The sequence below is a fragment of the Pseudorca crassidens genome, chromosome 14, assembly GCF_039906515.1.
Source record: "Pseudorca crassidens isolate mPseCra1 chromosome 14, mPseCra1.hap1, whole genome shotgun sequence".
NCBI classification, from domain to species: domain Eukaryota; kingdom Metazoa; phylum Chordata; class Mammalia; order Artiodactyla; family Delphinidae; genus Pseudorca; species Pseudorca crassidens.
In genome coordinates, this window is record NC_090309.1 from 76,682,354 (window position 1) to 76,823,440 (window position 141,087).

The window sequence follows — 141,087 nt, forward strand, 5'->3', positions numbered from 1 at the left end:
CTTCTCCCTCCCGTGCCATGTTAGCAGTAAGATGCCAGGACAGGAGGGCGAAGGGGAGCGTGTACACGATGAATAGCACAGCTCAAGCCTGCTTCCCCAAGCTAAGCTGACAAAGCCTGCCACCCTCTCCGGAGGACCCAGCCCCCCGACTGGAAAGCCAGAATTCAGCCAGACAAGCATTGCGGCATCGGTGGCCACGGGCAAGGGTCGCCCTTGGTGCAGAAGTCTGGCTTCAAGCAGCAGTGACCAGACTGCCTGGGTGTTTGACACACCCGGCACCAACCCCCTGAGGGCCCCAGCTGGCCTGCCCTGTGCTCCCCAGCCAGGGATGCCAACCCTCCCTCTCTAGCAGGAAGAGTAGTTTGAATGATCTCAACTAGCAGTACAAGATTCTCCCCCAGCAAAATGGAAAATGTGATTTACTTTGAGAGGAATACGTTGGTGACCACAGGTGAGATGGGGAGAGCCACCTTCGCTCGCAGTCCTGACACACTCCGTCCCTGATTGTCAACAGCCAGCTCTCTCACCCATGGGGATGGGAGATTCCAGCTGGGTGATTCGGCCCTGCCCCCTGGTGTCTAGAAGACAGACAGACGGTACACGGCACTACCAACTGTGCGGGCGGAACACGCTTCTCCACATCTTGACAATGCTACTCAAACCACAGCTCTGCAGCAAAAACCTGTCTGCCTCCACACGTGATGGCCCTTTTGCTGTCTTTTTTACAAAGTGCAGCACACCATCCCCTCCATTCACCTGCTTTTAACTCTGAGACGCCAGAAGCCTGATATGGTCCACGGTGGTCCCTGGTGGTTACATGCAGCTCTGGAGGAGATCTAGGAGGCCTTCCTTTTATGTGATAACACACTGAGGGCATAAGGGGCCATCGAAGGAATCGTCACTGACCAAGGACAGCGTTCCCCATCCAGGGGTGCTGCCTGGACTCAAGATGCAGGGAGATGCCCCCCTTCCGCCGTCATTTACAACGCCCCTTGGGAGAAGCAAGTCAACAGAGGAAACAGAAAATGAACATTTTTTTCCCGCCATAAAAAGCTCAGGCTAAATCAAATCCCAAATTGTTTTTCCGAGTCACTAAAAAAGCATCAAATGTTTGCTTTTATCCAAAGATATTATATAGCCTAGAATTTCTCCAAAATAATATTTAGCTATAGTTTTTCAGCTCCCTTTCTAAAACTTCTAATACCACATCTTTTAATACTTTAATGCCATTTTAAAAATTCTTCATTATGACAGGTATCAGGGCAATCACCATGCAATGATTATTGAAATCATATTTTGGAAAAGGAGAGTGCGGCTTCCCTGGCAAAATTCGTAAATGTTTGTCCAGTCATTGAAATCGGATGGAAGCCACTTTGGGATTGTGTTATTTGTTCGTTTTAACCTGAAGAGACTGTTGCATTTTCAGGTTATGTATAGCTACTCACATAGCCACAGCATATAAATTCACATTATAAGTGTGCTTTCTCCTCCTTTGGGGGAACTTTAAAGGATAAAAAGGACTCAGGTGGGACCTTAAATAAATTAGCTGCATCTAAATCTTTCAACTTTCTCTCTCTCTTAAGAGTGTAATCACTGAGAATTAAAATTTGTATAAATTGTCTTGGACCTTAGCATCCAAGACAAGAAGGGCAAGATGAATGCCTCTTGGGGACCCTAAAGGAGAAAGCCCAGCACAGCCGTAAACGGGAGGACCCAGGAGGGCTGCAGGGTTTCTCAAGGAAGCCCTCGGAGCCCCAGACAGGTGGAATCCAACTTGTTTCTCTTCCCTCTCCCAACCATCTACACAGGCCACAGAGGACTCCCAGGCAGAAATGAACCAAACAGGACCACGAAGTCTGGCATGTTCGACCTCCCTTTTACATGGACAGACACTCTCACCATCAGCAAGAATCCTGGGAGCAAAATACAGAGACTGGGGGATAGGCTTCCACCTCCGGCCCCCATACCACCACCCTTCTAAAGGGGCCACAGCAGCCGAGCTGCAGATGCCCGTCCACGGAGCAAGTAGGGGAGGGGCCGACCTGCCTCCTGCTCTGAACCACTGGGTTGTGGGGAGTTGAAATCTCACAAAAGCAATTTTGTGTGGCTTCGCTTCCCGTTACTATCGCACTGCCAAAACCCACAGCAACAATACAGTGAAAGCACGTCAAAGCCGACACAGCCTTGATAGCTAAGCACAAGCACGTGTTGGCCACTCGAAGGCATCATTTGGAGGGGGCTGTGCCTACCCGGCAGACAAGCCCCAGTCCTCTGCAGGAGTCCGCCCTAGGACACCTCCGGGCCTCTTTCAAACCCTAGGAGCCTCCTCCCAGCTCCTTAGGAAAACCTCCTGGCAGGTCTCTAGGGAAAGCCATAGCGCCCCCTTTCCCCATCCCCAGACATTGCACTAGCTTCCTCCTGCGCGCCCCCAAGGCACTGCGGACACCGCGGTCTACCCAGCTTAGGAGCTGCAGAAACTGACAGATGCCGCGCACCCCCGACCCGATGACATGTCAGGTCAGACTGGCGCTTTAAAACCTCTCCCCCATCTCACCTCCCCCCTCCGAAAATTTTCTTTCCACTTTCTAGATCATTCCCAATTGGAATTTGTATTTTTTTAAAAAGGTGGTGCTGACCGTTGCCGAGATCTGGGAAGCTCCACAATGCAGTCTTTCCGACAAATGTTCCTTTTCAAAACTGGGAGAATGTTAGATTTTGAAAGTTCGAGGGAAAAGATAAGGCCTTTTGCAGCGGTTCCTCCCCAGAATAAATGGCCCCGATGCAACGCAAGCCTTCGGAAAGGGCGTTACAGCCCTTCCGTCGGTCTCAGGTGCAACACCGGGAACCCTGCCCCCCAGCGGGCCGTGCCCCACACTCAGCCGGAAACAAAAAGGGGTGAAATGAGACTCAAGTATCCCTTTAGCTCCCCCATGCTGAAGCCCCCAATTCCCTAACCCGTTTCTACCCGATTTGGTGCCGGTTACTGTAACAGCAATGCAAAGCCATCCTCCCCCCAAAAGGGGGCGGTGGGCGCAATGGTGATCTGTTTGCAAAATACACATGACTGTGACATTCGGTAGCGTCAAGGTCATCTCTTCCCAGGGCTTTCGGATGCTTCCACCGTAAACGTGCGCATGAGTGACGAAGTGTATGGGTGTGAGTGTTGGTGTGTGAACGTGCGCTCTTCCTCCTCCGTGCGGCCGCCGGGCCAGACTCCGACACGCAGCCACGCTAGGTGACAGGCTCGGCCCGAAGCTGCTCTCAGAGGGGAGTCCTTGGTGGCGCGGCTGCCCCCTCCCTGGCCCGGCCTGGCCCGCATGCTACCTGCAGCCGCACGCCTCCACCACCATGTCCTCGTATTGCTTGTAGACCACGTTGTTGGCGGCGTCGATGTAGAGGATACTGATGGGGCTGAGGCGCGCGGGCACGCAGCAGGAGGCCGGCGCTGCATCCGGCGCCATGGAGTTGAGCAGTGTCTGAATGATGGCGTGGTTGGTGGGCTCAAGGTGCGAGCGCAGCGGGAAGTCGCAAACGCCCTCGCAGTGGTACGCTTCGTAGTCCAGCGGCGCGATGATCCAGTCGTCCCAGCCTAGCTCCTTGAAGTCCACGTGCAGGGGCTTGCGGCTACAGCGACTCCGGCCCCTGCGCCCGTGGCTCCGGCCCTCGCCCCCGCCGCTGCCCTGCGCTGCCCGAGTCCCGGCCAACGCCGTCCGCCGCCGCCTGCGGCCGCCGATGACCGCCGTTGGCAACCCCATGCCAGGTCCCTGATCCGGCGGCGGCTCCGCTGCCAGTGCGGCCCCGAGCGCGCGGGCCTGGGCGCGGATCTCTCGGAACAGGCTCTCCTTCTTCTGCGTGCGGGAGGAGACGACCAGCAGCGCGCGCTCCTCCGCCGCCGCTCCGCCTCCGCCCCGCGAGTCGAAGCCCAGCAGCCGCAGTGCCAGTGGGACCAGCGCGGGACCCGCCACTCCGCGCAGCAAGAGGCAGAACGCGCGGGTGACTCGCGGCTCCCGGCGGTGGCGCCGCAAGGCGTCCGCCACGTCGAACACCTCCCAGCGCGCGGTGTCCAGGGGCTCGGCGGCCCGGGAATGCAGCAAGCGCGGCGCGCGCGCGGCGCTGGGGCACGTGGACAGCAGCAGCAACGGGAGGGTCGCGCTGCCGGGGCCCCGCTCCGGAGACTCGCGGCGCAGCACACGCAGCTCCGCGCCCACCACCTCGTCGGCGTCGGGAAGGCTGGACACGTCGAACAGGAAGTTCAGGCCGGTCTCCGTTGCCGATTCGTCTGCCGGGGACGGGCAGAGACAGAGAAAGAGCGGTGTGAGAGCGAAGCCGGCACGCCTGGCCACGGGGCCTCCTAACTGCAAATAGCAACTACCCTGGACGTGAGAACAAGGCTCGCTGGAGCCGGCGCCTGACCGGGCGTCTCGGCTCCAGCCGGAAAGCCGCCAGCCTGGTCCGGAAGAAAGGGAGCCTTAGGTTCAGATTATCTGGATCTGGGTTTTCGTTCGTCGAGCCAAACGATTTCCGACAACCCACGGACATCAACTGAACGCACCCCCTCACCCGAGACCAAGACTTAAGGCCACTACAGTCCACTGCCTGCCCCAGAGCCATGGGTTTTCGAAGACGAGGTCGGAGGCCAGATTTTCAGCCGCTGGCAGAAAGAAGGCCCGGTGGGCGCATCAGAGGTCGTGCGCCTCTTCAAGACCTGGAGGCCAGGCCGGCCGCGGTAAGGGGACTGCTGGTTATGGCCCTGCTTAGCCGCCAGGAGAGCCTCGGAGTCCCGGTTGTGCGAAAACGGAAAATTCTTGTCCCCTGTAAACTGCTTCTGCTACCTCTCTTCCCCAGCCCAGCCTGGACATTCCAGCCGGCCACGATCTCCCATGCAGGCGGGGGCTCGCCTAGAAGGGGAACGCGCCCTCAGGGCTGCAGAACCCTTTAGTGCCTCCAGCCTCCTCGCTTTGCTGAAGGGGAACTGAGGCCCAGATTAGGGGCCCGGCTCAGCCCCTGGTCGCGATGGGGAACTCCAGGCTCAGCTTCTCCCAGTGTTTCCGCCACCTCCGACGGAGGGGAAAGGCGGCAAAGGAGCGCAAGCAACCTTCTGGGAAGGGTTTGAGGCAGCCGGGACTGCCTTGCTGCAGTGAGGGCAGCGAACCGAGTGAGGTCTCCCCGCCAGTACCCTCTGGTCCCCTCGCAGACTTATTCTTTCCCTCCGTTATGACTCAACTCGGGCTTTGGGATTTTACTTCTGGTTGTGGGCACTTTTTTCTTTTGGGGCTCAGAAAGGAAAAAAGAGTTGAAATTCCACCAAGCAGCAGATAAGGAGCTCCCTTTGAAGAAGGTCATATGGTTTCGTTTTGCCCCAAACGCGAAGAGACTGTGCACACTCCCCCCACTATTGGAGATTTGCTCACCAACCACAGATGCCATGCCATCGACTCCTGGGGTCTGAAGTCTGGGTGCTGCGGTGACCTCAGGCAGCCCTGCTCCAAGCTGAGGCTCCGGGTGGAGAGGGAAGCAGGAGAGGCACTGGGCAAGTGCTCCCCACCCCTCCCCCGTGCTTTCTCCCAAGGGCTTGCTCGCTGCCACACTTTCTCTGAGCTTCTGCAGCCCCTCTCAGCTTTGAGATGCTGCCACTGCATCCTCTCCCTCCAGAGAGAGGAAGGAGAGGCGGCCTTACTAGCCTTGCCAACCAAGCAGAGCTCCCCAGGAAAGGATTTAGCTCAGGCTGAGACCACTGAAGGCCTAACTCGACCTAAGAAAGAACATCTGGTGCCTCTACAAGCTTAGGGCCCTGCACATCTCACCTCTCCCACAGCTGGGAGCCCACTCTGCAGAATCAGGACTGGGGCCTTCCCTGGCTCTGTACACCAGGACCTGGGCTCCCTATGAGTACCCTAGCAGCCCATCCAGGATGCATGCCAGGCCCTCGGAGAATGCTTGAAAGTTCCCACCAGATTATAAGGCCATTTGGGCCCAGGATGCCCCTGTATCCCAAATAAAGCAGTCTGTGTAGACGTTATGTGTATGTTGGAGGGGGCGAGAGATTTGATCTCTGCCCTGCCTCTACCTGCTTTCCCAGGCTAGGGTCGGGCATATACAACCCCCAGTGGCTCCCAGGCAGGACCTGGATTGCAGCAGCACTTAACTTTCCGGCCCTATTTGCCTTTCTTTCCTTTCTGCCTTCCATTCTGGGTCTCTGGCTGGATAGAGTTAAGGCCGAAATTACTTGCATTTCCTCCTGAAATTAGTTAAATTTTCCCTATCTGTCTGTTTTAATGGCTTCAATAGAGATTAATAAAATCCAGATGACACTCACCGACCACCACAGTCTCACCTAAGTCCTACCTTTGGAGGGCTCAGGGCGGAGTAAGGTGGGGTACTTGGTCCCAGAGAAGCCTGCATTCCTGCAGCGTCGCTGGCCCTCCTCTCCTCTCTACACAACCGGAGTCCTTCACCTCTGGCTCCCCCAGGGGCCTAGCACAAGGCAGGCACCCATAGCTACACACCTCTACCCAGACGCAGCCTGCTTAGAAGGGCCCTCTCCATACCTGGTGATGCCACCAGCCTCTCCAGAACCATTTACTTTAGTCTGATGCCTGCTGTGTCCCGCATTCCCCTCATTTCCCCCAGTTTGTACGGCCCCCCGCAAGACTGGGAACTGCAGAGCAACGAAGCAGCCACCGCCACCACCACTGCGCAGTCCCTCTGGGCCGGACCCCCTCCTTGCTTCTCCGGATCTCCAAAACAGCCTGCCTCCTCGAGGGGACCCGCCGGCCGGCAGGGCCCGGGCAGCCCGGCAGAGGGACGGGCTCAGCCCTCCGGGGCCGGGCCCCGCAAGCTGCCGCGGCTCTAGCCACAGTCCAGGCGCTGCGGGTTCGGGTGCGTGGGCCTCGGCGAACTTTCTAACACCTGAGGCTGGGATGTGCGGGGACCAAGGCCCCCCGAATGGAATGGTGCCGGAACAAGGCTCCGGCGGTGACCTCAGCCTAGGACCCGACAGGATGGACTAGCGCAGTGGAGGTGTGAGTACCTTGGGTCGCCTGGTCTGCGAAGCCGGTGATTGTGTCCGCGCGGCTGTGGCGGCCAGAACCCGAGGTGGAGGCGGCGACTGCCCCGGCCGGAGCCCTCCCGGCCAGGCTCCGGTAAAGCGACATCATGAATTGATGCGGCACCACCGAGCCGTTCCTGAAGCCGGAGCCCGCGGCGCGGCGCGCGGCGCGGGGCCCGAGAGCCGCGGCGGCCGGGGCAGCGGAGGCGCCCGCAGTCGCGGCGAGGGTCCTCCCGCCGCCGCCGCCGCCGCCCCCCGGACTCCCGGTCGGCCCTGCCCCCGCCGCTCGCAGCACGGCGGCCGCTTCGAGCCCGTCGCGGGGGCGGCAAGCGCTCAGCAGCCAGAGGCACAGCGCGGCGGCCGCGCTCAGGTCCATGGGCTCCGAGGGCCAGGCGGGCGGGCGGCGCGGGCTCCGTGGCTTCGGGAAGTCCCCCGGCGCCTTTTGAACATAGTGTTTAATAATGGGGGAAGTGTGCGCAGCAAGCTGCGGCCCCCCCTCCTCTCCCACCCCACCCCCGCCCAACGCCCGGAGCAGCGCCCCCTGCTGAACACTCGAGCGGCAGCGCCGCGCCCCCTACTCCGGCCTAACGCTGAGCCCAGGGCCGGAGCCTCCTCCCCCAGCCGAAGCGCTTCGCCCCCACTCTCGCTAGGCGAGTGTCACCGGCCGGAGGCTCCCGCGACAAACCGGGGCGCCGCCTCGCTCTCCCAGGGCAAAGTGACCCCCTCCGCCCTCGCTGCGCCCGGGCCAAATGCGCCCTCGGGAGTCAGAGGCTCCGAGATATCGCGCGTACCCGCCCAGCGTCTTCCCTACTCCCCTGCGGAGAAGCACCCGCCCCCCGCCCGCTCCTGTACTGCAGGGGCCCGAGACGCCAGAAGTGCGGCCGCGGAGGGGCTCGGCCTCGCCTGTCAGTGCCACGATCCCGTGGCCACCGCGCACAGAGAGGCCACCAGGGCGCGCAGGGTTGACACAAAAGCGCGTTTTTGATCACCGGTTCTGCGGTTCCCCACCCTGGCACAGCTTCCTAAGATCGGAGCGGGAGGCCGGAGCCGGGGAGGAGACCCGTAGGGAAGAGAGGGCTAGCGGCTGGAAGGGCAGGCCGGAAGGACAGCGGGACAAGGACCGACGGTCGAAAATCAAAGGTTTGGGCGCTGAACACGCGCTTAGACGGGAGCCAGGATCTTAAAGGAGCTCAGGAACTACGAAGGCAGCCCGAGGGTGATGAGGGGACTCCCGCGCGGGAGCGGCTCCCCGAGTTCGTCTGTGCATCGAAAGTGAGGACCTTCCGCCCGCCTCCCAGGGGCCCGGCTAACAGAAACGGGCTACCGGGTATGTTGGGGCGCGGGCAGAGCCGGGAGGGCGGGCGGTGAAGAGCCTCGGGGTGGCGCCTCCGTACTTCCTTCCTGGGCCTCGGTTCTCCCGCAGGGCGGGGGATGGATGGAGGGGGCGCCCGGGACCGCAGTCGCGCGGGCAGCTTGGCACTTGGGTCCGCAGCCCGCAGGGGTAGGTCCCCGGGAGGCCACATCTCAGGGAGACGCGCCAGGGAGGGTGGTCGTCGGCGGGTGTCGGCTTAGCTCCACCAGCAGCCCGGACATCCCTCGAATGCGGGAAAGCCCAGCGGATGGACAATCCGCTGTTGCGCGGACGGCGGGCTGCAGCCGGACGGCTGGAGCCGGACGTATCCCCGTAGCAGGGCAGGCGCGTCCTTTTATTTTAAAATTATATTTGCTACCGAACTGGAAATCTAGGCGGGGGTAGTGCGTCACAGTTTCTTTGAGTGGGCGATCAGCGGCAGCCCGACGCCACCGGACCCAAAGCCGCGTGAGTCCCTCTCTCGCCCGGCTGCCCCGCACTCTGACCCACGGAAGACGCCCGGCCCGGGGAGCTCCTGGGCCGACTGCGGCCCCAGGCTTCTGAGCTCCCCAACACCCGCTGCTTCGTCCCAAGCGAGCTCCTCAGTCGTCGCCCTGCCGACCACCGCGGAGATGCAGCGCCCGCTCAGCTGGGGACTTTGGGCCACACACCTCTCGGGGTCGTATGGGAGCAGGAGAGGCCTGGCAAAAGGTCGTAACTCTCGGACCCCAGGCGGATCAGGGGGGCGGAGGAAAAAGGCCCGAGGTTCGCGTGGGAATGTCTGGGCAGGAAGGGTGGTGGGAGGCTGGGATGACCGGGGCTGCATTAACCCACCTTGCCTTTGGGACCGAGGGCAGAGAGCCCCGACAAGGTCGTGGTCACGAGTCCCCCTCTCTGCGTGGTCCCGGTACAGAGCGGCCCTGCACGAACCCACGCAGGCTGTCTGGCAGAGCCGCCCCCTAGAGACACTGGTCAGTCAAAATAGTGGCCGCCCAGCCACTGGTCTCTCCGCTCATGCCGGTGCTGCGTCCCTGCTGTCTTTCTTGGCCTCCTTTCCTCCTTCAGCCACGCACAGTCTTCGGAAGTTTTGCACGTCATCTCGTCTGTGATTTGCACAAACACCCTAGGAGCCCTGAGCTGGGGTCAAGTAGCCCTGGTTCTGGTCATGGCTTTGCTCTTAACAACCAGTCCCTTGCATCATCTGGGCTTCGACTTCTCCAGCTGTGTGAGGGAGAGAGTGGAAGGGTCCCGGCCCAGGCTTGGTACAGCAGGTGCCAAATAAACGTTTGTTAATTACATGATCCCTCCACCTTGAGGTCACCTTGGGACTTAGGAATTAGGGTTGGGGGCCATGTGCTCTTGCTGTCCCTGTGGGAGCAGGCCATTAAGCTTCTTTGAGACTGAATTTCCTCTTCTATAAAATGGGGAGATTCTCACTTCAGGAAGGTGGTGTGTGTCCAGGATAACAGGCTGGCACAGAGGAGGCTCAGTCGCCCTGCATCTGTTAGTCTGTTCTGGGTCCCTAGGGAGATGATGGCCAAGAGAGAAGTAGCTTGTAGGCACCGGAAGGCTCTGGAGGAGACTGCTGGGGGGAGGGGTGTGGGGTGCTGCTGCTCGAGCCAACACCCAGCAGCTGCGTGTGCTTGAGCCAGGCCTTAGCTGCTGTCACCTGTGTTTCTTGGTCCGTAAAATGAGGCAATAATGCATTCATTCATTGTTTATCCATCCCTCTATTCGCTCCTTCTTTCCAGTAAATACCGTGAGCAGCCTTCCATGTGCTGTGGATTCAGCAACGCACAGGGCAAACGCATGGAGCTTTTGTAAGGGCAGAAGAGACAGGAAACACGTAGATCCGTAAATGCACGAGAATGTACAGCGCACTGTTAGGTGGTTCAAAGTAAAGTGATGGGAAGGGGGGATGGAGGGCCTTTTTGACCAGCCACACTGAAGGGGAGGGAGGAAGGGACACTTGGGCCATGTCTGGCTCCCTTTCCTTCCTCTCAAATAATGATGATAACTGTCAATAATGGTCACTGTTAACCAAATAATGATGGTTCTTCTCCAAGTGCCAGGGGCCCTGGCAACTGCTTAACGTAACTCATGTCACTTCATTCTCACCACTGCTGTGTCCTGTGAGGTAGGTATTATTATTCCCATTTTATTGACAAAGAAAGTTGAGTCGCAAAGAAATTTAACCCCTTTCCCAGGTCACCTAGTGAGTGGCAGAGCCTGCAGTCAGCGACGCTTGGCTGGGCAAAGGGTTACCTCTGGCTGCCCAGAGGGGAGGTGAGATTGTGGGGGGCTGGACCTGCAACACTCTCCCTAACTCCAGTGGAGAGGCAGAGGGTCCTGGCTTTCCTTGCAAGCTCTTTGGGAAATTCTTGGCAGAAAAAGAACTCTCAGGTCCAGGTGAGGATTATGAAAGCATCGTCTTAGGGACTCCTTCCTGCCTCTGGCGTCAGCTGGGAGCTCACAACACCCGCCACTGAACACACTCTGTCATCACCGACACCAAGGCCTGCCGTGACTGGAAAAGCCACGGAGCTCAGAGTAGGACAGGCTAGTAGGATCACGTGGTCCAAGGGCTAAGTTTACGTGATGTGACATGATGGCCTAGCGAGTCAGGCCCACAGTGAGGGCTTGACTTGGCCAGGACTCTGGATGCCCTGTCCAGAGCTTCCCTGGGACCCATGACTGAGCATCAGTCTGGAGTGCAGGCAGCACCCTCCCTGAGCACAGAGGAACTTGAGACCAGGAGTTCCCAGCCCTCTAGCCCTGACTCTGTGAAGCTGAAGCCTTCTGGTGAGCAGGTGGGCCTTTTGGGGCCACAGTGTCAGGCTGGCCCAGGCTTGCTTGGGGCTTCCTCCTGGGGGACACGAGGAGCCTTTGGTAGGTGGGCCAGGCAGGAGGGAGCTAGTGTTCCCAGCCTGAAGACCCAGAAGTTGTATCCTACCTGCTGCAAAGTGCATTTTGAAGGTGGATTCCTACTGCTCTGTGTTGCCCCAGTCACTGTGCAGCTGGGAATGAGGCTCAGGGTCCGGTGCAGGAAGTTTAGAGAAGGCTGGGAGAAAACTGGGGCTGGAGTTCCAACTTCCGTTCTTTATCAGTCTGAAGACCACCCCCCCCCCCCAGTCTCCCAAGAGCACCAGACTTCAGCTGTTAGCTCCTCAGAGAGGGGAGATGAGACTGGCTCCAACAGGGGGAGGAGGGGAAAAGCAGCCTGGTTGGGGGCGGGGTGTTTCTTGACTGGGGTGGGCAGGAGCTGTCCCCACATTCTCAACCCCAGATCCTTCCCTCAGAGAGCACTTTGCCGCTCATCCGTCCTTTGCAGAAGCTGTTTGCTTTCTCTGACCACCAGGTTTCTGACTCAGGTCCTAGAATCCAAGGATCTGAAGGAATATTTTGGATTATTTGGACCTACTTTTCACGTTATGCCTGATTCATCACAAACTGCTACCCAGGCTGTGCTTGCATACCTGAAGAGATGGGAACTCCCGCCCAATCCCAGGCAGCCTTCTGATAGCTCTGAAGGTGGGGAAGTCTGCACGTGAGACCCGTGAGAGCCACCACACCTCTCAAAGGCACCTCTGCTGATGGAAGTTCACACGCCACCTGGGAACATGAGCTGGCACACTGGCTTGATGCCACTTAGGAAGCTAGTCTTGGATTCTCCCAGCTTGAACCACTGGAAACTGGAACCCCCCCACCCCCGCTGCAGCCTGCTCAGTCTAGACAGTGCCTCCTGCCACACCAGGCACGAGGCCCCACGTCTGATGACAAGAGCATCAGAAGTTTCCTTAGAGATGCCCTGCTCTGCACCTTGCAGTGCCCACGTAGGGCATCCAAGCCCCCAAGGAGGGAAAGGGATCAGTACCCTGTCATTTGGCATCACAGCCACCAGGGATGATGGGGCCCCTCTGTGATCCTGTGCCTCTGCTCTCTGTGCAGCTCAGAAGGTCTCTTCCCAGCTCTGCCCTGGGTACCCTGGAGGTGAGGAAGAGGATGGATGAGGGCTCAGCCTCCACCCTGTCCTTTGTTAGGGGTTCTGGGTCCCTGCAGCCCAGCACTATTGTGGAAGGTAAAACAGATGCCCCCTGGCTATCTGGCTAACCTGGCTAACCATGTTGATGGTTCCCGAGAGTCAGAGGCCAGAATTCAAATCTGGCCTCTATCCTTGGACCGCAAGTCCCTTGGCCCTTCCTGGCTTTCGATCCCCAAAGGCACAGTGAGGTTGACAATCAAATGTCCACCGAGGGTCCACCTGTGAGAGGTGGAGAGCATGAGAGGATGGGACCCAGTGCCAGGGACCTAGCCAGGAACCTGCCCGCAGTGTGGACCTACCATGGCTGTTGTGATTCAGAGCTGGAGAGGGTTAGAGGTGAGGAGGCACGGTTAGCCTGCGGCTCTGCCCCAAGAAGGTGTCCCTGGGAGGGCGGGGGAGGGAAGATGGTGACAACAGACTTCAGCGGGAGCCACCTACCAGCACATCTGGTGCTGCTGTTCTCCATCCAGCCAGACGTGGGCTGCAGCCATCTCCCGCAGAAAGACCAGGGATGCGGCTGTGGGTATGGGGAGCTCCCATCAGGGCTCTGGCTCAGTCCCATCTGATGTCCGGGTCTGGGCTTCCTCAGGCTCAGAAGCATTTCCCATGCTCAGTGGAGGGCTGCCTCTCCCCAGGTTACCCAGGGCAACAGCTCTGGCATCCACACCAGGGTTGGCTGCAGCCTGGCCCCCGGCCACTGGCTTGGCCTACCTTTGAGTGGGGAGGGGAAGGGACCGAGAAGAAGGGAGTGAGATAGCTTCTTTTCCAGAAGTTTCACGGGGGACCTCTCAGAGCCCTTCCTTGGGTATGGGACAAATGGCAGCAGGCTGGCGGATACTGCCATCTGCTGGTCACTGGGTATAACAGCATCACAGTGTGGCTGAACTCCCTCCTGCTCGGATTTACAGACCAGGCCAGTCTGGGAGAAGACTCAGGAACCCCTGCACCCGCACCCTGCAGTTGAACCAGCTTACCTGGAGCTCTAAGGTATCCTGGGAGTTGAGGGGACAAGGATGACACACCTCCGCTGAGGTCAGGAAAGAAACTAGAATATGGGGTCATGATAAAGACCTGGCTTCCAATCTACCTTTGCAGTGCACCAGGTTTGTGACCTTGATTAAGTTAATTAACCAGTCAACCTCCATCTTTAAATGGAGACAGGGATTCCTACCTGTCAGGTGTGCCTAAGAATAAAGGAAACAAAGTAGGTAAAGTCCTTACCATAGTGCCTGGCTCAATAAATGGTGGCTTTTACAGTTTTCTAATTAAGTAAGCCCTGGTTTAACCAGTTGGAAGGCTAATTTAACCTGTCCATCCAGTCTCCTCTGTACGGCCACTGTCTTTGAGGCATTTCCCCTCTATGAGTATCACTAGTCTGAAGTTGTGTCTCCATTAGATTTTTCTTGGAGACCTTTGTGGACACATAAGATTAAAACAAAACAAACTACTTTTGGAATAAAAACTGGCAATTCTTAGAATGTGCAGTGATTCAGAATGCCCAGTCCTCCAATCTTGGTCAGATAGGAGCCCAGGGTTTCTGTTCTAGACACACAATGAGTAGGGAACCAAACTGTCCTCTTTGCCTGGGAAGATAGGTGCTAACAGATGTCAGGAGCAGAGTTGGAGAACCCAGAAGTTGTGTCCCCCAGTCCAGGATGTGAGACTTTGCAGACGCCCCAGAGGATGAGGACATTGGGACCAAAATGTCTCATGGTTCCCACAGCAGAGTGTCGGGCAGGAGCATGACGGGGCTGAGCCAGGGACCTGGTGTCACCAAGTTGGGTGGCCTGTCTCAGGTCTTCTGGCCCACATGGCAAAGGCATCTGTGAGCTCCTCAGGGGGCTAGTCTCTGAGGCTGCCCTGCAAAGGGTGAGGCTACCTGCAAAACTGGGGACTTGGCCTTAAGCCACAGCAACCCCCGTGTGCTTCCCACGTGCCTAGGTAGCTGGTCCACCTCTAAGTAATACCTTAATTTAGGGCAGAGCCCCAGCTGGGTTCTGTCCTCCCAGACATTTTTTCCTGGCTTGGATAAAGAGTTGGAGAACTCTGATCAAAGTGCTTATCCTGCCTGCTGGGGGCACAAATCTGAAAGAGTTGGAAAAACATAGGGTGACAAAATCAAAATCCCAAAAGCCGCCAGCAAATCATTGCAAATTAAAAGAATAGTGGGGATGCCATTTTCCTTTACTTCTCGGGTCAGTAAAACCGAAGGATGTAAAATCCATTATCGGTGAGAGGAGAAACAAGTGGGCATTCTACGTACCCTTGGTGGGAATATAAGTCCAGAGAGATTTTTCCAAGAGCGCTGTGACAGCAGCAATATTTTAAAGAAGGAAATCCTTTGATTCAGCACTTGCAGTTGTAGAAATTTAATTTGTTACAGGTATACTCACACAAGTGAAGACAAACATACAAGGATTTTTAAAATTGAGGTAATAGTGAAAACTGGAAATGACCAAAATGGCATTGAATAGGGTAACGACAAAATAAAGTGTGATACACCCTCACGTGGATCGGTTTTCCCCTATTACAAGAATGAGCTAGATTGCGGGCATCCTTCTGTGCGACAGAAAGATGCCCGCAATATTGAATGCTGTAATACAAGGAGGGCAGAGTAGAGAGAGCAAGGAGCAGACTCTCAGCTACCCACGCAAATGGTCCAGCCACCCTGGTGGACGTGTGTCTGTCCAGGTGCCACTGTGTCTGTCACTGTCCTTCCACCCACGCTCTGTATCCCAGCCCTCTTACCTCCTCAGGGATCTCTCTCACTTCTTTCTGCTCTAAAAATAGATTCACATTTTTACATCATGAAACAATTAATCCTCCTTGGAGAGCTTCATTATCAGATTTCAATATAAACGAATTCCCATGTAGCGCTTGAAGTGGAACTGACAGATCAGGACAACAGGATAGGGAGTCCGGAAGCAAATCACGATGTTTGTAAATATTTATAATACAATAATGGTGACAATTCCAATGGAGGAAAGGATGATGTATTCAATAAAACTTACTAATGAATGATACTGGGTAATGATACTGACTAAGTATTTTGAGAAAAAAGAAAATGACCCTTGTCTCTTGACATAAACCAAAATTAATTCCTAGTGAATCAAGGAATTGATTGGAGAAAACATATTTGGAGGAAATATGTGAATATTTATACAGTCTGGGGTAAGGAACACTTTTCTAAGTATAATTTCATTGTAAAAACAACCACCAAGAGAAATGTCCACGGTTGGAACTACATAAAAATCTTAAAACCTGCATGTAAAAAAACTCTAAAAACAGAATGGACCTTGACCAACTGACCCAACTCAACATCACCAATCATGGGGACGTTGACATCACGTGTCACCTGATGGGGTCACCAGCATAGTGCTCCTGCCAGATGGTAACCTGCATCGAACCATGAAATTAATTAGACACATCCCAAACCAGGAGCATCCTGACCATTGGTGTGGGCCCCTCAAAGATGGCAGTGTCATAGATGACGGAAAAGCCCAGGAACTGTTAGAATCAAAGAGACTAAAGGAACATGACAATTAAATACAATGCACAGCCCTCCATCCAATTCTTGATGGGCAGCGGAGGGAGGGGAAAGCGGTTGTGAACAAAAGACACTATTGGGACAACTGAGCAAATTGGAATATGATTGTATGATAGGTAATAGTATAGTGTCAATGTCAAATTTCCTGCCTATGGCATTGTGGTTATAAAGGAGAATGTTCAGGTTCTAAGAAATTACACGCTGAAGTATTTATCAGTAGAATGAGGCGTCATGATGTCTACAGCCAACTCTTAAATGTTTCAGGAAAAACACAGAGACAGAGAGAGAGAGAGAAAGGATGAAGCAAACGTGGCAATGTTAACAATTCTGCAGTGCATCTGAGACATGCTGCCCACTCCCCTCTCCACGACTGAAGTGCTCATCCCACTCTCCCTGCTGCTGAGAGTACTGGCAGGTCTCTGCTCAGTCCTTCCTGGGGCTCATCTTGGCTGAAGAGAGCTGCCTTATCCAAGGTCGGGCCCCTCCTGGGACGGCCCACATCCGAGACTGGTCGATGTCCGATGTCCGGAGTATAAAGGTCGGAGTATAAAGGTCCGTCCCCTCGTCTCAGCCCAGCTCCCCCTGCAATAGACTGGGGCCTCTGCTGTGTTTGCATCACACTCAGCTCCCTCCACCCAGCCCCCTACCTCCACTACGTCCAGGTGACCTTCCTGCTGGTTCCATTTCAGATAGAACCCAAGTTAGGTGAAGGGTGTACAGATGTAGTATGAACCCTTCCACTTTGCTGTGAATCTGAAACTTTTTCAAAATAAACACTTGGGGGAAAATATTAAAAAATAAATAAGGGATAATATCACAAAGTGTTAGTACCTTTAATATATAAAGCATCCTTACAAATCAACAAGAATAAGAGCTTTTTTAAATGTGCAAAGGAAATAAACAGGAGAGTTAGAAACATTCTAAGACCAATCAACTGGTGAAAACGTATTTAACCTCACTAGTAATCAAATAAATGTACTTCTAAAACAAGAGCTATCATTTTTCACTTAACAAAGTCGAGAGGATTTAAGAAAATGAATCCAGGGCTGGAAAGGGTTTGGGAGGCACACTTCATCCAGCCTTTCTGGGACAGTTTGGTGGTAGATGTCAAAGCCATGGAATAAATTTTGCGACCCTGTGTGCCCAAGTCCTCAGCCTTCTGCGGTCCTCTTTCCCATAATATCCAAACAAAAAGGCTGGATTTGCTGTGACCAGGCAGTGGGATTCCTGAGGATTCCCTGCAGCCTGTGCTTCCACAGTCACCTTTCAATCCATGCTCCTCCCTAACTGCTGCTGACTTGTCACTTTTTGGAACTGTGGTGCTGTGAGCTCTGCATCCCACGCCTGGTGCCATTTCCTTCCCTTATTACAAAGATCATTTCCCCAAGACTGGTGTGCATGGTGGCTGGTGAGGGTTTGGGTTACAGAGCAGAACGTGCCTTCTCCACGTGGCTGGGGGCCCCCCATTCATCTCTCCCAGAGCTCAGGTAGATAACTCCCCCCAAATTTCTTTTATTTCATAACACAAAGATATTAAACTCTGGGTCTCATTTCTCTTCTTCCAATCTCCCGAGACCCTCCCTCCCTCAACAAAGTACACAGAGACTCACCAAAGTGTTTTCTGACACTCTAGCACTTTCCCTCCAAACTTCCCCCTCATGTATTTGGCTCAAACATCAGCCAGCATTTCAAAGCTCACCCAGCCATCTCCCACCACCCACACATCACCTTTCCATCGTAGCTTAAGGACTGGCCAAGTAAGTTATGGTACATTTGCACACAATATTCTAAGTAATCATTTAAAATGATGGTTTGGGAGGAAATTTAACATGGAAAGATGTTTACAGGGTAGTAAATGAAAAAGCAATTTACAAAACAGTATAGCCGGTAAGATTATGTATCATTTAAAAGAAAAGCTAGGGACTTCCCTGGTGGTGCAGTGGTTACGAATCCGCCTGCCAATGCAGGGGACACGGGTTCGATCCCTGGTCTGGGAAGATCCCACATGCCGCGAAGCAACAAAGCCCATGCACCACAACTACTGAGCCTACGCGCTAGAGGCCGTGAGCCACAACTGCGGAGCCCTCACGCCACAACTACTGAAGCCCATGCGCCTAGAGCCTGTGCTCTGCAACAAGAGAAGCCACCACAATGAGAAGTCTGCGCACCGCAACGAAGACCCAATGTAGCCAAAAAAAAGCTAATTTCTTATACATAGGAATAGAAAAAATGTCAGGAAGGCAAGAACAACAAAAACATTAATAATTGTTACGTCTGGTATCAAATGAGAGGTGCTTTTTATTTTATTTTATGTTTTACTATGCATATTTTCTAGTTTTTCAGCAACAAGAATGCATTATCTCTGTATAATAGTTCTAGAAAATCCTAGGCTTCCCTCCCCTGCTTCAGAATTGAGCTTCTGAATGGTGAAGATTGTGCCTTATCTGAGATGCGTTATCCGGTGCTATTGAAACATTGTATTAAAACTATCTGGAGGGACTTCCCTGGTGGTCCAGTGGTTAAGACTCTGCACTCAATGCAGGTGGGCCCCGGTTCCATCCCTAGTCAGGGAACTAGATCACACATACATGCCGCATCTGAACGTCCTGCATGCCACAGCTAAAGACTTGGGGCAGCCACTAAATAAATAAAGATTTAAAAAGAAAAAAAAAACTAGTTGGACTAATGAAATAGATTCCAAAGTCTACTGGGATAATTTGTATTTCTTTTCTCGAGATTTAATGCCAAAACTTTGTCAACTGCCTTAACTATATTGCTATATGTTGTCCCCTTTAATAAACATCTTTGGCTCAGTTGCTTTGTTACTTTAATAAAATATTTTAAGTGATTGTGAAAATAAAACAATATATTAAAAAAAAAAAAAGCTTCTGGAAGAGGGTGCCACATTCACTGTCCTCACCTACTCACCTCCAGTCCCCTCCTGGGCCCTCCCTGACTCTGCTGTCATCTTCCTAGGCAGACATGGCTCATCACACCCCAGTCCCCCTGAAATACTCTTGCCCTTTTGTTTATTCTGTGAGTCCACCCTCTGCTTCAGGATAAATGTAAACTCTTTTGAGTGGTACACGAAAGAGTTTTGTGTGGGCTCGTCTCCCACACACTTCCCTCCCCACACGGGAGGGAACCCCTCCCCACTCGCTTCTCCCCAGCTCCCCAGGCACACGGTGGTTCTCTGAAGACACCCTGGCTTTGCACTGCCACCTAGAACATACTTTACTTCTTCTTTTCCTCCTTCTCAATCATCCCTACCCCATATTGAACAGTTTTTAGGTCAGGCCTCATGTGAGTACTTCATGACTGTACCAATAAGGGATCCATTGCAGAAAACCCTACTTAGAGTGGTTTAAGCACTCACACAAGAAGTCCCAAGAAAGTCTAGGGCTGGTATGGTAGTTCGTGTGCCATCAGGTCCTCAGCCTTCTCCGTCCTCCACGTGTAGAACCCAGTTTCACGTTTGTGTCTCATTGTCACAATATGGCTGCTGTCTCTCCAGCATTGTATCTCCTTTCTAGGCAGAAGATAGGAAAGGTACAAAGAGCTTTCCCCTAGCAAGGTAAAACCTCTGCAGGAACTTTTGTGTGTATGGCCGGAATTATGTCACATGGCACCTTCTAACCGCAAGGGAGGCTGGGAGCATGAGTGCTTCAACTGTCACGCCTCTATGGTAGTAAGGCAAAGAGGAAGGGGCTGTGAATGGCTTTGGGGTAGCTCATCTACAGTGTCTGAATTTCCTCTCATTTCAGTCACATGTTATCTCATTTAACTCACAGCAGGGCTGTGAATTAAAGATTTCCATCATGCCCATTTCACCAATGAGGAAACCAAGGCTCAAAGAGACACCACCCACTTTTTCATGCCCTGAGTCCGGCACCACCTCCTCCTGGAAGAACCCATGTATGCCTCAACCCCTGGCTGATTTGCTTATATTATGCCCTTCTCCATGCACCCTGGGCCTGTACTCGTTTGGACATCTCCAACTGTCCTGAGTGGTATGTGAGCCCCGCCAGGGAGGCCTTCTGCATCCCCAGGGCCTGGAGAGGTCACAGGCCCAGAGCTGTGCCCAGGAGCATTTGTTGAGTGACAAATGAGGTGGTGGTCTTGCTAGATTTGGGGTGCTCAGCCCCCTGGAGCACTAGAGCATCACTACAGAGGACAGAGACGAATCAGCAGGTCCCCAGAAGACCCACCCCACCAGAAACCAGGACAACATTGGTGTGTGGCAGGACCAGGGCTCAGATCAGTCTCCCTGTGGGCTGTGGTGTCTCTAACTGACCACACTGCCCTGAGGTCCAGCGACTTCCCTGGGGGACGACTGAGGCCCGGAGCGTTCCTCCCAGGGCAGCGGGGAATGTGGTTTGCGTTACTGTGGCTTCAGCCATGGAAGGGGCTCCTTGAGTCAGGCAGGAAGCAGAACGTATCAGATTTAGATTCCACATTCCACGCATTGTATACAATTACCCGCTGGAGCCACACAGGGGCACGTGGGACGGAAAATGGGGTTGCCTCGGTAGAGGAACGTGTGATGCTGGAGGTGGGAAGGTGAGCAGAACTGCAGGACAATCCAGACTGGGGACAGTGGTGGCACGAATCAGGGTGGGGGCCCCCAGCTGGAGAAGAGGGCACAGGTGAGGGAGAGACTAAGGAGCTTGAACTGGATGAGACGGAATCGAGTGCGTATGGGCGGAAGGAATGAGGCAGAAAATGGGATTGCTCTAGGGGACGGGGTCACTCTTTCAAGGGGAACCAGTGGGATTCTCGGCGGGCACCAGGTGTGCCAAGTCCCCCTGTGGCATGCACTCGGGAAACCTGGTGCCAGGGGTGAGGCTCGTTTGTCTGCAAGTCACGGGTGACCAGCGTGCCACCAGCCCCAGCGGTGACGCAGCGTCCCCTTCTTCGCAGCCCCGACCTGTGCTTGCCCTGGAACACGCGTGCTTCTCTGCACCTTCCTGGGCTGTCCTCTCCTCAGGCTCAGCCTTACTCTCAGCTCCAATAGCTTTGTGACCCCCGCATCAGGGTCTCCAGCCAGGCCTGCCTCCCGGGGGCCAGAGCCACAGTCACCTCAATGTCCCCACACCCTCAAACACCAGCTGTCCAACACACAACTCATCATCCCACCCAGAATGTGTCCCTCCTCCAGGTGCCCTGCCCCAGAGAATGGACCACCGTCCGGCTACACCCAGGAGCCGAACTGAAGCAGCATCTCGACTCCTCCCGCGCATGTGCACTCGATTCTGTCTTGTCCAGTTCCACTTCCTAAGTCTCTGTGTCACCTGTGCCCTGTTCTCCACCTGGGGGGCCCTCACCCCAATTCATGCCACCACTGTCCCCAGTCTGGATTGCTCTGCAGTTCTACTCACCTTCCCAACTCCAGCATCACATGTTCCAAACCGATGTCGGCAGCAGAGCTGGTCAGGCCGCTCTGATGTTCACAGTCCGGCAGTGGCCTCGAGTTGGCCTCAGGGTCAGCGTGAAGCCCTCAGCCTGACGCACATGAGTCTCTACGCCTGTCCTCCCCCTTGAGCTCCCTCCCCAACTTGTTCCCTGAATTCCGTTTCTTCTTGTCTCCAGGACTTCATAGATGATGTTCCTTCTACCCCATCCTATTCCTTCTCATCTCTTCAGGTTAACCTTGGACTCTGGCTCCTTTCGAGTGTCCTCTCTGACCCCTATCTCACCCCAAGTCTAAGGGCAAAGAAGCTCGCTGAGGGCAGCAACCGCGCCTCGTTCACTGTACTCTCAGCGCCCAGCACATGGTGTATGGTCCACAAGTGTCTGTGCGGTGGTGACCGCTTGACCGGCTGGCCCTTCCCAAGGGCTGAGCTGCGCCAAACTCCTGGGGTGCCGAGGCTCACACCCTTTCTGCCTGCTTTGAAGTGGGGCATGTCATTTAAACTAGACACGGGGGCCGTCTGCTACCTCAAACTCTGCCCTGCAGACAGACAGACGGGCAGGTGGGCAGGCAGAGCAGACAGCAGACTGGGTGTTCCCGCAGCCCTTTCACTCACTCATCCTTCTGTTCATTATTGCTCATCTTGTCTACAAACAAATTGGAAACGAGCTATTCAAGCATATGAACATATATATCTATTCAAGAGATAAACTGGAGGGCTTCCCTGGTGGCGCAGTGGTTGAGAGTCCGCCTGCCGATGCAGGGGACACGGGTTCATGCCCCGGTCCGGGAGGATCCCACATGCCACGGAGCGGCTGGGCCCATGAGCCATGGCCGCTGAGCCTGGGCGTCCAGAGCCTGTGCTCCGCAACGGGAGAGGCCACAACAGTGAGAGGCCCGCGTACCGCAAAAAAAAAAAAAAAAAAAAAAAAGAGATAACGTGGGGAAAGTGATTCATTTTTCAAAACTTTTCACTGTAGGATTTCTTCATGAAAATGAGTCAAATACAGATAGTAACGATGCTGGTGGGGCGGTGGGTGGGAAGCCGAGGCCCACAGGGACACCGTGCTGCCCCTCCTGTAGGAAACACGGTGCACATTACCCCATCGCGCATCTGATGCCGCTAAGCCCAGCTTCATCTGTTCTCTGTCAGTGGGGCTCTCATGGACAGAGCACAGAATACCTGTGGCGATTTGCACTTTTCTCCTGGCCCTGTTTCCAGACTGAGCTTTTCTCTTTCTGGGCCACTGTGGCAGGTGATACAACCTCCATTTCTCACCCCATGGACAGCTGAATCTCTGATGAGAGGGTCTATTATGTCCGGCGCACCTCTACCCCAAGGCTTCTCTGAGGGAAACTGGCCCCTTGACCTCACTGCTCTGGCCCCAGCTGTGGACCCAAAGGCAGCCATCAGAGGCAGGCCAGGGGCCCCGTCACCTACCAGGCAGTGGCTCCCCGAAGACCCTGAAGAGAGGCTCGGAAAGGGGAAGCTGAGGGAGCAGGTCCGTGGGCGCACCGTGGGAGCACAGGGCTGCAGCGTCCTAGTCACTAAGCGGCTCCAGAGCCTCCACAGGGCCCAGAACACAGGCCCAGCCCAGTAGATAATGTTGAATGAATGAACGAACAATTGAATGAATGACTGAATGGAAAGTCCACGAGGGAGCCAGGAGAGTAGTTTTGTGATGGAGTCTGACTAGCAGCAGAGGCAGAGCAGACAGGCCTGTCTTTTTAGTTGCTAAACATTAGAGCAACACAAACATTCGCACTGATTAAATGTCACTATGGGCCAGGGGAGCTAAGTGGGGTTCTTTTTGGGTTTTTTTTGTGGTACGCGGGCCTCTCACTGCTGTGGCCCCTCCCGTTGCGAGCACAGGCTCCAGGCGCAAACGCTCAGCGGCCATGGCTCACGGGCCTAGCTGCTCCGCGGTATGTGGGATATTCCCGGACCGGGGCACAAGCCCGTGTCCCCTGCATCGGCAGGCGGACTCTCAACCACTGCGCCTCCAGGGAAGCCCGGAGCTAAGTGTTTTACAGGTAGTTGCAAAGAGCTGGGACATTGGTTGATCAGAGTTCCAGGGCGGTGCAGGTGGGGCAAGGGGCTGGATTTTTGGGAAAATCCAGTCAAGCAGAAGCCCCACCTCCTCTTGCCAGAGGGCCGGAAGCAGCATGGGCAGCGGGTGTCATTAGGGGCAGAGGAAAGGAGGAGTGGGTACCTGGAGATTCGGGTCCGCACGCACAGCGGGGGAGAGGGTTTTTGCAGCTCTCTGAGACGGAAACTTTGGGCAACAAAGACCTTCTCCTTGACCAAACTTCAGGCTCCTCTGAGCCCTCTTCTCAGCTAGGCCTTTGACCTTGGTCCCTGCCCAGTCTTTGGCCTGCCCAGCCCAGTCTTACCAAGAATCCTGCTAAGTTAGTTTAGAGAGGATTCCCACCCTTGATATCTGATCACCCTTGGTCTCTGATCAAGTTCCTCATCCCCGCCCTTTGATGTCTAAGCCTTTGGCCTGCTTTCAGCAAGAATCCCCCTACCCTTGTCGGCCCCTCCCTACTCCGTGGCTATCGACCCCGGTGTCTGCTGTATTCAGGGTTGAGCCTGAACTCTCTCCCCGTTGCGTCAGTCTTGAGCCCTGTTGCCACAGTCTTGAATAAAGTCCTCCTTACTGTTTTAACAAGTGTCAGAACAACATTTCCTTAGTGAGCGAGAAGAAAGACACAGAGTTCTCAGAAGCTTTTGTTGGGAGGGCCCTGTAGGCCGTTTTACAGAAAAGCCACTGGAAGGCCTCAGGGGTCAGGCTGATGCTTCTTTGGATCACCGCCCCTCGTTCCACAGAGGGGTCTGATTTACCTTGTTTTCTGGACTCTCCTAACCTCTCTCCGAGCATCCCTGGGGCCGTGAGCACCGCTGCGTTGTTTCCCCGTCATTCTCCCCAAGGAAGGAGAACCAAATAATTTCAGGAGTGTCTGAACCGGGACACTCTGGGCACTCCTAAGAGTGAAACGGGCGCTGTCACTGATAACGCTGGGACATCAGACCCAAACCTCTGGATGGCCCAGGACACTCGGGCGCGGGGGACGCGCTCAGCTCCGACGGGGCCTCCAGCAGCGACGAGCCCGCGCAGGACTCTCAGCCCCGAGTCTCCGCCCAGAGTTCCAGAAAGGCCTGGAAACGCGCGGCCGCTTGCGGCCGAGCGCGGTGGCCACTAGGCGGCGGGCCAGGGCCCGGAACGCGGCGACGCCGGCGCCCGCGGGTCTCGTGACCGCGCGCCCCGCCCGGAGCTTCGCCGTCATGCAGTCCCCGGCGGTGCTCGTCACCTCCAGGTGAGCCAGACCCCGCGCCCGGCGCTGCGTCTCGGGCAACGTGGAGTCGGGTGCCCGGGAGCCGCGGCCCGGTGCGCCCGGGGCGGAGGAGCCGGCGGAGGCGGCCGGTCCCGACGATCCCGCCCGCCCCGCGGCGTCCCCAGCGCGCCGGCCGTTGACCTGGGCTCGGCCCCTCCACCACCCAGCGGGAGAGGCGGGCGGCGGCGAGTCCCTCCCCCCGCTCCCCCCCCCCCGGTTTTACAGATGGGGAAACTGAGGTCCCTAGAGGGTAACGAACTCACCCAAAACCCAGTGGAAGGCCTGGACTGGCTGGTCCCGGCCAAAAGGCAAAGGGAGGGCTCTCCTCCCCGCTTTCCTGTCCACCTGTCTTCCTTTCTCTTCGAAGATCTAGTTATGCATCCTGTCCGCGCTCACCGTGCGCCAGGCCCCGGGCACGGCACTGGGGACGGGGTGAATCCGGCAAGGCTCGGCCCTGCAGGGGAAACGGGGATGAACGCAGACCCTCGGGAGACAGATGCTGAATGGGGGGTAGTGGGTTCAGGTTGCCATGGGAACACAGGGCAGGAGGTAACCCCGGCTTCTGAGGGGGTGCATGAGGCCCCCCTCCTGCAGGAGGAGTGGAGGTTAATGAGGTGAAGGGAGAGAAGAGGGGGCAGCTGCTCAAACAGGTAGCTCAGGAAAAGTGCAGTTACCGCCAAGGCCTGCGGAGGGTCCCTGGAGGCAGAGGATGCAGGGTGACCCACCCCACCCTGACCCAGGCCTGGGGGACCCAGTGCAAGACGGATCCTGGAAAGGCTGGGATGGTCATGGTTTTATTCTTTCCCCCTTTCTAACATCTGGCAAGTGACTCACTTCCAGTATTTTCATACACTCCGCCCTTGTTCCCCCTACCCAGAATCTTGGGCTAAGACATCAATCTCTTACATAAATGAATGTTATTTTTCCAGCAGTAATCTGAACATCCCTGTGGCTTCAGGTCTAGAAAAGTATGTGTGATTCTTTAAGTGAACCCTGATATCAGAACCTGCTCGGCCTCTGCATGGTTGCTGGTCGTGTCCTCGCTGGCAGAAGAGGTTTCCCCAGGGCCGCATGAATCACCTCCTCTCCCTGAGCCTCAGTGTCATTTCCTGCAAAAAGGAGCTTTGAGGTTGGCAGGTGTGAGCAGGGCCGCTAGCAGCAGACCAGTGGGGGTGTGACCTTGGTGCTGGGAGCCTGGGAAGGGCGTGGGTGGCTTCCCTCACTGCCACACCTGGGCAGGGCTCCTTAACAGATGCAGGTGCTGGTGGTGAAGGCCAGGAGAGTGGTTCTAGGATACAGTAGTGAACAACACAAAGTCCCTCTCGTGAGCTTTGCTGGGGCCGACGGACAATAGGTAAATATATGGTGTGTCAGGGATGATAAATGGTATGAAGGAAAATAAAGTGGTAGGGAAATAGGGTGCTAGGAGGAGTGAATGCTGTTTTATATGGTGTGGCCCAGGAGTGTCTTTCTGACAGAGAGTGGCAGTTGGGCAGACTCCTGACAAACGCAAGAGAAATCTTGAGAAAGAGTGTACCAGACAGAGGGGACAGCAGGAGCCAATGTCCTGGGGCAGAGAGGTGCTTGGGCACCAGCGAGGAGGCCAGGGTGGCTGGAGTGCCGTGAGCCGCAGAGAGCATTAGGTGATGTGGTGCGGAGCTGGGGGCTTGGAGGCAGGGGACAGTCAGGACAGGCCTCCCAGGCTGAGGTGAGGCTCTGGGCGAGGTGGGACCTGGCTTGGGTTTCACAAAGGTCATTTGGCCGCTGTGTTGAGCAGAAGGTAGGTGAGCAGGGTGCAGCAAGGAGACCGTTCTGGCAGTGATCCACGTGAGAGCTGATGGTGGCAGAGGGGGTGCGAAATGTTTGGGCTCTGGCTGTATTTTGACGGTACAGCTTTCAGGGTTTGCTGATGATTAGATGTGGGTCGCGAGAACAGGAAAGAGGAGTCAAGATTGACTGCAAGACTTACCCTGAGTTCCTGAAAGAGGGAGGTTGCAATGGACCGAGTCTGGAGACTATGGATGGAGCAGGTTTAGGAAGGTGAGAATCACCATTTGTCTGGACACGTTCATGAAGAAGCTTGTTGACAGCCAAGCGGAGATGTCAGGCAGGCAGCTGGGAGAAGGAGTGTGGCCTTGAGGGGAGAGTCCGGAGCAGAAAGAGGAACGGAGGACCATCCAGGGAAGCAGAGCAGGAGTGGCCAGGGAGGGCGGAGAAGGGAGAGAGGGTGGGGGTCCCGGGAGCAATGAAGACAGAGCTTCAAGGAGCAGAGAGGGACTGTCAGGTGCCGCTGGAGTAAGAGGAGAGGGAGAATTAACCTTAGGGTTTAACCACGTAGACCAGTATCAGCATCACATGACAGCTGTTGGAAATGCAGATTCCCAGGCCCTGCCGCCAACCTGCTGGATCAGAATGTGCACGTTGACAAGATCTCCAGGCAGCTTGGATGCACTTTACAGTTTGAGAAGTTTGGTCTGGGGCATAGGTGGACAAGCTACACCCATGCGCCCACCACTTGCTTTTGTAAGTCCTGCCCACCACTTCACTTTTGTGATAAAGTTTATGTCTGTCTTCCGCTGCTTTCGCTCTACAGTGGCTGCGTTGAGTAGTTGTAATGGAGACCCTGTGGCCTGCAAAGCCTAAAGTATTTACTCTCTGGCCCTTTACAGGAAAAGTTCCCTTGGGGGCCTCGGGGAGTGGGAGCGAGCGTGGGTTAGGGTCAGGTGACTGTTAACATGAAGTTGATTCAGCACCCTGGATCTGCCACTCTCACAAGCTCCCAGGTGATGCTGATGCTGCAGGGGCCACACTTGGAGAACCCCAGGTCGAGACCAAGGTGGGGTTGCCAGGCCCCACGCTGGAGCTTGCAGGTTGCGGCCGTGAATTTCAGGTGGGACCAGTCAGCACGTCTGTGCGTTTATCCCAGTGACGTGCAGCTGCTGGACACAGGTGCGAGGGACGCGCAGAACTGGAGGGTTGAGGGGCGAGGGCAGGGGAGCTGAGGCCAAGGGTGTGATCCCAGCAGTGGGGCGGCGCGACAGGACGGTGGGGGAGGGGACAGTGGAAAGGGGGAGGGGTCACGGAGGCAGGTCCTGGAGGAGCAAGCTGGACTGATGGGAGGCGCCAGTCAGCGGGGAGGGGGGCGGCAGCCTGGAGTGAACCCTGGCTCCACCTCTGACCCGCTGAGCCCAAGCACAGGTGACTCCCCTTTTGTGTCTGTTTCTCTGACTTTAAGTGGGTCTGAGCGGTAGTGACCCTCGGTAGGGCTGAGGGAGGCAGGAGTGTCTCAGGCAGGCAGGTGCTTAGAACAGAGCCTGCGGTAGCGCGGCCGCTTCATCTTCAGTCCCCTCCGCTCTCCTGCGCTCCTAACAGTAACACGGCGCGCAGCGCCAGCGGGTCTGTACCTGGTGCAGGGCCAGGGACGCTCATTTGGTTACTGGCAAAAGGAATAGAGGGCTGATTGGTGTTTTTCCGTCTCGCCCATATGTTGGGTTCATTCAACACCTGCCTGAAGGCAGGTTCGCCTGGGCCTTTCTAAGTGATTCGTGCTCATTTTCGCATACCTTGCACCCTGTGGATATATTTGTGTGTGTAAGGGTTTGAATGCTTAGTAGTATGTGGCTACGTGGTGGGCTGTCCTCCCAGTTGGTGACAAATGGCATCATGGTGACAGTGCACATGCTTGGTGTGGAAAGGGGAGGAGTCTGTGTGGAAGGAGTGCTGGGGGCAGGGTGTCATCTGATGGATTGGGATGGAGTTGCAGAGAGGGAAAGGGCCTTGCCCCAGACACAGTCTTAGCGCCAGTAGCCCCACCCCTCGGGCCCTCCCCTTTCCTATCTTCTGAAAGTCCCGCCGGCACATAGTAGGTCTCGACCCTGATAACTGTGTGCTGGGCATATCCTGTCATAGGTGCTTGTGTGATGTATGTTTGTGTGCGTGGGTCTCCATTATACCCTTACATAGAATGAGGAATACATTTAACCTTTTTTCTCACCTCGGAGGAAACATTTCATAACTTCTTTGCTCATCGTGTGATTCAGTACATTTGTATAGCATTTAAAAATCCTCCAAGAGCTGTAATGTTTTGCGGAGTATCCTCTCAAAGCCTCATAGAGCAGGCCTTATCAGTGCCTTGCAGAGGCCCCAGGGCAAACGATGGCCTGGTATCCAGTGCCCTTTCCATCTTCCCCTAGCTGGGCAGGTTCTGTAGCGGCTCTGCTGCTCTCTGGTTAGCTGAAGAGATGTGTTTCTCTCTCCGGATTCCTGGTGGGGTTTCATTCCTGCACTGTGTGCCCAAAGCCAGGCACTTCCCTTGGTTTGAATAGAACCCCTGGAATGCCATCCCCACAAATCCCACAGGAGCTCTTGTGCTGGGTTTGTGTCGGACACCTATAGCTGTTTGTGATTTTCCATGAGTCCCACCTTCTCTGCTGTCACCTGTTTTCCTGCTGGTGAGAGCCCATTGTTCCTGAGTGACCCAAAGGCAGGGCCCAGGCTTGGGGCCTGGGAAGCCAGGCTTTATGAGGGGCTGGGCTGTGGTGGGGTGGGTAGCCGGGACCACAGAGAACGGCCAGTGGAGCAGCCTTGCACCCAGGCCTGCTGGGCCACCTGAGGTCTGGCCTGCATTTCACTCAAGAAGCCTGCTGACTTGAACCTGAGCTTCTTTTGCCTTCTTTCCCTTTGGCAGGCGAGTTCAGAATGTCCACACAGGCCTGGACCTAACCGTGCCCCAGCACCAGGAGGTGCGGGGCAAGATGATGTCAGGGCATGTGGAGTACCAGATCCTGGTGGTAACCCGTCTGGCTGCATTCAAGTCGGCCAAGCACAGGCCTGAGGATGTCGTCCAGTTCTTGGTGAGCTGGGGGCTCCGCCAGGATGCTCCCGAGGGTGCCCAGGGTCCGGGGTTCCAGCTGGGCAGACACACCTGCCACCAGGGTGCGAGTAGCATCGGGGTGCGAGCAGTGCTCTGGCCAACGCTCACTCGGCCTGACGGTGCCAGAGCGATTTGGCGGTAAGGACACCGGTGAACCAGATGCTTACAGTCTGTGGGGAGACAGACCTGTAAAGAGACAGGAGTCCAAGGGGAGGGGAGGACTGTGGTAGTGTAGAGAAGGGGCACCTAACCCATCCTAGGGAAAGGGTTCTGGAAGATGTCTCGGAAGAGGTTAGGGCTGAGCTGGGTTTTGAAGAGCAGGTGGAGACATCAGCATTACTGCGGATGAGACCCTCCCTTTCTCACTCCCCTTCAGTCTACAGCCAGTGAAACATCCCAAACAGTCTCGCACATCTGTCCATCTAGAGGTGGGCGGACTGGAACATACAACGGAGGCGGAACTGAGGTGGTGTGTGCAGTCCCAGATCCCCGGCCCCGGAGACCGAGCCCGTGGCCCCAGAGAACCCAGCCGCATCAGGGAGGCGGCACGCACAACGCCAGCCTCCGGGCCTCAGCCGCGCCTGCAGCCACAGGGGACTGGGCAGCAGGGCCTGCAACACCGTCCCTCCAGTTGTAGAGCTGCCCACAAGTCTGGCCCCCTCTCCCCGACCCACAGTGGCGGCATCCCTAAACCTGACAACCCCAGACATGGCAGAGGTGCCGAGACCCCAGCTCCACCCCGTGCAGTGGAAGCAGACCTGTGACTCAAGATTCTGGACACAGCAGAAGTGCCCACCACCCCACTGACCCGGGCAGCAACAACAGTGACAGCAGCAACCATGGAGACACAAGCAGTGACAATGCGGGCACCAGGCAACACCTCTGACAAGGGCAGTGGAGGCTGGAAAGTGCCCATCCTCTAATATAACCAGAGGCAGCTCAGGTAAGAGAAACCAAAAACTTGTGCTGTAGCGCCACCTAAGGGAAAAGAAAAGAAAACAAAAGCCTCTAACCTGTTGAATAGTTGGAATGAAGTTTAAAAAAAAAAAAGCTTTACCTAAAGAAGAAAGGTGTTTGCTGCTTCATGTGTACCAGCAGAGGAACAACTCATCAGGCACCATAAAGAACCACAGTAACACTGTATCACAAAAATAAAATGGTGATTCTCCAGAAACCAGATTTAAAGTCACAGAACAGTGCAATCTGATAGAGAATTCGAAACAACTGTCAAGAGGAAGCTCAACGGGCTATAAGAAAACTCAGAAAGGCGGTTCAGTGAATGTCAGGGTTGAAATTAATGAACAGAAGAAATACTTTACCAAAGAGACTGGAACTCTGAAAAAGAACCGAACAGAAATTCTAGATCTGAAGAACCTAGTAAGCAAGATGAAGAGTGCATCAGAAAGGATTGGAAATAGAGCAGACCATATGGAAGAGAGAATTAGCCAGTTCAAAGATAGAAATCTAGAAATGATACAGTTAGAAGAGGAGAGAAAATTAAGATCCAAAAAAAAAAAGAGAGAGAAAATTCTACGAGAATTATCGAAGTCTTTTAGGAAGGGCAACATTAGGCTAATGGGTGTCCCAGAAGCAGGAGAGAGAGATAGAGATAGAGATAGATTCAACACCCATTTATAAAACTTTCAGTAAAATGAGTATAGAAGGAATGTACCTCAGCATTAATAAAGGCCATATATGGCAAACCTACAGCTATCCCTGTAGGGTCAAGAATAAGACAAGAATTCTCACTCTCACCACTCTTTTTTTTTTTTTCCTGCCCCTTCTTTTCCCTTCCTCCCTCCAGCCCACCACGCTCCACTCACTTTCCAGTCTTATTCAACATAGTATTGGAAGTCCTAGCCACAGCAGTTAGGGAAGAAAAAGAAATAAAAGGCATGCAAATTGGAAAAGAAAAAAGTAAAGCTTTCACTGTTTGTGAATGACATGATTTTATATATAGAAAACCCTAAAGATGCCACCAAAAACTATTAGAAATAATAAATGAATACAGTAAAGTTGCAGGGCACAAAATCAACACACAGAAATCTGTTGTGGACTTCCCTGGTGGCGCAGTGGTTAAGAATCTGCCTGCCAATGCAGGGGACACGGGTTCAAGCCCTGGTCTGGGAAGATCCCACATGCCGCAGAGCAACTAAGCCCGTGAGCCACAACTACTGAGCCTGTACTCTAGAGCCCACGAGCCACAACTACTGAGCCTGTGAGCCACAACTGCTGAGCCCGTGAGCCACAACTACTGAGCCTGTGTGCCACAACTACTGAAGCCCACGTGCCTAGAGCCCATGCCCTGCAACAAGAGAAGCCACCACAGTGAGAAGCCCATGCACTGCAACGAAGAGTAGCCCCCGTTCACCGCAACTAGAGAAAGCCCACGTGCAGCAACGAAGACCCAACGCAGCCAAAAATAAATAGATAAATAAATTTATTTTTAAAAAAAGTCAGTTGTGTTTCTGTGTGCTGACAATGAGTGAGCAGAAAGAGAGTTAAGAAAACAATCCCATTTACAGCCACCACAGCAACAACAAATGCCCAGGAATAAATTTAACCAAGTACACTGAAAACTATAAGACATTGTTGAAAGAAATTGAAGAAGACACAAACAAATGGAAAGATATTCCATGCTCATGGATTGGGAAAATTAACATTGTTAAAATGTCCATATTACCTAAAGCAATCAACAGATTCAATGCAATCTCTACCAAAATCCCAAGGACATTTTTCACAGAAATAGAACCAAAAAATCTAAAATTTATATGGAACCACAAAAGACCCTGAATAGTCCAAGAAATCTTTTTCCTTGGGAAAAAAGAACAAAGCTGGAGGTATCACACTCCCTGATTTCAAACTGTATTACAAAGCTGTAGTAATCAAAACATCATGGTGTTGACAGAAAAACAAATACATAGATCAATGGAACAGAATTGAGAGCCCAGAAATAAATCCATACAAATGGACAATTAATTTAAGACAAAAGGAGCAGAGAACATACAATGAAGAAAGGATAGTCTCTTCAATAGATGGTTTTGGGTAAACTGAACAGCCACATGCAGAAAATGAAAGTAGACGCTATCTCACACCATACATAAAAGTCAACTCAAAATGAATTAAAGACTTGAATGTAAGACCCAAACCATAAACTCTCAGAAGAAAACATAGGCAGGATTAGCTTTGACACCAGTCTTAGCAATATCTTTCTGTATATGTCTCCTCAGGCACGGAAAACAAAAAGCAAAACTAATCAAATGGGACTACAGCAAACTAAAAAGCTTCTTCACAGCAAAGAGAGCCATCAGCAAAGCAAAATAACAAGCTTCCGAATGGGAGAAGATAAAACTCATATATCCGATATTACGCATTTTAATAGTATCCAAAATATGTAAAGGACTCATAGAATTCAACAACAAAAACCCAAACAATCCAAGTTAAAAATGGGCAGAGGAGCTGAATAGACATTTTTACAAAGAAGACATACAGATGGCCAATAGGCACATGAAAAGATGCTCAACATCACTAATTATTAGGGAAATGCCAGTTAGCTATCGCTTCACTCCTGTTAGAATGGCAATTATCAAAAAGGTAAGAAATGACAAATGTTGATGAGGGTGTGGAGAAAAGGGAACCCCCTCCAACACTGTTCGTGGGAATGTAAATTGGTGCAGCCACTATGGAAAATAGTATGGAGAGTCCTTAAAAAATTAAAAATAGGGAATTCCCTGGCAGCCCAGTGGTTAGGACTGCACGCTCTCACTGCCAAGGGCCCGGGTTTAATCCCTGGTTGGGGAACTAAGGTCCCACAAGCCGCGTGGCGTGGCTAAAAAATAATAAATAAATAAAAATAGAGCTGCCAGATCATCCAGCAATTTCACTTCTGGGTATTTATCCAAAGATACAAAAGCAATAATTTGAAAAGATACATGCACTCCTATGTTCACGGCAGCACTGTTTACAATAGCCAAGACATGGAAACAACCTAAGTGCCCATCAGTAGATGAACGGATAAAGAAGTTGTGGTCCTTATATACAATGGAATACTTGATGAAATCTTGCCATTTGCAGCAACACAGATGGACCTTGAGGGTATCCTATCAAGTCAGACAGAGAAAGACAAATACCGTATGATTTCACTCATGTGTGGAATATAAAAAATAAAAAAACAGAACGTGAACAAACCAAACAAAACCACGTAGATACAGAGAACAGAGTAGCGGTTGCCAGAGGGAAAGGGGCAGAGGGGAGGGTGAAATGGGTAGAGGGGATGAACTGTATGGTGATGGATAGAAACTAAACCTTTGGAGGTAAGCACACCATAGCATATACAGAAGTAGAAATGTAATGTTGTACACAGGCAACTTGTATAATGTTATAAATCAGTGTCACTGCAATAGAAAAAAACAATGAGCAGACGGAGCTAAGAACAGCAGAAGGGGAGAAGGGTGCCCCAGGCAGAAGGCACAGCCTGAGCAAAGGCACAGAGGCTAGAAACAGGGTATCATGTGGGGAGCTGTGAGCGGCTGAGTATCGTCCTGGATGAAGTGGGAGAAGAGGAGGGTGATAGCGGGCAGCGTCCAGGTCATAGAGGGCGTGCAGGGGGCCCGACCTGTCTGGCAGTCAAGCAGGAGCTTTAAGCAGTGGAATGACATGGTCCTGTTGTCTCTCACTGCCTGCCTGGTGGAGAGTGGAGTTGGATTGGAAGGAACAGGGCAGAGGACAGGGAGCTCAGTGAGGAGGCTGGTAGAGAAACGCCTGGGGCCGGGGGGCAGGCCAGCGGTGGGTGTACAGGAGGGAGGGAGAGCGTTGAAAGGATTTCCAAGGTGACATGCACATAATTAACTGGCTGATTGTTTCTACCCACTGAGATAAAGGGCTCCAGCGGAGGGAGAGGCAGGTGGAAGGAGGACGTTTCCAGTGTGAAGTGTTTGCCTGATGGATACATGAGGTTGGAACTCGGGGCCTCGGGGCGGGGGCGGGCCCAAGGGGCTGCTTTGGGAGGCATCAGCTTGCAGTGATGCTGAAAGGCTGGGAGCAGATGAAGTTGCCCAGAGAGTGGATGTGGGCGTGGAGGTTCTGGCTGAGGAGGAAAGCCTGGGGACGCTAGCACCTCGGGACAGTCAGGGAGAAGAAGCCGAGGCCGAGGGAAGAGAGGAGGCTCAGGGGCTTGAGAATTTCAGGAGGGGGCAAGACCACAAACTCACCCATTTAGTATTTACCTTTGGCTTCTTGTGAAAAGGTCTGGAGACGTGCCCAGGAGAGACGGGCCACGGGATTGTGAGAGAAAGTTAAAATGAGCAAGGGTCCTGTGGGTCAGAGCAGAGCAACCGGCTGGTTTGTTCTGCGTCTCCTGGCAGCCAAGACAGAAAGGCAAGGAGCGAGTTACCCAGGCCTGGGGACCTATCAGAAGAGACACAAGATTCTTTTTTTCTTTGTGTTTAAATTTCTGTTATAATTTCTAATATGGGAAGTAGCAATAACTACAGCTTGCATAAACAAAAGTTCTTTGGGGTCCTCAATAAATTTTTTTTTTTTTTTTTTTTTTTGCGGTACGCGGGCCTCTCACTGTTGTGGCCTGTCCCATTGCGGAGCACAGGCTCCGGACGCGCAGGCTCAGCGGCCATGGCTCACAGGCCCAGCCGCTCCGCGGCATGTGGGATCCTCCCGGACCGGGGCACGAACCCGTGTCCCCTGCATCAGCAGGCGGACTCTCAACCACTGCGCCACCAGGGAAGCCCTCAATAAATTTTTAATGGAATCTTGATACTAAAATGTTTAGGATCACCTGGATGAGGTAATAAATCCCCATTAAAAAAGAGAAAGTCAAACCCCATTATCAGAAGAGAATAAGAAGGATGGATTTAAGATTGAAATGAACGAGTCAATGTTGTAGTTACAGGAAGAGAGAATTCAGAAAGAGAAAAAAGATGTTTTTAGTAAGATTAAGAAAAAACATAATGTTTTAGGCAAAAGATCCATATGGCTATGCACCCTTTTAACTTCATCAAACAAGGCCATCTGTTTCCCAGAGGTCACTACCAGCTCGCAGACAGTGTAATGCCCCTGTTTCCTGTGCTCATTTATACTTGGTGGTGTCTGACATTTTGATTTTGTGAATCTTGTATTGGTAGGTGTTAGCCCACCTTTCCTTGATTACTAATGCGATTGAATATCTTCTCAAATGTTTGTGAAACATTGTTTCTTCCATGGAATTCCTTCTGAACCATTGGCTGTCTTTTTCTTACTATGTATAGGAATTCTTTATATATTCTTTATATTTATTGCATGACAAATATCCTTTTCCGGTTTGGAGACACCAGCTTCTAAGTGATCAAAGTTTATGGCACAGTTCTTTCGTTAAGAGACATTCAGCACATCCTGGAAAGTGTCTAACAGAGTGTGATGGTTTTCGTTTGCTTCTTGGACAGACTCTTGTTGAGAACCAAGGTGTAATGTAATGGCAGGTGATGGTTCTGGGTCTGCTTTGTTCTACTGGGTGATTTGCAGCTCCTGGTAATCTGACTTGACCCAGATGGAGCTCAATGCACCCATGTTTTTCAGGGACAGGAGCAAAGAGGAAAATATCTGAGACCCAAGTCTGTGGGCGAGACAGAGAGGCAGCACTCGGGGGCCCTTGATAAGGTGCTGGCTGGCCTTATGAGCGAGGGTGTGAGGGGATTTCTTTGACACCTGCATGTGTCACACCAGTGCCGCTTTCTCCTGACCAGTGACTCCCTTGCCTTGCCCTGCGGGTAGCTGTGTGCACAGGTGCCTGTGCGTGGAGGTTCTTCCCAAACATTTTGAACCACCTGCAAGGGCAAAGAACGCGTTGACTCCCTGTGAGGTCTAGGGGTGTAACCTCACACCTGAACTTTCTTTGAAGTTTCACGATTTAGCTTTAAAAAACTAATGAGCATTTTGCTTTCTACTCCTCAAAAGGAGTAGAAGCCCGTGCTTTGGAACACTGGTGAATGTGGGCCCTGCGTGGGGTGGCACCCAAGACTTAAAGCTCCCCGGCTGCCTATGCTGCCAGTGCCCTGGAGACCCACAGCTCCCAGAAGCGGGGCCCTGGTGGGTCGGGTGGCCAGGCCTGCATGGAGCAGTGAGGCCAGCAGAGGGCGCTCCGCCCCCACCTGGTGGAGTCTCGGGTTCTCGGGACCACTAGGAGTTGGGAGCCTGCGTCACTTTTGTGAAAGGACGCTCTTACCTTTCCTTGAGAGCTGTTCTCAGGAAAGCTCCCGAGCAAGGCTCTGTGTTGACAACTGCAGGCCACAGTCCCCTGTCCCAGATAACTCCCCAGGGGGGGTTCCTGAAGTCCCCCAGTGCCCCAGCCACCTGCCAGCATCTGGAACCCTCACGGGCTGGGGGCTCTGAGGGTGATGCTGCGTGCTCCAGCAGAGCTGTGTGATGGGACTGCCAGGTGTCCCTTGTCTGAACGCGTGCAGACGCCTCACAGCCCATCAGCTACACCAGTGCTTCATTGGTGTGCTGTGTGCATGGCCCTGGCTTGGGAGAAGTGGGAATATCTGTCTTCGTAATCGATGCTCCCACGGAGGAGTTAGGGAGACTGGCCAAACATGCGGGGAGAGCACAGAGGAGTCTAAGACAAGGGAGGATGCTGGGCTGTAGGTGGGGCGTGGCGTGGAGCGAGTGACTCTTCTCTGAGCGCCTGTGTTGGCTTATATAGACCACAGTGATGGCATCGACGCGCTGTGCTACCGCTGCTCCCTTAACTGGAGGCCTGGAGCCTCGGGGGCAGAGACCACACTGTGTGCTCATACAGAGTAAACGCACAGCAAGAGCTTGACAGTGAGTGGACGAGCCCTAAGCTGCGGCGGGAGTTCTGGGGAAAGATGGAGAGGCTGTAGCAGGCAGCCCTCAGCTCTGCAGGAAGCCAGGTACCCCAGGATGACTCTGACGGCCGAGGACCACCTTCCAGCGGACCCCCTGGCCAGCTTCCCCAGGGTCCTGGTGTGCAGTGGGCTTCTGGCTGGCACCAGGGCCAGAAACCAGCTTTGCAGTGTCTGGTTCTCCACCACCTGCGCACTGTAAGGTGTGGCCTTGTCAGAGGCAGCTGCTAGTTCACGGGATAATGACCCTGCAAGACGCTGACCCGTTGTTGCAGGAAGATGACCTAACAACGGCCAGACCGTGAGGTCACCCTGCTAATGCACTGAAGGCCCGGAATGGAGGTATAAGTCACGGCCACCTGCAGGCCAGGTCTCTGTATCAAGTGTCTCTACCCAGACCTGTGATGGTGCCTGGAACCTGCCACGATTGCATCTTTCCTTTGGGCCGCTAGGACTTTCAGGATTAGCACCCAGCGTTGACCAGGAGGCCTAGGAAGTGGAGCCTGAGGCAGAGAGCTGGGCGGAGGGTCCCGAGGGAGGCACAGCCTCCTGGGGCCGGTCCTAGGGGAGGACTCTCCCAAGAGCCCGGCGCCCTCGGGACCTCTCTTGGGGCCGGAAGAGCGGCCTTCTCTCCTTCCCCTCTTCACTCAGGGAACCACGTGCTCCTCTCATTCCAGGTCTCCAGAAAGTACAGTGACATCGAGGAGTTTTACCAGAAACTCAGCAGTCGTTACCCAGCGGCCAGCCTTCCCCCGCTCCCCAGGAAGGTGCTCTTTGTTGGGGAGTGTGACATCCGGGAGAGGAGAGCCATGTTCGATGAGATCCTGCGCTGCGTCTCGAAGGATGCTGAGTTGGCAGGCAGCCCTGAGCTGCTAGAATTCTTAGGTACGGGAGGCTCTTTCTCAAATTCCTGAGGTCTCTGCTGGCCCAGAACTAGGCCTCCCTGCCCTGGCTTGGCGGGAGGGGGGTCCACATACCCCCTGCAGCCCAGAAGCTTCAGCCAGGCTGTTGAGGCCCATGGGCCTTACTGCCGTGCTTGGGCCGGGGTGGTGGGTGGAAGAGGCCTGGGACCCAGCCCTGGAGGACTGACCATCTGGGTGCTGGATGGGGCTCACCCAGGGCCCTTCTCCGTAGTCTAAGCCCAGCCACTCCCCGCCTAGCCAGCCCCCTCCAGAGCTCCCCCCACCCGTACACACGCCTCCGCCTCCCACCAGCCAGGCCTGAGGGCCTGCAAAGTCTGGAGAAGGCTGTGCTCCCACAGCCAGGCTGGTGCCCTGGTCCCTGGGGACACCTCGCTCAGCTGGTACCCCTCACCGAGAGGTTTGGAGCGTGGCTCCAGGCAGCCCCTCCCACCCAGTGATGGGAACCTCGAGTACTTTCAGTCCAGGTCCTGCGGCCTCCTGTCTTCCCGCTAGTCCTGTCTGTCGGATGGGAGTCGCCCGGCTAACAGGTGCTGGTGAGAGTCACATGTGCAGAGCTCGCCACACAGGAGGCGCTGTAGAAGCGATGGCTAACGTCTCACCCCCACTCACACCTACTGGACTCAGAACGCTGCGGGCGTGTCCCCGTCCTGCGTGGGGAGGGCTCCCATCCGGGGGTGCGGGGCACTCACCGCATTTAACTCTTTTCCCGAGTACCGTGAATCTCCTAGTTTCCCAAGACAGATGGGAATTTTTCAGAAGAAAATTAACAGGAAATAAACCAATTTTGAAAAAAAACCATGTGGGGAAATAAAAGTGGAACGGGTGAGCGCACGGAAAGCCGAGCCTGGTGAGACTGCAGCACCGGTTTTCTTCTCTCCTTTCCCACGCCCCCCACAAGGGTCTTCGGGCTGGGGTCTCTCCGGCCCTCCTGTTTACTGAGGTCACAGCCCTCCGCCCTTTGCCTCTCTCTGGGTCTGCGTTGACTGTAGGAAGGGGGCCCCAGCCTATCTGTAGCTGGAAGAAACTCCCCATCTCCTGGCCCTCTGTGTTACGGGGAAGCAGGATAGGATGGTCTGACTTTCCTAGCCTCTCTGTGCCTCAGTTTCCTTATCTGTAAGATGGAGGAACAGATAGGATCTCTCACGTGGGATTTTTGCCATATTTAAATGAATCTGTACCTGTAAAACTTTTTATTACATGATGCTTATTCCATGAAATTGACGGTTCATGAGATTTTGAATGGGATTTTTACATTTGTCCTAATAAAATAACAGAGCGTAATATAATGCAACATAGTCATTGTCACTCAGTTCTACATACTGTGTCAGCATACATATCACATCCTATGTGCCAGGCACTCTGGGGCATATAGGTGGCTTCTTTACCCACAGGGTCATATACTTTGTAAGTAACTGCTTTCAAAAATACACTATTCAGTAAACTACTTAGATAGAGATAAACAAGTAGTCTAAACCCACGCTTCTCAAACCATTGTGGGGAAGGACTAACTTTTTTATTCCCAGTATGTCACAAACAGCATTCCAAGGTACTGTGGAAGTTTCTGGATGCTTGCTCCGCCTTTCTGTAGTTACCTTTTTGTGGACACCCGCCTATGGACCACACTTTGAGAAGCACTTATGTAAGCCAGTTCGTAGTGAAGCCATCACAGTGCGTTCTCGAATCTTCCATGTGCTCGCGGAGCAGTCACTGAGTTCCTAGTCTAATCACCCAGACCCTCGGAGCAAGTCTCCAACCGTGGTTGGCAGAGCTCCCCGATGGGCTCCGCAACTGCAAAGCATTTCTGGAACTGTTCTGTGGGAACCCACGTACACTGGCTGGCTTCTGCCATCAGCCCGTGGACTGTAGCCTGTCGTCCCAACAGGCCCTGGGCTGCAGAGGTTCAGGAACTGCTCCCTCTGTCCCTCTGTCTTCTCCACCCCAGGCTTTGCTACCCCCATCCAGACCCACCATCCTGGTCCCAGGACGCTGCAGGAAGCCCCCAGCCTCGGGTGCTGGCACTGGAGCTTGCGCGCCGGGAAGTGCTTCCTCGCGTCCCCCCGGCGGTGGGTGTCAGGCGCCCTCTCTGTCTCCCTCCACAGGTACCAGATCCCCCGGGGCTGCGGATCTCAGCAGCAGAGATTTCTCTGTCCTGGACACAGACAGCCAAGGGGGGGACGACGGGGATGCTTTCGACTTCTTCCAGCAGCAGGATCGAGTGGAGGGTGAGGGTCTCCCCACGCTGGACCAGAAGGGGCAGGATGCAGGGAAGTCCTCAGAGGACGAGGCAGAGGAGGCCCTGGACCCTCTGGGCATCATGCGGTACGTCTCCTCTTCTGGGTGCCCCCCCCCCCCGTCTGGTCTGTCTTTCTCCAGGCTCCTCCCTCCCTCCTGGGAGTCTGAGAAAACCGGTATCCCTGGGTTATTGCCCCTAGGGGCCTGGTACTCAGGGAACTGGCTCTCTGCTCGTCCCAACATCACCTGGGTCTTTGGGGCTCAGCCCAGGTATCTCCTGCCCCTCCCTGCTCACAGGGTGGCCCCCCACCCCCCAGTTCTGCACTGAGACCAGGCAGGGCTGCCCCCACCCCTGGCAGTTCAGCACCCCAGGAGGCCTGGGTTCTCAGTCCAGCTCGTCGCTGACAGCCTGTGACTCGTGATGCGTGACTGGAGCTCCCTGGGCCGCGTCCCGCTGCCCTGGGGACAGGGCTGTGTACCTTGGCCCTGCCTCCCCAAGGTGGTTGTAAGGCTTGGGGGGGACTGGTGACCCCTAAGCTGCTGACTGTGATGGAAGGAGGTAGAGTGAGCCCCAGGGTAGACTGTGTCCCCTTTACACGCGCACACTTGCACACACACGTACACACACACATACACCGGAGAAGAAGAGGCAACTAGCTGTGGTCTTGATGGCCCCTTGGTGTCCTGATTCTGTCACCTTCCTGTTCCTTCTCCTTTCCTGTCCCTCTGCCTGCCTTTAGCCAATCAGTGAGCTGCTCCTGAGCCCCCATTGGGGGAGCACCCTGAGCTGGGGGAGGGGCTGCAGGCTAGATGAGACCGGAGAGCCAGACCCCAGGCTCCCCAGGCCCCTCCGATGGGCACAGGCTGAGGCGTTGGGCAGGACCTCCCGACCAGAAGGAGATGAGGGGGAGCCCGACAGACGCAGCCCGCCTCCCAGGACCCTCACTTCTTGGCCCGAATGAGCAAGAAACAAGGTGGGAACTGCTGATTTTGAGCACCTAATACGCGCCTGGCATTGTACTTTGCACTTTGTCTACTGTGTCTCATTGACAGCCTGCCCCGCAAACAGCTGTTAGTATGCCATTGGACAGATTAAAGAAACTGACGTCTGCAGAGGCCAGGTGCCTTGCCCGAGGTCAGGCGGCTTGGTGGCTAATGGTACTGGCGTTCCAACCGAGCTCAGGGTCCTGTCCTGGACTGCGGAGCCAGACTCCCTGGACCAGAATCCCGGCAATTTACCCCTTTCCTTCAGTTTTCTGCAAGGAAAGCAGGATAATGATAGCACCCATCTTTTGCGGCTCTCATGAAAATTAAGTGAGTTAGACGTCACGGCCCCATCGTTCTGCCCCACCACCTCTGCAGAGGTGGACAGACCACAGACCCAGTGACATTCTCTCTGCCTGTCTCGCAGGTCCTGTTCCAGAAAGAAATTAGAGCCAAAGAGAAATCAGGCAGGGACAAGTTCAACTTAAACAGCGTGAAAAATACAGTCGAGAGAGCACTGCCCACCACCCGCAGGCCTTCCTCTCCTAGTGGGGTGTGTGAGGGTGGGCACATGAGGACATATGGCTGCAGGGTCGACGTGAGACCAGCCTGGAGGGGACGAGGAGTCAGACTTGGGAAAGATCCCAGGCGCTCGGGGAGACGGGGGCCGGAGCCGGAGGTCCTGCCGCTCCTTGGTGCCAGGTGTCAGGCCCTTCCAGCACCTCCCACCCCCGCTGGCCTTGTCCTAGGAGGGGGTCAGCGGCCTGTGGGAGTGACTGCGAGGTTATGTCGGGAGAAGTTCGTAATAGCCGCTCGTTATCAGCCTTGTGCGACCCGAGGGCCTTGTTGGGCTGTATTTGTTTGAACTCAGCCTCTCTGTTATTCTGAGTAACCACATGTTACTTGCTGCCAGACTGCTATGGGCTTGCGTGGTTTGTGCCAGCCTCTGGCTAAAGGACGTGCTTAGCAAAGCAGCTCCTTTTTTGGGTAGGAAAACGCTCTTTGGGGTTGGCAAGGGCCGCCTTTAATTCCCTGCTTACTCCAGTAGCAGATGGTTGGGTGAGGTGCTGGCTGTCTGGGGACCCCCTGCGCCCCAGCACCATCCCCAGCTCTGCACTCGGGGGGCCTCCTTTCTGAATCCGAGGAGAGCTGAGCACCTAAAAGGGATCCCGGAGGCTTTTGACCTTCTGCCGGTCTTTCTTTTAATACCGATGTGACAATAGTCAGTGCTGTCGTCTCCACTGGGAATAATAACAACTAACATTTTCTGAGAGTTTATTAAATGCCAGGAACTGATTAGCATTTACATGAATAGATATTTTCTATTCTATTTCTTTTTTTTTTTAAGGGTCATGACTCAACCAAATTGCTTTCCATATCCACCGTGGGTCTGGTTTGGGAAATGGTGCCCTAGGAAGCGGGTTCTGGCGTCGGGCTCGTTCTGTGTGTGAGGAAGCTGTCATTTGGAGTCCAGTAGCTCATCCAAATTCATCCAGCCCCAGATGGCAGTCAGGACTTGGTGTCACCTCCCTGCCCTGTCCCCGGATCCCAGTCTCCCAGCAGATTGGGAGGCAGGCAGGGCCCTAGGATTATACCCCCTTCAGAGATGGGAAAATTGAGGACAGAGTTGCGCGGGGACTTGGCTAGTGCCTCGTGTGTGGCAGGGCCCTCCCTTGAAGTGAGGGTGTCCCCTTGGCCTCTCGTGGGACACCCAGGTGGGCCTGTTGACTTCTTTGTACAAGGCTGCCTACCCGACCCTCTGGTGAGGAACATTCTGTTCTTTGCAGGAGACTTATGCTTGGCCTGCATATTTCTCCATCCTGTGCCCTCAGTTCCTCTGCGGCTGCGGCTGCGGCTGCGGCATCCTTGCTCTCCCAGCCCCCCACCTCCCTGAGCGCCCATCTGGGCCGGATGCCGGCCTTCCCCAAGCGGCCACGTTTCCAGGCGGCAGGCGCTGGCCCTTCCTGCCGTGGCCGCGCCGGGGCGCTGTTTCTCCACTGTGGGGTTGCTGGACGGGTGGGGGCCACGGCACAAAGCCTGGCTTTCCTTTGTCTGTAAAACCTGGTTTTGATTAGGGAAGGACGCACTGCTGCACGCTTAGAAAGTGCCTCAGGATAGACAAAGCCCTCACCGCCTCCAAATCCCACGCTGCCACGCTCCTCTTTTCGGAATTTTTGTGTGTCCCTGTCCCGGCCAGTCCATGTAACTGCAGACATAGTACACATGCCTTTTTACACTCCGCTCTTGCACTTTATGTCCTCACGATCGGTTTCCATGTGGAACACAGTTTTCATGTTTAACTTTCTATTTTAGAGACTTCACAGTCCTGAGAAAGGTGAAGTTCTCCCATAATAGTTTTGCCTTCTGCTGGAAATACTCTGCGAGGAACATTTTAAATTGTAACTCAAATGATGTATGATTAGTGTAGAAATATTGCAAACACCGCTAAAAGCCCTTTCATCATGAAAGGTGTACACTTTTGGATATTCACGTTTTACTACCGAAATGGAACTGCGTTATGTGCGCCATTCCATAATTTGCTTTTTTTCAGCTTACATACTGGGTTTTTCCGGATCAGTAAATAGACTTGTACATTCTTAACTTGGTGCTAGCCCATCAGGCTGATGTGCTGTAAATGGCATTCCCAGGCCCCCGCTGGGGGACACTGTGGTGTTTTCCATAGGTTTTTGCTATTACAGGCAATGAAAGAACTTGTTCGTGTATGGAGTGTTTATTCTGTTGAGCTTTCCCCCCAGTCACCTGACCCAGAACAAGGTCCTAAAAGCTTCTGCTGGGGGTCTTGGTTGTGCCTCTCCAGTGAAGGGGTCTTTAAGGACTTAATTCCCCTGTGTTGGGAAGTCCTCCCTGCTTTTCCAAACCCTGCCCATCCACAAGGCCCGCTGCCCCCTCCTCTTCCCCCAGTGTCCAGGGAGCTCCGCAACCTCCAGGCCCCAGGTCCCTGAGGACCCTCAGCTTCCCAAGGGGCAGGCTGGCTCCTGCAGGATCACGCTTTCCTGTAAGACTGGGCTTCCTGCTGTCTGCTCCAAGGAGGGGGAGCCAGCACCCGGGGCCCTGTGCCGTGGCCTCAAGTGGTGAAGCTGGACGTTTCTCTGGAACGTGAATCATGTGTTTTGTCATAAATATTTATACAGATTTTGCTATATCTTTCCTAAAATAACCGTATGTGTTTTAGTATAAAAATACCTTGCTTCCTTTATTCGGATGGAACTGCTACTCTGGGATCATTCTGTGGTTCTGAAGACTTCCGGCACGCTGCCAGGTGCCCCCAGATCTACTAACCCAAGATTTACTTATTTTCCCCCCAGCTTTATTGAGATAAAATTGCCATGTGACGTGTGTAAGGTTAAGGTGCACCATGTGATGACGCGATGCACCTACGTAGTGTGAAATGATTACCACAATAAGGTCAGCCATCGCCTCACCACCGTTTCCAAGATAGAGAAGCGAGGCGACCCCCAAGGACAGGAGCTCTGCAGGGACAGCTTGGCCTCACCCCGCCTCACGAGGGGCCCCAGGAGCTGCTCCTCCTCGGACGCCTCTTGCTAAGTATCCCGGCTGTCCCTTTTGGGCTTACGGCCCCTTTAGGGTTCCAGCCCCCACCTAGGAGAGCAGAGCCCGGCTGGGAATTCTGCACCACCTGGAGCTGGTTAGAAATGCAGGTTCCACCTCAGGCTCCCTCGAACCTGGACGGGGCCCAAGAACCTGTGTTTTAACGAGCTCTTGGCACGCTCCACAGGCAAATTCCTGCTTGAGGAGCCCCCCAAACCGAGCTCAGCAGAAGTCTGGGAGAAGCAGGAGGACAGTGATGCAGAGAGCAGGTGCACCAGCCGCAAGGCTCTGCCACTCACAGGGGTTCCAGTAGGCGGGCTCGGGGAGGCCTTTCCTGTTACTCTCAGCCCCCGGCCCACCACTGTCTCTCGGGTCTCCCTCTCTGGTCTCCTGCTGGAGGGCCGTTCTTCCTATCGCTCTCGGGGCTGTGAGCCAGGGCTGGCGGCCTCGCGCTGTACCTCCACGCACAGCACTTAGCCTCGGCCGTCCTGGGTCCAAACAAGGAGCGTGCAGGGGGCACAGTGGGCCCCTTCGTCTCACCCTAGAGCTGTCACGGTGGTTGCAGCATCAGCTACCGTTAGGGGTGACCACAGCACCCCCTACAGGCATGGGTTTCCCCATCCACGGCAGTGCACAGAGTCTGTCCTGAGTGAATAGAAGTGTCAGGGACAAACACATGGAACAGTGCCTTCCACTTTTCTAACTGAGTAGCAAGACGCTTTGGTTCTAGAGAAATCTCATACAGGACCCTGATATATGAAACAGACAGAAGTAAAGTTGGCCGGGTTGGGACAGGAGTGGGGACTGGATCTCTGCCCCTCAGCCTCAGCCCACCTCGGTGGCGGCCCTGGGCAGCTTTGCAGAAGGCCAGGGCCCCTAAGCGTGGTTTGAAGGCCACTGGATGGAAAAGCAGGAAAGCCTAAGATGTGTGGTCACCCCAGAGCAGGGCTAGCGGCTGACTGTCCCAGGTTCAAGTCCCGGCTCTGCCACTTAGCAGCCGGTGGGCCCTGGGTGGGTTGCTGAACTTCTCAAAAGCCACAGTTTCTCTCTTTGTAAATTAAAGTCCAGGCCCAGTGATTGTAAGGGTAAAACGGGATGAAGTACAGGAAATTTCCTTTGTATGATGTTAACACTATTTCAGGTTTACTTTGCTCTGAAAAAACCCTTGGGTGTTTAAAGTACACAATTGAAATGGAAAAGGCAGCTTTTCCATTTCCTGTTGTCATGCAGATATCGGCCTCGTGTGTTGTGTACACAAGGGCCTTTGCCTCCCCTCCAGCGTCTTTGTGGTTATAATTGAGGAGCCTCTCCAGGATCACACGGTCTGGGGCGTGGTCCAAGCGGGAGCTGCGTCCTCTTGACTCCTGGCCCAGGACTTACCCCATCACCCCCAGACCGAGACGCCCACCTGTGCCGGGTGCCCACTTCACAGCCCCGGTCCATTTGCTCTCCATGGCGGGTGATGTAGGGGATGGGTGTTCTTCGCCGCAAGGACCACCAGCGTCCACTGGTCACGTCAGCGTTTGGAGTGTCGTTGGGGGTATTGGAATAAACGAAGACCGCCCAGATGAGAACACGCAAAGGCCACTTATTCAGAGCAGGCCATAGCAGGGGACTTAGCCACCATCACCTGCGTTTGGGCAGAGACTCACAGGCAGGCGGGGAGCAGGAAAGATTTCTGGTGGCAGAAGGGGAAGGCTCGGGTCTGCCTGACTGCAGACTATTGGCATGCGAAAGCCAGAGGCCTAACCAGAAGTGGGGCGGCCTGCAGCCTGCGTGTTTGCTTGGGGGAGCATATTTGCCTCTGTCGCTGGACCTAATAAGCGGGAAGCAGGGTGAAGACGAGGGAAGCTGGCAGTTACCGATCAAGGCCTGGCCACTGGGGCCATAGCTGCAGAGACTGCGGTGTGGCTTCCTGGGCCGGTGGCTGCAGGTTGCGGGTTCTGTTTATATCTGGCCTGGCGGTTGCCTGTTTGTTCATACGGTCTGTCGGGGCCGCCGTGGGTGTGATCAGGGTTGGGAGTTTTGCTTTCAAGCCGGGGGTGGCAGAGCCCCTTCAGCTGGGCCGCCCTGGTTTCTTGGTGCTGCTGCCGTGGTGGGTGAGGGGCAACGTTTGGCCGCCCCTGTGCAGAGAAGGAGAAATGTCATCCCCCACAAGCTGAGAAGAGAGAGAGGTCCCTGAGGTCCTGGTCCCTCGCGGGGCGGGAAGGGTGCCCAGTGGCCTGGAGAGTCAGGCTGGGGCTGCTGAGGGTGTGACTTGTGGGAAAGGAGCAAATGATGGGCGTCCAGGGCAGCTACCTGGACTGGCCGGTTTACTTTGTAGAGCCCAGAATGGAGGCAGTTGGGACGAAACACAATGTGAGCTAGACGTCCTCAAGCAGCGCCTGTGATCACGGGCCTCTGCTTTGCCCAGCAGCGTACAGGCTCCACTTTGCACCTTCCAGATCATTCCTTGTTCCCACTGAACAGATAAGGAGACACTCAGAGAGTGAAATGACTGGCCTGGGGTCGTACACAGGTTCTCCTGCATCCCCCTCCAGGGGGTCCTCCCTCAGACCGGTCATAATGCCCCCATCCCCGGCCCTGCGGGATGTGGCCCGACTTCCCCTCAGACCCTCCCCCTCCTCCCTCCATGCACCTGCCGTCCAGTTGTTGGGCACTTGAACATACCAAGCCCTTCCCACCTCAGCGTTTTCACAGGGGTCTTCTCTCTGCCTGGAGCACAGCTTTCCCAACCCTGCTCACCCTTCCTCCAGTGCTTTCCTGAATCCCCTGGCCCAGCGAGGCTGGTGTGGGCCCACAGGGTGAATGCCTGTCCTCCGTGATTGGCGCGACTCCTGTGATCGGGTCGCGGCGGAAGCCCGTTGCCTAGCGCTGCTGCAAATCACATTGTCCTGGAATGAACATCACAAGTTCATTTACTGGCACTCCGAGAATTTTCACTAATGGGGAAAAAAAAAGAAAGTGAATTTAAGATTAAAAAGTGAAAAGTGCTGTATTTTGAAGCAGGAACGTTACACGCTTGGAAAAGAGTTGATTTCCGTGTCTGATTTAGTATCACCCTGGCTCTGAAGGTAACAGTCATGTTGTCTGTGAGTCTTGGCTTCAGAAGGATCCACCGTCTTCTGGTTAGTCTAGGAGATGCCTCTGCAACTCAAGTGCACTCAGGACCTGGGCCCTTGGTCCCCATCGGGGATCTGTCACAGGGGCAGGTGCATCCGGGAACACTGACACAAGCCCCCTGGGTGGCCGGAGGGGAGGACGTTCTCATGTCAGTCCCTGTCACCAGAGCCGCCTGAGCCCCGTGGAGCAGGGCCGCTCCTTGGCCTATCAGAGCTGTCAGCTGTGGCACCTGCCGCCTGTCACTCATGCGCGCTCCCCGCCCGCCTGCAGGATGTGGCCTGGCCTGGACATCTGTCTTCTATCAGGCACACACAGCAGGAAAGCTGACGTCTGTGCGTGCACACGCGTGTGCACTGCAGGAGCATGGTTCCATGTGCCTGCACCCGTCCAGGGACCTCCCCCCACTGCCCCCCACCCCCGACCTCCTGCAACCCGTGCTGTGCGGGAACCCGCACAAGGTCGGCAGCTGCGGTTCCGTCCATTGCAGACCCCACTGTTTGATGCTCAGTTGCCCCATCCCTGGTGACAGGAGTCTGATCGTACCAGCCTTCCTTTGGAGGAGGGAGAAGAGGGGGCATCCTTTATGGCTCCGTGCAGAGGGTGTGCTGGTGGCGGGCACGGCAGAACTGGGTGGTGTGTCCTGCGGGCACCCGGGTGGATGCAGGTGGAAAGGAGCTGAGGGGGGACAGAGGGGGCGCCAGGACCGTAGCCGTGTGTGCAGTCTGAGTCCACGTTCACACGATGTGTGAGGGAGGGGAGGGGACGGGCTTGGAGTCTGAGTGACTCACCTGACATTGAAATGCCTGTCCTGTCCCTGAGTCAGAATCTGGCACCATCCTAAACTTGTCCCTTCTGCCCACGGGTCACTTCAGCAGTCCACATTTATCAGCACTTTGCCTTCTGACGGCCTCCCTGCTCTCATTTTCCCCAGTCCGGGCCCTGGTCGTTCCTCCAGGGACCAGGAGCAAAGCTTCCACGGGGCACTGGGTTCCCGGTGGTGCCCAGTCCCATAGCCCCTCACAGATTGAGGGTCTCTCTGCCTGTGTCAGTCTTCTGCCCTCAGCCCCACAGGTCACTGCCCTCCTCTACGCCACCTCCCCTAGGAAGCCCTCGGGCTGGGTTGGCTCCTTCCTCGGGGCTCCGGCTATCACGGAATGAGTGCCCTGTGTGGTGATGACGGGTGTATGTCTGTGACCCTGCTCGGCTGTGAGCTGCTGGGGACAGTGCCAGGTCTTCCTCACCTCTGTGCCCTCATCACCCAGCACAGGTTCTTGCCCGTGGGAGGTACTTCCCAAGCGCTGGCACATAGAAGTCACTCCGAGTGAAAGGATGAGCTTTTCTTACGGGAGGGCCGAGGGGCTGCTGGAGAGACCAGCTGGGGTGCCTGCGAGATCCCTGGAGGAGGAGCCGTGGGGTGGAAGGCCTCTGTCTGAGATGATGCTGGCCGCCCCTCTCTCTTCACTCCCTTTCCCCCCATCCGTCTGTCTGTCTGTCCATCCTTGCGCCGCCCCTCCATCCATCTGTTCTTTCGTCTAATATTTATTGAGTGTCTGCTCTGGACCAGGCACACTACTGAGTCCCCAGAATTTGGGGCTAACCAGGACAGGACCCTGGGGCTTTCGGCCATCAAAGCTCCGTGTTTCTTCTTCTTCTTTGTCTCCCCTGGAGACGGGTCGGAGGTAGTCGGGGAGACGGAGGATGGCCCAGGAGGAACAGGGTGGGGTTTAGATGGTGCCTGACTGAGCAGCCCCATGGGCTGTAGAGTCGCTTTATTTCAGTTCAAGACACAGAAGATAAAAAATGTCTCCAGGGAGAAAAACAGGAACATTCATCGGATTTGAGAGGAAAACTCACATAGCAGGAAAGCCAGGCCTAATTTGTGCTCTCCGAACCAGAAGTAGGTGCAAGAAGGAAAATCGTTGAAATCTCTGCCTGGCTCCTCCAGAGATAATTAATCACGTCTGTCCGTTCACTTCCTTTGTTCTTCAGACCCTCCCTTCTCTCTGTGCTGCCTCTGATTTCTGGTTGGTGGGAAGCCCCAGCCCCTGCCCCAGGGGGCCAGTCTGCTGGGGAGGATGTGTGTGTGCCTTCCCCACGGGTGGTTTCAGAGCTGCCAGTTCCGGTTCCGAGCAGGGTGGACCTGCGGACGCTGGCTGCGAGCTCCCTGCTGGGGGCTCCCCGCCCTTCACTGTGGCAGCCCCTGCCGGGTGCAGAAGCACAGCCAGGCAAAGGGCGGCTGCGACGGGTAATTGAGGGGCAGCCGTGGGACGGAGCCCGCAGGCCCCTGGCTGGTCCAGTGGCTCCCAAACATGGCCGGTCATCAGCGTCCACAGGGACACAAGCGGCTCCCGGCGCCTGCCGCTGGGGTTCTCATTCAGCGGGTCTCGGCTGGCTATGGCCATCTCCAGCTGGCCTGCCCCGAAGGCCAGGGCCTCGTCGGTACCCGCTTACTAGGGGTCATTAGAGCGGCGCTGGCTCTGCCTGGTCTGTGAGGCAGAAGGGGAAGACATCCCAGGAAAAGCAGGACACCCTGACTCCTTAAGACGTGTGAGGAAGCGCAGACGAAGTTTCTGGAGGAGCCCAGGCTCCCTTCACCTTGCCCAGCACCACAGGCAGGGCCTGGGGATGACACCACAGCGGAGGTGTGGCCCTGGTGGCCTGTGGCCTGAGCCCATCTGGCTTGTGCCCGAGATGGAGAAAAGTGCAGGGACTGGGGTGCGGCCATTGAGTCCCTGGCCCTGCCTGCCGTGTGGCCTTCAGCAGACACCCAGCTTCTTGAACCACCGTTTCCTCGTCTGCTGAGAGAGATCTTCCCGCTGGGGCCTCGGCCCTGAGCGCCGAGGAGTGTTGATCCCGCGGCCTTCCAGCAGGTGCAGCCTCACCTCTCCTAGCTTCTCCCCACCTCCACCGGGAGACTGAAATTCTAGCAGACACCTAAATCCAGACCGTGGGAACAGCCACCTCTGAGCGCCCTGGCCTCCTACACCCAGGGCCGCCCTGCTGCTGTTTCTCTGCTGCTGGTTAATCTGTGTGTTGTTTACAGTGGTATCAGCACAGTTTGACTGCACAGTATCGCCCGCATGAGCTCAGCTGGTGGCCTCGGTCCAGTGGAACGGCCCTCCAGGCAGACAGGCGCACGGAAGCCCCACTTCCGGTTAGAAGCTTATTTCTGTTGTTTGCAGGAACCTTAAAATGGCTAATTTAGGCACCACCAGCAGGGGTTGGATCACCTTGTTAAAATAAAACCAGGTTTGTTTATTTCCTGGCACTATACCTTCCAGTGACGTGTGTAGATCTGCAGTCTTCAGCTCCCTGAAGGCTGCCATGTCCGCTGTGTAACCACCACCCGGATCAGGAAATAAAGCCCTCCCGGGGCCCGAAGCTTCCCCGAGTCCCCTCCTGGTTTCCCGCAGCAGTGTCTGGCCCAAAGCAGGACCTTGGCCAGTCGATGAATGAGACGCAAAGGCACCCGAGGGGTGCAGAGGTGACTGGGGCTCTGAGTAGCCAGAGGGGTTTCCCGAAGGAGGCGATGCTGGCTCAGTGGGACTGAAGTGTTTTCTGGAACGACGGAGGTTAGACCGCTCAAGGGAAGGGGGGATGTGTGGGTGGAAACAAGGGAGCATTGCCCAAGGCTGCCTTCTGTTCTCCCCTGGGTCCAGGCCCTGAGGTGTGCAGCCTCAGGTGCGTCCATCCCTGTGTCCGAGCGGCTGTCGGTGGCTCTGTGATGAGCCTGGCCCCCGGGGTGCTGAGGTGGTGTGGCCTCGCAGCTCTGGAAGGAGGGCACGGCCTGTGGCCTGTGGCCTGTCCTGCTGGCCCTTCAGGGCTGGAGTCGTCTGCAGTCAGTCGTGTAGTCCGGACAGCCTCCTACCTGCCACACACCCCACAGCGGCCGTTCCCTGGGCGCAGGGCTGGGCCGCTTCCGTAGCGGCGCGTCCCCAGCTCACTGTCGCTCCTTGGAAAGCTCCTACGCGACACCAGCTCAAGCCTGCCCGGTGCCTGTGTGGCTGGCCGGCAGGGCTCTTGTGAGAGGTGCTAACCTCGAATTCTGTCTGTGATTCCCCAGCTCCAAGAAGCCCAAGAAACGCCCGGAGGAAGTGGCCGTGAAGCCCAAACCCTCGCCCTGTCTCTCCATCTTTGATGAGGAGGTGGACCCCGACGAGGGGCTCTTTGGCCCGGGCAGGAAGCCCTCTCCCCGGAGCCCCGCAGAGGACGCGCCCCCCAGGGACTGTAAGTAGAGCCCCGGGGGTGTTCCTTTCACTCTCGGTGTCTCCCGGGTGACCCAGCCAAGCTCTACGAGTGGCTTTGGACCCACCACACATGAGCAGGACGGCTCATGTGTTAACACGATGCAGATGCAGTCAGTGGAGAGATTTTCTGCTGGAGAAATCTAGTCTCACACCTTGTGTCCCCATAGCCTGGAACGTTCCAGGGCTGTATGTTTATTCTAATCATCCCTCAGAAGCAAAGAGTAGTTTTCTTTGCTGCTTTGAAAAGTGTGGGTTGTGACTGGTGTAGAAGTGCCTTTGTTACCTCTGCAGCCAGATGTGGGCACCTGGTGGAGAGTGGACGCTGGCCTGCCTCCGGCCTGCTGGGTCTCTGCATGACTTGGAGTCTAACAAGAGGCTCTGTGTCCCCTGCAGAGACCCCGAGGGAGGGTCCAGTGCAGAGCTGGAACAGGGAAGCTGAGCAGCCTTGGGACTTCCACACTCGTGCCTGTTCTGACCCTTCCTATCCCCGCCCGCGTTTGCATCCAGGGTAGGGAACTGATGTCACCCATTAATTCAGCCGGCACCAGGCGCTCACTGACGGCCAGGCACTGTGCTGGGGCCGAGAACACCTGGATGAGTGAATCACAGTTCTGGCCTCAGGGCCTCCCTGAGGGAGACAGGACGTCTCCTGACCATTAGAGGCTAGCCTGGGCCTGTAACAGGTCTTAGCAGGACGTCCGTGCCTGTGGGGACCCCAGGGAAGGCTTCCTGGGTGAGGGTCAGGTGGAGGAACTGTACCTGAGCTGGATCCTGAAAGGTCAGCGGAGTTTGCCAGGGCTGCTGACGAAGCACATTCCAGGCGGAGAAGCTGCAGTTACCTTTCACGAAGGGCAGCGTTGAGCAGTGGAGGCGGTGAGAGGGTGGGGAGTAGACCCCGGCTCCTCGAAGGCAGAGGCCGTGGTCAGAGCCGTATCTGCTCACCACTGCATCCCAGAGCTGGCAGCCCTGGGCCGGTGGTTGGCGCTCAGTGAGCGCTTGTAGGAAGACTGGGGTGCAGCCCTGGGGACTGGCCGGGGCCATGGGGAGCCCGGGGTGTGAGCTGAAGAGGCTGTTTCCTCCTAAAAGCAGTGGGGAGGCCGCAAGGACTTGAAACCGGGAGGAGTGGCATCAGGTGGCTCTGGCCCAGCATGGAGGGAGGCGGGGGCCAGGGCTGCAGGCCCCCGTGAGCACATGTCTCTTGCCCCACGTGGCCCCGTTCCTCTGGTACTTCCGCAATCTGCCTTGCAGACCGAAGTGACAATATTGCTTCCTCTCTCCTGGCTGTGCCAGGAGGTTGGGCCAGACCCTCTCCACCCTGCACCCCGCAGGCAGCCGAGGACAGGCTAGGACTTCTTCTGACCCCTCTGCTGCTGCCTCCTCCGCAGCCCTGAAGCTGTTTGACGATCCTGACCTCGGCGGAGCCGTCCCCCTGGGTGACCCCTTACTGCTGCCAGCTGCCCACGGGGGTGGAGGACCCACGTCCCGCCCAGGCTGCAGGGAGGCCTCCGAGGAGCTGTTCAGGTACCATCTGTCCCCAGTGCTGCTCTACCAGGTCTGAGAGTGGCCTGGACAGAGCCAGGGACCCGTCCAGTCTGGGAGCACTTCACCATCCTTGGGCTCCGAGGGAGGGAATCCCGACCCATCAGAGGCAGGAGCCTGTGGGTGGGGGCTGACCAGGAGGCAGCAAGTGGGGTGCGATGAAAGGGTTGGGTGGGGGGCTGTCAGCAGCTCCTCAAATTCTAGAAAGACAGGACTGCGTGTATACAAATAGGGTATGTAAAGAATGAATTATGTAATTGCACGAGCAAGTGTAACTGGCATCAACAGGTTGGGAACAGATACATAAAACTGCCTTGGTAGCACGCAGCGCACGTCGGGGGGGGCAAAGTGCAGACGTTCTGGGCAGTGGCTGGTACCCATCGGCAGGCCTTATGGAGGGGAGAGCGAGGCTTAGCCTGTTACGTGGAGGCCGATTGACAGAACATGTGCACACCTGACCGCCGCGAGGGGTGTGCCGTGTGTCAAGCAGTATGCTGGGCTCTTTACATGTTATCTTATTTAATCCTCACAGCAGCACCGCCTCCCACCCTCACCCTCCACGTAGGTGCTATTTTCTCCTTTTTACGGAAAATGGAGGGTGGGAGAGGTGACTGGCCCAAGGCCCCCAGCTCCCAGGTGACAGGCGGGGATTGGGACCCAGGTCAGCCTGCCTGTGTCCCGTCGTCCCCCCCTTCCAGGACTCTGAGCGCTTGGAGGAGGAGAGGCTGGCAGCTCCGCCTCCCACCCCGGGGCCGGCAGGCTCTCCCTGGGCTTCTGCTCGTGCCGCTGCTTCCTCAGCACGCTGGGCACTGTGCGTCTCTGCATCGCATCATCTATGTCCCCAGGAGGCAGGCCGAGCCTGGCCGTCTACGGGACTCTGAGCTCTCTCTTTCCAGGAAGAGTTACGTGGCGCTGGACATGCGATCCCGGGAGGCTGTCACCACCCGCCCTCGTTAGCAACCGCGGGCTGTTAGCCTTCCGAGTGCCCGGCGAGCCCGAGTCACAGCGACGGCTCCCTGCCATTACATCTCCCCATGGCCCCTGGCAGCTGTTCACGCTCATCCTGCGTCCTCACCGCTGACACCCAGGCAGCAGTACTCCCTGGGAGAAGCTGGGACTGTTGTTATGTGCTTCGGGGTGACGCTGAGGCCCAGGGAAGCAGGTCAGCCCCGGGGAGCCTCTGCCGTTGCTAGGACTCAGCATGTCCTAGCGGGGCAGACCCAGTGGGACCTTTGGGCATCGTTTATACTAAATCCATTACACTGGAACTTTCCAGCCCATGTTCTGCGGAACGCCGGTCTGGGGGGTCTGAAAGGTGTTACCTTCAAACGCTCTCTGTGGCCAGATGTCCGGGTTAAGCAGGACTTTCCAAGCCTTTAGTGTGTGGGCACGCGTGGCTCAAGGGCGATGCCAACGCAGCATTTCACGTTCCGGTTGGTCCCTGGGACCCTTTCCTTTGTAAGGCCTCCTACATCCCACAGGGCTCTCTGGCAGTCACTGCCATAGAGAATGTGAGTCCTGTGACCCTGCCTTTGCTCTGCCAGACATCTGGTAAAGAAGGAATTACCCTCTTGAGAGCAGGAACCGTATTTTTTTTTTCTTTGTGTGTGTCCTGGGACTATGCAGGTGGTAACCGGGCTTCCTTATGATAAACTTTCTAATATTCATCCATCCATCAGTGCTTTCATCACCCCTTCATTCCACCACTGGCATCTGCCATCCCATCCTGAGGCAGCATGGAGGGGCGCTTGAGCCGGGTTTGGAGGCTGAGATACCCCCGTTCCCTCTTGCTCTGGGGCCCCAGTTTTGGTCTTTAGTCAAGTTCTGCAGAGACCTGGGGAAGAGGAGTGGCCTCGGTGGTTGACCTCACACCTGCAGGGCCTGGAAGGGAGGGGAGCTGGACCTTGTGTCTGTGCGACCTATTTTTACCCGTGACTCAGGGAGCCCAGTTGGAAATAGGGTGCTTGGCAAGAGATGCTGTGTGGCCACCTGTATCCCAGGTGTGACTGCCCCACCTTCTGCCTCAGAGCAAATCCAGCTCCTGATTCGCTCCAAAGAGTCATTGCTTTGCCAAGCAGTATAAATCCTGAACTCCGACACAAGCTTTTAGCTGCTGCTTTATTTCCCTAAGGGCCCCTGTTTGAGGATTTCAGTCCCCCAGCGCTTTTCCTGGGTACCCAGCCTCCAGTGGAGGATGTAGGACAAGCCAGCACCTGCCCCAGGGGGGCTCAAGGAAGGGCAGCACTTGGAGGGAGCGGGGACACAGCTGAGCTGAACTTGCCAGGAGGAGCCTGTCCCGGGGTGATGCCTCCTGGGATTGCCTGGAACTCACTCTTTCAAGGCCTGGCTTGGGCCAGTCCCTCTGGGTCTGGAGGGACACCTTTTGCTCACTTCTCTGCCATCCGTGGGAGGCTCTGAATTCTCCCCTTGGGGCCTATGCCGCATCACAGGAGGCTGACCGAGGAAGCAGGCAGGGTGACCCACTGCCCCTTCAGTAGCTGCTTCCTGGCAGGCAGCCCTTCCCAGGAAGGGCACCTCCACCCTCATGTAGACCTCTGCCAGGCCCTGTGGTGCCGGGAGTTGTTCTGGCCAGAGGTGCCTCCCCTCTGCTCCTGCCTTTACTCAGCCGTGCTGCTGTCTGAGCTGGAGCCCGTTCACAGTTAGGGAGACGGAGGACCAGGCAGGTGGGGTGGGCTGAGGCCACTGAAGGAGTAGCAGGATGAGGGAGGGAACCACACTCCGCCTGCCGCGCTGCGTGTCTCTGTACAAGGGGTTGTAACCCTGTGGGGTGATGCCGCTGTTGCCATTTGGCAGATGGGAAACCAAAGCTTGGAGAGGCCAAGTGGCCTGCGCGAGGCCCCCCGGTCTTCTGCCTGCAGCGCCTCTGCTCTCCTTCCCCTGTCCCCAGCTAGCTGTGGGCCCCAGGCCAGGCCCTTCATCTTTCTGTGCCCCAGTTTTCACATCTGTAAAATGGAGCTAACATCTGCTACCAGACAGTGTCTTGTGATTACTCAGTGAATTAACGGATGTGGAGAAGGCCGGCCGTGGTAGGTACCCAGCCCAACGTTGATTGGGTGGGCAGGTCGGGGGATGGGTTGAATGGGTCTTTTCGCTGTGCACCTGGTCTGCAGGGGTTGAGTCCTTGCACAAGGAGCTGGCAGCAGGAGCTCCCTCGGGCAGAGGGCAGAGCGGGGCTGCCTCTCTTTCCTGATGTCCAGGACTTGGGCTGGTCCTGAGTGACCGTCACACTGCTTCGGCCTTCAGTTCCACCAACAGGCCGTCAGGTCCGGGGCGTGGCGGAGTCTTGGTGGGTGATGGCCGAGGCCGGCTTCAGCCCTCAGGGGGCCGTGTCTAACGAACGCCCGGGTGGCCCACCAGGGGACGCTGTGGGCCGGCAGACTCCACCCCACGATGGCTTAGAGCCCCTCATTCATTCTTTCTCTGGCTGAACTTGGCCTGGATGAGAGCCCAGCATCTCAAGTCAGACTTACTGGTTCCAGCTCAGGCCGGCCACATGCTTTCACCTCAGGCAGGTGGCTCGGCCTCCTAGGACTTGAGCGTCCGCATCTGCAGGGAGAAGATTGCGCTGTACCTCCCCATGGGTTGTTGAGGATAGCAAAAGGTAATGGGTCTAAAGTGCGTGGCCCAGAGCAGGAGCTCCGTATGTGGCAGCTGTTACTGTTATTTCTTGAAGGGTTGAAGGAGGAGTCACCTAAAGGAGCCAGCTTGTCTGGAGTGGGGTCACCCGAAAAGCAGTCCTGCAGAGGCTGCCAAGGGGCCGGCTCTGCTCGCGCTGGGCTGCGGGGGTGCAGGGAAGGAGAGCCCTGCCCCTCAGTTCCTCCCCGGGGGCGGATGGGTGGAAGGGCGAGGCTGGGAGGCGGGGGGACCGAGCCCAGTGCCCTGCAGGGGTGCCTGCCTTGGCAGGGGGCACCTTGTCCCTTTTGCAGGAGATTGTGCTCAGGGCTTCTCCCTCTGGTTCTCTAGAGTCGAAGAGGACTTGGACCAGATTCTGAACCTGGGGGCTGAGTCCAAACCCCAGCTTCAGCCCCAGCCCCAGCCCAAGCCTCCAGTGGCAGCTAAGCCAGCGCTACTCAGAAAGCCAGCTGTTCCCCCCAGGGCGGGTTCATCTGAGGCTGTGGCCAGGCAGCAGAAGCAGCAGCAGCAGATCCAAGCCATGGACGAGACGGACATCTTACAGTACATCCGGGACCACGACGTGCCTGGCCAGGCTGCCCCCAGCCTCTTCTGACCGCCCCCAAGCCCTGTGCTCTTCCTGAGCCAGCAGACTCTCTCCTGTGGAGGGGCACGTAGTGAGGTGCAGACTTGGACCTGTAGGGCCAGAACCTCTATTCCCAAGGGAGGGAGGGTGGAAGCCGGGTCATAGGACCCCTGCACTGCCTTTTTCCTTTTCCTCAGCCCTGTGGGTTCATGGAATCCTGCAAGATGCAGAGAGCAAGGTCACTATAGGAAGTGGAGCCAAGGTTGTCTCAGCCATGTGGATGTGGAGGGGAGAGCCTGTGGGGATGCCTTGCTAACCAGGAGCCCAGTCCCCAGGATGTCATGAGACTGGGAGCGCGGGGGGCCAGGGAGGCTCCACTCGGGGTGGGAAACTTTGTGCCCACTTGTGCCCACCGGCTCTGCCAGCCCCAGCACGTGCCCACCGGCTCTGCCAGCCCCAGCACGGGAGGGAGGGCTTGGCCAACCTGGGGTTTGGGTGGGAATCTCTAGTCACCATGACTCCTGGAGGCTTGCAGGCCCTGGCAGGCTCCCCAGTAGAGGGATGCTGAGTGGGTGCCCAGGAGAGCCTGGCTAGGTGGGGTGGCCCAGCCACCTCCGGTTACCAGGTGCTAAGCACGGTGCCTTCCCAAGTGTCATAGCTCAAGGGAGACGTCAGGCCCAGCCCTGCCTCTGGTGTGTAGATGGCCTGACAATCCCCATGTCTTCCTTTCCTAGGGAAGGCCTGGCCAGACCACGGCCTCCTTGGGCCTCTGGCCATAGGGCCGATGTCCACCGTTACAGCTTTGAGCACAGGTGTCCCTGCCTCCTTCAGGGACGCCTGTGGCTGAGGTGCCCCTCCTTCTCACGGCCTGGGCTGGATGCTCTTCGGCCGCTACTTGAAGGGCCCCGTCTGTCCAGTGGTGGGTGCTGCCAGGCCTTCCCTGTCCTCAGGGTCTGGATTTGCTCACTGGCCTTCCCCCAGTGGGAGCCTCCTTCCCGGGAGAAGGAGCCCTGTGCCGGGCAGGGCCAGTGCCTTCGACTTCTCCCCGACCCCCTTGCCCCGGCATACGGGTCTGAGCATGGTGCATGTTTAATGCAGCAAAGAATGCCTCTTTTGTTGTTGTTGTTTTTGATACAGCCTTCATGTTCAGAATTAGTTTTTAAGGAAACACAGGTTTTTAAAAAAACGCAACTGCTGTTGTCCCTTGGGTTGCGCTGCTCGACAGAGAGGATTGGAAGGAGGATTTGGGATGAGGACCCCAGGCCGTTCCCCATCGGGGCCAGGAGCCAACCCTGATCCCTCAGGGATTCTGCCGGAGCCAGGCCAGTGTTTGCTGCCCTCAGAGTCTCTAGCACCCGCTGCCCAGTGCCAGGACCTGCAGGGCGGGTGGGAGCGCTGTCTGGTTTGTCCCGCGTCTCACGTCCCCCTTCCCCTCCACTGGTGCCAGCGTGAGAGGAAATAGGCGGCTCCGGGGACTGAGAGCCTAGTTCCTCGTCCCCCTCTGCCTTATCTGGGCCCCGAGGGCAGCCTCCCTGGGGCCCGGAGCTCCGGGACAGCCTCAGCCCCCAGCACAAGCCGCCCCTCTTCTCTTTCGCCGCCAGGCCTTCACACCTGCACGCCGCGCTGGGGTCCGCGCTCTTGCCGACTGCAGGAAGGCCTCCGAAGGAAGGAGCAGGTGGTGAGGCGATGGGCTGCCGTGGCCTCTCTCTCCTCCCTGTTCTCTCCTCTGGGCCGCTCCCTCCCGCCCCCAGCATGCGACATAGGGGAGAGGGTGCAGCTGGCAGGTGGCCGTGGGGGGCCACAGGCGGAAGCTGCCACTCCGGTGTGGCTTCGCCCACTGCTAGCCCGGCCTCCTCCCTGGCGGCCTGGCACTCGGACACCTCAGCAGAGATACTGATGCTCCGTGGCGCCGCAGGTCTGGGACCCACCAGCTGATCTGTGACCTCCAGGCGTCCAATAAAGTCCGTGTCGGTGGCTCATTCCCACATTTGTTAGTGGCGACCTTTTCTGACCCCGGGCTGATGGGGGACAGTGTGGGGCACTGTCTTTACAGCCCCGGGCTGATGGGGCTCAACAAGGGGCGCTTCCCTCGAAGGACCTGGGGTGTGCCAGGCCTCCCAGGCTGCTTCTGTATGAGGCAGGGCGAGGGCAGAGGGAGGATTCCACTGTGTGAACTGAGGCAGAGGGGCCAGAGGCCCCGGCCTGGTGGGGTCATCCGTCAGTAACTGCTCAGCCAGGACCTGTTTGGAAAGAGGACTTTTTCCTTCTCCAGACCTCACTTCTGTCTCCTCAGGGTAGGGACTGGTCTAGGCTTGAACTGGCCTCGAGGTCCCTTCAGCTTTGACACAAGACAGCCCCGCCGAATAAACCCGTCCATCCGCTTCCAAACCTGTCCTAGCCTCCACTCTCCTGCCAGGGTCGGATTCTGAGATGCTGCTTCCTGCCCGGGACCCAGAGGTTCTCAGCAGACGGCTCTGCAAGCCGACATCCCCCAGAGCACTAGAAACGGGTCCCCGTGCAGGGCAGTCTGCGAGCCCACGCCGGCCTCCCTCACCACTCGGCTTTGGAGCTCGCAGCTAAGCTCAGATGGGGGTCTTGGCTCCCAAGGACAAGCAGTTGGGTCGTCCTGAGAAGGACCACGCAGCCCACAAGCCTGCAGCGGAGAGTTCACCGTGGAAGGAAAGTGAGGTCCACTGAGGGCAGCGTTTGTTTGTTTTGCAGCTGCGTGAGCCCTGTGGACAGGATGTGCCGGCTGCTCTGGGGGCCCCGCTCCCATCCCCCATTTTTCCTCTCAGGAAGCCGGGAACTCCAGCCACTTCTCCTGGAAAGTCCCCATCCTAGTGTCTGTCCCGGCCGGGCCGGGAGGCGAGCTCCGCTGGGGGAACCCACCCTTCCACACTCTGGTGTCCCGTGACCGTGTCAGTGCCACATGTCTGGAACCCAGCCTGCCTCCGTGTGCTCTGGGGCTGCCCCGAGGCTCAAGCCCTCACAGCAGACACAGATGAGGCAGCAGAGGTCCAGGTGATTTGGGGGCCCCATGGCCGTCATGCCCAGCTGCCAGCTTGGTGTCGTCGATACAGTCCGTGTGGTGGTACGCTTTCCTTTGTCTCTGGGGAGACCCGGCGTGGAAGGTCACGTTCGGCTCTCCAGCTCAGCAGCTGCCCAGGTGAGCATATCCTGCGGACGGGAGAAGGGAGAAGAGCTACCAACACGGCGCTTGGATGGTGGCCCTGGCTGGGCAGCAGGCACCCCCCAGTGCTGCCGGGCCTTTGGGTTGAAGGCCACCCAGAGCAGGCGTGGTCGACACTCAGAGCCCCTTTGAGTGGATGACCTTTCAGTGTCAAGTTGTGGATGGTACCATTCAGTGCAAACCCTCATCACTTAAACCGTTCCCTTGAGGCCTCACGACCAAAGGACCAGGCTCCGTGGGCCTGGAGGGATCTAGGTTCCGGTCCAGCTGGGCTATCCGACGTCCCCTCACCCTGCAGTGCCGAGTGAAGAGACTTCCCTGGGTTCATGTGAAGGGCCAGGTAGGCTGTAACGTCCTATTCATGCCTGAAGGACTTTCCTTGGGCTGGTCACTACAGTTCATCCCAGAGGGACCCCTGCCCAGGACAAGCTGCACGCTAGTGAGATGGGGCAGGCTGAGGATGGCTGGTCAGAAGGCACTGCCGGCTTCCGCCCAGCCTCGCCCACAGCCCCGGGCACTGACATTGACTTCCAGGTGTTGTGCTACGTACGACATGGTGAAGGGGACCCAGGTGTGCAGCGTGGTGCGTACAGCCTGGAGCACGGATGCGCATCCCTCTCGTGGCTGAACCTCTGGTTCTGGTTTAACACGGTGCTGGCCGCTGGTGAGAGCTGAGGGATTTCATTTCTCAGGTCACACTCAGGATGAAGCCGCACTCCTGGAGCGGGGATCATGGGCTCGGCGCATGGCCTCAGTAAGCAGGAATCCCTGTTGACAATTTTCAGAGGTGCCGATGCTTCTCTGCTAATTTGGCAAATAGCGGCAGCCTCTAAATTCCTTTTTGAGTTAAGCTGGGATAGCTTTCTCCAGCCCAGCCAGCCAATCCCGTCTGTTTCCTCACATGCCGAACGCATCCGCAAACACTAAGCATTTAATGGCACCTACCGTGTGCAGGCGCCGTGACACGTGGAACACGGGGAGTCAGGTGGGTGAGGCGTAGTGAAAGATGCAGGTCAGCCCTTCTGGTCTAGAAGCTCCCCATCGTGCTTGGGCATCAATCAGTTTGATGAATGAGTGCATACAAGGAACAAGAAAAGTGCACGAACAATACAGGGCAGAGAAGCGGGTGGCAAGGCCTGTGTAGGCGGCACAGCTCTGGTGCTCAAGAGACACAGAGCAAGAGAGACCAGGCCAGCCTGGCCGATGCATGTTTCCTGAGCACCTCTGGGTGCAGTACCTGTTCTAGGCACGATGGAGGACACAAAGATGATAACACATGAGTCATCAAAGCCGGGTCTACCGTGAGCCACGCTGAACTGTAGGTTCTGTTCTGTTCTTTGGGCCTCCTGCCCAAGCAGCAGACACAACTAGGAAAAGCACCTCCTCCCACGCAGCCCTCTCTGCCCCTCCCCCTCTGCCCCCCCCCAGCAATACAGTGTTACATGCAAGGTGACCCCAGCTCTTAGTCACTGTCTTAATTTCCTAAGGCAGCTGTAGCAAGTACCACAAACTGGGTGGCTTTGAACAGCAGGAATTTATTCCCATTTCCGGAGGCCAGAAGTCTAAAATCAAGATGTTGGCGGGGCCACGTTCGCTCTGAAGGCTCTGGGGAGAATCCTCGCTTGCTTCTTCCAGCTTCTGGTGCTTGCTGGCAATCCTGAGAGTTCCTTGGCTTGTAGCTGCTTCACTGCAGCTTCTGCCTCTGTCTTCACACAGTCATCTCCTCTGTGTCTTTTCTGTGCCTGTGTCCAAATTTCCCTGTTCTTGGAAGTAAACCAGTCATTAGATTAGGACCACCCAAATCCAGTATTACCTCATTTTCCCTTAATTACATCTGCAAAGACCCTATTTCCAAATAAGGTCCCATTCACAGGTTCCATGGGGACAAGAATTTCGGGGGACACTGTTCCACCCAGTTCAGTGCCTCGGGGTCTGAGGCTGAGCTACCTGAGTGCAGAAGTGATGACTTCATATCTCCTGTATCAGCTTCCGGGCTTTTTGGGTGCCATGTGGTCCCATGTGGTCTTGGGGCCTTGTTATCATACAAAATTGGGGAAAATCACCCCACCGCTAACAACAGTCCCGGGACTTTGTACATTGCTTGTGTCCAGTGGCGGGAGCAGGACACACCGAGTATGTGACTGGTGGAGCCCCAGGGCCTGACACCTCTGGGCCATTATACACCCTTCCCCAGGGCAATGGTAGGCTCCAAATAGGTCTGATTACCCGTGTTCTGAGTGGATGCGATTCACGAGTAAGCTGAGGCAGGCAGCATCCCATTCTGTCCTGTCCACGCCATGGCCTCTGTGGTGTCCCCTTGGGCTTGTATTTCAGCAATACCCTGTCATCCCCACACCCTGTCTGAGGAGGGGACAGGTCGGGAGGGAGCTGGGAGGGAGGTACCTTTGTTGGACACTTACCCGGTGCCAGGGTTAGATTCCTCTCATTTGCAGCTGTCCCCAGAAATGCCCAAACCGCTTCACTTCAAATCTTAGTAAGAATGACTCTTTAGAGCAACATGTAGCACAAGATGGAGATTCAGCAGGGCTCAGAGCCGTCCTGACTGACGGGGGGTTGCAGGGCTCTAGAGGTCTTTCTGGGGACCCACATTGCCTCCTGCTCGGAGCCCTGGCTCAGGAGTGGCCTGATGGCTTTCCCAGGTGTCTGCCCTCCCCCCAACACCCACCATCCTCTCTCTGGGCCCCTGAGGAAGATGGAAAATTCTTCCAGAGAGTGAGACCTGCGGGCCAACTCCCAGGCGCCCGAGGGGGTGTCCCAAGGCCTCGGCCTTCTCAAGTGGGTTTTCTTACCTTGGCAAGATTGCTCTTGGCTTCTCCGTTCGTGTGTTTCTGTTTTTTCTTTTGGTTTAATAGCCACTTGGCTCATTTCCCGCTAAGAAGCGCTCTCGGTCCCAGAGGGCAATTTTTAGAGTAGAAAGCAGAACAGCTAACTTCTTGTCTACCTGTCTCTCGGACCATCCCGAGCAGCAGAGGCGCAGCTCAACCCAGTGCTGGTCTGAGGGCTTCCTTCTACTCACCAGACAGTTGAGGGCTCTAGTTAGGCTCGGTCTGGTTGTATGGGTGGCCCTAGGATTGGAACCCTGGCCTCACTCTCTGTATAATATAAGCCACAGGTATGGGAATGGAAAATGCTGCAGCACCTTGCGTAAAAGGTTTGGCAGTTTTTAAAAAAGCTGAACATAGATTTACAATACAACCCAGCATCTCCCTGCCTAGGAATGTACCCAAAGAGAAAGGGAAATATGTCCACACAAAAACGTGTACACAAATACAGCAGCTTTATTCGCCATGGCCAAAAAGTGGAAACACCCACAAAGTCCATCAGCTAGTGACTGGATAAATAAAATGCGGAATAGGCACACAATGGAATATTATACAGCAACGAAAAGGGACGACATGCTGACACATGCTACAACACGGGTCAACCTCAAAAACATTACACTGAGTGAAAGAAGCCAGACTCAGAAGACCACATATTGCATAATTCTATTCATATGAAATTTCCAGAAGACAAATTCTACAGAGACAGAAAGTAGATTAGCAGTTGCCTTCGGTTGGAGGTTGAAACAGTGGCCAATGGACACAAAGGATCTTTTTTGGGGCTGGGGAGGGGATGGGGAAATGTTCTAAAATTGGTTTGTTGTAATAGTTGCACAATTCTGTAAATTTACTGAAATCACTTAATTGTACACGTTACGTGGGTGAATTTTAAATTATACCATTAAATTCTACCCCAATAAAACTGTTAAGAAAATTAATGACTGGAAAATGAAACAAACAAATAAAAAATCCTTGAGCAGCAGAGGGCAGCGGCTGGAAGGGTGGGCCAACCCCTGGCTCTCCAGCCTCCTCGCTGTGTGGCTCCAGGCCAGTTACTTACTCTCTCTGTGCCTCAGTTTCCTCACCTATAAAATGAGGGTAATAATTGTACCTGCTTCATTAGGGTAGTTATAGGGAGAAAATTAATTAATATTTGTAAAGTTCTTTGATCAGTACCTGGTACACATTATATGTGAATAATCAAAATTCCATTGAGTTGTTAGTTGTTTATTGTGCTGTAAGGAATTCTAGGATTCCTCTCTTGATCTAAGACTGAGAACCAGACCTTTGGGTGGAAAGGGAAGCCGCCGGGGGGCTCATGTGTGAGGGTGGGTCACTCTATGTCAACCTCTCGGCCTCTCTGAGCGGAGGTGTGCAGAGAGAGCGAACACAGCCTGCTCCTGCTGCCTCACGGGGTGGGGATCACGAGAGATGACACATGCAAAACCATCGGAGACCCACTAAAGGGCCCTGGCGCTGAGGGGCCTGGTGTCTGGGGCCCCAGGGAGGTGACCAGGGTCCTAGATCTGGATGGGCCATGGAAGGTTAAGGAAGATGGAAATGGCCGGAAACCAGCTGCTGAAAAAGATGTCATTCTGATGAATATTCCTTATAACACCAGTGGGGCCATGGCCCCAGGGAGCTCATCCAAGCAGCCCCCCACACTCCAGACCTGGTACAGCTCTCCCAGCACCATGGAGACAAGGAAATAAACACCACTGGCTTCCCTCTCCCGGCCCCTGACCTTTTGTTCAGAGCAACTGGCGGGGCGGAGCTGGGAAGGGAAGGTCAAGGAGAGTTTTCTGGCAGCCTTGTGGCCTGACTGGACTGACTGAGGTGTCTCAGCACTCGTGCCCCTTCCTCTTTTCGCCTTGGGCCTACTCCAACTTCTCATCATCCCCTGTTCACTCCGGGCCGCAGTGGGGCAGAGGGTGTCCAGCACCTGCTTTGAAAAGAAGCCACGCCCACAAAGGCTTATACACAAATGTTCATAGCAGCGTTATTCAAAACAGCCCTCACCCCCAGCCAAAGGAAACAACCCAAATATCCATCAACTAGGCAACGGATAGACCAGCAGTTACATCCATACGGTGCAACAGTGCTCAGCAAATGGGGAGGAGACTACGAGTAGATATAATGACACAGACGGATCTCAAAACATGGTTACTACATACTGTATGAGTCCATTCATATGAAATTCTAGCAAAGGCAAAACTACAGCAGATCAACGGTTGCCAGGGGCTGGGGCTGGGTAGGGGAGAGGGAAGAATGACGCCAAGGAGACATGAGGAGACTTTCTGAGGTGACAGAAATAGTCTAAAATTTGAGTATGACTATAAAAAAAAAACCTCATTGAACTGTACCCTTAAAATGGGGAGATTTTATTGTAAATTCTACCTAAATAAAGCTGTTGAAAAAGGAACCACAATACAAAAGTAAATATACTTCTACCATTCAATTCAGCAATCATGCTCCTTAATATTTACCAAAATAAGTTGAAAACTTACATCCACACAAAAACCTGCACAGAGGTGTTTATAGCAGCTTTATTCATAGTTTCCAAAACTGGGAAGCAACCAAGATGTCCCTCAGTATATGAATGGATGAATAAACAATGGTACATCCAGACAATGGAATATTATTCAGCACTAAAAATATATGAGCTATCAAGCCACGAAAAAAAAACATAACATGCCCTTAAATGCATATTGCTAAGTAAAGGAAGCCAGCCTGAAAAGATGGCTTACTCAATGATACTAACTTTATGAAATTCTGGAAAAGGTAAAACTACAGAGACAGTAAAAGGATCACAGGTTGCCAGGGGCTGGGAGGTAGGGGATGAGTAAGTGGAGCAGAGAAGATTTTTAGGGAAGTAAAAATACTGTGTATGATTCTATAATGTGGATACACGTCATCATACATTTGTCCAAACCCATGGAATGTGCAACACCAAGAGTGAACCCTGATGTAAACTATGGACTTTGGATAACAATGATGTATCAGTGTAGGTTCATCCGTTTTAACAAATGCGCTTTCTGGTGGAGGATGTTGATCGTGGGGGAAGCTGGGAGTGTTCGCGGACAGCAGGTACATGGGACTCTGCATTTTCTGTTCAATTTTACTCTTCGCTGCTTTTATAACATATAAACATAAAATCTATTTTTTAAAAAGGAGCCACAGTGAGGAAGTTCCTTAGCCCAGAAGATACTCAGCACACCAGGAGGCCAGCCCTGCTTCACCAGACCATGCCCTATTTTCAGTGAGCTCCCTGCATAGCCTTCAGGTGCCCTGGGCTCCAGCTGGGGCTCAGCAAACATTTGGTGGTGGAAGGAGTTTCTGGTCCAGCAGATGGGCAAAACGGAGGGAAGGAGCAGGGGGCACCTGATGAAACGGAGGACCTGCCCCCGAGTCCTCTGGGGAAATGAAAGGTCCAAATCCTCAAGTCCTGGAAACCCCAGGCATTGACTGGCCTTGGTTCATTGAAAACTTCTCTCACCTCCACTGCATGATTTCCAACTTTCCTTTTTCTTTCCTGTAGTTGCCCTGTGCTGTCCTGGGCAGGCAGATGCAGAGGACTTATTGCAAGGTGGTACCTTTTGGGGGTAGGTGAGATGGCCTCCACAGATCCATGGATTCCCTCTTCCCTTCCCTCATGGAACAAGGCTGAGGGCCTCAGGATCAGGAAAACACACCCAGGTTGCTCCCAAAGGCCTCATCAAGCTCCAGGGGCTTGGAATACAAGGGCTCTGAAGAGAACGAGCCTTCCTGGGAGGAGACCCAATGGTCCACCTGGACCCCTGGAGCAGCTTTGAAGTCTCAGTGCTGCCAAAGCTGTCCATCAGCTCTCCCTTTGGATTGGAAAGTGCACAGATCCTTGCTTACTGGGAATAAGGAAGTGCTGTTGCAGGGTTCTCAGGGGCTAGAGAGCGGAAGACTGCTCACGCAGCCCTGTTAGAGCAGCAGATCGGGATCCTGGTGTGGGGCAGGGGCTCATCCGGCTGCAGGCTTTGATCAGAGATGGGGGAGTTGTTCTGTGTTGTCCCATGGTGACATGAGAATAGACACCCTGCATGGTTACCTGCTAGGTGCTTTACACTCGGCACCTCATTTCTTCTTAATCTAAGCCTAAAGCGTTATTAGTGCTAATAAATGAGAAGCAGTCCTGCTGATTCACCTCCCTATTCTTGAAGTAACTTTTTTCTTGACATTGGTGCCTTTGGGCTGGGCTTGAGGAGGCCCCCCTTCAACCTGAGGTTCAAGGGTTCCAAGTTTAGGGAGGGAAGAGGAGGGATCCCAGAGCCTGAATCCAAGAACTGGGGCTCCAGGCTCATGTGGAGAACAGGATAGCAGACCAACCATAATAAAGACAGAGCTGGGAGACAAGCTCTCCAGCCAGCTCCCCCAGCCTGCCCCTCCCCCTCCTCCCCCTCGGGGGCTTCATCTTCACCTGCCACTCAAAGGTAATCCTTCCTGGGCCTGGTCTTTGGAGGGACTTAGCTCATTGATAATTATTTCTGTTTCTTCTATGAATATTCATCTGCACAGGTTTTTGTAATTTTTTTAAGTTAATTGTGTTTTAATAGATCTTTATTGGAGTATAATTGCTTCACAATACTGTGTTAGTTTCTGTTGTAGAACAAAGTGAATCAGCCATAGGCATACATATATCCCCATATCCCCTCCCTCTTGAGCCTCCCTCCCACCCTCCCTATCCCACCCCTCTAGGTCATCGCAAAGCCCCGAGCTGATCTCCCTGTGCAGCTATCGGTTGGTAGTGTATATATGTCCATGCCACTCTCTCACTTCGTCCCAGCTTACCCTTCCCCCTCCCCGTGTCCTCAAGTCCATTCTCTATGTCTGCGTCTTTATTCCTGCCCTGCCACTAGGTTCATCAGTACCTTTTTTTTGTTTTTAGATTCCATATATAGGTGTTAGCATATGGTATTTGTTTTTCTCTTTCTGACTTACTTCACTCTGTAGGACAGACTCTAGGTCCATCCACCTCACTACAAATAACTCAACTTCCTTTCTTTTTATGGCTGAGTAATATTCCATTGTGTATACGTGCCACATCTTCTTTATCCATACATCTGTCAATGGACGCTTAGGTTGCTTCCATGTCCTGGCTATTGTAAATAGTGCTGCAAAGAACATTGTGGTACATGACTGTTTTTGAATTATGATTTTCTCAGGGTATATGCCCAGTAGTGGGATTGCTGGGTCATATGGTAGTTCTATTTTTAGTTTTTTAGGGAACCTCCATACTGTTCTCCATAGTGGCTGTACCAATTCACATTCCCACCAACAGTGCAGGAGGATTCCCTTTTCACCACACCCTTTCCAGCATTTAATGTTTCTAGATTTTTTTGATAATGGCCATTCTGACCGGTGTGAGGTAAGAAAGGCCTCATTGTAATTTTGATTTGCATTTCTCTAATAATTAGTGATGTTGAGCATCTTTTCCTGTGCCTCTTGGCCATCCATATGTCTTCTCTGGTGAATTGTCTATTTAGGTCTTCTGCCCATTTTTTAATTGGATTGTTTGTCTTTTTGATATTGAGCTCCATGAGCTGTTTGTATATTTTGGAGATTAATCCTTAGTCCATTGTTTCATTTGCAAATATTTTCACCCATTCTGAGGGTTGTCTTTTCGTCTTGTTTATGGTTTCCTTTGCTGTGCAAAAACTTTGAAGTTTCATTAAGTCCCATTTGTTTATTTTTGTTTTTATTTCCATTACTCTAGGAGGTGGGGCAAAAAAGATCTTGCTGTGGTTTATGTCAAAGAGTGTTTTTCCTATGTTTTCCTCTAAGAGTTTTATAGTGTCTAGTCTTACATTTAGGTCTCTAATCCATTTTGACTTTATTTTTGTGTATGGTGTTAGGGATTGTTCTAACTTCATTCTTTTACATGTAGGTGTCCAGTTTTCCCAGCACCACTTACTGAAGAGGCTGTCTTTTCTCCACTGTATGTTCTTGCCTCCTTTGTTGTAAATTAGGTGATCATATGTGCGTGGATTATCTCTGGGCTTTCTATCCTGTACCATTGATCTATATTTCTGTTTTTGTGCCAGTACCATACTGTCTTGATTGCTGTAGCTTTGTAGTATAATTTGAAGTCAGGGAGCCTGATTGCTCCAGCTCCATTTTTCTTTCTCAAGATTACTTTGGCTATTCAGGGTCTTTTGTGTTTCCATATAAATTGCAAAATTTTTTGTTCTAATTCTGTGAAGAATGTCACTGGTAGTTTGATAGGGATTGCAGTGAATCTGTAGATTGCTTTGGGTAGTATATTCATTTTCACAATATTGATTCTTCCACTCCAAGAACATGGTATATTTCTCCATCTGTTTATGTCATCTTTGATTTCTTTTATCAGTGTTTTATAGTTTTCTGAGTACAAGTCTTTTGCCTCCTTAGGTAGGTTTATTCCTAGGTATTTTATTCTTTATGTTGCGATGGTAAATAGGATTGTTTCCCTAATTTCTCTTTCTGATTTTTCGTTGCTAGTGTATAGGAATACCAAAGATCTCTGTGCATTAATTTTGTATCCTGCAACCTTACCAAATTCACTGATTAGTTCTAGTAGTTTTCTGGTGGCTTCCTTAGGATTTTCTATGTATAGTATCATGTCATCTGCAAACAGTGACAGTTTCACTTCTTCTTTTCCAATTTGAATTCCTTTTATTTCTTTTTCTTCTCTGATTGCTGTGGACTTCCAAAACTATGTTCAATAAGAGTGGCAAGAGTGGACATCCTTGTCATATTCCTGATCTTAGTGGAAATGCTTTCAGTTTTGCACGATTGAGTATGATGTTTGCTGTGGGTTTGTCATATAAGACCTTTATTATGTTGAAATAGGTTCCCTCTATGCCCATTTTTTGGAGAGTTTTTATTATAAATGGGTGTTGAATTTTGTCAAAAGCTTTTTCAGCATCTATTGAGATGATCATATGGTTTTTATTCATTAATTTGTTAATATGGTGTATCACATTGATTGATTTGTGCATTCAAGAATCCTAGCATCCCTGGGGTAAATCCCACTTGATCATGGTGCATAATCCTTTTAATATGTTGTTGAATTCTGTTTGCTAGTATTTTGTTCAGGATTTTTGCATCTATGTTTATCAGTGATACTGGTCTATAATTTTCTTTTTTTGTGATATCTTTTTCTGGCTTTGGTATCAGGGTGATAGTGGCTTTGTAGAATGAAATTGGAAGTGTTCCTCCCTCTGCAATTTTTTGGAAGAGTTTGCGAAGGATGGGTGTTAGCTCTTCTCTAAATGTTTCATAGAATTCGCCATCTGGTCCTGGACTTTTGTTTATTGGTAAATTTTTAATTACAGTTTCAATTTCATTACTTGTGATAGGTCTGTTTATATTTTCTAATTCTTCCTGGTTCAGTCTTGGAAAATTGTACCTTTCCAAGAATTTGTCCATTTCTTTGTGGTTGTCCATTTTATCGGCATATAGTTGTTTGTAGTAGTCTCTGATGATCCTTTGTATTTGTGCTGCGTCAGTTGTGATTTCTCTTTTTTCATTTCTAATTTTATTGATTTGCGTCCTCTCCCTTTTTTTCTTGATGAGTCTGGCTAAGGGTTTATCAATTTTGTTTATCTTCTCAAAGAACCAGCTTTTAGCTTTATTGGTCTTTGCTATTGTTTTCTTTGTTTCTATTTCATTTATTTCTGCTCTGATCTTTATGATTTTATGTATTGAGGTGCTCCTATGTTGGGTGTATAAACATTTATAATTGTTACATCTTCTTGGATTGATCCCTTGATCATTATGTAGTGCCCTTCCTTATCTCTTGTAGCAGTATTTATTTTAAAGTCTATTTTATCTGATATGAGTATTGCTCCAGCTTTCTTCTGATTTCCATTTCCATGGAATATCTTTTTCCATCCCTTCACTTTCAGTCTGTATGTGTCCCTAGGTCTTAAGTGGGTCTCTTGTAGATAGCATATATATGGGTCTTGTTTTTGTATCCATTCAGCCAGTCTGTATCTTTTGGTTGGTGCTGAGATGAAGACCTCCAGGAGACCTCACTCCGATGAATATTCCCTGGGGTCTGAGGATCTGTTAGTCCACTGCTTCCGACTTGGAGCTCCCACAGCAGGAGCTTTGGCCCCACCACCGGCTCATGAACCAAGATCCCACAAGCCACGTTGGCCAATAAAAAAAAAAAGGAGAAAAATAACAAAGTAAAAAAATAAAATTAGACTAGGAAACTAACAGATATGTTAAAATATATATAAAAATAAAAATATTGATGAAATAACAACCAGAAGGTGAAACAGAACCACAATAGTAAAAAAGAGGAGGAAAAAAAAAGTGGAAAAGGCCTTGGCTGTGGAGGGCGGGGCCTAAGCAGGGGCGAGGTTTGGGTGGCGAGCTGAGTGGGGGCCTGTACTTAGAACCCACAGGGCTGGAAAAGGCCCTGGGAGGGGGGTGTTGCAGGGTGGGGCTTAGGCTCAACAGAACAGCAGGGGCCCAGGCGTTCCTCCTGGTCTCAGAGGGTGGGGGACCCCACCTGGGTGCCCAGCAGGCTTCCTAGGCCTTAGTAGATGTGGCAACCCCCCTCCACTCCTCTCCTGCTCCTCCCATCCTGGAGGACCCCTCCCGCCTGCCTCTCCTGGCCTCCGTCCTATGCCCCCAGGACCAACCCAGCCCAGAGGGGACCTCTGAGGGCCTAGGCTGGAGAGCAGGGCAGACTTCCTTGGCTGAATGGTCAGGGGAATCGCTGGGCAAGCTCACCCCTGATCCAAGACCACGAGGGTCCCTCCAGGTGTGGGAACCCCTCCCCCTCTCAGCCACCCCTCAAGGGCGCTGGTCTTGTCCAGCCTCCACTTCTCCTCCCCACTCAGTCCCCCGACGTCTTACCAGTTTGCTTGGGGGTTCTTCCCGTCTACTTGGGCGTTGGGGTTCCCCATCAGTGTCCAGCAGGTGCCCTACTTGTGGGGAGACGCTAACTCCATGTCTTCCCACACTGCCATCTTGACTCTGCCCCCTCAAATTAGTTTTGATCCTTTATATTTTTCTAGAAAATTGTCTACTCCATCCAGATTTCAAATACATAACATACTCTCTTATAACTTTAAAAGTTATCAACATGTTTGTGGTTATAGTCTAATTTTCATTTCTAGGGTTTTTCTCTCTCTTTTTTTAATTGGTTATATTCATCAGAAATTTATCCTCTTCATCTTTTCAAAGAACCAGTTTTGGGTTTTAAAGATCTGTTTTACTATTTTTTCCATCTAATTCATTCATTTCTATTTTAACTTTATCCATTTCTCCTTTCAGTTTTTTTAAATCACATTTTTAATTTATTTTCATTTTAGTTGTTAATTTTAAAAACACTTAAGCTACAGAATTTCCTCTAGAAGAGTTTTGGCCCCCTCCCACAGATTTTATCACATAATGTTCTCATTTTAGTTAATTTTCAAGAAGTTAAATTTGTAGTTTTAGTTCCTGTTTAAAACTGAAAAACTATTTTACATACTAGTAGTGTTGGTATGTTTGTGCTTTTGTTTCGAAGTTTTAGAAACTTGTTTCCAAGTTTCCAATCTCTTTGTAATTCATTTCTAGTCTTATCACATTATGATCTGAGAATGGGAATCTAAATGACTGCTATTTCTGTAATTTAAAAATCTTCCTTGGCATCTAGTATATAACCAAATTTTAAATGTTCAACAGATATTTTAAAATATTTATTCTATTTGTGGAACATATATATATGTATATATATATACATATATATATATAAAATTTTGAAAGTATTAATTATGTGTTTCAGAATTCTGTATCCCTATTTACTCTGGATGCACTTGACCCTGAGGGGGGATTGTAAAACTCCCACTGTCACGATGGTTTTGTGCAGTTCTGGGAATTGTTTAATGTCAGTTGTGGTTGAGGGTCCCCAGCCGCCTCTAGCCTGGTCTCAGAGAGGCTGAGAGCTCCCATGAGGATATGACCTCACCTTAGCCAAAGGAGCTCATGATCCTGGGCTTGCCTGGCTTCTGTCTCTGGATTTATGTTCCAAGCATGCTTTTTTGTGGCTCAAGCTATTGTCTTTACAGAGGTGCTTGGCCTCATGGGCATGGGCATCAGGGTGGGCACTGACAGGTTTCCCCTTCAGCTAAGAGAGCAAAGGGTCCAACCCACAAACAAGGGTTTCCATGCCAAGTTGGCAGGCTCTACCTGCTATGGAACAGGTGCCCTGGAACACCTGTGCCTCTTGGATGGCAATCGGTTCTCTCTGGGCTCCTGCCAATTGGACCAGCAGGAATTGGTGATCTGTTTTTCCTGTGGCAAGGCAGGCCCAGACATAGCTCTTTTCAGCAAGCCCAACCTCTCAGGCTCTTGGAAAACAGGTGCTTTTCAAGACCCCAGCATTTATGAGGTTTATTCCTGTCTCCTTCGTGGTCAGGACTGAGGGAGAAGGCCAAGGAGGAGAGACATTGACTATTTGGGGCCACATGGGTGAGATTCAGAGAACTCCTCAAAAAACTCTTGATTTGAAGGATGGGGAAATTCACTGTATTGCAGAGGGCAGAGGTGGGAACTGGAGGATGTGACAAAGGCTGAAGAGTGGTTTCCCTTGGGGCAGCAGAGTGGGTGAGGGCAAGGAGTCAGACACCCTGAACAGAGTGGGCAGATGAGCCAATGAGAGTCAAGAGAGCACTTGGTGAAAGACTGAAAGCTTCCCGCTAAGTCAGGAATAAGACAGGATGCTCACTTGCACTACTTCTTTTCAGCCTTGTCCTGGAAGTTCTAGTCAGAACAATTAGGCAAGAAAAAGAAATAAAGCAAATCCAAATTGGAAAAGAAGCAGTAAAACTATATTTGCAGATGACATGATCTTATATATAAAATAGCCTAAAGAATCCACCAAAAAAACTATCATAGCTAAAAAATGAATTCAGCAAAGTTGAAAGATAAAAGATTAACATACAAAAATCAGTTGTATTTCTATATACAATCTGAAAAGGAAATTAAGAAAATAATTCCGTAGATGATAACATTGAAAACAATAAAATACTGAGAAATAAATTTAACCAAGGAAGTGCAAGACTTGTACACAAAAACTATAAGACATTGCTGAAAAAAATAAAAGAAGATGGAAATAATAAATGGAAAAACGTCCCATGTCCATGGATTAGAAGACAATATTGTTAAGATGGTAATACTCACCAAGTATTTACAGATTCAATGATTGTTTTTTATATATATTTACAGATTCAATATATATATATTGAATATATATATATTCAGATTGAATATATATATTCTATGTATATATATATTATATATTTACAGATTCAATGCTTGTTTTTATAAAAATGGAAACACTAACCCTAAAATTCATATGGAATTCCAAGGGACCCTGAATAGCTAATGCAATTTTGAAAAATAAGAACAACATTGGAGGACTCACACTCCCTGATTTCAAAACTTACTGCAAAGCTACAATAATCAAAATAGTATGGTACTGGGACAAAAATAGACATATAGATCAATGGAATGGACTGAGAGACAAGAAATAAACCCATATATCTATGGTCATTTGGTTTTTGATAAGGGTGCCAAGACCATTCAATTTAGAAAGAACAGTCCTTTCAACAAATGGTGCCAGAGAGGCTATCCACATGCAAATGCATGATGTTGGACCCTACCTCACACCATGTACAAAAATTAACTCAAAATGGATCAAAATCCTAAATATAAGAGCTAAATCTGTAAAACTCTTGGAAAAAAATGTAGGGATTGATCTTCATGACCTTGGATTTGGTCATGGATTCTTAGATATGCCACCAAAAGCACAAGCAGCAAAAGAAAAAATAAATTGAACTTCATCAAAATTTAAAACATTTGTGCTTCAAAGGATACCATCAAGAGAGTAAAAAGTCAGGCTTCCCTGGTGGCGCGGTGGTTGAGAGTCCGCCTGCCAATGCAAGGGACACGGGTTCGTGCCCCGGTCCGGGAAGATCCCACATGCTGTGGAGCAGCTGGGCCCGTGAGCCATGGCCGCTGAGCCTGCGCGTCCCCAACAGTAGAGGCCACAACAGTGAGAGGCCCGCGTACCGCAAAAAAAAAAAGAGAGAGTAAAAAGTCAACTCAGAGAATGGTAGAAAGTATTTCCCAACTATCTGATAATGGTCTAGTATCCAGGTTATATATAGAACTTTTACAACTCAAAAATAAAATAACTCAATTTTAAAACTCACAAAGGACTTCAATAAGCATTTCTCCAAAAAAGATGCACCAATGGTCAAGTGCATGAAAATATGTTCCACGTCATTAGCCAGCCGGAAAATGCAAAGCAGAACCACAATGACGTACCATTTCATACTCACTAGTATGGCTATACTTTTTTTAAAAATTGGAATATAACAAGTGTTGATGAAGATATGGAGAAATTTGAACCATCATAAACTGTGGGTGGGAATGTAAAATGGTGCCCTGCTGTCAAAAAAAAGTTTGGTTGTTCTAAGAAGTTAAAACGCAGAATTAGCCTAAGATCCAGCAATTCTACTCCTAGGTATACGCCCCCCATATTGAAAACAGATTTTCAAACAAAACTTGTACAAGCATGTTCAGAGTGGCACCACTCACAATAGCTAAAAGATAGAAAACAACCCAAGTGTCCATCAGCTGTTGAATGAAAACCAAAATATACACTGTGTGTATATCCACACAATGGAATATTATTCAGCCATAAAGTCTCAGCACATGAAATACTGATACATGCTCCAGGATGGAAGACCCTTGAAAACATTAAGCTGAGCAGAAGAAACTAGACACAAAAGACCACATGTTATATGGTACCATTTATGTTCTATACCCAGAACAGGAAAATTCAAAGAGACAGAAAGCAGATTTGAGGCTACCAGGGGCTGGGGACAGGGGGAATAGAGAATCACTACTTAATCAGTATGGGCTTTCCTTTCAGGGTGATGAAACCTTCTGAAAGTAGATGCTGGTAATGATTACACAACATTGTGAATGTATGAAATGCCACAGAATTGTACACTTTAAAATGGTAAATTTTACATCGTGTGTATTTTACAACACACACACACACGCACGCACAAGTGTATCTAGGACATGATGGGGAACAAGCCCAGCAAGGAAGGTGGCCTTGCCCTGCCAGGCCAAGAGGCCCAGGAGTCACCAGATGATGGGGAACAGGGGGTGATGTGAAACCTGGGGGGCAGTGGAGGATGGAAGGCAGCATGCTTGCACAGCTGATGCTGATTCGGGTTGAGAGAGGCTGCTGGGAGTGCAGGCCTCCCAGGTTGAAGAAGCCCGTGTGTGTTTGCATGTTTCCTGGGAATGATAAGGGCTGCGACTTCTCTTTCATGGCTGCATCTAAACTGAAGACAAGCTCTCCCCTGGTTTGGCAGGAAACATTTGAAACTATTGCCAAGACATCTGTTTCATTTTCTTTGGCAACAAAATGCATCCTGAGAGATAGACTCAAGGCTTACGACTGGGAGCATCCCTAATTCTTTCTCCTCTTCTCCCACAGGAGTTTAAGTAGAAGCTCCCAAGCTCGTGTTTAGAGAGGGTCAAACCGGAGGCGGCTGAGCTGCAGAGAATCCAGCATTTGGAGAGGGAAATGAGCAAAAGTGAGGCGGGCAGGAGAGCAGGCAGCACGACCAGGCGGCGCCCGAGAATGTCCTGACAGTCCGGAGTCTGGGAGCAGAGTCCCTCTTAGGGGACGGGGGTGGAGGAGACCCCTGTTCTCTGTGACCTGCTCTGCTTCTGAAGTGGAGAAATTGGGGGACTCGTTCCAGGAGAGCGAGCATGGGCTTTGGCATCAGACAAACTGGGTTTGAATCCAGTTTGCTTACTCTCTGCGTGACCTTGACCTTACTCCCTGTGTTCTCATCTGTAAAAGGGAGAAATGATATCTACCTCATAAGTGTGTTGCTGGGATTAAGTGAGGGGATGCACGTGAACCGTGGCGCAGAGTGTAGCACACTGGAGGGGCTCAATAAATGCTTCTGAATCCTCCAGAGAAGTGAGATGAAGAGGCCCTCCAGCCCGGCCTGCATGTCTCTGTGCCTCAGTCTCCGTGTCTTGAACGTGAGGGGGCCTGGAACTGACTTTCTGTGATTTTATGACTAAGAACTGCAGATCCAGGGCTGTCTCTGGGGATTGTTTAAAAGTAGCGTGGCTTGTACACAAGCTGAGAGAAGCGGGGTGCAGGGTATAGACTGAAAAGCTATTGATTCCTCAGGTGAGAGTCAAGCCGTTACATGACCACTGGGGGTACCAGTGACAGCTCCTCTCAGGCCATCCCCGAGGCAACAAGACCCAGTCCCACTCTGGGCCAGCCCCAGCTACACTCCTGCCCTCCAACATGCTCCCTGAGTTTCTCGGACCTGTAAAGTCTGGTGAATTATTTAAACATCTAAACATCAGCAAAGCCAGTGGCAGTCAATTGTCATGAAGAGACTGCAAGTCCCACTCATTTAGGACGTTTAGCACCTTCTGAGGCCGGGGGCCTTGGAGGGCCCTCTGGGGAGCAATATATTCAGTTACTACTGAGTTGCCAGCACGCTTCCACCCAGCACAAGCCCACCTGCATCACATGCCACTGTCTCCATTTTAGGGAGACGAGGCTATTTGTCTGAGGAGGTTGCATGGCTGGGAAGTGGCTGAGCTGGAGTTTGAACCCATCTCTGTGCTGCCACGTAGACCTGGCTTCCCGTTAACTAACTAACTCAGTCTACTGAGTGGACCAAGCACGGCGACTCCGCAGTTTTTTTTAAACAGCTTTATTGAGAAATAATTCACACGCTGCCTAATTCACCCATTTAAAGTGTACAGTTGAGTGGTTTTCATTACATTCACAGAGTGGCTCAACCACCTCCACAATCTATTTCATAACATTTTCAGCACCTAAGAAACCCCATAGCCCTTAGCTATCACAGTCCAATCCCCACAGCCCCTCCAGCCCTAAGCAATCATTAAGCTATTTTCTGTCTATATTTGCCCATTCTGGGCATTTAATATCAGTGGAATACAAATATATGGCTTTTTATTGCTTGCTTCTTCCCACTAGCATAATGTTTTCTGAACTCATCTGTGTTGTAGCATGTATCATGCTACTTCATTCCTTTTAATGGCCAAATAATATTCCATTGTATGGTTATATCACAGTTCATCTCCATCAGTTAATGGACTTTTGGGTTGTTTCTACCTTTTGGCTATTCTGAATAATGTTTCTATGAAGATTCATGTACAAGTTTTTGTACAGACATGCTTTTATTTTTCTTGGGTGTATACCTAGGAGTAGAATTGCTGGATCATATGGTAATTCTATGTTTAACTTCTTGAGAAACTGCCAGTCTGTTTTCCAAAGTAGTTGCAACATTTCACAATCTTGCCAGCAGTGTATGAAGGTTCTGCTTTCTCCACAGCCTCCCCAAAACTTGTTAATATCTGTCTTTTTGACTATAGCCATCCTCATGAATATGAAGTGATATCTCATTATAGTTTTGTCTTGTATTTCCCTGATAACTAATGATACCAAGCATCTTTTCTTGTGCTTATTGGCCATTTTATATCTTCTTTCAATAAATGTCTATTCAGACCTTTTGCCCATTTTTATTGGGTTTTATATTTTTTATTATTGAGTCCTAAGGGTTCTTTATATATTCTAGATACAAGTCCCTTGCTAATGAGTTGCAAATATTTTCTTTCATTTGGTGGGCTATCTTTTCTCTTCTTTCATTGTGTCCTTTGAAGCATAACAGTTTTAAGGTTTTATGAAATCCAACTTATCTAGTTTTTCTTTGGCAGTTTATACTTTTGGTGTCATGGACTTCCCAGCTTTTTAAAGCAATATTTAACATAGAGAAATATGGCCATACCAAAATAGCAAGAGCTATTGATTCTTTTCATATTTTTTCAAGCTCAGACTTTTAAATAATTCTTTTATTATACTCCACTTCATTCCAAAAGTAATTTGATGCCACCTATGAAAATTCAAATAATACAAAAGGATACCATAAATAAAAAATTCTAGGCAAAAGGAAAATATGTATCAGAAATGAAGCCAAGGGTAAAGCCAGTGTGTAGAATTACATATGTAGAGCCTCCTAGTGACCAAAGCAAAGAGGAAAATGCAATTATTTATAAGATTCACAGGCCCATGAGATAAAAACATATCTGTATCTTAGGGGAAGCATTACTTTTCCTGGCACAGAGTCTGGAAACAAATTTCTCCTATGGCTTCTTTTAAAGGGAGAATATGTTTGGGTTATCAACTAGAAGAGAGCACATGTATAAAATCCCCAATAAACTATCTCTTCACAGCCCAATTTCCTTCCCTTTCTGTTTGCAGATCCACATTTCTTCCTGACAACAGTTCCGCCATACATGAAATTGTCCCTGTTGCAGTAATCTTTTAAAAACACGAATATGAGCACTTCCCTTCCCTTCTTGAAATCCTTCAATAGCTCCCAATGGCCCTCGGAATAAAGTTCAAAGTCTTTAACACGACTTACGTGATACTACGTGATATAACCCCAGCCTACAAGAGCCATTAATTTTGAACCCCTCCCCACTCTGAATCTCAGCTTGTGAATGCCTCCACCTGTGAAGCCCTCACTCAGATCTATGTTCTCTTAGTTAACTCACACTTCTAACAAATATATGTGTTTTTATCAAGATGACAGTAGATTAGAAGCCCCAAATTAAAAACAGTGTAAAAGAGTTGCCACAGGTGGGATACTGAGACTGCCAATTCATCAGCAGTGGAAGACATTGAAAAATTATAAAAAGCAAATCTAAATACACAATAAACTGAGTAATCTGAGGCCATTTAATGTAGGCACAAATACTTCCGCTCACCCAACAGCCCTGAAGATCAGCCTATTATAAAATAAGTTAGAATTTGGACCCTTTACAATGATGAAGTTAATGATAAATTCTTTTCATTGTACTCTGTTGTAAGAAGGCATGAGAATATGGTGTTGTTTAGAATAACTTTCTTATATACTGGTGATGTAAACATTTTTTTTAAATATTTGTTCTTGAATTAATAAAATATTAGTTATCAAGAAAACTTGATTCTCCAAAACAAAGCCCCCTCATGAGTTTTATTAACTGAAGTTTGATTACAGAGGGAAGGAATGAACACCCTCTAATTCTCTGAACCAATTTTTAAGAAAATAAAGTTTTTAGAAGTACAAGAGAACTATATGTTCCTCAGAGAAAATGCAGATAAAACAAAAGAAAGAAAATTACACATGATCCCACTTTTCAAAGATAATCACTGCTAACGTTTTGAAATATTTTCTTCTATATTTTTACTGGGTACATACATATATATATATATAATTTTTTTTTTTTTTTACAAAAATGGCATCTTATTGACAGTTTTGTGACCTTGTTTCTGTCAATCATGAGGACTTTAATGTAATAAATATAATGGACATCGTCATTTGAATGACTGCAATCTGTGCTGTCGTTCGGCTGTCCCATGCTTTATGTAACCATCTGTTGGACACTTGGCTTGTTTCTAGTTTTTCTCTTCCTCCTCTGATTCTGCTCTCAGGGTGACTTTGAGGCTGGCGCTGGAACCATTCTCTTTAGTGTACTGGGCTCTCTGTGACTTGAAAGCATGATGCATCTCTCGGGGGGGCTGTTGCAACTGGTAATAATGGCGCTTTGTGGCTTAATGAGAACAGGGCTCTATTAATCCCTCTTTGTCTGACCTCAGCCAACTTCGGTCTCAGTAGAAGCAGGATTCTTAGGCCCTTGGGACCCTATTGAGCTGTTGTCATAGTGATTGGTGCCGGGGGTAGGGTCACTGGGCCAACGTCCCTAACCAGACCATCTCTGTCTTAATGACACACTCAGGTCACGGCTGTTCAATCCCAAACTCAGAGAGACACATGACTAACCCTGCCGTGATGCCAGCATTTGGTCTGACTGTCCTGAGGCCTGGGGACTCCGAAGGCTTTCTGGGGCCTGGCATAACTCTCTCCAGGAAGGCAGCTCAGCTCACCTGTCCACAGAGCCCCAGGGCTGCTCTGCTGTCACCCCACAGACCTGGGACCACTCCCTAACGATGGCCCAAGCTTCTGCTTCTGAAGTGAACTCTCTCAGATCAGAGGAGGCCCTGCGCAACCCAGCCACCCAGCAAAGCTTCTTGTTACCCGATGTCAGGGCTGAACAACCTTGGAGACTATCGGGTCCACCTCCCCCTCATACAGATGGAGAAACCGAGGCCCAAGGAGCCAGATCTGATTCCAAACCATCTGGCAAGTCAGGAGCACTGTCTGAGCCAAGCAATCCCCACCCACAGCTCTGGAAAGGAACATCTCTTGTAGGACAATTGATATTTTTACAGTAAGTTTTTTAGGTTTGGTCTTTAAAAAAATAATACACGTTATTATTATTACCCAAGTAGTCCATGAATACATTTTCCTTGAAAAAATAAAAAAAACAAAATAGAACATTGCAGAGGAGGCACAAAGCCCCTTTGGCCTCTGTCTCCAATCCCAGCTCTCTTCCCTGAGACAGAGTCCTGGTTTGGTAGATATCCAAATCTGACTTTAAAGTACCCAAATCTTATTTGTTTGACTTGGGTGGCTAGAACAGCTAGGGTGACGCAGACCCATGTCCCCAGCTGGGCATGAGTCCAGGTGACTTGCAGTGGCTGGCAAGACTGCCCACACAGGATGCACTTCCCTGGCCCCAGGGTGGCAGGGAGTGTGGGACGTGCCGGCACTGCTGTGTCCTCACGCAGCCCTGGGCTGTCTGATGCTCCCCCATCTTCTTTCCCATTTCCTGTTTCAGAACCCAAACAGCCTCTGCTACTGGCCTGGATTGGATACCAGGAGTCTAAGCTGAAAAATAGAAACTTTTCTGCCAGGTTTAGCAATCTCTCCAGCAGACCGCAGGCCCCAAGGGACAGCGCTCCAACTTTGGGTTCCTGGGCCCTTTTGGATTTCCACCCCCTACCCATTCCCGCCACTCCCCACCCCGCAACTTTCCTCCCCGGCATCAGTTCCCTCCCTCCCAGACATCCGGGACCCTCTGCCAGGGAGAAGTTCAGCAGACTATCGCAGTACCCCCTGGAGAAGGAAGAGGGAGGTTTAAAAGAAGAGTTTAAATTGCACAATGATATATTCGAAGCAGTTAGTCTTACATGAGAGAAATTCCGACATTGAAGACAAGTATAGGTTGGAAAGAGGCCTTCCTGGTACACCTACTTCACACCAAGTGGGGGACCTCGGGGGTCTCCATTTTTGTCTCCCTAACCACCTGGGGCCAAGCCTTGCTCCAGGCATTGAGGCATTGAAGCCCCTGCTAAGGAGATTGGCAGGACCTCTAGCCATGCCTGGGAAAGATAATAAGCGTCATGAGAACAACAACAACAGTTTATGGGCTGGAAAACGGACAGCAGCTCTCTTCCCTTGAATTCACCCAGTCCTAACCTTTGAGAACCTACCACAGTTTCAGTGCAAACTGTTCAGGTATCTCAATGCATAGAATCAAATCCAGTAGTTTTTAGGATTTTTTTTTAATCAATGAGAATCTTAATTTTTTTTTCTCAAGCAAAGACTCTTGCCCAGAGTTTTGACATAAAAAAATCAATCAGAGAGGTTTTCTCCAGGCAAAGTATTTTGTTTGGCAAAAGGACTCTAATGTCTGGGGAATCCCCAAGCTGCCTATATCCTTTTTTGATCACCTCTCATCAAAATCAACTTCCTTCTTTTGCAGCTGAGAAAATGGAGACAGAAGGCTCGGGGCCTTGCTGAAACCCCTAGCAAGTCAGCGGCAGATCCAAGATTGCCCCGGACTCCTGGAAAGCTGGCCAGCGCTCAAAACCCAGCACGAGACTTTCCTTAGCCTGAAACGGTAAATTTAGACAAGATCTGTGCTTAGGAGGACACTTCGCTAGTCCAAGACTGCTGGGGAAGGATGTGGGGCAGGGAGAGATGATGCTGCCATGGCTACCTTGGCCCAGGAAGTGACCCTTTGCGCCAGAATGCTGGAACCAAAGCTCATTTACTGCTGGGCTGGGGGAAAATGACGGGGGTTGAGGCCAAGGGCCTCGTGCTGCTCACGGCCTGTGGATCCCATGTTTCTAAGGCCATGCCATGAACATAGAGGGAGCCCAGGGGCCCTGGGATGGGGGATGAGGCACCTCTGAGTGGCGGGTCTCTCAGCCTTGCCTCCTCTGGGCCTCCCTCTTCAGGTGGAGATGAGCGGTGATACAGGCTCAACCCCTTTATGTGACTATGAGGGGGACCCTGAGCTGGACCCCAGACACACTCAAGTGGTTCACATCCCACCCAGAGTCCAGTTTGCTGAGGTCCCTGGTGACGTCTCAGGTCTGTGTTAAGCAGTCACCAATGGGGCACCTTGAGGGCCTAGCCAGGGAATGCAGTGATGAAAAGATACCAGGCTCTGAAGGAGCCCAGACACATGTGGGGACAAACAGAGAACTGGGTACTTCAACACAGTGGGAGGAACCCTTCTATGGTAGGGATGATGGAATATAGAAAGAGAAAGAAGGGACCACTTTGCCCGTGTATGTGGGCAGCATGGAGGAGAGAGATCAGGTAAGCTCAGAGGAACTGGGGTCTTGAAGGATGCCTAGGAGTTTTCCATGAGGAGAATGGGAGGGAGGGGGGAAGGAGAAGAGAGAGACTGGGCATTCTGGGATGACAAAGCAGAGAGTGTCAAAACATGTGAGGGCCAGGACAAGACCAGGAAGAAGCTAGAGTGGCCAGAGGTGGGGTTGGAGCCGTGTTGGGGGGGATGGAGGGGAAAGTCATGAAGAGCTGTAGACATCTGGGTCACATCAAACCACTGGAGCCCTGGGTTTGGTGGGAGTGCTTCAGGGCCCTGAAGCGGTGGACAGGGGGAACAGTTGGGTCACTCCTTCCTCCATTCTATATTCTGGGCCTCCACACAGGAAAAGCTCTGAACAAAGTTCCCAGTGGTTAAAAACGCAACCTGAGAAATCTGCTGTGAGCCAGGCTAGAAGCTCCTGCGGATTAGTCCAGGGCTCTACTTCGTGGCCGCTGCTTCTTGTTGGACTCAGCGCCCCTCCTCCCTACCTGGCCGAGCCCTGGAGGGCAGCCACTGATGAACAGATGTGGCCATCGCCTCGCCCACCTTCCCTGCCCAGCAGGGTCCGGTGGGGATGACTTCAGCTGCTGACTCCCTTGGCTTTGAAGTTGGTGTGTCTCGTCTCATTTGCATTTATATCACAGAAGAGTCAGCAGGAACCAAAAAATAGAGCTAGGAAGGAAAACAGTCATGCTGCCCAGAGCAGCACAGAGCAGACCACAGCCCCTCTGGGAGAAGTCAGTCGCCAGACACAGGCTGTGGATGGAATCACTGGTTGTTATGGCCCTGTGAGGCCCAGCTCAAATCCTGCCTCTTCCATGTAGTTCTCCTGGGGCCGAGTGGGAATGACTCCCTCTTACTGGGCCTACCTGCATGAGTAATTGTAATGATGATGACAGTGGCTCTGTGTGACGTGAAACTCCGGAGATGCCACTGGCTCACGGGGAACCTTTGTGCAAATTGGGAATAGGCGCCCCTTTCTCTGGGTGCGCACAGCCCTACCCCAGGGTGAGTGGCCCCCACTCAGTCCCTCAGTCACTGCCTTTCTGCAAAGCACAGCTACACGTGTCCCGGCTGAAAAATCGACGGCGGGTATGACCTCTACCTCACAGGTGTGAAAGTGAGGCTATCATCATGCTGTGGGAAGGGTTGTGCTGGGGTCCACAGCTGTTCTGGGGAAGCCTCACCTCCAGCAGCTGCAGACGGTCCCCGGCCAGGCCCAGCCAGGGCTCCAGGCCTTGTTGATTCAAGTCCTGAGCCAGAGACCAGCCTCGGCCGCCGAGTACCACAGCCACACGGGAAGCAAGATGCAGAGCAGGGCTCTCAGCTGATTGTCCAGTGGGCTCCAGCCCAACCTAGGGAAAGAGCGGTCTCTCCACCGGGTCACCGAGGACTTCCTGGCCAGCAGCACACACTCGTTGCCTCCGAGTCACCATCTGCACTCTGCAAGGATTGTTGGTGCCACCAGCTACTCTTTTCCAGCCCTTCGCCTCCTCTACAGGATTCACTCTCTACCACAGGCATCCCTAGACTCACAGAGACCTGTAGCACCCTCCCAAATCATCTCATGGAGCTTTTGCATGCCTTCACACTCCCTCTTCTCCCCAGCCTCCGTGGCAGACATCACTGATTGACCACTGTGCTTAGCTCCTTTTATGCTTGGACTGAACCTCAGAATCCTTCTCAACACTGTGCTCTAGGCAGCCACAACAGAGCTATTTGAGTCAGTAGTTACGAGGCACCTATTTTAGCCATCTCTGATGTGTTCAGTGCCCAGGATTAGAGATGAGGCAGTAGGAGGTCAGCAGCAGGAGGGAACTTGTGCGAGTCCCATAGCCAGTCGCAAGCAGAGGCATGGTGAAAAATGAGTGTCCCCTCTATCGCCAGGCCCAGGGCTCTCTCATCCACCTCTTCTGAAATGGCAGCCTGGTGCTATTAGTCAAGGATGTCCAAATGTGTAAAAATGTGCGGGGCTGTATTTTGGAGGTGGGGGTCCCCCCACAGTTAGTGTTGCAGGGCCCCAGGGCCAGGCCTGAACCTCGGGAGGCCCTCATCCCAGGCGTCAGTGCATCAGAAAGACGAACTTCCCCTGCCCGACACCCCACCCCCATGGTAGTTCTGGAGACAGGCAGGGGCAGCAGGGCCCCCCTGCCCTTCCCGCACTGGCCCCTGTGCACACATGGCTGAATGTGACCAGAGCAACAGTGGGCCAGGCGGGGGGAGGAGGAACCAGGAAGGGGCCAGGGCCCAGGGCTGACTCTCGGGATGGGCTCAGGGAGCGTTTGCTAACCCAGCAATGCTCCACTTCTAGACTCACGCATTGAAAAGAAGGACACAGAGGCTGGCTTGCGGGGGCCCTCACGAGAGTCTAGGTGTTCCAGGAATTCAAAGAAGGTGGGGTCAGCATGGCCCAGGGGTTTCCATGATGGCTTCTGGGAGCTCACGACTCAGCCTGAGCAGAGGCTTGGTCATTCACTCATTCATTCATTCATTCATTCATTCCACCCAGAGCTACTTGTACCTGGCATTGTTCTAGCTGCTGGATACAGCGGTGAACAAAACTGACAAAAACCTCCCTGGCCTCTAGTAGAGGGGTCAGCTGACAAATAAGATAAATGAGTGAAATGCATGTATGTTTAATGGTGATAAGTGCTGGAAAAGATAAAGAAGGAGAGAGAGAGGAAGTGTTCTGGAGAGGGGCACAGTTTAGACGAGGTGGCCAGGGAAGGTCCCGTCAGCAACAGACCATTGACTGAACCTGCAGAAAGCGATGGAGAAAACCCTGTGGATCTCTGGGGAAAGACCATTCCAGATGGAGGGACCAGCACCCGTGAAGCCCAGGCAGGCACGAGCCTGGTGTGCTAGAGGAGGGGCTGGAGCCCTGGGGCGTGAGGACAGGGGGCCGCAGGGTGGAAGTTGTTGGCCTGAGGTCTGGGGGCTGTGAGGTGAGATGGGAGGTGCAGAGGTTGGATAGGGACCAGAACCCGCAGAGCCTCCTGGGTCAGTGTAAAGACTTGGGATGTGTAATGTAAGGACTTGTCATGGGTTGAACTGTGCCCCCAGCCTGGCTAAAAGATAAGTCTACATCCTAGCCCCCAGAACCTGTGAACATGGACTTATTTGGAAATGCGGTCTTTATAGAGGTAATTAAATTAGTATTTTGAGATAAGATCATCCTGGGTTATCCCAGTGGGCCCCAAATTCAATAAGTATCCTTATAAGAGACCCACAGAGGACAGACACAGAGGAGAAGGCCATGTGAACGCAGCGGCAGAGTTTGCAGCCACCACAAGCCAAAGAACACCAGGACCCACAGATGCTGGAAGAAGCAGGGAAGCGTTCTCTCCTACAGCCTCCGGTGGGAGTGTGGCCTCAGTGCCAGGGTTGTGCTGTCCTTTGACAGTCTGTGGCTCCAAGGTGCCAGAGGGCAGCAGGCCGCACGTGCAGCCCGGCAGAAGTCTGACAGCAAACACTCCAGCATTAAATCCTTGGACAGCTTCTGATTCTCAGGGCTCCCAGATTCTGAGTGGCTTTGGCTCTCTGGGGGCCAGTGGCCATGCTCATGTCTGAGGCTCTTTGTGGTGATAGATGGCTTCAAACAAGACTTGGTCCTTTTTCCGTAAAGCAGGAGATGGTGTGCCACAGGAGGGCTGTTTCCTGTCCTGGGAAGATGGCGAAGGTTTCTCTTCCCTTGGCCGCTCCCATGGACGGAGGGGCTGATGGCATCACAGGGACACGGGGGCAGGTGGAGACATCCCTCTTCAGTGATGGAGGCAGGCTTGGATTCTGCTTCCTGCATTGTGAGAGCAGCTGTAAACTATCAGAGCCTGGCTGGCAGGCTTCAGGCCCCCAGGGTGGCCATCCTGCCCCTGTGTTCCTCCCTCAGGCTCTCCCCTGCTAGGAGCTGCCATGCTTGCCAGGACTCAGGGGCTCTGTCGCAGGGTGAGTATCGTGTCATGCAGAAAGGGGGAGGGCTTCAAGTAGGTGCAGCCTGAGAACTGGCTGAGACCTGGGTGGCCTCTGGAATGTGCAATCTGATCCCCTCTCTTGGGGGCCAAATTCCTCATCGTAAGGTGGGCAGCTAGCTGGCCAGGCCAAGAAGTACCTGTTATATAAATGTTTGAAAACACAGAAAAGCACATGGAAAACGAACATCACTTTTCATCCTATCACCTATTATAACTATATTTTGGTCTCTTTTTTTTAACATGTTGGAGAGACATCTGGCCCCCGAGAACTGGTATGAGAATACCTCCCACTCCCACTCTGAGGTGTCCTGCTTCCCGGGGCACTGGGCTGGGGACATTTTGTTATGACCAAGCCTGGTCCTGAGCTCAAAAGTCAGGCTCCCCTTACCTCTTGGCCACTTGGATCATGTCCCTCAAAGTGGTCCTATTCTTGGTCCACTGGTCCTGACATTTTCTGACCTACCTTGGGACCTGGATCACCATCCCTGGCGGCACCCAAACATCTTGCTTCCCAGGCACTCTCTTCTCACCCTGGAACTTTCCTCAAGCTCCTCCCCCATTCCCAGCCCCACCTCCCTCCTCTTAAACATGAAATGGTCTCATGGCATGCCTACCTTCCTCGGGAGGACAGGGGATAGCGCCAGCTTACGTGCTTTAGAGATTGTGCCTGAGGGGAAAGCATCACGACTTACTCCCCCCGCCACAGATGTACCTGGTTGATGGTTGTCACGTTTCTATACGGCCGTGTCATTCTTATGTACATATGCTTTTTAAAATTGGGATCATACAATTGCTTTGCAGCCTACTTTTTTCACTTAATATTTTATAGATCTTTTTCCTTTGCATAAACATTCTTCAAAAATACCGTATCGAAGGGCTACGTCATCACAGAGCTGTATTGTAATGTACTTAATTACTCACCTATTTTGGAGCATCTGGGCTTCTATATTTTTGCTATTCAACATTTCCTTGATTGATCGCCTTTGTCCATAATTTTTTGTTTGAATTTCTAATTATTTCCTCGGAGGAAATTCCAAGACATTTAAGTTTTCTAGTTAAATATCCTTGATAAGTTCCGTGAAAGTGTTTCTGGAAGGGGTACGCCTGGCTTATTTATATGCCACCAGCAGCCCAGATCTGAGAGGGCTGGTGTCGTGGGTCTGTACCAGCTTATGGTAACATCAGTAAAGCAAATCCTACTATCTAAAAGGAAAATAATGGTATTTCAAAATTAGAACACATGATTATCCACAAAACAGAAACGTTCATAATTATTAAGCAATTTTAAATTTTGGAGGGGTCAGTTATCTGCTTCTGTTGCCTGTTTTTCTAACAAGGTTTTGATGGATTTATTTTAAAATCGTTTTATGAGCTCTTTATCCATGGCTATTGTGACATTTGTGACATATGTGTTTTACGAGCGTGTTGGTTAGTTTTACGGTTGTTTTTGATGGTTTTTAACATACCAAAGCTTTATATTTTTACACTGTCAAAGCCACTGGCTTTTCCTTTTGTGACATTGTCCATTACTTAGAAAGTCCTTCCTGGGAAATAGCTTCTTAAATGGGTCAAGAGGTTGCCTCTTCCTCTTCTTGGCTCTCTATTTTTGGTAGATTTTGAACAAACATCCTTTTCCCAAATCCCGTTTTCCCTGGAGCATCTGGAATGTGCTTGCTTTTATTTCTTGCTCCCCCCTAAAGGCCAGCGTGCTGAGGCAGGAAGAGGCTCTACGACATAATGTGATGATCTCTGGGTGGAGAAACTGGAGCGGGGAGGTTTGGGCTCTGGAAATGGCTTGTTTTCCACCTTCAAGGGGGCCGTGCTCTGTTCTAAAAGACATCTGATCTTTCCCGTCAAAGAAAGGATAATGCTCTTCGAAAACCTCTTCAATGTAAGGTAGCTGCAAGTGAAGACCCTCTGTGTATGGTCAGACAGACTCAGAGGGCTTACTTCTGTGCTTTTGGGCAAGATGGTCCTGGCTCCTCAGCAGCCAGAATGCCTGGGGTACTTGAGGGTCTGTGGGTCCCAACACATGATTTAGCCATTTGTCTGCCATGGGCCCCCTGGAGCCACATTCCCTTGTTGCCTGCTTCTGAAGTACGTGCACCAAAATTGTGCACCATGGAGAGTTCCCTCAGCTCGAAGCCGGAATCCCAAGTTCTAGCCCCAGCTCTGCGTCCTCCCAGAGGTGGTAAGCTGCCCCACCTTAGGGAGTTTTCCTTCTGCGGAAGGAAGGCTCCAACACCCAGCTTGCAGGGCTGGTATGAGGATTAGATGATCGTACCTTGTGCATCGTCTGGGACACGGGTGGCGTCATGCTGCTTGTTCATCTGATGATAATGAAGCTGTCGCTGCCAAGGAGCAAAGCATCATGGCCAAGGTGGCCAATGTGTGGGGCTGGGACGAGAGCCAAGCTAACTCCGGGACTTGCTGTTATCTCTCTACCATTTGGAGATACTAGATTCTCAGTCTTTCAACGCATCAAAGGATTTTAGGAGAGGAAGTCCGGTGTTGTGGCTAAGCAAATGGCTTTGAAGTCCAGCACTGAGCTACTAACAGTTTCTGGATTTGCCACTTTTAACTCTACGACCTTGAGCAAATTATTTATCTTCTCTGAGCCTCCGTTTCTGCATTGTAAAGTGGGGCTGTTAGCAGTTCCCCACTTGTAGGGCATCGTGGGGATTAAGTAAAATAATACCTATAAAATTAGGGCAAATATATAGTTATCTTCCAGACCAGGACACTTCTAAGAGCGAAAGGAGGCATTATTAATAATTATCCAGCATCCCAGGACTGTCCCAGGCAAATCAGGGCATATGACCACACCTTAAAGAAATCAGCGCAGTGCCTACCTGAATATGATAGCAGCCAGTGATACTGAAGTGTGTGTGGGCTGTCTCCACAGCTGGGTGGCTCGTGTCAGAGACAGAAAAAGAGAGCCCTGGATGGGACGGAGGCAAGGGGTGAGGGGCGAGGACTCAGAGCCACTCCGCTGAGGGTTTCGCCAGGGGCAGCCCGAGCCTCACCGAGCCCTCTGCACCCTCTGGGAGGTTGTCCTTTATAGAAGGGGATGGTAGGGGAGCAAGTTCCTTTCCCAAGATCACCTCAGGGGAGGCTCTGCTTGGACTGGCCCCTCTCCACTCTCTGTCCCATGGGATCAAGTTGAAGCCAGCTCTGGACAAGGCAAGGGCTTTGGTTCCAGCCTGGGTCTGGCCCTCCCCTCCTCTGGGCCTCTGGGGCCCATGCAGAGCATCATCACAGTAGCTCTGGAGGTCACAGCTTTGCCCCCCTCATCCCTGAGGGACCCCTCATCTTTCGCCCCTAGCCTGCCGGATACGGAGTGAACAGACACATGGCCTGTGCAATCCCTCTTAGGCCCTCAGTGTAAACACATTCCTGAACCGGAGCCTGGAGTGACTCAGGCCTCAGGAATGTGCAATCTGATCCCCTCTCTTGGGAGGCAAATTCCTCATCCTAAGGTGGGCAGCTAGCTGGCCAAGCCAAGAAGCCCTGGAGGGCCTCTGCTCCTTCTGAGCGTCTGAGCTGCCGTGGCGCGGTCTGGACAGGCTCTAAGGGAACAAGCTCTTACAGCTGCAGCTTCTTGGCTCTGTTCCCCCGCTTCGGACCCCAGAGCCTTCTGACGTTGGGGGCGGTGGTGCAGGGGTGGAGGGAGTGCTCAGGGATCCCATTCCATGCTCAGGTTCAATGCTCAGACCACAGAGCAAGCAGTCTGAGTCAGCAGTGGTGGGAGATGGGGACAGGCACCCCAGCCTTTCCCAGGCGCGTCCCCTGAGCAGCGGAAGAGAGGAGATGCCTCTGGATCGGGGACTGAGAGAATAGTCTCCGGCTGACTGCGCTGGGCCGGGAGTCCTTGGCCTCCCAGCATAGCCTTCCGGGATGCTGGCTACTTTCAAGGGCAGTAACTCGGAGGGTGGAGTTCTGGGTTACTCACCCCCAGCCTGGTCCAGCCTAGGGCAGGGATTCTCTGGGGATATAGCGCTGTATCCTTATTCATTGCCACCAAGCAATTTAATGAGGAATCTCTTAAGATCACAGAAGAAATCCCTCATTTGATGGCTCTGAGGGGGGCCATTTGCTACAGGAGCAAAACACGGGTTAAGCCTAAGTCTGTGAGCCAGGTACCAAATATGGAAGAAGTCAGAAATTCCAAGTAATGGAACACAGGTCAGAGCCGCAAGACCTTTGGCCTGAAGTAGAGACCTGGGCAGCTTGGTGGAGGGCCCAGTTCTGGGACTAGACAAGGCACAGTCACTCACCGTCACCATATATGGAAAAGTGCCTTGCCAATTCCAAAGACTGACCTGCCTTCCAGCCTCCCTGAGACCCCTATGGCCTGGTCTGGTGTGCTGCCACTGCTGGGCCCCCGTGTCATGATGGCCAGGATGGGCAGCTAACCCGAGGCTGCCGGTGCCCATGCCCTTCCTCTGGTGGAAGGCCTCCCGAGGAAGCTGAGCGCGCCTCCTCCCACCGTGGAAGATGATGGTGGACTGCCGTCCTCGTCCTCACCTCGCCCCTGGGCTAGAGTGATGCCTGGGACTCGCGCTTGACAAGTCAAACCCTTCTCCGTGGGGCTTTGACTCTGGAGGGAGTGATGTGAGGCTTCAGAGAGAGGCTGGAAGGACTGAAAACTCCAGCAGCATCCATCCAGGGGAGCAGGTCCTGGCACACTGTCTGCACACTGTCCAGCTGTCCTCAACCCCTGGCTCCTGCTTGTTCCCAGCCTGGTTCTCCAGCCTCCTGCTAATCCAGTGAGCTGTCTGATATCTTTCCATGAAAATCCTTCTCTCAGTAAGTTAGCCAAAGTTGGTTTCTGTGGTTTGCGTATAAAGGTGAAATGCAACGGATGGGCAGATACCAAGGCCCGGGGTGTGAGAGGGCAGGGCTCAGGACAGCTCAGAGGGTAGCCACAAGGCCAGCAGCCCTCCCGTGACTGCATAAACCTTGCTCTCAAAGTCTTGCTTGCTTGGGGTATGAGCAGAGACTGGGGGTGACTGAGGGTCTTGGTTCTGGGGGGAGGAGCTGGCCCTGGGAGCTCTCAGGTTAGACCAAGTGTGGCAGGTGAGCCAGAACGTGGGCAGACACTGAGGCAGGCCCAGGGGCCAGGCTCTGGTGAATGGCACGGGGCTGGGACTCCTCCTTGGCCCGGTCAAGTTAGGCAGGTACCCCATCCAGCCCACAGCTTGGCAGGCACAGAGGGATCAAAGGTGGGGTACAGAAGCAGGGCACGCAGAAGTTCTCAAGAACTGGGAGGGAGGTGGGTGGGACAGCAGGGCAGGACCCCAGATGCAGGGCTCATGCCTGCCCGGGCCACCAGCTCCTCATGCCTTGCCTCTCAGTAGGGCACAGAGGCCTGAAGTGCAGGCTCCCAGGCCAGGGCACAGACGCTGGAGGTTCTGACCCTGCCAACAGGGTCCCTGCCTGGTCTGAACCCAGCTGCAGGAGGAGACCCAGCACAGTGGGTGCTTGTTTCTATCTGACAGTGTTCCTCCCTGGAGCAGGGTGAGCTGAGCCCAGCAGACTGAGGTCATGTCTGCCCAGTGACAATCCTCCCACTGTCCCTCTGTGGGGACATACAGCGCCCTCCCAGCCGCCCCTTAGCTGACCTCTTGGGTGACTGTGAAAGCTGAGTGGAGTGGGGGTGGGCGGGTCCTCTGATGGCAGGGGTGGCAGGAGCAGGAAAAGAGGCTGATGTGTGAGGGGGAGGGGGGCCCATCTCTGGGGCCCTGTCAGCTGGAAAATGAGAGAAGCTCAGTGACCATCCCGGGGCATCGGCAGAGAACACCCTTGCCTGACGCTCTACCATTGCCTCGCTTGTTCAAGCTGCCTGAGAGGGCAGTCCTCCCGCCAGCACCTCTTTCCCCATCCATCCTTCTCTCCTAGCCTCCTCCACACCTCAGGCAGCCAAGCACTCCAGCACCATCCCTGCGGCCCTCCCTCTGGAGGTTCGGAGCCCTGCCCTGCCCCACCTGCGCTGGGAAGGCTGTATCTCCCGGGAGCTGCTCTGCGCTGCCTGAGGCTTCTCCCTTCAGGAAGGCAGTCAGGCAGGTTGGTGGACAGACTCTAAGGGTGGCCCCATGATTCCCCACTCTGTGTTCAGTCCATAATTCCCTGCCCTTGGGTGAGGGTGGGCCTCCTGCCTCATAGAATACAGCAAAGGTGAAGGGATTTTGTAGGTGTCACTAAGATTCTTAATCAGCTGATTCTGAGTTAATCAAAGCAGAGATTATTCTGTGTGGGCCTGGCTTAATTGGGCAAATGCCCTTAAAAGAGGGACCGGGTCCTTCCTGGGCAGAGAGCCTCTCCTTGCCGGCTTGATGGAGTAAGCAGCTGTGTTGAGGAAGCCCACCTGGCAAGGAACTATGGGAAGCCGCTGAGATCAGGGGTGGAGGACCCTGATCTCCATGCTAGCTGGACCTCCATGCTACAGCCATGAGGAAATGCACGAACTCACAAGCATATTCTTCCTCTCACGAGCCTCCGGATGAGAGCGCTGCCCAGCTCACACAAGAGCACAATCTTATGAGACCCTGAGAAAAGGATGCAGCCAGGCCACGCCCAGACCCCTAAGATGAGATGATCAAGGTGTGTTGTTTTAAGTTGCTGAGTTTGTAGTGACGTTGTTCACAATAGAAAAACTAATACCGGCAGTGAGGCGGGAGGGTTAGGGTGTCAGGCTGGAGCACAGAAAGGGAGTGAGGTGTCTTGCCTTCTTGAGGGTCAGAGTCCTGATTCCAAGCCCCCACTGGGCCAGAGTCGGCAGCTGGACGAGCCAGCTCTGGTCTGGGCTGGGGGTGAGGGCTCTCGCTGGGGCCTGGTTTCCAGGTTTTGCTGAATCAAGACTGCACAGAGGGGAAGGGGGTGGCCAAGAGTGCATTTCGGGGACACTTCCCTGGGGGTGGGTCCTCTGCAGCAGTATCCTGAGGCCTGGTTGTACCCTTGGGCTGAGCTCAGCAGGAGCGGGACTCCTGTTGGCATGGTCTGTGCATACTTAATCTGCATAATGATTTTCAGTACAAACCCGTCACTGGGCTGCTTGGGGTTCACTCCAGCAGCAGCTCCTGAGGGCTGCTTCTGCTCCGTACGCTGCCAGCGCTTGACAGCATCTGTCTTGGTGATTTTTGCCAATCTCCCGAGTGTAAAATCGCATCTCACTGTTTTCATTTGCATCTCTCTGACAACTAGTGAAGTTAACAACCTCTTTGTGAACTTCTGAGTCATTTGGGTTTCCCTTCCTATGCATTCTCTTGATTCCTCTCAGAAAATGACTTTTTGGTTTTTTCCCCTTGAGGTTCCTAAGGGCCCCCAGCTACATCCAAGGTCAGGTGCAGCTGCTCAGCCCTCGCCTCCTTATCCCCTGGCTCTGCCCAGCCCAGGCCACCAGGCCCTGGGCCTCTTCTGCACCAGTCCCTCAGGTCTGTGTCCCCGAGTGTGGGCTGCGTTCTGGGATGAGCGTGGGTGTGGGATCAGGGTGTTTCTGCCCTAGATAAGGATCTGAAGAGACTATAATAGAAACAGATCTGTAGCTGTCTCTGCACACCCTTTTTACTTGCTTTTTATTAAGCCAGGAAGGAGAGAGAGGAGGTCTGCTGCCTCCCGGGCCTGGCCTCAGTCCTGTATCGGGAGCATTCCTGTGGGACTATGGGTGGGTGACTGGATACGGTGTTTTCTCCTGCTGCAGGGACCCAGGAAGCCTGGTAGACCCCATCCCCCAGAAGGACTACGATTACAGAGAACCAGAGAGAAAACACAAATGACCCCATTGAGCCTGCAGTGCCAGCGGGGGCTTCCGGGGCAAACAATGGCCCTCTGTGTCTGGTTTCTCCTGAGGGCCGGAAGCCCCTGGTGATGAGTCATGCAGGATGGGTCCTGCGCCTGCTTTGTTGCGCCGCGGAGCTCCCAGCCCGACGGCGGGTGATCTCATCGAGGAAGATCGACCTCTCGGGAAGCCCTGTCACTGGACAGTGCCAGGAAGCTCGCGGCCCAGTAAGGGCCCAGAGCCCAGGTCCCCCCGCCTTGAGAGAGTTCCTGGAAGTGGGGGTCTGTGCTGGGCAGAGCGAGCCAGCCAGGACCCTGTGCTCACAGAGCCCAGGGAAACCCCTGCTTTGTTCTCTCCGGACACAGCACGTGTGAGGGGCCGCCCAGACTCAGTTGTGTCCTGTGGAGTTTCCTGGACTCAAGAAAAGCTCCAGACAAGTGCATAGGAGCATCCCAGGGACGGCCGACCTGGGCCTGGCAGGAAGCCCAGGGCTGGGGTGGTCACCAAACCTCCCTTAGCCTATGAGGCTCGGGAGGGAACGAGGGAGCAAGGAGCCGTCCACTTGGCTGGATTCGACAGAGATCTCTGAAACACGTGAGGCTGAGGCCAGTGCAGTTATTGGAACCCGGACATTGTTGTTTGTGTTGCTGTTTAAAGTACACCCCGCTGGTTGGTACAAAGCCTGGCCTGGAGCCACGTGACCCCACGCCCACTGACCGTGTGGCCTGGAGGAGGGAGTTACTCTACCTTTCTGAGCCTCCGTTTCCTCCTCTGTAAAGGGGGGTGGCGGTACTGTTCAGAAGCTGTTGAGGGCACACCTGAGCTTACCTGGGCCAGCCTCCTGGTTCAGGGCCACCCTCAGTGACGGCAGTCTCCTCTCTCTCCTTCATTCCCTTTGAAGGGAACGAAGCTCTGAAGAAGGTCTTGCTTGGGCTTCCATTCTGGTTCACCTGCCAGAGAATTAGGGCGTGAACGTGCTCCCTGGAATGCTCACCTCTTCTCCGGATGCAGGTGGTAGGTGAGGCCACCTGCCTGAGCCTCCAGGGGATGAACCTCCCCAGTCAGTCCAAGTCCCAAGAATGGTGTCGTTGCCGCCTTGGGCTGGGGTTCCATGGTGAGCGGTTGGTCAGAGCACAGGCCGGAGAGAAACACTGTAGGGATGGAAAGTCCAGGCCCACCGGGCCCAGGCGGAGAGGCCCAGGGCTTGGCCCCAGAAACCACGGAGACCAAGGCCCCTCTGCGCCTGTCCCTCGTCTGAGGGCAGCCCTAGAGCACCTGAGGGGCCGCAGGTGGGACTCCAGGCAGTGGGCACAAGAAGCAGTTCTCAGTGGCCCACCTCCCCACCTCTGCCCTACGCTGCTGTCCAAGATCCTGGAGCACTGCACCTAAGCCATCTTCTTGTGCCCCTGGCCAGGGACCAGCAAGTTACCTAAGGGGAAATGACACGGCGCTGACTGCCATTTCAAAGTTTCCCAGCCCGGCAGATCATCATGAGAAACTGGACACATCACCATGGCTTTTACAAGTCCATGATCACCCCGACCACAAAAACAGCGACCTGTGAAGAGAGTTGCAGAGTCACACTGGAGAGATGTGAAGAAAGAGGCCCTGCTGGTGGTTCTGACATGGCCACATGTGTGTTACTGACCTGTGTTACACCCTTTCTGGAAGCCCTCCTTCCCCCTCCAACCCCAATGCCAGGGACTGTTGCTGGGACAATACCCCTCACACTGCACCCTCCTGCCTGCATGGGGTAGCAGTTGTTCCAAGAACATGATCTAAGGTTCAGAAGCGTGTGGTAATTTCAGCTTCCACACAGGCCTTAGTCGTCTAGCCCCTGTTGGCCTCCGTCTCCTGCCCACCTCCACTTCCCAGTCGACCCTCCAGTGTGGAGAAGCACACTGACACTTCCCAGATGGGCCCTCCTTCTTCTTCCTCATGCCCCCTTCTGCCCACATTGGTGCTATATTAAAACCGCTGATATGGGAATTCCCTGGCGGTCCAGTGGTTAGGACTCCACACTTTGAATGCCAAGGGCCCAAGTTCAATCCCTGGCTGGGGAACTAAGATCCCACAAGCCCCGTAGCATGGCCAAAAAAAAAAAAAAAAATTAAAATAAATACAGTAAGTCCCCTACATACGAACCATCAGGTTGCTAACTTTCAAAGATGCGAACGTGCTTTCCATCAACGTCAGGCGTGAGTGAAATTGCAGCTTGCCCTCCGTCCCCTATTGCTGACGATCCTTCAGCTCTACCATCTTCCACCTCCTCTCCCTCCTCCAGTCAGTGACTCTTCTTGCCTGTTCACTTGATGCCAGCCCCTGTATGCCAGCTGTTATACTGTACTACTGTACTTTTCAAGGTACTGGACTATAAGATTAAAAATGTTTTCTTTATTTTTTTGTGTTTGTTTTTTATGTATTATTTGTGTGAAAAGTATTATAAACCTACTACAGTACAGTACTATATAGCCGATTGTGTTAGTTGGGCACCTAGGCCAACTTTGCTGGACTTATGAACAAATTGGAATATGAACATGCTCTTGGAATGGAACTCTTGATTTGTAGGGGACTTACTGCAAATAAAAATAAAATCGCTGATATGTCACAGGAAATATGCAAGGAGCTTGCACGGACAAGAACTTCTCTTAGGGAGAACACTGCATGTGGGTCAGAGGAAGTCTTAGACATGACACCTGGGGAGGCCGCCATGAGTCACACCCAGCCCCAGCAGGTGGTGAGGAGTTTCTGCTGCCTCTGGTCCTTTCAAGTGCTCTTGGTGAGGGGCCAGAGCTGCCCTGCTCTCCTTTCTCCCTTCCTGCCACTCAGCTCTCAGCCCCTGCCCCACGCATACATATTGACCAATATTAAAAGAATATCGATTTACAGTGTCCCCGATTCTGCATCTCCCCGGAGGCCCCTATCCTTAGCCACACCGGGCCACCCATGTCTCAGTCGAGGCCAAAGGCACACACCTACCACCCTGCAAACCCACCTTAGCAGGTCTCCTTTGGGAAGCTGGGTGTACAATAGCACTAAACAAATGCTGCCTTTTGTTCTTTTTCCGGTTCTTATCACAGCACTCGGCCCAGTACGTGCGCTCCAGAATGTTTGTGAAGGTCCACAGGGCCTCTTACCTGGGTCAGCAGTGGGCACTTTGTTACACCCCCTTTCAGCTGAGTGTGCACCGACCTAGGCGTGCACTCAGGGGAGGAATACGTGTGATGACTTCAAATGTCTCACACCAGGTTGACACCCTCTCCTTTACCAGACGTGGTCCCCTTTCTGTTGTCCTTCTTCCTGTCCTGGCCCCAGCGGCCTCTCAGCCCAGTTCAGCCCTCTTGGAGTGTGTCAGCAAATCCTCTTCACCCCACTTGCGATTGCCGGGTTCCTGTCCTCTCTGCTCAGGACGCTCCTGACCTCCCCGCAGCCTCGCCCTGCCAGCCGGCCCCAGGAACAGTCAGGACAGTAGTCCCCAAGCCCAGCTTTCTCACAGACACGACTCCGTTTTCCAGAAGTAGCCTCAGGCCCACTCCTATCTCTGCTGGCCACTTGCGGCCCCCCTTTGCTCATCTAGCCTCCCTCGCTCTGAGTCTACTGGCCTCTCTGTGGCCCCTGCACCCATCCTGCTCAATCCCACATCTGGGCCTCTCCACCTGCCGTGTCCTCTCCTCCCCTCCTGCCTGGCCCACCTAACCGCTGCCCCCTCCACGGCGCAGCTCAGCTCTCAGTCACCCCATATTACCCTCTCTGGCCAGCATAGCCTCCGTGATTTTGCCCTTGTCTGCACCCCTGTGGGCTTGACTATTCCACAGAGTTAGGGTCTCTAGGGCCTTGGTCTAATTCAGGTCACCATGAGCACCTCCTGTATGCAGGACACTCATCTAAACAGGCCCCCAGAGTCAGACTGGACACACCCTGTCTGAACACAGACTCTGAGTGTAAAGTTCTCTGGCATCGGTGTTGCCACAGGACTGGGACCTTTGGGGACATTTGCATGACGCACGAGTCCAAGCCTGGCCTTCCTCAGGAGTGCTCGGATCTGGAGATAGAGCTTCAGGCAAAAGAGGGTGTCAAGAGGCTGTAGACCCCAAACAAATGGGTGCAGGGAATTCTCGGGAACCACCCATCTGGACATCCGGGTGGGGAAAGCTTCATTGGTGGAAATTCCGATCCCATGCTTTGTTTTCCACGGAACACAAGGATGTGACTGACTGTTTTGTGGTTCTGTTTTACACAGAACAGAAACAGAAACTTCAGCCTGCATTGTCCTTCTGGTGATAAGTTCTGCTTCCCAGAAGGCAGGAAATGTTCAAGAAACAGTGTAGGGCTTCTCTGGTGGCGCAGTGGTTAAGAATCCGCCTGCCAATGCTGGGGGCACGGGTTCGATCCCTGGTCTGGGAAGATCCCACATGCCGCGGAGCAACTACTGAGCCTGCACTCTAGAGCCTGCGAGCCCCAACTACTGAGCCCATGCGTCACAACTACTGAAGCCCGCACGCCTAGAGCCTGTGCTCCGCAACAAGAGAAGCCACTGCAATGCGAAGCCTGTGCACCATAATGAAGACCCAATGCAACCAAAAATTAATTAATTAATTAATCAATTAATTAATTAAAGAAACAGTGTAGACTCTGTGATGGGATCAGTTTCCACTTCTGTTATAGAATAAAAAGTCCCCGATTGCAGTGTGTGCCCTGGGCTCCACTGAGGACACTATCCAAGCCTCCCTCTCCTGCAGAATATCTGGGGGCAGCAATAATCGTCGGCACCTGCTACGTGCCAGGCGCTTGACAACACTATAAAGTAGGTAAGACTGTCCCCACTGTAGAGAGAAGGTCATAAGACCAGGAAGTGTCAGAGCCTCTCGAATCAGGCCTGAGGCCCAGGGAGGTCCCATGTGAAGTATGGAAAGTGGGATGCCTGTGTGTGACACCAGCAGCAGGAGGGTCTGTGCTGGGAAGTCTTCCTGGAGGAGGTGAGGCTCTGGCTGGTCCTCTGAGGACAGAAGAAGAGGAAGAACCAGCAGAGTCCAGGTAGAAGGAAAAACACAGGCAAAGATTGAGGGAAAGCAACCTGACCAGAAAGAAGATGGGATAGGATGGATTTCAGGCCCTTCCCAAGCGGCTCATCGGGAACTTCTTGGGCATCCCTTTCCAGAAACAGTTATGTTTTGAGCAGCCCCTCCTTGAGAGTGGGTACCAGGGGCCTGACAGCCCCTCACACCTTAAATTAATTCCTCAGCTGCTCTTGCCCTCCCTGGGTGGCATTCAGGATGCAGAGGGGTCACAGACCAAGGCTCCATGTGGAAGAGCCCAGGCCTGCAGACTCCAGGCCTGTGGCTAAATAACGCAGGTATTCTGAAGCTCAGGTCTGGAGAGCAGAGGAGGGAGGTGGCACACCTTGGTTTTCCCCCCAGTGCACCCCCCCTCACCTTGCGCTGGAGTGGGTCCTCCAGGGGTGCTGAAAGAGGCTCTCACAACCTTTGGGAACCTGCAAGGTGGGAGCAGAGTGTGGCTGAGGAGCTGGGGAGTCTGTGTGTTGAAGCCAAACAGCATCCTGGATGTCAGAGCTGGAGGAGGAGGAAGTCGGTACTGCTTGGCCTCTTCTGTCTTTGAGACAGTTGATGGATTCACATCAGCCCGAGAGGCTTTGGACTTGGGCTTCCAGCTGTGGGGCTGACACAGTGGTGTCTCCGTGCTTCCTGCCCCAGCACGGCCGCTCAGGGCTACAGGACTGAGTCAGGTAAATAGCCCTTCAGATCCTTTACCCTTGGAATGTGGCCTTAGCTCAGCAAATGCATCCCCTGGGAGTGTGAATAGCTGCAGAACCAACCCATTGTTCTGGAAGTTCCAGAGAAAACAAAACAAACTCCCAACAATATGGGGGTGAGGAGGGAGCGCGGAAAGGGCCGGCTGGGTCTTTGTCCTTAGGCATCCAGACGTTTACATTTTCCACACTAATGAGCTGGGAAATAGCTGTTTTTATGCCAGTAATAACAACCAACACCCCCTCCACGTTCTCATTTAATCCTGGCCGAAATCCAAGCGAGGCCAACACGAGCAGAGCATCCCATTTCAGAGTTGAGGGAATTGAGATTCCAAGAGGCCCTGTGACTTCACCAGGGTTAGTGGACGCCAGAGCTGGGACCCGAATCCAGTGCCCCAGCTTCTTTCGAGTCCGCCTTGGGGGGGCCAGCTGCACCCATCCAGGGATAGGATGGGACTGAAGGGTCTTGCCTGTTTCCCTCGAGCTTCCCAATGTGGAGTTTGCTGGATGAGGAAGCAGATTCTTCTGTGAGGCCAGCCTTGCCTGGTACTGCCTGCCCCCAAGTACTGCCACAGAAAGACAGGAGACAGCTGAATGGGGCTGGCCGGACCATTGTCCCCCATGCACCCAGGCTGGCCCGGCTCCCTCTCTGTAGCTACGTATTTCCCAGCCGTGTAGTACTCACCTCTTCCCACTGGTGCCCTGGCCCTGTGTGCCCTGGGAGTGAGGCCTCCCACACTCCCTCTCCAAGGCCAGCTCAGCCTTACTCACCAAGCCTCGGGCCCTTCACAGGGGTGGGAAGAAGAAGGTAGCAACGGAGGAGCTGCTCATAGATAATTAGCGATGGGTTGACTCTCCTCCAAAGCTATAAGATTTTCGTGGACTGACGTATATATTTTTTTAATTAATTAATTTTATTTATTTATTTTTGGCTGCGTTGGGTCTTCGTTGCTGCACGCGGGCTTTTCTCTAGCTGCGGCGAGCAGGGGCTACTCTTCGTTGCGGTGCGCGGGCTTCTCATTGCAGTGGCTTCTCTTGTTGCGGAGCACGGGCTCCGGGCGCGCAGGCTCAGTAGTTGTGGCGCACAGGTTTAGTTGCTCCGTGACATGTGGGATCCTCCCTGACCAGGGATTGAACTCATGTCCCCTGCATTGGCAGGAGGATTCTTAACCACTGCTCCACGAGGGAAGTCCATGGACTGATATTTTTAGCAGAAAAAGAAAAACTGGCTGAACTCATAAATTGTGATTTTGCATGCTCGTCTATTTCCAAAGCTCACTGCTACATAACTAAGAGCTTGTTCTTTGATTATGGCCATTTAGGAAACGGAATTCTAACAGGCTCGCTGGAGCCTCCCAAGCCTCGCAGTTTGCACCAAGAAGCCGCGTGTGACAGCACTTCCATCTGGCAGGTGGCCTCACTGGAAGGCACTCAGAAGTCTGGAGAACCGAGGCATAAACAGAAGCACAATTAATCAGTGCAATTGTTTTCCCTGCTGTGAACGTGATATTTCCCTGAATTTTTGAGGGCAGCCCGCACGGGAGAGACCTGGCTTGGCGCTCTCTGTGGCATTCAAAACAGCACTGAACGTCCAACCTGCTTTGATTTCTAACATTGGTCTTACTGCTCACATTTCGTCTCCTGGAAAACTCAACCGTGAGCCAGACCGACACACAGCAGCAAAGGCTTTGCTCCGCTGGCTCTGACTGGGGCGGGAGTGCTGGGTCCCCTGAGAAGCCTGAAGTTACTGGCTTTGACTGGAGGCTCTCTGGAACCTGGGTTGTGCCATTGTTATTTTTACGAGAAAATTACTTGTTTTTGTTCCTCGCAAACCAGAAAAAGGAAAATAACTTAAGCCAAGAGCCGAATAGGAAGGGGAAACCCATTAGCTCCTTACTGAGTTAACAGCTCTGAGCTGTCAATCTGCTTGAGCCCCCAGAAGCAAGAGCCCCGGAGGCGGTGGCTGCTTTAGAACTACTGGTCTACCCTGACTTGTCCTTTTGGGGGAATCTCGGAATCTTAGGTTTTCAATCTACAAAACGGCGACTCAAAACCTGTTGAATGATGTGTCTCAGGATTAAAATGAATGAGTCGGGGTTTGGGGTCTCCCTGGGAAGGACAGTGACAAAGCACACCTCCTAGAGAGACCCAGGGCGCCATGGGTGCTGGTGGGGAGTCCCAGGGCTGAAGAGGAGAGGGTTTTTCTATGGGAAGGATGAGGTTGGTGCTTCCCCCACTGGAGGACCAGACAGGATCCTGGACACCCTGGGCCTCTTCTCCTCAGGACCCCAGGGCCTGGCTCCTGGACCCGAGCTGGCAGAAGCCCAGGGGCAGAGGCTGGCCACACCTCAGGCAGGTTTTCCTCTCCCCAAAGTGTCTGGGCTCCCAAACTGCCCCTCCCCACCTATCCCAGCCCAGCCTCAGGAACGAGGGGCCCGATCGCCCAGTTTTGTATTAAACTTCAGGAACCGGGGTTACCGAGAGGGATTTGCATGTTCACTTACACACCTAACACTAGGAACCCAGCCCCATGCGAGGGAAGCTTCGGGGTGGGGCCATCTTCTGTCTGGGGCTTGGGAAGTGGGGGAATGGCGGAAGGGCTAGCGGGGATGCCACGCCTGGATGGTATAAGCCCCTGAGGAGAGGAACCCGATGTGGCCTCTGCTGTGCTACCCCGGCATTAGTAGTTTATGGTTGTTCTAGCCAATTACCACAAACTGGGTTGTTTAAAACAACAGAAATTTAGTCTCTCACAGTTCTGAAGACCAGAAGTCTCCATTTCATTGGGTATCAAGGTATTCAGGCCTGTACACCCTCCGCAGGCTCTGGGGGAGAATCTATTCCTTTCCTCTCCCAGCTGCTGGCGGCTGCTGCCACTCTCAACTCTTCAAAGCCAGCACCCTCAAATCTCTCTCTGCTCCATCTTCACAGTGCCTTCTGCTCCTCTGTGTCAGGTCTCCCTCCTTCTCCCTCCTGGAGGGATACGTGCAACCGCATTTAGGGCCCGCCTGCGTAATCCAGGATCACCTCCCCATTTCAGGATGCTTAATCACATCTGTCAAGACGCTCTTTCCAAACAAGGTAACTGTTAGTTTCCTAGGGCTGCTGCAACGAATTACCACAGTCATGGTAGCTTAAGATAACAGAAATTTATTCTCTTGCAGTTTAAGTCCAGAAGTCCAAAGTCAAGGTGTCAGCCGGGCCGTCCTCCCTCCAGAGGCTCTAGGGGAAACCCCCTCCTTGCCTCGCCCAGCTTCTGGGGGCTCCTGGTGTTCCTTGGCTTGTGGCAACATCACTCTAATTTCTGCCTCTGTTTTCACATGGCTTTCCTCCCTGTGTGTGTCAAATCTCCTTTTTCTTATGACACCTGTCCTTGGACTTAGGCCCATCCTACATCCAGGATGATCTCATCTTGAGATCCTTAACTACATCTGCCAAGAAATTATTTCCATATAAGGCCACATTTACAGGTATCAGGGATTAGGGCTTGAATATATCTTTTTGGAATACTGTTGAACCCACTATGGTGACACTTAGAGGTTCCAGGACTGGCTATCTTTGGGGAGACGTTATTCTGCCTACCACATTCCTTATGCTTTCATGGCCACCAGTGGGCCCTGGCCCTGGGGGCTGTGGAGTCGTGGATGTGCTGGGTGACAGGCCGGCTGCACAGGCACTTTTTTCCCCTTGGGGCATGGCAGGGAGCAGTTAGAAGTGCAGGGGGCAGGGCTGCATCCTCAGAGCAGTGGCTACCTGTGCCTGACTCCTGGGCAGGGCCCATGTCCCCTGGGTGGGCCAGCCTGGGAGCTGATCCCAGGGCTCTAGTTCCCGGCTAGAAATGGAAGGGAGGGAGCTTGTGAAGGTTATAATAATTTGTACCATTTATTGAGAACCTTCTATGTTCTAGGTACTTTTCTTCATTGTTTCATTTAATCCTCAATAATTCTGACCATTTTACAGACGAGGCTACTGAGGCTCGAAGGGCTTTAGTGACCTGACCCAGATCTCACAGATACTAAGTGATGGAACCAAAATAAGAACTCAGGTTGGGTGGAGGACGGGGTCCTTGGTTTTTTCATGACATCATGCTGTCTCGCTTTGTAACAGACTTAGAGCTATAAATCACAGGTCTGGGGTGGAGGAGGGTTGGGGACGTAATTTCAAACCCTTGGGGCTATACCAAGACCTGAATCAGAAGATTTTGTAGCCCCATGACCTGGGTCGGGGATGGCAGGCAGCAGTGGGAGAGGGTTCTGATGGGAACAGAGGTGTTAAAGAAATAATTATTGCGTCACTTGTTTAAAGAATGGGACAGGGGACGGCCACTGCGGTGGGGTTTTGTAACAGGAGAGAGAAATTGGGCTCAACTGCCAATATAAGGAAAAATGAGACTTTATAGCTAAGAAGCAAGGGCTGTCAGGGGATGGAAAGTTACTAAGAGGAAGCATCAGGAGTGATGGTAAACTTACCTAAGAGGATCCTTGCTGGAGGCAGGTCAGGGTGATCACACACCACCTGGGGGTGGCCAGGGGGATGAGGAACCCCAGCAGATACTGAAGGTGATCAGACTTCAAGGATGGGGGATGCTGGCTAAACCGACTTAGCAAGATTCTTACTAAAATTGGATGAACACAGAAACCAGGACCTAGTAGAGAGGAGAGTCCAGAAGAACCTGACCAGAGTTTGGTGAAAGAGAGACTCTTATCAGAAGAAAGGGGCCCCAACTGGGAAATCTTGGTGTTCTGAGCTGCAAGAAGGTCGCTGAGCCGGGAAAGAACCTGACGGGAACCACGTAAGAAGTTGGCCGCAGAGCCAGGCCTGAGCCGTGCTTCCCAGGCCTCTCTCCCTGGGGCCCGGGCTGCCCCACCTCAAGGAACTGGCTGCAGGACCAATTCAGCACTGGCAGAGGGAGGAAAGGGCTCTGGGTGTGAAACCAGAAGTCCCAGGCCTGGCTCTTATCGGCTCTGTGACTTTAGAAAATGGCTTAACTCCCCTGAGCCTGGATTCCTTGACAGTAAGATGAGAAGGGCACGGAGCAGACACGCTGGGATCTGGGAGGGGCCGAAAGCCTGCAGTCCTGTTCTCAGCGTCTCTGTCCTGCCCGAGGAGAAGCCACGCAGATGGAGCCCGGGACTCGGTAACCTGCGCTTTGTCCCAGTCCCCCGGGAGTGGCACTGCCAGGGCTAAGGGCCCCCCGCTAAAGACTCGCTTGGGAAGTTGCGGTTAACATGGGCCCAGGGCAGGATCACGGCCTCCTTGTGGGCCAGGGCCCAGGGCAGGATCATGGCCTCCTTGTGGGCCAGGATGAGGGTCCTGCCAGGTCCAGGAGGGGAGGAAGATGGGAGGGAGGTTCTCCGTTGTCCTGTCTCTTCACCAGGATGGGGTCCTAGGGGTTGGAGGGACGGTTGTTTTCAATCAGTGGTTCCAGACTCAGTTTGGCGAGTGACCCGTGGAGAGAACCAGGGCAATAAAGTCAGAATAGCTCAGGCACAGGAAAAAGGACACAAAGATGAACAATGTGGGGCGTGTTCAGGAGGAAGAGATGGGATCTGGGGCTGGGCTGCTGGGCAAGCCTCAGGCTCCGAGGGTCTGGAAGTGCATGGTGACCCGGGGGCTCAGGCTACGCCGGGAGGAGAGGGGGCCCGGGCCCAGAGGTGGACAAACACAGAGGGACAGGGGAAGGGGAAGGCCTGAGAAGAGGGGCTGCAGCCTGAGGAAGGGGCTTCCTGTGTGAAGGGCTGAGGAACAGCTCTCTCCAGAGTCAGGCCTCAGTTTTCGTCGCTTTATTAAGGGGCCGAGATGCCTTTCTGTTCTGACCCACGTTGACTTAGCCGACGTGGAGCTCGTGCCGCATGCAGGCCGGGCTGTTGAGTCGGGGAGAAGGAGACCGGTCCCTGCCCCCAGGACCCGCACCCTCCCCGGTGGCCTCACTGCTCCCGTGAGCACAGGTGAGCTCTGCTCTCACCTTGAATTCTACAGAATGAAATCCAAGCTTCCGCTGCCACCCGAGGCCTTCCATTACCAGCCCCGCTGCCCTCCTCGGTCTTACTCCCCACAAACCTCTCCAGCTCAGGGAGCTACTGGCTTCCAAGTCTCCAGGCCTTTGTCCATCTGCTCCTCTTTCTGAAACAGCATTTCTTGTCTCCTTCCCCAGCAGAATCTTCCTAAGCTCTCAGGACTCAGTTCAGCATTTCCTCCTCTGGGAAGCCCGCCCTGCTCTCTCAGCCTGGGCAGCCCCCAACCCCTCTCCCCCACGACCAGCCTAGAAACACTGCAAGGTAATGAGACATTTACCCATCTCTCTCCCACCAGCCTGAGCTTCTGAGGCCTTGACGGAGCCTCTCTGTATCTTCACCCACCCAGACCAAGCTGGGCCAGGCTGAGAGTAGGTGTCTTGAGAGCGTTTCTGGATGAGCGAGCTGAGGGGTGATCTTTCGGAGGTGGTGGATGGAGGAGAGGTGTTTCACTTGCTCTAGGGCTCCACAAAGCCGGAAAAATACATACCTCAAGGGTCATGACGTAATGCTTTAAAACGGAAGCAGGACTCCAGATTCGGGTGTCTCGCCAGAAAAGGAAGGAGAAGACTCCCCTTTCACACACTGCAGGAGCTGGGGTGAGGGGCACGGGCCCTGGGGTGTCAAGAGCCCTGGAGGGTTTTGTGGCTAGGGAGCGTGAGTGTGGGATGGATTTGGGGTGGGAGTCCAGGGCGGCCCCTCTCGTAAAGGGCCAACCTGGGACTTCCCTGGCGGTCCAGTGGTTAAGACTCCGAGCTTCCAATGCAGGGGGCACGGGTTCGATCCCTGGTCAGGGAACTAAGATCCCACATGCTGCGTGGAGAGGCCAAAGAATACAATTAAAAAAAAAATTTTTTTTTTTAAAGTAAAGGGCCAATCTTTGGCTTGCCTCCCTTCAGCCTGAGGCCTGAAAGCCCTGAGCAGGGGCCATGGCCAGGTTAGAGCTCCTCCTTAAAAACCAGGTTGAGGTTCCTGACCTCAGGGAGGGAGACCTCCCTCCACCTTTCCGTCTTTCCTGGAATTAGGTGGAAGGAGGGGGCAAATGCGGAGCAGGGCAAGATTTAAGGCACGCGTGGGGTTTGGCTTCTTGGTTGCTCTACAGTTGAGCCACAGTGTGGCCTGGGACTTGAGGGCCCAGGGCCCATTGCCAGGGACACAGGCAGAGCGGGGCCCATGGTTGGGAGACAGCGGACCCCCTCTAGGGTCAGTGGAATCGGGAGAGGTCTCAGGAGCACTTGGGGCTGGTGGCCGGAGTGGCATCTCCATGAACTTAGGGACGTGGTAACCGAGCAAAACACAGATTAAATTCAGATTTCAGATAAACGAATGATTTTTTTTTTAATGTAAGTCTGTCCCAAATACCGTGTGAGATCTACTTAGACTAAAACAATTATTTGTTGTTCACCTGAGATTCAAATTTAGCTGGGTGTCCCGTATTTTTATTTGCCAAATCTGACCACCCTATTTAGGGGTCAGCCTGGTCTGAGGGGCAGTGGGGCCCCCAGACCCTTTTACAGAAAAACGTTTCTAAAACAAACACTACCCCCAGCAGCTTGCACAGAAAAACAAAACATGTAACTTCCTGAGAACACGTTATCGTCTGAAGGTGGAAGTCTGCGATTTTGAAGGAAAAAACAGTTTTCTGCTGAGGAAGAGTGAGCCACAGGCAAGCTGAACAGGGCTCTCTGGCTTTGGGGGTTGGGTGGACATGGCCCCCTTCTTCCCTCTTCTCATGTCCATTCATCCGGCTGCCCTGGGCTGGGCCCTGACTCTAGGTCTACCAAGAGCCCCACCAACCATGCCACTGCTGACCACCAGCCTTCTGACTCCACTGCCCAGAAGACCCACTGTCTCCCAACCACTGGCCCAGCTCTGCCTGGGTCCCTGCAAGTGGACACTGGGGTCCTCAGGTCACAAGCTAGACTGTAGGCTAAGCTTTAGCGCAGCCAGTACGGCCTCTTGGGGCCCTGAGGCTGGCAGGCCTTGTGCCGGTAGAATGGGTGTGTGTCCCTGGGGAAGTTTTCCCCTTGAGCTCTGGGGCTGAGAGCTGGGAAAGGCCACCTTGGCCTGTTTCCCCATCAGTAAAGGGGCTCTTTGAGAGAAGCACCGTGTCTTACGGCTCCCCATCTGTCCTGTCCCCCAGCACAGGGCCTCGCCTGTCCCACCAAGTGTGGAACAGATGTCCCCCTGGCAGCTGCCAGTCCCAGGCCCTGGGGACAGGCTGCTGTGGGACAGAGATGTGTGCAGGGTGTGCTCAGGGTGACCAGGCCCGGGGGCCTCCTAGTGCAACCCCTGCTTCTTCCCTCGTCACCTCATCCAGTCTGCACACGGCAGCAGGGTGTCCTGCTAAAGCCCCGCGGCTGGTCTCAGCGCTCCTTTGCTCAAAACCCCGCCAGGGCACGCATCTCACAGAATGAGTGTTGAGGTCCTGCGGAGGCCCACACAGCCCGCACTCTGCCCCATTACCTCTTGACCTCAGCTCTCAGAAATGTCCCCTTGCCAACTCGGCTCTTCTTGCTGGGCCCTGAGCCAGCAGGGCGTCATACTCGCTGTTCCTTTTTTCTGGAATGTTCTTCCCCACAAGGTTCACCTCTTTCAAGTCTTCACCAAATGTCTCTTTTCCTGACCTCCTGAGCACCCTGTTTACCTTACCTACCACCAGCCCTACCTTCCTCTTTCTCCACAGCGTGTCTCACCGCCTGGGATTGCCTTAGGTTTGGGGCTTCCCGCCTGTCTCACCCGCTAGAATGCCCGCCCCGTGAGGGCAGGATTCACATCTGCTCCCAGGCCACCGGGGCACCCAGCAGGCAGGCAGGGTGGGAGGGGCCCAGTGGCCCAGAGAAGCCCAGCGCTGGAGGAGCAGGTGAGGCAGGGCTGGATCTGCCACTGCCCATGGGGCTGACTGTGGAAATGAACACCAGGAGCCCCTCTCACTGGGGAGCAGGGGCCCCAGACACGTCTTCAGGGTCAAGTTCAACCTCCTGAGGGCTGGGTGAGCTCATGTCAGGAGGGACTCCCCTCTTCTCTCTCCTGAAGCTGCTTCAAACCTGGGACCCCATCCCACCGACATGGAAGAGCCACTGGAGGGAGGCCCAGCTCACCCCTCCCTCCCTTCTCCTCACCCCCAATCCCAGTGGGGTGAGAGGGCAGGGTCACAGGTCAGGGAGTGACCTTTCCAACTTGGGGTCAGTCATCCTGGCAAACTGAGCACAAAGCCAGCCTCTCCGCATCTGCAGGAGGCTGTCTGGTCCCAATGACATTCCGAGCATTCTTTGGGGTCCTGTGTCTGGAGGGAAGTGGGGCTTTGTGCAGTAAGGAAGTGTGAGACTGACTGCGACCTCTTTGTTCCGCTGCCAGCACCGCCTGCCGTCCTCAGGCCCCACTGTCTGGCCTGACGGAACCAGCTGGGGTGAAGTGGGGGTGAGGACAGAGGGCCCTGGGGCTGGTGCCCTCCTGCCGCCCTGCAGGCACGCAGCCCCTGCCAGGCCTTCCTTCACAGTGCCCTGCTGGGCCTGGCCTCGGACAGTCTGGTAGGGATCAGGTTGAGGGCCAGGCCAGGGGCCCCAAGCTTATTCCAGAAACAGTACCTTAAGTGGCCTTCAGCTTGGCCTGTGGGGAGAACTTGAACCCAGGGGTCACCCACATTGGTTTGAATCTTAGCACCGGCACTTACTAAGGAGACGGCCTTCTCCCAGTGATGTCCGCTCTCCAAATCTTAATTTTGTCATCTGTAAAATGGGCTAATAACACTCAACAGATAGTGTTATTGAAAGGATTAAGTGAATATATGTAATGGTGCCCGGGATGGTTTCTGGCACAAGAAGGTACCCGATAAATGTGAATTCTATGGTGTCAGGAGATTCTGAGAGGGAGACAGAGCAGGAGAAACTCAATCCCTATCCTCGAGGGCTCATGGGATAGAGGAGCAGTGAGGAGACCTCCAGGAAGAGGAAGGGAGACCTGGGAGGGGTGCCCATGCCGGGGTGCGGGTGTGCTGGGGGTGCCCCAGCCACCTCCTTTTCCTGGACCAACAGCTCCTCATGACTCAGAGGGCACTCAGGCAGCTGGGGCAGAAACACAGAGAGCCGAGGGGCTATCCTGCCCTGGTCCACACAGGCAGTTCAGAGGCCGGGCAAGGAAGGACGGGGCTCGTTCAAGGATGTCAGTCCAGGCACTGCCTAGGACTCTGAGAACCCCACACAGGCGCGGTGGGGACCACGGAGGGTGAGTCTGGCCACCACAGGAAGGCCTCCCTGAGGAGACCGCTTCCAGTCAGTGGCAGCACGGGGCAGAGTGTGGCCTGGGGGCTGCCGAGGGTCCCTGTCCTGGGAAAGAGGCCACGCCCAGCCCTGAGGGCCCAGAGCTTCTGGGGGAGCATTTGCTAGCTGCCTGACCTCGGTGAGTTAAGCTTTCTGCATTAATGAAAGAGGGTTCTCAGAACCACCACACCCAGCGGCACTGCCTGCGAAGCTGCTAGCGCGGAGCTCCCGTCACAGACTGCGGCTGGTTGGACTGTCCCTGCAGAAGTCTTGGCCTAAGAGGGAAGAGAGAGCCCCTCAGTCCAGGCCCTGGCTCTGCATCCGGCTCACTGTGTGGCCGCCAGCCGGTCTCTGGCTCTCTCTGGGCTGCGCTTCTCCCTCCATATGCCGAGAGGAGTGACAAAACCCCTCCTGTTCTGGCCTGCTGGGTGGCCTTGCCTTGTCCCCAGGGGACCCTGCTCGTGCAGGTGGAGCCAGGTCAGGGGTTCCACATTCACCTTCCAGTGGGACAACTGCCGCTGGTGTTAGACGTGCCCCAGCTGCAGGGCATGCTGGGAGGATCCCATGGGGCATGGCTGGCCCGCCTGGGGAAAGGGGCAGTGGCCCACTGCTGCCCATTCCAGGTGTGTCTCAGGCTGCGATACCTGCCAGGATCAGGCCCAAACGGCACTGCTGGTAAGGGTGTGGCATGTGGCAGGGAGGCCCCCTCTATCGACATCAGTGATTGTGGGGAGGGGGGTCTGGCAGGGGCCAGGGCATTCAGAGGGATCCCTAAACCCTAGGGCAAGTGCACAGGAGTGGCAGGGAGCAGTGGCCTTGGAAATGTCTGCTCAGTCTGCTGGAGGAGCCATCGGGCGGGGGTGAAAGCAGGCTGCAGGCCGGGGGCTGCAGCCACGGAGAGAGGTGGGTGTACGTGCTGTAATCGCAGGCTGCGTGTTCAGAGTCCTGAGCTGGGCGTGGCCCTGCCCCCAACTTAATCCCTGCTCACACCCGGCACTGAGCGGGCAGCTAGCCCTGCTCTGGGGCTCACAGTCTTAGGCTGTGAGTCTGCTGGCTCAGTGAGCTGGGCGTGGGGAGAGGCCTGCCCTCCTCCTGCGTGCAGGCTCAGAAGTGCTCAGAAGAGCACCTGTCCTTTGCCGGACGCCACGGCCCTGTGTCTTCCCGTAGAGAACGCTGGGCCTGCTGCCGGGAAGACGTGGGAGTGACTGGCTATCTGGAGCTCCAGCTGCAAAGTGAGCTCAGGGCAGGGCCACGGTCTGAGGCTGGGCCTGCTGCTGTGCATCTCCTCTTCCTGAGCCCCCAACGAGCAGGATGTAGCCCCGATGCAAGTGATACGAGGCTCCCCGTGTTTGCTTGGGATAGCAAGTTTGGACATAACAGGACATACTTTGAGAGAGAAGTGATGTCACTGAACTCCAGCAGCTATTTCATGGAACCCCGGATGGATTCAGGAGTCTCAAACTCAAATGTGTGTATGACTTACCCAGAGGGCCTGTTAAAACAGATTCCTGGGCCCAACCACCAGAGCTTCGAATTCAGCAGGTCTGGGGTGGGGCCTGAGACTCTGCATCGCTAAGATGTTGCCAGTTGTTGCTGATGCTGCCAACCCCACACCCACGATGAGCGGCACCGTCTAGATCTCTGCTGCTCGGTCACCAGGGAGCTTGTTAGAGGCGCAGAATCTGCGCCTCTGCCAGCCTCTGAGTCAGAACTTGCATTTTAATAAGAGCCCAGGTGATTCCTAGGCTCGTTCAAATTCACTGGGCAGTGGAACGGCGCTGTCCATTAGAACCTTCTGAGATGACAGAAACGTTCTAGACCTGCACTGTCCAATACAATAGCCACTGGTGACGGTTGAGCATTTGAAATGTGGCTCAAGTGACTTAAGAGCTGAATTCTGTATTCTATTTAACTTTAATTTAATTTAAACAGCCGCAAGTGCCTAGTGGCCTCCATTTGTCACCACAGGTCTAGAGTGACGCAGCTCTGAGGGCCTGTAGATGTTGTGATTGTGTAGATGGGACAAAGGTTCAGAGAGGGATCAGAACGTGCTCCAGGTCCCTCAGTGAGTCAGTGACAGGCTGGGACCAGAACAATGTCCCTGGGGCTTTGTACCAGCGTTTTCCCCTCTGCAGAGCCCTGCCACCAGAGTCCCAGGATTCGCACGCAGAACTCCCTGAGAGGCTCGGAGGAGAAAAGGGGGAGGGAATTGGGGGTTAGAACTGAAAGTGACCCCCAGTTTGCAGCTTGGACCCTGGGCGACAATGGTGCAACTTGGTGAGACACGGCCGCGGTGCTCGGGGATGGGAAGACGAGTTCAGCCCTAGAAGGTGCAAGTTGGAAGCCTGTGGAGTGGGCAGTCAGAGGTGTCCAGAGGTCCTGGGCTGCAGCCCCACGGAGAGTGCAGGGAGGGGCCAGAGGGTTGGGTCCCCCGTGCTGTGCACACCTGCTGTCCCCCACCAGGCTCCTTGGGACGCGCTCCTTCAGTCCCCTGAGGTTCCCGTGGGCCCTGCTTGCAGCAAGGGGTGATGTTCGGCAAACAACCGACGTCCCAAGCCCCTGTGCCCTCGCCCTGCACCAGTGTCTGCAGCTTAGAAAGGCCCTGGAGGCGTCACCTCCCTAGACCTCTGACTCAACCCAGCCTGTCTGGTGCCCGCTTGTCTGATGGCCCGAGGAAGGGGTGAAGTGAGGCCAACTCAGCAAACCCTCGCAACACAAGTTCTGCCTCTTCCACACCTCTATGCTCGGTGAAAAGAGGTCCAAAAAATGCCTTGCCACACACAAATAGAAAGACTATTTCTGGAACCAGATAGAGAGTAAAGTGGCAGGGCGTCGAGGATCAAGGAGGGACAGGCCTGCTTACCAGCAGCCCTGAGGGGACCAAGGGCTGGAGAGCGGGCCAGCTGGGGCCGTGGAGGCAGGTGGGCCCCACGTGAGAGGACCTGCAGAGTCACAGCTGTCCACCCGCAATGGCTGTCCGAGAGGTGGTGAGCTCCCCATCATGGGAGGAGCCCAGGCCGGGACTGGAAAGCAGCCATTGGAGAGACTGAAAAGATGCTCCAGCCTCAGGAGGAGGGCTGCACCAGACAAAGTCTCGCGCCCTTTATTTTCCCAGATTCACTCATTCCGTGAACTTCGTTCCTTCCAAGGGGCCGAGTAGCAGTTTCCACTTACATGATTTGCCATCCGGGGGATCCCTCCTCTCCTATTCCAGTCTTCCCCGCCTCCCTCCCAGCTAATTAGTGTTGTTCATGTGCAGCTAATCACAGGTGTCACTGCGGGGTGTGGCCTGATGCTAAGTGCCTCCACGGGCCAGTGCTTCTCAAATTCCCATGGGCATGAGAACCCCCTGGGGACCTGATCCAGCTGGTCTGGGCTGGGGCCTGAGAGCCTGCATTTCCAAGAGGCTCCCAGGTTCTGCTGGGACCACAGCTGGAGGAAACAAGCCTGGGGCTGCCAGGAAGACGTGGAGGATTCTCTGACCGGGTGGCGGGTGAGCACTAAGGAGCCCCCTGTGCAGGAATTTCAAAGGAACGGACTCCTTTTCTGAAGCAGAACTAAATCTAAACCCCGTTGCTCTCCATCTTGGGGGCCAATCCCAAGCTCCCTGCTTGAGAAGCATAAACCTACTGTTAGAGGACAGCTCCATCACGGCCTGGGGAAACTGGGCCACCTCTCCCCCTGCCCCACCTGTCCCTGGTGAACTGCTTCTGCCTGGAGGAGCTCTTTATTGGATCATAGGGTGGGCAGCTGAGGTCCCATCGGACCAGGGCCAGCCCGGCCCAGCCAGAGCTCTAGACAAACGAGTCTCCTTCCTCCCCTCCCCCAGCTGGCTGCCGACACAGAGGCAGCACTCTGCAGAGCCCTTCACTGGGAACCAGGAGGTCTCCGCCTCTGGCCTTTCCCCCTCTAGGCCTCAGTTTCCCCATCTATAGTGTGGGGACGTGGGCTGAAGGCTCCCTCGGAGGTACCTGGCTCTGCACCCACCCATTCAGGGTCTGGGGGCTCAGAGCAGGTGGGGATGGGACTGTGGGGGAGAGGTGGGTGTGAGGGGTGGCCCAGGCGGCTGGGACAGGGCGGGTGGCTGCATTAGGACGCACACGCCTTCACAGCCTCTCTCTGCACTAAGAGTTCTCGGATATTTTTAGGAAGGTTGGCGCCTCCTGGGCTGTGACTCATTAATGCAGCTGACGAAGATCAGCATCTTTTGCAATGGCAGTGGGAAGTTGAGAAGGTTCCCTAGAGCAGCTGTGGAGGTAGAGGGAGAGTCCCGGTGTTTCTACCCAGGGCTGTGTGTGCTGGGGAGGGGGCTTAGAGGGGGGAGGGGAGTGAAGTGTTGGGGGGACCTGGGAGTGTGCATTTTGAGAGTAAGGAACTTGGTGCCCAGGGCAGGGCTATTTGACCATGACAAAGCAGGACCGCTTCAAAGTTTTGTTAGTGTTCTGGAGAGATGCTCGTGTGTGTGTGTGTGTGTGTGTGTGTGTGTGTGTGTGTGTGTGTGTGTGTGTGTGTGTGTGTGTGTGTGATGTAGGAAGCCAACAAGGACACTGTGACATCATAGACCCAGGGCCTCTGTTGCTGATTTCGCTAGATATTTTTTGAGACCCTGCTGTGGTCAGGCACTGTGTTGGGAGGCCCATTTATTTATTGCTCTTTTGTCCATTGTGCATTTATTCTGTGCACCTGTATCGAGTGCCTGCTCTGTGTGGGCTCAGAGGCCTGGCTCTGATTCTGACTCCAGTATCTTCTGCTCTGTGACCTTGAATGAGTCCCTTCCCCCTCTCTGGGCCTCAGTTTCCTCCTCTGACAAATGGGTGTGCAGTAATCATTTCTTTCTTGCCTGCCTCACTGTTAACATAATGGAGGCCAAGGCATTTGATGAACATCACAACATACTATTCTTGTTATGCCCACGGGACACTGCCACGAGGGGGAGTTCAGTGTACAGAGCAACCAACCCCCTCCTAACCTCCCCCTCGATTCCCTCACAGGCTTCCTGGAGGACCACTGCAGCTTCTCCTGGCCTGCCCTTTCCCACAGGGCTCTTGGCTGGAGTAGGGGAGGAAGTGGGTTGCCCCACCAGACTCCATGCTGGGCCAAGGAGGAGAAGGCTGCTCCCTAGGCCTGGGTGTCACCCCAGGTTCTGCCACCTGCTACCCACCCATGGGATTGTGTTCATCAGGGTTCTCCAGAGAAACAGAACCAGAATGTTGTGTTAGCTCGGGATGCCACAAGAAAATACCACAAACTAGGTGGCTTAAACAACAGAAATCTGTGTCTCACAGTTCCGGAGGCTGGAAGCCCAGGATCAGGGTGCCAGCATAGTCGGACTCTGATGACAGCCCCATCCTCAAGACCTCATTGAACCTAATTACCTCCCCAAATCCCCACCTCCTAATACCATCACACTGGGGGTTAGGGCTTCAGTGTGTGGATGGGAGGGACACGTCTGGTCCGTAACTATATATAAAGAGATTTATTACAAGGAATTGTCTCACACAGTTATGGAGACTAGCAAATCCAAATCTTCAGTGTGTCAGCAGGCTGGAGATCCAGCAGAACTAATGCTTAGATGACATCCTGGCAGAATTCCTTCTTACTCAGGGGGAGCTGGTCTTTTTGTTCTATTCAGGCCTTCAAATTATTGGATGAGGCCCACGTTATGGAGGGCTATCTGCTTTACTCAAAATCTACCTATTTAAATGTTAATCTCATCCAAAAACAACTTTCAAGTTGACACATAAGATATAACCACCATATAGATTGTGGGCCTGGCTTGGACATAAGCCCTGGGACCTTCTATGAGCCCTGGAACCACCTTTCCCATTTCATCTTTCTGGACCATGCTTAGAGTTTACAAAACTGTCCTTAAGGGCCCGCCTGGCTGTATTAGCTTATGAAAGATGCCAAACATCTGTGGGGTCTGGGCTTTAGGATGCCAGGTACAGTGCTACTTCAAGGGCAAGCTGACAGGTCACTCCAGTGTCCACACTGCTGTAAATTCAGAGACTCAGAGTCTGACATTTCTCTTTCCCTAGAACAACCTCCAAGATGCCTTGTAAAATAACAAGTGCTGCACAGCTTGGGTGTGAGGGAGGCCAGGGGCGGGCGCCGCCGGGCAGCCCAAGAAAGGCTGCGGGCTGGTGTGGGTTGGTGTGGTCCCCGGGCAGGGCCTGGAACCAGAGGGGCCTGGGGACAAGGCCATCCCTTCCTTTCTTCCCCCAGCAGCACCACTGAGCCCTCGTCTGAGCCCCCGGAGGTCACATGAACAGGATCCAGGCCCACCTGGAAGAACTTAGGAGCTGACACATGCAGGGACAGCGGGGCTCAGCTCAGGCCTCATGGGAGCTGGGCAGGTAGAGGGGGTGTGACTCTGGCCTGCCCGGAGGATTAGGTTGGGTCCCAGAGGAGAAGGCTTTTGACCAGCCCTGAGGGGAACTGGGATTTTTCCAGATGCCCCAGGTGCTCTGTGGAGGGAAGACAGCGGTCTCCAGTTCCCACATCAGCAGAGCAAGGAGCTTGGACTGGAGGAGCTCCAGGCCCCAAAGCAAGAGAATCAGCTGCTTCCTGTGCTCCCAGGTCCTTCCTTCAAGGGTGAGCGGGTGTGAGCGAGTGACACCCTGCCTCCAGCCCGGCTTGTGCTGAAGCAAACGTGGCTCAACACCGCGAACTTGAGCATGTGTGCAGTCCCTGGGCGCCCCAGCTCTCCCTCACCTGCCACAAGCCCTGGGGCTGCCCTCAGACCTGGGGCTGTAATGCAGGCCCATCCGCCATCCACTCACCCAGATGCCTGGGCTGGGAGCAGCTCTGACTTGCCTCTCTGTGGCCTGAGTCCCCTGACTTCCGCAGCGGTCAGCGGGCCCCTCTCCCTTCCAAGCCCGGGGGCCACCGGCAGTACCGTATCTGGGGCCGCCTTGCCCCAGCTCCCCTGTCACTCAGGACAATGTGCTTCCATGATGGAAGTCAGCCGTCTCCTGTGCACTGCTGGTTTCCTTCGCCCCCCACTCGCCACCACCTCCCTGAAGGCAGGATCCAGGGCCCTTCACCATCTCCCCCCCACCTTAGTGCCCACCCAGTGCCTGCCGTGTCCCCTCACTCAGCGTTTCTGGACGACTGGGCAGTTCTGAGTCCCCTGTCCCAGGCTGTCGCCTGCCTCTCACCTGAACTGGGACTGATGGATACCCATTGACCTCAAAGAAGTTCAATAAGGAGCAAGCGGGTGGGAAACAAGGAAACTGAGGCACAAAGGTACCAGGTGGTGAGACAGGAGGGGGCACAAGCAGGTGCAGCTCCTGGGAAGCCCAAGCTGTCCTTTCCCCACATGGTGGCCTCTTCCATTGTCTTGCCACACCTCCCCTCAACCCTCGTTGCCCAGAACCCTCCACTGCTGTTCCTTCTCCACCTTGTCTCCTTCGCAGAGGGTCCCACACTTCAAGATGATCTCCTTGTCTCCCCTCCACACCCCTGCCCCCTTGGGCTCCTGAGTCCAGCCAGGTGTCCAGAGGAATGTAACCAATGTAAACCACATAGACACAGATACACCAACCGACGTCCAAGTGGACCCTCGCAAGGTAGCCTCGGTCCAGGGGACACTCTGAGTCTGGAGGGGAGAGGAAGATGCTCCGCCAGTGGCCAGCTAGCCGCTTGATGCCCTCTGTTTTGCAAACCTGAGGGTAAGGCAGAAACAGAGCCAGCTCACCCCAAGGCTGCCCACAAAGGCCTGGGGCCCCACTTGCCCCGCTCAAGGCTTTGCCAGCCCACTTGGGCAGCCCTCTTTCCTCCCGTTCTTGTGGACCCTCCTTACTTCCTATTACCATCTCAGCATCTGACCCCCAGTGACGTTCTACATTCTTGAGCCGAGTGGGAGGCCTCATGGAAGTAGGTGACCACTCCCCCAGGCACAGAAATCTAGTCTTCCCTCAGGCCTCTGAAAACCTGTCCAGCGCCCTCCCTGCCTCCCCTACTCCTTCCAAGCCTTGCTCAGAAGGACCCGAAGTCTTCTGGGGGGAGCTTTCCACCCCAGATGGTAGATGAAGCACAGCCTTACTCCCTCCCTTTCCCATCCACTGGGATGCCCGTAGAAATGTACAAGCATGGACATCCCCAGCACGTGGCAAAGAGCTCATCAGTGGCGAGAGAGTGTATTGACTTTCTGGGAAATGGGAAGAAGATTATACTGAACTGAAGGATAAGCCAGAGCAAGGAAGTCACAACCTAAGAGTGGCTCAGGAGAGGTCAGCACCGCTCTCTATCAAAGGTCCGGCAGGGGCCCACCCTCAATATCAGAGTTCCAGGAGGAGAAAACCAAAGGTGCAGGTTTAGAGGTTAGGAGAAAATAACCTAGTTTGAAGACACAGGTCCTCGGTCTGAAAAGCGGAACACCCTGGAATATCCTTATGAAATTTGAGAAGGTCAGTGATAAGATCTTATCTTCCAGAGAGTGAAAAGCAGCTCACCTGCAAAGAAAGGGAATCAAATTAGCCTCAAAATCTGTAGCAACAGCAGACAGTAGAGGCCAATGGGTTCAGAGGGAAAATGATTTCGAGCCTTTGATCCTATAACGATAGATTATCAACTAAAGACCCTTTCCGACAAAGATTGTCTGAGGGTGTGCTACAAGCAAAATGAAAAAGGAGTCTACAAAAGAGGAAGGCGTGGTGTGAAAGAAACAGTGGAACTAGCCCAGCGTGATGCCCTAAAAGGAAATCTCAGCTGGGGAGCTCACCGGACCCAGAAAGTTGATGGTCTGATATAGGCACTTCTACAAACAGTGTGATTAAAAATCCAGTGGTTGTAAGGCTATGGAAAAGAAGAAGAAGAGTGAAGAGTGTGTTTCTTTTTTGAATGAGAAAAAAGAACGAGAGGCAGCCAGGAAAAAGGAAGACTGAGCAAGGAGTCGTGGTGCAAAAAGGTCTGCGGCCAGCTGCAATGCAGTGGTTGACGTGTCTGAGAAACTGACACATGTCAGGTAAGAGCATCCCGCATCTCTCTGATCCAGGCTTCGTGTCTTTCTTCTTCAAGCAGCCTAGGTTTTGTGACTGAGGAATACGATTCCACCTGTAAGGGACTGGCTTGAACAATGTCTACGTGATCATAGTATTGTAAATCTATGTTGAAATCAACCTATCAACAAAGCCCAAAAGCCGTAGTTACTGAATAGCTTGTAAACGTTGTAACGTTGATCATGGAGAAGAAGTTGATCATGTAACAGAAGTCAGAACGTGGGGCTGGGAGACTGGGGGCTGAGAGGAGGGGCAGAAACCGTTTTCTTCTTCTCCTGGCAGAGTGGACAGCTTGGAGACCTGTGCAAAGCCAATGCAACAAAACATACCAGGTTTAAACAAGTTACTTAATGTCATAAGGATACCCAATAGAAGAGCTAAAAGTAATATGACAAAACTAGGAGAGAAGCAAAAGCTGAGGGGGATGAAGTACACTAAATGTATCACCTTTCATGGCAGGAAGTCAATCGATCCTGTCCAGAGTTAACACACCATGAAATAAAGGTCTAAGCATACTTAGAACTATGGTGTAACCACCAGAACGAACAAAATTCAGAGCAGTGGAATAGAAGAAGTCAGATTGGTTTCCAGTTGATAGTGGGACTGGGTGCAGTCAGAAGACTCATTTTGTATTTAATACCGTTCTTGACTCTTTGCATCTCTACTTAAACATCTGCCTCATACTGTTGTCATGAACACACAGTTGTAACGTATTTTGAAGTCTTACAGGGGAAGGACTGAGGGAAGGGTCTGCACGGCTCATCAGGTGTGTATGCACACGTGGGGTGGTGAGGAAGGGGCTGGAAAATGCAAGTTCCATCCTGTCCTGTGGGTGTGTATGGAGATTCCTCAAGAGTGGGGAACCCATCACATGATACCCAAGCCACGGATCACAGCAGGTGCCCAAAGAATTTTCATAAGTGGATTAGAGGAAAAGAACTAGGTAATATCAATGCTAGGCTCCTCCTACACACAGATGGAAGATGGCGGAGGAAGGAAGGAAAGAAGGAAGGAAGGAAGGAAGGAGAAAGGAGGGAGAGAGGTGGGGAGGGAGGGTCACTGTATGTAAACCCAAGGTTCCCCAAAGGCTCTGCTGGGGCTGGTTGCTCCTTGACCTGTAACCTTATTCCGGGCACTTGCCTTCATGGGGTCCTTGGGGCATGTGAAGGTGACTGATGCTATCGCCTCTTCATGAGGCTGTTTTCAGAGCTGGCTTCATGAGTGTGTGAGCTGTGCAGTCACCTGGGGCCCTGCACTCAGAAGGGCTACATGCTTGGTTTAATGCTCTACTGTCACCATCTTGTAATCCTTAGTAACTTCTGAATAAGGGATCCCACACTTTCATTTTGCATTGAGCCCTGCAACTGGTATAGCCAGTTCTGCCTACAGTCCTATAATGGATCTAACGGTAATCATCTCGCTTCTTAAGACTTGTCCCCTGCCCTAGGCCCTGGGATCCCTCAACAGAGATGAAAAAAACAAGGCCTTGGTTTAGAGCAGCTCACAGCCTAGAATGGGGAAAAAGTCAAGACAACAATAAATGATGATTATAGCACAGTGAGCTTAGTGAGACATTGGGCATAAACAGGGATTGTGGAGGGAGCGTAGGATAGAGAACAGTTTGCTCTGCAACCCCGTGATTGGTACCCAAGAGATCTCAGGCTGAGAGAGGGAATGCATGTGGATGCACCGGAGGGTGCAGGGCAGGTGGGGAGCATTACAGCTTCCTGTGGCTGAAGCATATGCTGCTGGGCTGAGGAGAAGCAGGAAAGGAGGCCACGGAGGCAACAGGCCAGGTTACAGAGTTGGAGCTGTGTCCAGCAGGTAGCTGGTTTTAAGCAAGGGAGGGAAGTACTCAATTACTGTACTAGAAGGATCATTGTCAGGTCAATGTGGAGAGTGGATTCCAGATGGAGACTCAAGCTAGGCATTCTCAGTTTATACCAGGAAGCCGTGCACTGCCCCAGACCCTGTCCAAGCATTTCCTAAAGCTTCGTGGATGTTTGTAGGATGGTGACACTGTGCACGTTGAAGTGAGTTCATACGCTTGCGTGTCGGGATGCATATCTGGGGACACAAGTGTTAGAAGGTAATTCTCCATGGATCTTACGTTTCTGAACATCTTGCAAAAAAAGGTGATGATGCCCTTTGTTCTGGACTCTTTTCAGGATGTTGTAGAGCAAACAGCCTCAGTAGATAGAATTAGTATCTTCTGCCCAAGCCCAGGCAGACAGGTTTCCCACTTACTATAAGGCTTGGTGTCTTAAGCTCAGAGGTCCTCAATATGACAACCCCCTGTGTGCAGGGTGTCACTGAGTCTCCTCATGTCACCCTGTGGAATTTAGAGCTCAGAGAACTGGCGCCAAAATGCTGATACTCTGACACCTATGATTGCTGTTAGAAGTAAACCATCCTTCATCCCTGACCCAGGAATCTTGTGTTTTCTACCAGCATCCACGACACTGTGGCAGGCAACTCGCTAGTTTGCAAGTAGGAGAAAATCTCAGACCATTCACAGTTCTTGACGTGTGTTTGTAAATATGTATGTTTCAGTGAACCTGTTTTTGACCACATTTGTATGTATACACGAGGATTAGGGGGCTGTGGTATCAGCGGGAAAGGGTGTTTCAGAGTTTGTACATATTGGGAAATCAGCCCTTGGATGTTTGAGTTTGTACGAGACAACTGTAAGCATGTACTGAATACGGGACTGTCTCAGGTCTCCTCGTTGATGGGAAGGATTTGGGGGCTAAGGGACATGGAGAGACAGGCGCCTCCCTCCTCCACCCGCCCACCTGCCACCTGGGCTTATGGGGACCGCTGCTGGAGCACTGGATTTCCCCTGGAACAACTGTAGTGACCACAGGAAGAGGCCTACAGAGGACCACCAGGTAGAACAAGGAGCTGAGCTCTTAGAAGGTGCCCCTGCTTTGCGGGATAAGATCTTCCCCGCCTCTGCCTGCACCATTTGAAACTCACCTTCCGCAATATTCCAAACCTCTGTCAACACCTGGCCCATCCAAGGCCAACTGAATCAGACTCTGGGCCATGTGGCATAGCACTGGTTTTTTAAAACCTCTCTGGCTGTTTCTTCTCTAGCAGCCATGCTGAGACCCTCTCCTCCAAGGTGCCTGTTATCTCTTTCCAGCCAAGAGAATGGATTGGGTCTCCACCAGTTAACTATCGTATAGTGTGGTTGCAAGAGGGGCCTGAGTCCATCCCCACCGAACAACATGTCAGCCCCTCCTTCCGTTTCCAATTATTTTGCTCCCATCTCTGGATCCAGTTGGCTTGGTAGAGAGGGAGGTTGGGTAGAAAAGAAATAACAACTGATTATTTACCGCTCTGAGCACAGTGCTGGGTGCTTTACCTGCAGTATCTTCTCTGCCTCCTCAGATAATGCCCCATGCTTGATGCTGTTATCCCTATTTGAGAGGAGAAAGCTGAGGACCAGAGGAGCTTGGCAATTGGTCTAAGCTCATGCAGAGAGGCAGAGCCCAGCAAGGTTTGGGGGAAGAGGGGGTGGTGAGGAGGGACAAACAGGAAGTGAGAAGAGAAGGTATTGCCTCTGTTACAGATATAAACTGCAAAGGTACCAAGAAGGCTTTTCGGAGGCAAATGAAGCATGGGGAACTGGCAGGAGGAGACCGAGTGCGTGTTTTGAGAGGCAAGCTAGCTGGAGTCCCAAACCTTGCAATGGATGGAGCGAGAATCTCTCCAGGCGGTAACGAATAACAACTGCGCGTTTCTGCTCCTCGGCATCATCTAGAGATCAAACTGCCCCCATTCCCATATCCACACCACCCCTGAAATCTGTAGGTGGGTCCATCCTGGCAGGTCAGCTCCGACAGCCCGGCCGCTGAGGAAGTCTCGCGAGGCACACAACGGCCTCATTACCTCCTCTGGCTTCTCGGATCCCCTCTTATTAACATTCAGGCAGCTCCTCACGCCATTCATCGAAGGCCACAGAGGAGATGAGATCTCATCTAGCCTGGCTGAGCCACATTAAAATCAATTAAAAATGAGAGATAAGCCTCCTCTTTCCGACTGAAAAATTCGCGGGAGCGAGAGAAAGACACACACAGCCCATCGATCATCCAAGACTCTGCTTTCCTTGGCTTTTTAAAATTTTTTATAAATTTTTTTATTTTTATTTTTGCGGTACACGGGCCTCTCACTGTTGTGGCCTCTCCCATTGCGGAGCACAGGCTCCGGACGCGCAGGCTCAGCGGCCATGGCTCACGGGCCCAGCCGCTCCGCGGCATGTGGGATCTTCCCGGACCGGGGCACGAACCCATGTCCCCTGCATCGGCAGGCGGACTCTCAACCACTGCACCACGAGGGAAGCCCTCCTTGGCTTTTTTTTTTTTTTTTTAAAAAAAACAGCTGCAGATGAGCTGGCTGAGCTGGAAGGTCTTCTTGTGATGAGCCCTGGCCAGTGGCTCCCAGGCTGGATTTCAGGTGCCAGCAGGACATGCCTGCTATCCTGGGGCATTGTCCGTCTGGCCAGCCTGACAGCCTGGCAGTCCGACCAAGGTGTAGTGAGCAGAGAGAGGCCAGGGGAGGGACCAGAAGCCTGTCCTTTGGGCCATCTCCAGAGCTCCATTTTCACTCCTGGCCCAAAGTTTAGCCCTCCGGGAAATCGCTTATTCTGGGCTTATCTTAGCTGTCTGTGGAGAGCTGGGCAGAATTAGGATTCTCTTCTGTTCCTTGTCAGAGAATTTTTACTGCTGTGATAATTCCTGTGAAGCTGCATTTTCCAAGGAAAATGGTGTGTGTGTGTGTGTGTGTGTGTGTGTGTGTGTGTGTATGTGTGTGTGTGTGAGATGCGCTGGGCCCTGCACCACACAGAACCTAGCTCATTAACAGGTACTAAGTAAATTTACATTTGTCGAACGAATGAAAAAATGAGGCTGAAATGCATCTGTCATCCACCTGCCATAACCAAGTAAACAAGTAACATTTGGTGTCAAGTTTGGTATTTCTGCTCGTAACCCTATCAGTTTAATTTCTTTGTTCGTTTATTTATTTAACTGGTGGCCAAGTCTACAATGGGCCTCTTGACACACTGAGAAAGCGTTCATACAGGCACACCCCGTCCCAGCACACTGTCATGCCCAGGATGGCAGGCTTCCTGGAGCAGATGGGCTTGACCTTAGTCTCTAGGGTGAGTGGATTTGGTTAGGAGAGGCTGGAGGGGAGAGCAGAAAAGATCTTGCAGAAAAGATCTTAATTGCCAGGGAAGGAGTCTGGACTTGCTCTGTACGTGGGCAACCCCTGCTTATCCTGCAGATGGCCCACTCACACCCAAATGACGATTTTATACTCTACTCTGGGTCAGGGGTGACTCTAAGTTTAATGGATGATGAGAGTGTCTTGACCCAAAGCCACTGGGGCTTTATTGAGTGTTCCAACATGGGGGCAATGATTAGACTGGATTTAGAATACAATTCTTCCCAGCAATTTATGGAAGGATATTGACTTCAGTGCATAATTGTTTCATGTAATTGGAGCACTTTGTAATTCATTCAGTTAGGAGCTTAACATGTAATGTGAGCTATTAAAGTATAATTGCAAAGGGTGAGGTGTCAGTAATAATCCCTCTGGACCCAACCAAAAAACCATAGGCTGCGTTTCCTTGTAGGGCAGGGGTTTTCCTTGCTTCTAATGGTGCAGGTGTGTGAAGAGCCAGCCTGTTAGGAAGAGATTGTCTGTTAAAAGAGTTCAAGCTTTGATTATTCGCTACTGGGTAGTTCAGAGAAAATTATCAATGGACTGAGGTGCTTAGACCAGGTGCTCAGGGCAATGCAGGATGTTTCAAAAGCCAGCCAGATGGTTAAAGAGAAGGGCCTGAATCACCAGCTCTGTGATTGGGGGCCCAGAGTGCTGGGTTCTTAAGCCAACTCATTTCGTGATTTTGGAGCCCAGGAGACTTTGTTCATTTATTCATTCAACAAATATCTACTGAGTGTTTTCTTTCAAGGCCTTTGGAAGGGGTGGTCTTAAAAATATTTAACAGGGACTTCCCTGGTGGTCCAGTGGTAAAGAATCTGTCTTGCAATGCAGGGGACGTGGATTTGATTCCTGGTCAGGGAACTAAGATCCCACGTGCCGCAGGGCAACTAAGCCCGTGTGCCACAACTACTGAGCTTACGCACCTCAACTAGAGAGCCTGTGTGCCGCAAACTCCAGAGCCCACACGCCCTGGAGCCTGCGCGCCACAACTAGAGAAGAGAAAACCCACACGCCACAACTAGGGAAAAGCCCATGCACCACAACGAAGAGCCCTAGCACTGCAATGAAAGATCCCGCATGCCTCAACAAAGATCCCGCATGCCACAACTAAGACCCGATGCAGTTGAAATAAATGAAAAAAAAAAAAAATTTCACAACTATTATGGCACAGGCTCCAAGCAATCAGAACGAGAAACTGACCAATCAGAATAGACTCTGCCTGGAAGGGACCAACATATTCCGATTTGCACAGGCAAGATATCAGCCCTGGAGCTGAAGATACAGCAGGGAGCACAACATTCTAGTGGTCTCGGGGGGAGGGGTCAGTGGGGCTCCCCAGATGAGATGCTTCTAGGTTGAATCCTGCAGGACCAGAGGAAGAAAGGAAGGAATAGGCATTTCAGGCACAAGTGGGATACAGAGTGGATACCACGTAGACAAAGTCTTATAAGCAAGAGAGCCCCTGGGACTTCATGAATCTTCCAGTAGCCTCGTGAAGAGGCTGAAAAGTCTTGATGCTGGGAGAGACCAGACCACAAAGGACATTGCATGATTTAATAAGATTTGGGATTTAATTCCTCAAGTTGATTTAGAACAGCTAAAGGACTTTTAATCAGGAGGGAACTGGACCAAATTATCTTTCTAGTGTTTTTAGAAAGATCAATGTCTATATTCTAATTAATAGGTGAGTATAACGGGCCAGAGGGAAGGTGACCAGAAACTCCCCCAGTGAAAGAAGACAAGCCAGCATTTAGAAAAGAGTTGCTCTTAGGTACACCTTTAGTGTCTAGGGGAATGGGTCCTCCTAACGTTTGCCTTATGCAGGACATTCTCAGCCTGCATACAAGAAGTGACGCTTTGGGACATGTTACAGCCCAGGCAAATGGTTCAGGGCACCATTTGTGCCTAAAGTATGTTTTTCCAACATCACTGCTCTACCCTATAGCATCTTGTTAATGTCTCAGCTGCCGATGAGAGGGGAGCCTAAAGAGGATCCCAGGAACCGAGAGGCCTCCTTGTCCCAGATCAGCAGTTCTCAAACGTTTTGATCTCTGGACCCCTATTTTACACTCTTAAAATTTATTGAGGATCCCTAAGAGTTTCTGTTCAGGTGGCTTATAGCTATCAATATTTACCATATTAGAAATTAAAGCTGAGAAATTTTCAAATTATGTATGAATTTATTTAAAACCAACTATAATAAGCCTACTATGTGTTATATTTTTATGAAAAAATAACTAGTTTTGAAAACAAAAATAGTGAGAAGGGTGGCATTGTTTTACAGTTCTGCCACTCTATTTAATGTCTGGCTCAATAGAAGATATTGGTTGTATCTTCTTCTGCATTCAACCCCCTGCAAAATGATGCACCACGTGGATTCTGGAACACTCCTTTTTATGATACGAAAGAATGAGAGTTAAAAAGGCAAATACTATCTCCGTGTGGTTATGAAAATAGTTTCTACCACCTGGATCCCCTTTAAGCTTTCAGGATTCCACAGGGGCTGTTGCTCTAGACCTTGTCCTGACAGATCTGCCCTTTGGAAGGAACCAGACCAACCTGCTAGGACCTCATTGTTTCCTGTGAAGGTGTCATCAGCTCCACTAAACAGTGAGCTCTGATAGGACAGGGCCACGCCCAGAGGCAGGGGGTGGGTGGACCCATGTCCTCAAGACACTGCTTGGCAGGCACGTCCTGGACAACACATCAGACCACAAAGCCCCCAGGATGCACTAAGTGCACTTTCCTGGATCTCTCAGACCAGTTCAATCCCCAGGCCATCCAAGGCTGTGTGACCTAGAACTCTTCCTAGGCGCCTCTCTTCTGTTCACTGCCCGCTGCCATGGCCATTTCATCACCAGGTACCTACCATTCAGCGTCATTAATGTCTCTCAATCTGTCCATCCCTCCATGTCCATTATTACCACCTGGTTCCAGGCACCCATCCCTCTCCTGGGCTCCTGCCACAGCCCTACCTACACTAAAACCTCCCAACCAGGCTCCACAGAACTAAAAGACCCTTCCAAAAATCAGATCTGAGCACATGACTCATTTGTTTAAGATACTCTGGGGGCTCCCACTTTGCACTAAGGCTGAGTAGCAAGTCCCCCAGGGGTAGAGCCCCTCTGCCTTTGCAGGCCCACCTGTGTGCCTCCCCAGCTCACTGTATTTCACCCCCTGGGCCTCCTTACTATGTGTTCGTGCCTCTGGCTCACTCGAACCCAGGGCCTTGGCTCAAGCTGCTTCTCTACCTGGAGCACTCCCCACCCTCTTCCCCTGCTTTACCTGGACATACACTTCACCCTCAGATCAGTCATCTTTCCCCCCCGGAAGCCTTCCCTGACCTCTCTGACTAGGTCCATTCCCCCTAACAGAGACATTTATAGCAACTTTCATAGTTTCCGTTTTAGAGCTATTGGTGTAATTATTTGACCAATATCTAGTTCTCCCCCAGCCTGTGATAGTCGCTGAAGACCAGTACATTAGTATCAATAGTTATGCAACAACTTTCCCCCAGACTTAGTAGGTTAAAACAGCAATTGTTTATTATCTCACAGTTTCTATTGGTCAGACATTTGAGGGCACCTTAGCTGGGTGATTCTGGGTCAAGTTCTCTCGGGGGGTTGTAGTCAACATGTCAGCCAGGGCTGCAAGCATCTGAAGGCTTGACTCGGGCTAGAAGATCCATTTCCATGATGACTGCTGGGCATCGCCATAGGGCTACTCGAATGTCCTCCCAACATGGCAGCTGGCTTTCCTCAGAGAACAAGTGATCCAAGAGGGCAAGACAGAAGCTACGACGACCTCACTTCAGACATCCCTCTCCTTCCTTTCCACAATATTCTATTGATTACACTGGTCAGTTCTAATCAGTGCGGGAAGGGGCAATGCAAGTACATGAATCCCAGGAGGAGGGGTCACTGGGGCCCACGTCGAAGGCCGTCTGTCACAGATGGGAGCCCCATCTGTCCTTCCTCACTATTTTATCTTCAGTGTCTGGCACATTGTAGATATTCAAATAATGGTTTTTCAATTCCTGAAAGAGGGTTTGATTAGGTTATCCAGAGTAAGAGAAGATGGGTACAGTGAGCCTGCCAACCCCCTTAGCATTTCCAGCAAATTCTCAGAGATAATTAAGTCCCAAACTTTGCCTTGCCCCAGTGGTCCCAAAGCATGGGTATCCGTGTCCTTCTCAAAGGGGTAAGAGAACATAGTCTGGCCACAGCCCTGCCCGAAGTCAGCTGAGGCCTCAGATGTGGCTTTCCTGTGGGTGCTCCCTGAGCAGCTGTTCATTCCTCAGACCTTTGGATCAGAGGGGCAGCAATTGAGAGAAGTGGAAAGCGGTGGTTTCGCCTTCTTCTCTTGTTCCATGTCTCCTGCCCTCCAACTAGTCTGCAGCAAGGGTGGGGTGAGCTGCACACACAACTCTGTCAGGTGCCTATTTTTAGCGGCTCTGCTGGATTACAATGCTTCCTCACCAAGGAGGGAGGGAAGAAGCTGACACTCCAGCCTGCAATTTGAATGTCTCCCCGAATGGGTCTGCCACCGAAACATGGCTCGTCAATAATGCATGGGGCTATTAGCACCAAGCTGGGGAAGACTTGCTCCCTCCCAGCGATCAAAGCTGCCGCCTGAGAGCTGAGTTGGCGATCAGATTTCATGGGCGCCTTATAACCGCTGCCCCTCCATATGAGATTATAATGGGCTGTTTCATGTCCAAGGATGAAAGCAGCAAGGATTTGGGAGAAAATCCGGCTTCCCAGAGAAATCAAAACACTTCCGTTTCATTACAAATGGATGCATGACACAGCTAATAGCTCCTCTGAGCGGGAACACGGCAGGACCAGCTGTCTACATCGGCGGCTTCTCTCGGATGCTGTGTGAGACATGTGGCATGCAAGATCAGGGAAGCCACTTGATTTCCTTATGTTCAGTGCACCTCCCAGACCATAGGGTCCTGTCTCAGATCCATAGGAGATTCACCTCCACCCCGCTGCATTAGCAAGGGTTGAAGTCTCCTTGGAGGTGATTGGGTGGTTGACGCAGGGATCGCTGAAGAGGAGGTGGCCGCAGCCAGCCGCTGACATCACATCAATGGCTCCTCATTACTGTGCATGATCGTATGTCCAGCACTTCGCATACAGCACCTCTAATCCTCGCAGCAGCTGGCCGTGTATTATTAGGTCTTGCTACAGTGAAGAAACTGAGGATCAGAGAGTTTAAGTGATCTGCTCACGGCCCCCCAGTTAAGCAGTGCTGGAGCTCAGAGTGGAGTCCAGGCCTGGGCCGGTGCCCTGTACCAGCTGCTCCCGCAAGTTCCCTCCAGAAGCAAAGCCAAAACCAGTAGCAAAACAGAGCCTTCCCGGAAAAGCAGGCCTTTTCATGTGAAATGTGGTGCATGTAGCCAACATCACTGTGGCGACGCTTAGGCCTGACTTTTGAGCCTTTGCACAATCAGACCCTTGTCTTCATCCCAGGCATCTTTCCGTGTCTTCTCCAGGGAGCTCTCTCCTTTCCAGCCCACAGGAGCTGGCCTGGGTGTAGTATAGCTGAGAAGCTGATTTCTTCCGGCTACTGGCTCTGAGCCCAGGGTGGTCGTTTCTCTTCTCTGGCCTTGCTTCCATCATCTGTGAATTGGAGGTAATGCCACCTCCATGGTAGCAAGGCAGCCCGGGAGACAATCAAGATAGCTGAATGGGACTCTCCTGGCTTGTCCTGTAGATCATGCGAGGTACCCACTGTGGCCTGTGTACCCAGCCCTGCTTTCCTCTACAGTAGCTTTCCCTGATCCATCTACATCCCCAACTAGGGGAAGCTTGGGTCACATCTCCTTCTCCTTCAAGAATAACTTCCCCATGTCACACTCCCACCACCCACTCTCTCATCATCTCTAATTTTGTGAGATGAGTCCACAGGGCACCAGCTTGGCCAGGAGCCATGTGGGGCAGCATGGCGTGGGGGGGGGTCTCTCCACCTCCACCTCCTGTCTGCCTTGCCCCCATTGCACCCACCTGGGCATCAAACACAAGGAAGACCCAACAGGGCTGATGGCAATTCTGCAGACCTGGCTTCAGAGTGTGGGCAGGCTCTGGGTACAAGGACAATCAGCCCTGTCCGTCTCCCTGGCCCAGTGGACAAAAGGGCTCCTCCAGCAGCCCAGAGTCAGAGGCAGGCATCCTTGGCACACTCCGAGAATAGCTCTTCACTTGGAGAATAAGCTGGGCTTCCCTGCCTGGGCTGGAATATGTCCCTGTCACTGACCTAGAGGTAAAGTTGCCATCTGGGAGGCTCACCTACCCCACCCTCTTTGATACCCTTATGTAATTATGTATCTGTCTCTCCCACCCAACTGGAGCCCCTCAAGGGGTGGACTGTGTCTGGTGTATGTCTGTGCGCCCAGGGCCACAGAGCATCTGCACCGAGGAAGTGCTCAGGTTCTGAGTGCTACTCACAGTGGGGGGCTGATGAGGGATCCGGGCTGAGGTCTGGAGATGTGGGAGGGCATCTCAGGCAAACTTGGAGGCCCAGAAAAGCTGGGTTGGAGGGGCAGAAGGGAAGCTCAGTGACGGGGCTCTTCCTAGGGCACTTAGGAACAGGCATTTGCAAATCACAGATCTTGTGCCATTGAACAGAGCTCCAGTCACTGTCAATCCACTTGCCAGCCTCATTCTCACCTGCGTCATCTTTCTGCCTTCTGTGTCACCAGCTCCTTGCCCAGGAAGGGAAGTTGGTGTATGTGCATCTCCTCCAGCACCTGCTACCCTGTGGTGCTCAGCTGGGTTGAACTGAAGACACAGCCGGGAAAGTCCATATGCTCTTGACTGGGCTGCAGGCAGCGCAGCCCCAAGTCTCATTAAACACCCACGTGGCTTTGATGGCATTTCCTGCATCCAAACCTGCCCGGCATCTAATCTAAATTCTTCCCGCGGAAATGTAAATAGCTGTTGGTTTGGTTTAGAGATATGCCAGAGTCCTCCTGTACTCGGCAGGGCTGCGATGACAGTGCTTTGCCACACTGGGCCGTAGAGCAGACACCATTCCTCCCACCTGGCCCTCAGCACCCCGACTCATCAGTCATCAAGGGTCTTGCGTGGCTTCCTTACCCTTCGTCCTGGAGCGCCCTCTCCTGGCTGCCCCAAAGCTCTGCTCCTTGCCTTCTGATGCTCCTTCCATTGGACCCAGAAGTCGCTGCGCTCACAGACCGTGCCAGGCCAAGCGCCCATGACCCACTGTCCCGAGGGCAGGTGCAGTGCCCCGGGGTGAACTGGGCACAGGCCATTTCCACTTGGCTCAGCCATCCACCTCCAGGATGCCCCCTCCATCTCTCAGACCCCTTTGCATACCCAGCTCAGAGGTTTTCTTTTTCTTTTAATTATACTTTTGGTTTACAGATAATTGTAGGTTCGCATGCAATTGTAAGATATAATACAGAGAGGTCCTGTGTACTCTTTACCCTATGTCTCCCAATGATAACATCTTGCAAAACTGTAGTGCGATACCACAACCAGGATACTGAGATACTGACACTGAAGCAGTCAGGTTACAGAATGTTTCCCAAACCACGAGGATCCCTCGTGTTGCCTTTTATAGTCACACCCACTTCCCTCTTGTCTTACCTCCTCCTTAGTTAATGGCCACCATTAACTAATCCAGTTCTGAGGTTTTCTAAGCAGCTCTCTGCTCAGGCCCCAGGCCCCTCCACCCCCCTCCTGGCCCCTGTGGGGTCCCGTCTCCTCAGCTGAGCTCCCACATTCTCCCACCTCGATCCGATCTCCTGTCTCTGGCTCACACCCACAGGCAGAGGCGGGCTTGGCTTGAGCCTTGTGGATGGAGCCCTGGCCTGAGACATCACTAACTCCCAGGAGAAACTCAGCAAGCCTGACCTCTCCCTGGGCCTCACTCAGACAGGGGAGTCAAGGTAGATGTTCTCTGTAGAGCCCCGTCACCACCCACGGAACAGCCACTGTGAAATCCTCCACACCAAGCTCCAATTCCCCAGCCCCAGGCTACAGCTTAGTCATCCTGAGGAGGGTGAGCTGTATCCCATCAGAATTCTCTCATCACCCCTCCCAATGCCCACATGCTGAGCTGTCCATCTGCAACCCAGTGCGTCAGGACAAAGACCCTGGCCTGCAGGGAAATAACCCAATAGGCTCCTGTCTGTTCTCCTGGTTCCGAAGCCACTTGTGGATTGAAGGAAAGGTTTTGGCTCAGTTCCCAGGGGCAGCAGAGGCTTCTGCGTTCCGAAGCTACACCTCACCCTCGGGGCGGGCCCTGGGCCACTATGATGTGCGAAGGGCTTTGATTGAGCAATTAGCTCTGAGGAGGAGATGTGTAAACAGGCGTCCCTTTATTGAACGTGAGTTATTCCTCCTGGTGGACTTACTGGCTGGGGTGGCCTCCAGCTATGACACAGGAAAGACTCTTTTGTCAGGAACCTCAGTGCAAGCCCCTTCAGATACAGGTGTGTGCAGGCCTCCTTTCTCTCTGGAGGGGCGCTGGGACATGGAAACTTCCAGGGCCTGGGCTGTTGGCTGTGTTCACGATGGGCAGTCCTGGTCACCTGCCCTGATGAAGGGGCCATGGCTCTGACAGGGTGACGCTATTTATCTCTTCCGAAGGAATGTTCATTTGACGTCTAATAATTCCCTTCAAACCAGTGACACAGGGCTGTCTGCACCTGCCTGGAGCCAGCCTGGAGCATGTGTGCGCCCACCACCACAATCGAACTCAAGTGAGCTGGATGGAAGCAGCGCCCACGGGTTTGGGCATCCCTTTCTCGAGTGTTATTTCAAGGTATCTTTGCAATTGTTCTTCTCTTCCGGTGAGGAAATATGTCCAGGGAGGAAGGGACCTCCCAGTCACATGGTCCATCGTCAGGAGTGGGATCCAGACCAGGTCTGCTTGACACTGTACAGGCCTAACCCACTTGACCTCAGAGGCCCCTTTCATCAGAGACTTCACTCAGCCTTGCTTCCCTTTCAATACTCAAGATTAAAAAAAAAAAATTAGTCCTTCAAGTCTCAGTCAAATGCCCCTTCTTCCAGGAAGCCTGCCCGTTCTGCTTAGCTGTGCCAAATTTCTCTCTCTGTACCATGTAACCCTTGGTCCCCTTCCTGGGCTCTTTTCACACGTATTGCTATAGAGTTATTTGTACGCTCAATTTTGCCACCTGGAGCTCCCAAGAGGGCCTAGTGTCTGATTCTCTCGTCCCCAGGCCCCCTTTCCCCCCATAAACACTTCCTTTGAATAAGTAAGGGTAGCTCACGCTTCCCCAAGGCCAAAGACAAGGAACTAAGGGTTAGGGACTTTAAACCATGATTCCCTTCACCTCTAGGGAGGCTCCAGCCAGGGGACTGCTGTATAAAATTACTTGAAAGAGGAGGAGAGCGTATGACACAGGTGTGTTTGTCAACGCTACCCACAGACTGCTCTCGGCTCAGGGCAGGGACCTGGGGGGTTGTCACTAGCGGACTCCCCTGGTCTCCTGCCAGAGTTCCATTTCCAAGAATGAGCTAGTCAACAGCTTTCTAGGATTTCTAAGAATAAATGTGGTGGGGTGGTCACTGCTTTCTAGATCACTCACTGTTTTACGGGAAACACACTGGTCTTTTCTGCATAATCACAGCCAACCCCACAGGCTGAAATCACAGAACGTTCTAGGCTCATCCTCCTCTTTGGCTGGGGGAGTGGAACTCAGAGTCAAAGCTGTGCCCAGAGCAGTGAGACAGGCCTGGGCTTGGACCCGAGCCTTGAACTTTGGGACCTACCTTTCCAGAACGAGGCTCAGTTACGAGCAGTAGCATGCGGGCTGGGCTGGACTCCAGCTGGAACCTCCCACATGTGATTCATCTGTCTATGCCCAGGGTGCCCCAAGCTTGGCCCTGGCCCTGCACTCTGTTAAGGGCTGAGGCCCAAAGGATATGATGGCCACCCAGGCTTTCTGGGGGCTCATGGTGCTGGCGAGAGCAGTCACCCCAAGGAGACCACCCCTGGGACTGTGGCTGTGGCACTGACTAACAGTGAGGAAAGTTCCCAGAGGTGGGAGCAATCCCGAGGCCACGCACAGGGAGTGTCTACAGAGGGGTAGGAGGCGTGGGGAGATGGAAGCAAGGCCTGGAAGGATGGCCAGATCCACAGGGGGACAGAGGAAGTGTCTGCATTCAGGGTCTCTTCTGGGATGTGTGTGGTCCCTCTGGAGTCCCATCATGGAGTGTGGGAGCTCGGGGTTGGGGCAGAGGTGGGTGTCTTCCAAGAGGGCCTGGGCTCTACTTTAGGTCCTGCCAGTACCCTGGGGGCTGGGGCCTCCCCAGTTCCAAGCAGCCCCCTAGCTACATGACTCACTAAGACTCCTCCCCCCAGCCCTGCCCTCTGTCCACAGAGACTTTGACCTTGCAAACAAATGCCCTGACCCCTTCCAGAGAATGACATCACCAAGTATGCCCTCTGTCCTGTCTGACACTCCTAGAAGTTCAGAATGTCCGGCAGACTGGACATTGCCCCCAGCCTGGGGAGCTAGATGGGTCCTACCGCCTCTCCTGCCTGGGTGTGGAGGAAAGAAGACAGAATCTGGAGTCCAACAGATACATGGGTTTAATCCCTGGTTCTGACACATATAGAAGATGAGTTGACCTCTCTCAGTCTTAATCTCCCAATCTGTAAAATGGAGATAACCATGCTTATCTTGCATTGTAGGGAGATCAAGGAGAACCACCTGTGAAGGGTGTGGTGCTGTGCCTGGCATGCAGTAGGTGCTCACTAAATGTCAGTTTCCGGTCTTTCTCCTCCCCGTCCTAAGCCTTTTTCCTCCGATGAGTGGCTGGGAACAGGAGTCTGGCTCTCAGGACCTCTGCTGGCAGCCGGCCCTCAGGGCGCGTGGCCAGTGTAGGCTGCGTGACCACTGTGTGCTGGGAAAGCACGTCTCCGGACACTGAGGGCCCAGTGCCCAGGCCCACTGTGTTAGCAGACAGAGGCTATGAGCGGAGCCGTCGGAGAGATGGAAACCAAGATGCCCAGAAGGGGAAGGGGCCCGGGACAGGCTGTTTGTGTAGGAGAACAAACAAGCTGCACGATAAGTGTGGGTAGCACGCGGGTGAGGGGTGCAGCCGGACCAGCGGCCTCGACTGCCAACTGGCCCTGCAGAAGTGTCTACGCCCTGGCCTTTCCTGGGCAGAGCCCAGCTCTCTTTCATAGTCCGGGTCCTGCTTTTGATCTTCCTTTTTTTTTTAACTTCTTATTTTGGAATAATTTTAGATTTAGAGACAAGTTACAAAGACAGTACAGAGAGTTCCCATACACCCATCACCCAGCTTCCTCTAATGTTCACATCTTACATAACTGTGGAACATTTCTCAGAACTAAGAAACTAACTCTGGGACAACATTATTAACTAAACTACAAACTTTACTCGAATTTCACCAGTTTTTCCTTAGTGGACAAGAATTGTCCTTTTTTCCTGTTCCAGGGTCTAATCTCGGCTACCATGATGCATTTGGTTGTCACGTTTCCTCACTCTCCTTCCATCTGTGACAGTTTTCTGTCTTTCCTTATTTTTCATGACCTTGGCAGTTTTTACTTTTTTTTTTTTTTTTCTGTGATGCGCGGGCCTCTCACTGCTGTGACCTCCCCCAGCACAGGCTCCGGACGCATAGGCTCCGGACGCGCAGGCTCAGTGGCCACGGCTCACAGGCCCAGCCGCCCCGCGGCACGCGGGATCCTCCCGGACCGGGGCACGAACCCACGTCCCCTGCATCAGCAGGCAGACTCCCAACCACTGTGCCACCAGGGAAGCCCCATTTTTTTTTTTTATTGTGGCGAAATATATACATATGACATAAAATTGCCATTTTAACCATAAACGGGAAATTCAGCGGCCGTAATTACATTTACAGTGTTGCATAACCATCACCAGTGTCTACTTCTCAAACGTGGTCATCATGCAGACAGAAACTGTGTAACCGTGAAGCAATAACTCCCCATCCTCCTCTCCCAGGGATCTCTTGAGAGGCTCAGAGGGGCCACCCAGCCTCATGCCCAGGAAAGAGGTCTTGTTGTTCCTGACCGGAATCAGTCCTTCTAGACCCCGGAGCTGCACAGAAAGGTCTGTTGGGGCACTCTCTCGGTGGCACCCATCCCTGATTCTTAGCAGATCGAGTGCTTGCTAAGGACGGAGAAGAGTCAAAGACCCCACCTGCCCCTCTTCTTCTCTGGAAATGGTCCTGCCTTGGCTTTCTAACAAAGGCTGAGATATCTGAGATACGCCTTCCACACAGCCGCCAAGAGCCCTCCTGCTGAGGCCCGGGCAGCCTGTGCAAGCATCTCTCTCCTGGGGGCCGACGTGGGGCTCTCCCTGCAGAACACCCCACACAGAGGTTCCCACCACCCCCCAGCTCCAGCCCTAGTGCCCATCGTTGCTGCTCTGTGCAGGAAAGCATCGCTACTGCAGCCTTACTTTGGGATGCCCTCCTCAGCAGGCTGGCTCCCACGTATAACTCCACAGCCAAGGGCGTGCTGAACAGGATGGCCCAAAAGCCAGCTATGTGTGCCAAGGGCCCGGTGCCGTGCAGATCACCCTCTGCCACCTTATAACACACCTGGAACATCAACGTGCCTGGCTTCCTGCCCCAGATCCGGGCACTCAGGACCAGGCTGCCCCTTGCCAGACTCCTGTCATCAAGCTCCAGCCACCTGTCCCAACACTTGTATCCTCCAGCCAGACGTGCGTGCTGCCCGTGCACCAGCTGGCCTTCCTCCTATTGCCTGCTCCTCCCTTGCCCGCCTGTGGCTGGTTCCAGGTGAGGGCTCCTTGGGGGTGGCCCATTAACCCTTCTATGCCTGGCTGTCTGGGAGGAGTAGCTGTCATGTCCCGAGCATCTTGGTCTTGGTCAGGGGAGAGCTGGACCTGGGTCTATTCTTGCTGATCCCTGGAGCAGTGGATGTGCTCCCTGCTCAGCAAGGGAGAGCCTCCCCCAGCCCAGGGGGGTCTCCTGGACCCTGGGGCCTGCATGCAGTGCTATTTCTCACCACTGAGAGGGGCTGCTGGATGGTTAGCCCCTCGGGGCCCCGTCAGTCACAGTGGGTCCAACACAGGTCCCATCATCCATTCAACACTGTTCACTGACCCCAGGATGGACGACGGGGACACAGAGCTAGGAAAGCCAAGCCAGCCCTTGTGCTGTTTGATGGCTTTCTATGCCACAGACAGGGAACCAAGAGTCAGCGCAGGCCCATATTCCAGGAGCCCCTGAGGTCCCATCCTCAGAGAGATCCCGGCAGCCTCAGCTTTTGAGTCACAATACCTGCCCCCCTGGCCTACCAGAGCCTCACCCCGAGCAGATGGCTCAGTGGCTCAGAATACGAGCTTTGGAATCACCAGCTGCTCATCTGCTGTGTGACCTGGGGCAAGTAACCTAACTTCTCTGACCCTCAGTTTCTTCATTTGCAAAATGGAGATAAAAATTCCCATCAGTGGGGATCAGGTAGGCTTAGCTTGTAGAAGACGCTTTCTTCCCTTCCCCTCACCAAAAAAAACCCACAATCCTTCTGGAACTCCTCATGGCTTAGAAGACAGAACCCCAAACTCCGGACCTGTATATTGAAAGCCTGTATCTATTGGAACTCAATTTAACTTTCCCAGTACAATGACCAACTCATCCCAGTTTCCCCAGGACTTTCCTGGCTTTAGCACTGAAAGTACGGTGTCCTGGGAGGTGTCTCAGTCCCAGAAACCAGGACAGCTGGTCACCCCATTTTCTAAACTCCTCACCTACAAACCCTTGTCATGAGAGCCCAGGTTCTGCACACCCCCCAGCACGGTCACCCCTTCTGATCTCTGGCCTTCACCAATGCTGTCCCCTCCACCTGAAATGCCCTTCCTCATGTTTGCCTGTCGAAAGTCAATGCAGTGTTCAAGGCCAGCTCCTCTGTGAGGGCTTCCGGTCCTTCTAGACCCCGTGCTAGAGTCAGACCCCCTGCCGCTGTCCCCCAGGGCTCCCTCTGTGGCTCTGACACAGCTCCAGCTACCTCCCTCTCCTCACGGAACGGTGAGACACAGGGAGCAGGCACAGCTCGTGTTACACTCCTGTACACAGCAGGTGCTCCATAAATGCGCTTCTGTCACAGCCTCCTCCCACCG

General features: G+C 53.2%; 2 protein-coding genes across 4 annotated transcripts; one reads left to right on the forward strand and one right to left on the reverse strand.

Annotated features, from left to right (window-relative positions):
• Positions 1–2,529: 2,529 nt before the first annotated feature.
• On the reverse strand, positions 2,530–7,424 carry GDF7 (growth differentiation factor 7). Its single transcript, XM_067703608.1, has 2 exons — positions 7,031–7,424; positions 2,530–4,279 (listed from the first exon to the last, which is right to left on the reverse strand). Exons 1-2 carry the CDS (start codon positions 7,422–7,424, stop codon positions 3,321–3,323), a joined length of 1,353 nt encoding a protein of 450 aa, XP_067559709.1. The 3' UTR covers positions 2,530–3,320.
• A 17,190-nt stretch (positions 7,425–24,614) lies between these two features.
• Positions 24,615–60,285, forward strand: HS1BP3 (HCLS1 binding protein 3). Of its 3 annotated transcripts, none has more exons than XM_067703612.1 (7): positions 24,615–24,716; positions 29,422–29,587; positions 38,141–38,348; positions 40,486–40,705; positions 52,359–52,522; positions 53,928–54,063; positions 59,902–60,285. In XM_067703612.1, exons 1-7 carry the CDS (start codon positions 24,685–24,687, stop codon positions 60,233–60,235), a joined length of 1,260 nt encoding a protein of 419 aa, XP_067559713.1. In that variant the 5' UTR covers positions 24,615–24,684; the 3' UTR covers positions 60,236–60,285. The 3 variants fall into 3 exon arrangements, with proteins under 3 accessions (XP_067559713.1, XP_067559714.1, XP_067559715.1); XM_067703613.1 differs by having other exon boundaries at positions 58,066–60,043; XM_067703614.1 differs by lacking the exon at positions 59,902–60,285 and adding an exon at positions 54,978–57,992.
• The last annotated feature ends 80,802 nt before the right edge of the window (positions 60,286–141,087 follow it).

Excerpts from the sequence above, each read along its gene's own strand:
- GDF7 (XM_067703608.1), bottom strand. The coding sequence starts at position 7,424 with ATGGACCTGAGCGCGGCCGCCGCGCTGTGCCTCTGGCTGCTGAGCGCT. Across the intron at positions 4,280-7,030 it reads CGCAGACCAGGCGACCCAAG|ACGAATCGGCAACGGAGACC; the intron begins GTACTCACACCT and ends CGTCCCCGGCAG.
- HS1BP3 (XM_067703612.1), top strand. The coding sequence starts at position 24,685 with ATGCAGTCCCCGGCGGTGCTCGTCACCTCCAG. Across the intron at positions 29,588-38,140 it reads AGGATGTCGTCCAGTTCTTG|GTCTCCAGAAAGTACAGTGA; the intron begins GTGAGCTGGGGG and ends CTCTCATTCCAG. Across the intron at positions 40,706-52,358 it reads GACCCTCTGGGCATCATGCG|CTCCAAGAAGCCCAAGAAAC; the intron begins GTACGTCTCCTC and ends GTGATTCCCCAG.